This window comes from Ursus arctos, unplaced genomic scaffold, assembly GCF_023065955.2.
Source record: "Ursus arctos isolate Adak ecotype North America unplaced genomic scaffold, UrsArc2.0 scaffold_11, whole genome shotgun sequence".
Taxonomy (NCBI): domain Eukaryota; kingdom Metazoa; phylum Chordata; class Mammalia; order Carnivora; family Ursidae; genus Ursus; species Ursus arctos.
The window spans coordinates 564,052-708,230 of NW_026622775.1; the positions used below are offsets into that span (position 1 = coordinate 564,052).

Consider the following 144,179-nt stretch of genomic DNA (forward strand, 5'->3'; position numbering starts at 1 on the left):
GCTCTTGGTAAGTTGTATTAATTGTCTAATTATGAAACTACATTTTAAAGGCACAGTAAGATAGAGAAAATCCATAAGTATTAAATATATTTGGAACTAGGGTTCTCATAATGGGAGCTGGGAGGCACAAATATTGAATGATAGATAGGGAGGACTCAGAATTTTGGATTTGAATTGGTGGTGTCTTGGTGTGAACTCTTAACTTCTCTGCTCACTGAAGGAGCCTAGAAACAATGACATCCTACTATCAATACGCACAACTAGAGGTTAACTCTTGGTTTCTAAATACTGTTTTCCACTAAACAAAACCACGAGTTATTAGAGAATTAGCAGCTTTCAGAACTAGGGCAAGGAAAGTACAAGATAAAACCGTTCAGTCTTATTATGGTGAAAACAAGGAGGAGCTAAAAAATTGATAGAATCATAGCAAAAGGACAGAGAACCAGCTCGAAGGGGCAACCAATGATCAAATTGGGCCAAATCAGCATAAAAAAAATATAATGCGTACGCTGCATTGAATACAGTGAAATCATAAGTTCATTTTAATACTAAAACAAGTGGCGTGGGACAGAAGACTTTTCTCTGCAGAAAAACGCCAATGAACACATATATAAGGAATGACATGGTTAGAGAAATCATCATTTTGTATTCACAATATAATATTTAATTCATACAGCCATTATCAATTGATGCTCAAATGCACACAAAAAGAAAAATATAAGACTATTTAATTCTTCCATTCACATAGAGGTATTCTTTTAAAAACACATTATTTAAAAAGCAGTATTCCTTTTAAAAAACAATATTTCTTATATTCAGACAGTTTTCAATTTACTTCATCATAAAATCAGTTCCTTGGGAGCATGACTTGAGGTAGGTGTTATCTAATGACTACCCAGTAGTTTCTGGAGAGATGTGATAAAGCATGACAATAGTTATATTCAACCAAAAAAAAAAAAAAAACCCACAGAATGATTATTTCTAAATTGCCTAATCAAATATGACAATAATATTCTCTTCTACTGCACTTATTTCTTTCAAAAGAAACATGCTTCAGACAGAGCTATAATTTATAAAAGAGAAGACGTATTTGACCGTTTTATAGAACAAATGGTTATGTTCGCAGGTAATGTCATTAGGCAATCAGCTTTACGTCCCTTTTGTACCATATAAAATCATTAGATTCTTAAATATGTGAGCCAGGAGCCAAGCTCACAGAGCATTAAGTTATTAAAGACGAAAAGCTATAGTTTATTCTTTAAATAATTGTTATTGAAATGAATGAATCTTGAGAGCCATTACATTTGGTAGATCAGAACTAAACATTTTTAGGGTGCCTGATGATGCAATCGGTTAAGCATCTGACTCTTGATTTCAGCTCAGGTCAAGATCTCAGGGTCATGAGATTGAGTCGAGTGTCAGCCTCTGCACTCAGCATGGAGTCTGCTGGTCCCTCTCCTTCCCTGCCTTTGTGCACGCATGCTCTCTCTCTTAAATAAATAAATAAATAAATAAATAAATAAATAAATAAATAAATAAATAAAATCTTTTAAAAAAGAACTAAACATTTTTATGCAAGTATTTTTTATCATATTTATAAACTCAATTTTTAAAAAAATTTTTTTGGGTTGCGATGACTGAGGAGGGCTGATGACAGGCTACTGTAAATCTGGATGAGAAACACTGGTCACTGAACTCAAAAAATGGCTGTGGAAAGAAAGTGTTGGGGACACTGTGTAGGGAACAGATTTTAAACTATTGAGGAAACAGGGTACCTGGGTGGCTCAATTGGTTAAGCGTCTGACTTCGGCTTATGTCATGATCTATAGCCCCATATGGAGCCCCATACAGAACACATCAGGTTCCCTGCTCAGTGGGGAGTTTGCTTGGCCTTCTGCCCTCCCCCCCAATCATTCTCTCCCTCTCACAAATAAATAAAATCTTTAGAAAAAATTGAGAAAACAGATAACAACAGTAGCATTTTTCACACAATAATTTAGAAGTGCAAGTCTTTGATATAATTTTCTCAGTTATATTTTGATATTCATTTTTTAAAAATATTTTATTTGTTTGTTTATTTATTTATTTATTTTAGAGAGAGAGAGAATGCCAGGGAGGGGGGGAGGGGGAGGGAGGAACAGAGGGAAAAGGACAAGCAGATTCTGTGTTGAGTGCAAAGCCAGTCTTAGGGCTCGATCTCACAACTCTGAGATCATGACCTTAAGATCATGACCTGAGCCGAAACCAAGAACTGGACACTTAACCAACTGAGCCACCCAGGCACCCCATTTTGACATTCTTTTAGGTGTGTTGAACTAAGAGATAAATGGAGATCAGTCTTGAAAATTCCCTGAGCAGACAAAACCAGTTTAGTCATACAAACAAGGCTTAATTTAGTTTATTTGGCAAGACTAACTTGACCTGGGTCATTTCTTGCTTATGCCTCTGGAAATCATAAGCAAAACTTACACCATTTCCTAGGGTTGATATGAGGTAACCCTGACCAATTCCTTATCATTTAGGAAAATTCTGATATATAGCTAATCACTGTGAAGAATAAACAGTCACTGGTGTCTCACTATATACTGCGATATACCCCTTAGCCTCATCCAGGGTTTGGGTTTGTGTGCTCCAGGTTTGTAAATTTTTTTGGTATGTGCCCAATAAATGTTTACTAATTACTATTTCAGTAATGCATTGGTTTTACTTCTTTTATTTCTGAACTTTTCATAGCTGTATACCTCTGGGTAAATCACGATCTCCTTTTGCTTCAATTTCTTAATCTGTATAAAGGAGACATTACTGTGACCTGACTTTTAAGACTGTTATTTTAGAGGAGATACTGTATTTATTTCACATAGATCTGCTTGATACACATTTAGGACTCAATGTTCGCTAAGTATATATATCAGCTATATTTTTTATTTAATATAGGGGATAAGAGATGAGAAAGTGTTAAAATCTGTTCTAAATTGAATTTTAGATTTGGGCACATTTTCTTTTTCAACATTTGTTCCTAATTTTCATCAGTTCCATTTTTCTTTCAAGAATTTCTATAGCTTCTCTTTCACTGTCTTATTATAATGTAGGGGTTAGCTCAAAAGACATGAAAGATAGATAGCAGGCTCCAGAAGTTTCCATTCTCTTAATGCTGATACTGCTGTCAGTTTATATGAAATCCAAATTGTAAAGCTATATATATATATATATATATATATATATATATATATATATATATATATAAAATGAATCAGAAACTTGGTCCCCAACCAAATTAAGTACTAGTTTATGTAATTTTAATATTATGTAATTTATCTAGGTTTGTGTAATTTTAATTAATGTCACATGTTGTGATATCAGTCGTCTTAGCCTTGAATATAGATAGGCATAGTGTATGCTCATTCATGAACAGAGGTAATAGTAATCACTAATAATGTGATCAATGACATGCACTGAATTATTAAAGAAACTATGGAGTCTTAGTACCTCATATTATCTATATATATAGACACAGAAAGATATAAGGAATATACATTTTGGCAGTAAATATATTTGGTCTCTGACCTATTAATGATGAAATATAAACACTGGTTATACTTAGGAACCTCTCTAGCTAAAAAGAAATATCTTTAAAACTTAATTGTTTACTTCCTTTTTTCCTCCTAGAGCATAATCAATTCATGACTGTAATGATTTTAAAAATAACTTTTTTTCTGGAATAATTTTAAATTTAGAGAAAAGTTGAAAAAACAGCACAGAGATTTCACACATACTTCATGATCAGTTTGCCCTACTGTTAAAATTGTACATTAGAATGATACATTTATTAAAACTAACTGGTATTAGTGCATTATTATAAACTAAAGTACATTTTTATTCAGGTTTCCTTAGCTTTTCCATAATGTTATTTTGCTGTTCCAGAATGTCATTCAGGCTGTCATACTATATTTAGTCATCATATCCTTTAGACTCTTCTGGACTGTGACAGTTTCTCAGGCTTCTTGCATTTTTGGTGATCCTGAACCATTTGAGAACTTCTGGTCAGCTGTCCCGCAGTGTGGGTTTAGTGAAGTCTTATCTCATGAATAGACTGAAGTTACATGGTTTGGGGAGGAAGATCACAGAGATAAAGTATCATTCTCATCATATGGTATCAAAGGTTCATGTTATCATTATGATTTAACCCTGTTGATATTGGCCATGTCACTTGACTGAGGAAGTGTTTGTCAAGTTCAGCCACTTTAAAGTTATTCATTTTCTTTCTCTTTCTGTGCTATATTCTTTGGAAGTAAGATACTGTGTGTAGCCCATGCTTAAGGGCTTGAGGGCAGAGTAGCCACATAAATTATTTGGTTATCTTCTGCATGGAATATTTTTCTCTTACCCATTTATGTACCTATGTATGTATTTACTTACTTACTTACTTACTTATTTATTTATTTATTTATTTATTTATTTATATGACTACAGACTCATGGATATTTATTTTATACTTTGGATTATAATTTAATACTACATTATTTTTATTTTCTTGCTCAAATTATTTCAGCTTTGGCCCTTGGGAGCTCTTTTGGTTGACTTCCATGTCTCTTTGACAAATTCCATTGTTGTGTAATTATTATTATTATTTTAGCATTTCCTTACTTTCTGGCACTATAAGATGTTCTAACCTGATCTGGTCTATTTCTTGCCCAAGCAAGAATCAGACATTTATCCAAGAAGCCCTGTTTCCTTTGATTGGAGAATGGTATTAGAAATCAAGATCTGAGCTCTGAGTGTGTTCATTGCTACTGGGCTGACCTTGTTACTAGGCCCTCATTGAAGACAGAATAGGGATGTGTATGTGTATATACTAGCCTGTGTATGTACACCCACATCTACAAATATTCCTATATGTGCGCATATTTCTCTCTGTTAGGCTAAACATGTATTAGTATTTGATATGTCTGACTCTACTCTAGTACCGCGTGGATATATCTACCCTTCTTTTTGCTTGACTATAATGTTCCATTCCAACTGTGATAAACCTGGATCTCATCATCACCCATGTACCTCCATGAGAAAACAACTTTACTAATTAGAGTACAGTGCTTGTGTTCAGTTTCTTTTGGCTTTAAACATACAAACCCTGTCATTTTCAAAGTAGCTTAGCTCAGAACGAACTTTCTTACTGTCACACATGAGGTTATTTAATATTTTTTTAATATAGTTCAATTCCTTTGTCACAGTCTGCATTCCATGCTACAATCCTCCCAACCTTGTAAATAATTTTTTTTTGGTAGGCTCCATGCTCAATGTGGAGCCTAACGCAGGGCTTGAACTCACAGCCCTGATATCAAGACCTGAGCTGAGATTGAAAGTCTAACACTTAACTGACTGAGCCACCCAAGCATCCCTAAATGATTTTTAAATTTAAATTTGCATACATTAAGATTCATTCTATGGTTATAATTATCACAGGTTTAGACAAATGTAGAATGCCATGTATCCAGCATTACAGTTTCATATCATAGCTTAACCACTCTAAAAATATCCCTTTCCACAAAACCCTGGCAACTACTGATCTGTTTACCCACTTGGTGGTTTACCTTTTCTAGAATGTCATAAAAATGGAACTATGTGGCACTTTCAGACTGGCTTCTTTCACTTAGCAATATGCATTTAAATTCATCTATGTTTTTATGGGGCTTGATAGCTTATTCCTTTTTATTACTGAGTATTATTCCATTGTGTGGCTGTGTTACAGTTTGTTTATTCATTTTCCTGTGGAAGGACATCTTGGTTGCTTCCAGTATTTGGTGACTATGAATAAAGCTGCTATAAACATTTATGTGCTGGTTTTTATGTTGGCATGAGTTTTCATTTTTTTTTTTAAATGATTTTTTATTATATTATGTTAGTCACCATACAGTACATCCCCGGTTTCCGATGTAAGGCTCGATGATTCATTAGTTGTGTATAACACCCAGTGCACCATGCAATACGTGCCCTCCTTACTACCCATCACCGGTCTATCCCATTCCCCCACCCCCCTCCCCTCTGAAGTCCTCAGTTTGTTTCTCATAGTCCATAGTCTCTCATGTTTCATTCCCCCTTCTGATTACCCCCCCTTTCTTTATCCCTTTCTTCGCCTACTGATCATCCTAGTTCTTATGTTCCATAGATGAGAGAAATCATATGATAGTTGTCTTTCTCTGCTTGACTTATTTCACTTAGCATTATCTCCTCCAGTACTGTCCATGTTGTAGCAAATGTTGAGAACTCGTTCTTTCTGATAGCTGAGTAATATTCCATTGTATATATGGACCACAACTTCTTAATCCAGTCATCTGTAGAAGGGCATCTCGGCTCCTTCCACGATTTAGCTATTGTGGACATTGCTGCTATGAACATTGGGGTGCATATGGCCCTTCTCTTCACTACGTCTGTATCTTTGGGGTAAATACCCAGTAGTGCAATGGCTGGGTCATAGAGTAGCTCAATTTTTAACTTTTTAAGGGACCTCCACACTGTTTTCCAGAGTGGCTGTACCAACTTGCATTCCCACCAACAATGTAGGAGGGATCCCCTTTCTCCACATCCTCTCCAACAAATGTTGTTTCTTGCCTTGTCTATTTTTGCCATTCTAACTGGCGTAAGGTGGTATCTCAGTGTGGTTTTGATTTGAATTTCCTTGATGGCTAATGATTTTGAACATTTTTTCATGTGTCTGTTAGCCATTTGTATGTCTTCATTGGAAAAGTGTCTGTTCATATCTTCTGCCCATTTTTTGATTTGTTTATTTGTTTCTCGTGTATTGAGTTTGAGAAGTTCTTTGTAGATCTTGGATACCAGTCCTTTATCTGTAGTGTCATTTGCAAATATATTTTCCCATTCCGTGGGCTGCCTCTTAGTTTTTCTGACTGTTTCCTTGGCTGTGCAGAAACTTTTAATCTTGATGAAGTCCCATAAATTCATTTTATCTTTTGTTTCTCTTGCCTTTGGGGATGTGTCATGAAAAAGGTTGCTTTGGCCGATGTCGTAGAGGTTGCTGCCTATGTTCTCCTCTAGAATTTTGATAGATTCCTGTCTCACATTGAGGTCTTTCATCCATTTGGAGTTTATTTTTGTGTATGGTGTGAGATAGTGGTCAAGTTTCATTCTTTTGCATGTAGCTGTCCAATTTTCCCAGCACCATTTATTGAAGAGACTGTCTTTTTCCCACCGGATGTTTTTTCCTGCTTTATCAAATATTAGTTGCCCAAAGAGCCGAGGGTCCATTTCTGGGCTCTCTATTCTGTTCCATTGGTCTATGTGTCTGTTTTTGTGCCAGTACCATGCTGTCTTTGTGATCACAGCTTTGTAGTACAGCTCGAAATCCGGCATTGTGATGCCCCCAGCTTTGTTTTTCCTTTTCAACAGTTCCTTGGAGATTCGGGGCCTTTTCTGTTTCCATACAAATTTAAGGACTGTTTGTTCCAGTTCTTTGAAAAATGTCCTTGGTATTTTGATCGGGATAGCATTGAAAGTGTAGATTGCTCTGGGTAGCATGGACATTTTAACTATGTTAATTCTTCCGATCCATGAGCATGGAATATCTTTCCATCTTTTTATGTCTTCCTCAATGTCTTTCAAGAGTGATTTATAGTTTCTAGAATATAGGTCCTTTACGTCTCTGGTTAAGTTAATTCCAAGGTAACGTATGGTTTTTGGTGCTATTGTAAATGGGATGGATTCCCTAATTTCTCTTTCTTCGGTCTCGTTATTCGTGTATAGAAATGCAACTGATTTCTGAGCATTTATTTTGTATCCTGCCACGTTACTGAATTGCTCTATAACTTCTAATAATTTGGGAGTGGCTTCTTTTGGGTTTTCCATATAGAGTATCATGTCATCTGCAAAGAGAGACATTTTGACTTCTTCTTTGCCAATTTGAATACCTTTGATCCCTTTTTGTCGTCTGATTGCTGTTGCAAGGACTTCTAGTACTATGTTGAATAATAGTGGCGAGAGTGGGCATCCTTGTCGAGTTCCTGATCTTAAGGGAAAGGCTTCCAGCTTTTCTCCATTGAGAATAATATTTGCAGTAGGCTTTTCATAGATGGCTTTTATGAGATTGAGAAATGTACCTTCTATTCCTACACTCTGAAGGGTTTTAATCAGGAAAGGATGCTGTATTTTGTCAAATGCTTTTTCAGCATCGATTGAGAGGATCATATGGTTCCTGAGTCTTTTCTTGTTGATATGATGTATCACGCTGATTGATTTGCGAATATTGAACCACGCTTGCATCCCAGGGATGAATCCCACTTGATCGTGATGGATAATCCTTTTAATGTACTGTTGGATTCTATTAGCAAGTATCTTGTTGAGGATTTTGGCGTCCATATTCATTAGGGAAATCGGTCTGTAATTCTCCTTTTTGAGGGGGTCTTTGCCTGGTTTGGGGATCAAGGTAATATTGGCCTCATAGAATGAGTTTGGTAGCTTTCCTTCTGTTTCTATTTTTTGAAATAGCTTTAGGAGAATAGGTATTATTTCTTCTTTGAATGTTTGGTAGAATTCCCCAGGAAAACCGTCCGGGCCTGGAGTTTTGTTATTTGGAAGGTTGTTTATCACTGACTCAATTTCTTCATAATTAATTGGCCTGTTTAAGGAATCAATTTCTTCCGGTTTCAATCTTGGTAGTTTATAGGTTTCCAGGAAGGATTCCATCTCTTCCAGATTGCTTAGTTTATTGGCATATAGCTGTTGATAAAAATTTCTAATAATCCTTCCAATTTCAATGGTGCTCATCGTGACCTCTCCTTTTTCATTCATAATTTTAATAATCTGGGTCCTTTCTCTTTTCTTTTGGATAAGTCTTGCCAGTGGTCTGTCAATTTTATTGATTCTCTCCAAGAACCAGCTTCTAGTCCTGTTGATCTGCTCTACTGTACTTCTGGTTTCTATTTGATTGATTTCAGCTCTAATTTTGGTCAACTGCTTCCTCGTGCGTGGATTAGGCCTGTCCCTCTGTTGCTGTTCCAGCTTCTTGAGGTGAGAATATAAAAACTGCATTTTAGATTTTTCTATTCTTTTGAGTGAGGCTTGGATGGCTATGTATTTCCCCCTTAGGACTGCCTTTGCAGTATCCCATAGGTTTTGGACTGTTGTATTTTCATTCTCATTGGTCTCCATAAATTGTTTAATTTGATTTTTGATTTCCTGGTTTATCGAGTCATTCCTGAGCAGGATGGTTCTTAGTCTCCAAGTGTTTGAGTTTCTTCCAAATTTTTCCTTGTGGTTGAGTTCCAATTTCAGAGCGTTGTGGTCTGAGAATATGCAGGGGATAATTTCAATCTTTTGGTATCGGTTGAGACCTGTTTTGTGTCCCAGAACATGGTCTATTCTTGAGAATGTTCCATGGGCATTAGAATAGAATGAGTATTCTTTGGTTCTGGGGTGTAGTGTTCTATATATATCTATGAGGTCCAACTCGTCGAGTATGGCATTCAAAGTCTTTGATTCTTTGCTTAGTTTTTGCCAGGGTGTTCTATTTCTGATAGTGGAGTGTTGAGGTCCCCTACTATTAATGTATTTTCATTTATATGTCTCTTTATTCTGGATAAGAGTTGGCTTGTGTATCTTGCTGCTCCCCTGTTGGGGGCATATATATTTATAATTGTCATATCCACTTGTTGAATACTTCCCTTAAGAATAATATAGTGCCCTTCTGCGTCTCTAACTATAGTCTGTAGTTTAAAATCCAATTTATCTGATATGAGAATTGCTACCCCAGCTTTCTTTTGAGGACCATTTGCATGAAAGATGGTACTCCATCCCCTTATTCTCAGTCTGAATGCATCTTTGGGTTTGAAATGAGTCTCTTGTAGACAGCAAATGGATGGGTCATTTCTTTTTATCCAATCTGCAACCCTGTGGCGTTTATGGGATGGTTCAAACCATTTACATTAAGACTGATTACTGAGAGATATGATTTTAATGTTGCCATGTTGCCAGTAAAGTCTTTTTTTGTATTGGCTGTGACTTTCTGTTCTGTATCACTCTTGGGGCCTTTTTACTTTTATAGAACCCCCCGTAATATCTCCTGTAGGGCTGGTTTCGTAGTTACAAAATTGGTTAGTGACTGGCGATTCTGAAATGTCTTTATTTCTCCATCAATTCTGAATGACAGTCTTGCTGGATAAAGGATCCTTGGCTGCATGTTTTTCTCTGAAAGAGCTTTAAATATGCTCCCCCAACCCTTTCTCTCATTCCAGGTCTGTGTAGACAGGTCTGACGTAATTCTGATGCTTTTGCCTTGGTACGTGAGAAATTTCTTTGCCCTGGCCGCTTTCAATACTGTATCCTTGCATCTAATATTTGCGAAATGCACTATGACGTGACGTGGCGTAGGTTTGTCGTGGTTGAGCTTGGGAGGGGTCCTCTCTGCCTCTTGGACACGAATGTTTGTTTCCCTTGCTAGATTAGGGAAGTTTTCAGCTACAATTTGTTCAAATATCTCTTCTAGACCTCTGTTTTTCTCCACCCCCTCGGGGATGCCGATGATTCTAACATTGGATCGTTTCATTGAGTCAGTAATCTCCCGTAACCTACATTCGTGGGCGTGGATTTTTTTAAGACCATCTTCTATTTTCATTTTTTCCTCTATTAACCCATCCTCCAATTCACTAACGCGTTCCTCTGCTTCTGCGACCCTGGCTGTCAGAGCCTCTAGTTTTGCCTGCATTTGGCTCATAGAATTTTTAATTTCTGTCAGATTCGCTCTCATTTCTGTCCTTAGGGATTCTATAGTCTCAGTAACCTTTTCGTTAATAGTTTTTTCAATTCTACTCATCATTTTGACCATCGTTACTCTGAATTCCATTTCTGATAATTTGGTTACATCCATATCCATTATTTCTGTGGCAGAGGCCACAGTCTCACTGTCTTTTCTTTGCTGGGGGGGGCTTCTCCTTCTTGTCATTCTGATGAAGAGAGGTTGCGGGATTTCCAGAGCCCAAATTATTGACTGGGTCCCAGGCCATGCCCCTTGTTTTATAGGGATCTTAGGGATGTGGGCTTCTTCTTTAAAGATTTTATTTATTTATGTGGCAGCCAACCAGCGAGAGAGGGAACAGAAGCAGGGGAGTGGGAGAGGAAGAAGCAGGCTCCCAGCGGAGGAGCCCGATGAGGGACTCCTTTCCTGAACGCCGGGATCAAGCCCTAAGCCAAAGACAGGCGCTCAATGACTGCGCCACCCCGGCACCTTGGGTTGTGGGCTTCTTGATTTTTCAGCCTGCCTTCTGGGGGAGGGGCCTGCCGCGCCGATACTCAGGCAGCCCTGTTTGGGTAGAGTCTCCGTGTCCCCTGCGAGGGGGGATGGGGATGGGCACTCCCTGAGCCGGTATTTCCAGGCTTTTGTTCTCTGGCGGCTTTCCCTGGCGGTTTGCTGTGCCTCTTCTGAGAGTCAGAGCAGCAGCGGCCAAATTTCAGCCTCTGCCACGGAACAGAAGGATTGCGGCCCGTTCTCTACTAATGTTCTGGCCACTTTAACTCTGTTTCTGTTGGTGCTGCTCAACCCTGCAGCGTCCCAGGATGTGCGCCCCACACCCGGCGTCCCACCCCTCACTTCCAGGGCCGGCGCGTCTCTGTCCTTTGTGTTTCTAATGCCGCCAGCCGCCAGCCACCCCGCACGCGCTCCCGGATCTCCCGGTCTCAGTCTGGATCCAGTGAGCGCACCAGGATTCCGGGGTTCCGCGAGATGCCTGGTGGCGCGCTCACCCGGCTCACGGTCTCAGTCTGCTGTTTTGCGGGTGCCGACCGCAAGCCCCGCCCGCAAGCCCCGCCCGCTCTCCCGTGCAAGTGGCTACCGCTTCCCGGCACCCGAACGCGGCGGCTCCCTCCCCCTTCCGTTTATCTTCCGATATCTGTGCACAGTTTCATGGCTCCCCGCTTCGTACCTCAATACTCAGCGCTGGAGATGTTCATTTGTAGAGATCCAGATGCGTCTTCCTGCGTCTCAGGCTGGTTCCGTGGTTGTTTAGGCTGGTCTGGTACCTATCCAGCTCGACTCGGAGGACCGGCTGAAAACGGTGTCTCCTACTCCTCCGCCATCTTAACTCCTAATCCCTGGCATGAGTTTTCAAATCAGTTGTGTGGGTACCTAGGAGTGCCATCGCTGGATCATGGTAACACAACGCTTAGCCTTGGAAGAAATTGCCAAACCGTCTGTCAAAATGGCTGTACCATTTTACATTCCTACCAGCAATGAATGACAGTTTTTGTCATTCTGCATTCTTGCCAGCAATTTGGATTGTTAGCTCTTTGTAATGGAGCTGTTCTAATATATATATATATATATATATATTGGTTTATTTTGGAAGAGGGGATGTAGGATCTGAGTACCTGAGAAGTCCTGTAGGTGCTGCATGCTTGTGTGACTGATCTCTAATAAAAACAGAGACATCAAGGCTTACATGAGATTCCCTGATTGACAACACTTGATTGGATCCTGATTGTGTTCTTACATATCATTTCTGGGAAAATTAAATGTATTCCTATGTGACTCTCTGGGTAAGGATACCAGGAAACATATGTCTGTTTTCTCCTGGACTTGCCCCACATATCATTTCATTTGCTGATTTTAATTTGTATCCTTTCACTGTAATAAACTTAATCATGAATATAATGCTTTTTCCATGTCCTGGGAGTCTTTCTAGTAAATCAGAGAGCCTGAGGGTTGTCATGGGAACTCTATCACATGACTTTAATGTATTAATCATAATTATTTTGTATTTCCTTTCTGATAACTCCAACATGTGTGCCATATCTGAGTCTAGTTCAGATGACTGTGTTATCTTTTCCCACTATGTGTTCTTACCTTTTTGCATGCCTTATGATATTTTGTTGAGAGCTGTACATGTTATCTTGGGAAATAGGAAATAAAGTAAATTGGCCTTCAGTGCAAGGATTTATATTCGTCTGTCTTGGAGTTGGACTCTGTTTAACATTTGTTGTAGTTATAGGTGTCAGAGGCTTCAGATTATCCTAATGACCCTGATTTTGTCTTCTGTCCTGTCCTAGAGGCTTCCCTATTATTTCCCAGAGAGAGTCTGAGCTCTTTCAGTTGTAATCATTATTATTATAGGAGAGCCCTTTTGCTGTGGTGTGAGGTGTGAGGAAGAGGAAACTTTCTATAATCTTTTGATTAAACCTTAATCTTTTAGTGTGACTTTGACTTGGACTGTGTCCCTCGTAAGTATTCCTGACCCTTCTCCATTTCATAGCTTTCTTTTTTTGACGTTTCCGTTCCCTATCTGTGGCATTCCTGATTTATATCCTTAGAGCCCTGTCCCCTGTTAATTATAGTTTCTTCCCCATTGGTGAGACAAGAAAGAAGAGGGACTGCAGTGGACAGGAATTCCTTTAACCCAGCTGATATAGGGCTTCAGAATTTTGCTCAGGCAAAGTTTTTTCCCCCTGGAAAGTAGGCTTTGGGAGTGTCTCATGATGGCTACTCTTCCCCTCACCCTGCCAAAGCCACAAGGGGAACTTTCCTGGATCATTATAGTGAGCACCTGGTTGGATTCTTGGAGAGGAAGCCTATGAAAGCATGAGTTCCTCTAAGACTACAGTCCTATTCTCATGCTAGTCTAGTCTAGTCTCAGTCTCAAAATTACCATGTTTCTTCAACCTAATGGCTCTATACGCTTCTGCTCCAGGTAAGCAAATCTTGGTTGCCATGCTTTCTGGATACAACTCTTTTTCCAGATTTTGGGTTGGCATTTGCCCTGTGACCTCGATTCTCTGATGGATCCAAATGAAAGCACCAATTTTCAGTTCGTCCAACTTGCTTTCATTGCCAGGATGAGAGTGAAGACGTCTAAGATCTTTACATGTCAGGGCTGAAACTAGAAGACCTCTAATGAAGTTTTAGAACATATATTTCATATATTTATGCTATGCTTTTGTGTGCCATCAAAGTAATGATTCTTGCTATGTATTGTTTTATACATGTATATATGTATTTCACAGTTTATTCAATGAAAAATTGTGTGTTAAAATGATTAAGTGAAATTAGAATACACTACATTTCATAAAGATCATTAAAAATCAAAATGGGTCTTCTAGAAAGTTGAAACAAAAATAGAAAAGGAGCAGTGTGTTTTAACACTTTGTTGTATTTGCCAGTCAAGGAAGGGAATGAGACATGGTTGCTTAGTGAGGAGTATAGTTTTCAGTTGTAGGTAGTCCAGAGGGAGCAAATGGAGTTCTATTATTTGGATAGCGTTATGACAGGACTGTGCCAGGTGGAAGAATGTAAGATGTAATTGCACAAAGAGCAAGAGGGTTAAAAGCAAAGCAGGACTGGTCATATAAACAAAGATTATAACGGTCAAGAAAAAAATTACATCAAATATTGGTTGATGAAACCCATCTGCTGAAGAACCAGTATTTTAAAAATAGCCTATTGGCTAAGCCTTCTTATCTGTGGTTCAGTGTGCTTCACCCCCCTTAGATGTGTTCAGCAAACAGACATAACCATTCAATATAAGAAATAACAATTTATGATGTAAAGCATTTTTAAGCTTTGCAATAACTTCAGTTGTTTTATTTTTATATTTGAAACTTATTACTACTAATCTACTTCATCTACTCATTACCAATTCATAATAGGCTTGGACACTATACAGTATATTCAGAATTGCTATTCAGATAACAGTTCTCTTTATGATAAACTGGTTTTTTGAAACTAAATTAATCTTTTCTAGTTTTTCAGAGAAAGAATGCTATCTCACAACTGATACCCAGAAAATGTTTTTTTTTAAAGTGAGTCATTTGTTTTGAATCAGGTAGGCTGGCAGGATTTTTCATTTCTTAGGTTCTAAGTTACTTAAAGGTAATAAAAAAAATGTTCAAAAGATGTTTAATATGAAAATGAAACAATTCATTGCTCAATAGTCTTTCAGTGAGCAGCCTATAATTTCCACCATACTTTCTTGGACCTGAGATTTCGTGACTATCGTTTTGTTCTTTTTCATATGTTAAGCAAAATTGTGTGCTAGCTATATTAGGAAAAAGTTATTATTTTAATATTTTCTAGACTATTTTAGAAGATCCTACTCTTGGGGTGCCTGGGTAGCTTAGTCGGTTAAGCATCTGCCTTGGCTCAGGTCATGATCCTGGGGTCCTGGGATCGAGCTTCGCATTGGGCTCTACGCTTCTCCCTCTGCCTCTGCGTGCTGTTCTGCCTGCTTGCGCTCTCTGTCAAATGGAGTGAGGCGAATTACTTGGAGGCAGGAGAAAACTATGTCAAATACATAGTCATCCTCTGCAATACTACAGTAGCCCTCATAAAATATCTGGTAGATTAAGCTGAGATGCCCCAAAAAAGATACCTTGAGATTATATATGCTGGTTCTTTTTTCAACTATAAATACTGCTGCATGCCACAATATGTTGACTGTGATTACAGAGGCTGCTTTATGTCATGTAGTTACTTTATTTGCCCCACAAACTAATTTAAAATTGTCACTGAGCATTAAGTAATGTTGTGTCAGGGACTTTGAGAGACTTTAGTTAATTTTTTCTCTACTACATGGAAATGCTTACAAGTTTTCTCTGTACTTTTTGGCTATTTGTATTCCTAATAGGCCTATGTGTTAATGCATAATATGTCTTCTAGGAAAATTTGAGAAATGATTATTGCATACACAATTAAAAGGAGAACTATTACTAGTGAAATGCTTTGATTGTAAATAATATCTGTTCAAGGACTTAAGATACACCTAAAGAGACAAAAATTTGAAATTATATGTGAAATATATAAATATATAAAACCCAAGAGCATAATTACATATTTTTAACACAGTGATAAATTTCCTAGCATTAACTTCAATTTAATGGCTCCAGATATGTAAGAGATTTAAAAATCCATGAATTAAAATGTTATTGAATACTCAACAGAGATGCAATAAATAAAAATATTAGTTATCAATAGTTGTGAAGATTCAACAGAAACATTTACCTAAATAACCAATTTTAAGTTGTTTTTTCTGTTCTTATTTTCTCTGGGGTTAATATTTGGACTTTCAGTTCAAGGTACAGGGTGATATAGAAATGATTGCACCCCTTAGTACGCGTGTGGATATTGTCTTACTTTTAAACTGGGAAATTTACTCCAGCTCTGTTTGGAAAACTAACACAGGCAACTCATTCCCATTGGTCTTCCCCAGCCTCTTTCCACTCCAATGCAACTTTACTTTATTTCCTCAGTGTTCTCTAAATTAGCATTTGCTCTCCACTTGCATTATTCTCTCTCTTCTCTGTTTGCTCACCCCACTCACAATGCACACCTTTATTTACCTTTTAAAATAATTTGTTATAATAAAACAATTCAAGTACTGTTTTATATATACTACTATAAAAGGGAGAAGATAATTATTCTTTAGTACTGAATATGGACTAATAGCATAACACAAAGGACTACTATCGCTCATTAGAGATAGCTGATGAAAGCACAAAAAGCTCAGGGCAATGAGAAGATTCTCAATTGTAAATAAGGTAATGTGTCTTTGGCTTTCTGGTATAACATAATATTGGTCTATTGATAATAGTGAGTAAGCAAAATAATAATTTAGTATAATAATGATAAATCATAATTTAAAGAACTTAAAATTTAATGAAGCTCTACTTAATGCTTTATTAGGTAATGCTATATCGGGAACTTTATCATTACTTCCAGTTAATATGAAGTTATTGGCATAATAACTCTCTTTTTATAGACATTGAACACAACTTAAATAACTACCATGTTCTGGCAGTGGCAATTCAAATTTCAGACTTTTTGGTTGTCAAAACAAACAAAAGTTTTTATTGTTCCCATGAGTCAATATTTTCAAAAGGTAATGATGAAGAAATTAGTTGTGTTCAACCGTATCAATCCAGTGTGATTCTCACAATGCATTTGTTCATTAGAGCATTGTTTCATTCAGCTGGTATTCATTAAATGTCTCCTGTGTGGTGTGGTGGAGATAGTGGTAAACAAGGTATGGCAGTGTCTACTCTTTTGAAACAAAGAAGACAACTGGCAGATAGTCACAACTGGGAGCATGATCCCAGAGTGCATGTAAGGTTGGGTGGGAGAATAGTCCCTGACTTCCACAGAGCAGGTAAAACAAATCCCATGGTATCACAACTCTTGGCCAAGACTCTAGGCAAATTTCTTTCTAAAATTAAAAAAAAAAAAGATTTTAAACTTTAGGTTATTTTAATACTACAACACAGTGTCAGAAATGCACACAAAATGTGAATTGACATTATCATATATACTTAGCATAACATTATAATGCATAAAGGCAGAAATTGTTTCTAAAAAACATTTCAAAGGTTCATAAACCATTTTCAACTGCTTTCATAATCATTTTGTTCCTATTACAAAGGCTTTTTTTTCTACAAGGGAGGTTTTAATTTATATTTCATTCCAAGAATTTTACTTTGATTTAATAAAATGAAATTCATAAATTATACTTCATAATATTTTATTTGATAGTTTGGGAGGGGGTTGTGTGGAAGAAGATAGGTATATAGATTTAGTTACTAATTTGTTTTTAAAGCAACCATTGTTCTAAAAATTGCTTCATGATATATTAATGTTCCTTGACATTTGTGGATAAAAATGGCTTTGTGTTAATGGAAGTCACTGATAGCTGCTTATCCAACGCCTGCATTCTTTACTAAGAGAAGCTCAATTTTATTGCAGCACTATGATCAGCCAAAAGTCATTACTTCAGCCTCCCTTAAGCTAGGATAAGTTGTCACCTCGGGTCATTGAAACTTCAGTGGGAATCTTTTGGTGTTTTCTTTTTTTTTTTTTCACTGTGACATATATTTTTTTTTCCTTAATATTTTTTTATTATATTATGTTAGTCACCATACAGTACATCCCTGGTTTCTGATGTAAAGTTCGATGATTCATTAGTTGCGTATAACACCCAGTGCACCATGCAATACTTGCCCTCCCTACCACCCATCACCAGTCTATCCCTTTCCCCCAACCCCCTCCCCTCTGAAGCCCTCAGTTTGTTTCTCATAGTCCATAGTCTCTTGTGCTTCACTCCACCTCTGATTACCCCCCTTTCTTTATCCTTTTCTTCTCCTACCGATCCTCCTAGTTCTTATGTTCCATAGATGAGAGAAACCATATGGTAATTGTCTTTCCTGCTTGACTTACTTCACGTAGCATTTTCTCTTCCAGTGCTGTCCATTGCAGCAACTGTTGAAAAATCATTCTTTTTGATAGCTGAGTAATATTCCATTGTATATATGGACCACAGCTTCTTAATCCAGTCATCTGTTGAAGGGCATCTCAGCTCCTTCCACGATTTAGCTATTGTGGACAGAGCTGCTATGAATATTGGGGTGCATATGGCCCTTCTCTTCACTACGTCTGTATCTTTGGGGTAAATACCCAGTAGTGTAACTGCTGGATCATAGGGTAGCTCAATTTTTAACTTTTTAAGGGACCTCCACACTGTTTTCCAGAGTGGCTGTACCAACTTGCATTCCCACCAACAATGTAGGAGGGATCCCCTTTCTCCACATCCTCTCCAACAATTGTTCTTTCTTGCCTTGTCTATTTTTGCCACTCTAACTGGCATAAGGTGGTATCTTAGTGTGGTTTTGATTTGAATTTCCCTGATGGCTAATGATTTTGAACATTTTTTCTTGTGTCTGTTAGCCATTTGTATGTCTTCATTGGAAAAGTGTCTGTTCATATCTTCTGCCCATTTTATGATTTGTTTATTTGTTTCTTGTGTATTGAGCTTGAGAAGTTCTTTGTAGATCTTGGATAACAGTCTTTTATCTGTAGTATCATTTGCAAATATCGTCTCCCATTCCGTGGGCTGCCTCTTAGTTTTTTTGACTGTTTCCTTGGCTGTGCAGAAGCTTTTTATCTTGATGAAGTCCCACAAGTTCATTTTATCTTTTGTTTCTCTTGCCTTTGGAGATGTGTCATGAAAAAGGTTGCTGTGGCTGATGTCGTAGAGGTTGCTGCCTATGCTGTCCTCTAGGATTTTGATGGATTCCTGTCTCACATCGAGGTCTTTCATCCATTTGGAGTTTATTTTTGTGTATGGTGTGAGATGGTGGTCAAGTTTCATTCTTTTGCATGTAGCTGTCCAATTTTCCCAGCACCATTTATTGAAGAGACTGTTTTTTTTTCCACTGGATGTTTTTTCCTGCTTTATCAAAGATTAGTTGCCCAAAGAGCTGAGGGTCCATTTCTGGGTTCTCTATTCTGTTCCATTGGCCTATGTGTCTGTTTTTGTGCCAGTACCATGCTGTCTTTGTGATCACAGCTTTGTAGTACAGCTTGAAATCCGGCATTGTGATGCCCCCAGCTTTGTTTTTCCTTTTCAACAGTGCCTTGGCGATTCTTCGGGGCCTTTTCTGGTTCCACACAAATTTAAGGGCTATTTGTTCCAGTTCGTTGAAAAATGTCATTGGTAATTTGATCAGGATAGCATTGAAAGTGTAGATTGCTCTGGGTAGTATGGACATTTTAACTATGTTAATTCTTCCGATCCATGAGCATGGAATATTTTTCCATCTTTTTGTGACTTCTTCAATGTCTTTCAAGTGTGATTTATAGTTTCTAGAATATAGGTCCTTTACGTCTCTGGTTAAGTTAATTCTAAGGTAACGTATGGTTTTTGGTGCTATTGTAAATGGGATGGATTCCCTAACTTCTCTTTCTTCAGTCTCGTTGTTCGTGTATAGAAATGCAACTGATTTCTGAGCATTGATTTTGTATCCCGCCACATTACTGAATTGCTCTATAACTTCTAATAGTTTGGGAGTGGAATCTTTTGGGTTTTCCATATAGAGTATCATGTCATCTGCGAAGAGAGACATTTTGACTTCTTCTTTGCCTATTTGGATACCTTTTATCCCTTTTTGTTGTCTGATTGCTATTGCAAGGACTTCTAGTACTATGTTGAATAATAGTGGCGAGAGTGGGCATCCTTGTCATGTTCATGATTTTAAGGAAAGGCTTCCAGCTTTGCCCCATTGAGAATGATATTTGCTGTTGGCTTTTTATAGATGGTTTTTATGAGATTGAGGAATGTTCCCTCTATCCCTATACTCTGAAGGGTTTTAATCAGGAAAGGATGCTGTATTTTGTCAAATGCTTTTTCTGCATCTATTGAGAGAATCATGTGATTTTGGGCTTTTTTTTTTGCTGATAAAGTCTATGACACTGATAGATTTGCAAATGTTGAACCACCCTTGCATCCCAGGGATGAATCCCACTCGGTCATGCTGGATAATCCTTTTAATGTACTGTTGGAATCTATTAGCCAGGATCTTGTTGAGAATTTTGGCGTCCATATTCATTAGGGAAATAGGTCTGTAATTCTCCTTTTTGATGGGGGTTTTTGCCTGGTTTGGGGATCAAGGTAATAATGGCCTCATAGAATGAGTTTGGTAGCTTTCCTTCTGTTTCTATTTTTTTTAAATAGCTTTAGGAGAATAGGTATTATTTCTTCTTTGAATGTTTGGTAGAATTCCCTGGGAAAATTATCCGGTCCTGGAGTTTTGTTTTTTTGGAAGGTTTTTTATCACTGACTCAATCTCTTCATAATTAATTGGTCTGTTTAAAAAATCAATTTCTTCCTGTTTCAGTCTTGGTAGTTTATGGGTTTCCAAGAAGTCCTCCATCTCTTCCAGATTGCTTAATTTATTGGCATAAAGCTGTTGATAAAAGTTTCTAATAATCCTTCTAATTTCATTGGTGTTGGTTGTGACCTCTCCCTTTTCATTCATAATTTTATTAATTTGGGTCCTTTCTCTATTCTTTTGGATAAGTCTTGCTAGTGGTTTGTCAATTTTATTTACTCTTTCAAAGAACCAGCTTCTAGTTCTGTTGATCTGCTCTACTGTGCTCCTGGTTTCTAATTCATTGATTTCAGCTCTAATTTTGGTCAACTGCTTCCTCGTGCGTGGATTCGGCCTGTTCCTCCATTGCTGTTCCAGCTTCTTGAGGTGAGAATATAAAAACTGCATTTTAGATTTTTTTATTCTTTTGAGTGAGCCTTGGATGGCTATGTATTTTCCCCTTAGGACTGCCTTGTAGTATCCCATAGGTTTTGGACCATTGTGTTTTCATTCTCGTTGGTCTCCATAAATTGTTTAAATTGACTTTTGATTTCCTGGTTTATCGAATCATTCTTGAGCAGGATGGTTCTTAGTCTCCAAGTGTTTGATGTTCTTCCAAATTTTTCCTTGTGGTTGAGTTCCAGTTTCAGAGCGTTGTGGTCTGAGAATATGCAGGGAATAATTTCAGTCTTTTGGTATAGGTTGAGACCTGTTTTGTGACCCAGAACATGGTCTATTCTTGAGAATGTTCCATGGGCATTAGAATAGAATGAGTATTCTTTGGTTCTGGTTTGTAGTGTTCTATATATATCTATGAGGTCCAACTCGTCGAGTATGGCATTCAAAGCTCTTGTTTCTTTGTCAATTTACTGCTTAGGTGCTCTGTCTATTTCTGATAGTGGAGTGTTGAGGTCCCCTACTATTAACATATTTTTATCTATATGTCTCTTTATTCTGGTTAAGAGTTGGCATGTATATCTTGCTGCTCCCCTGTTGGGGGCATATATATTTATAATTGTCATAACCACTTGTTGGATACATCCTTTAAGAATAATATAGTGCCCTTCTGTGTCTCTAACTATAGTCTTTAGTTTAAAATCCAATCTGTCTGATATGAGAATTGCTACTCCAGCTTTCTTTTGAGGTCCATTAGCATGAAAGATGGTATTCCATTCCTTTACTTTCAGTCTGAATGTATCTTTAGGTTCAAAATGAGTCTCTTATAGACAGCAAATGGATGGGTCATGTCTTTTTATCCAATCTGTAACCCTGTGGCACTTTATGGCAGCATTTAGGCCATTTACATTGAGACTGATTATTGAGAGATATGATTTTAATGATGCCATGTTGCCTGTAAAGTCTTTGTTTCTATAGATTGTGACTTTCTGTTCTGTATCAGTCTTGGGGCCTTTTTACTTTTATAGAACCCCCCTTAATATCTCCCATAGGGCTGGTCTCATGGTTATGAAATTGGTCAATGACTGGTGATTCTGGAAGGTCTTTGTTTCTCCATCAATTCTGAATGACAGCCTTGCTGAATAAAGGATCCTTGGCTGCATGTTTTTCTCTGAAAGAGCTTTAAGGATGCCCCCCCAACCCTTTCTCTCATTCCAGGTCTGTGTAGACAGGTCTGATGTAATTCTGATACCTTTGCCTTGGTACGTGAGAAATTTCTTTGCCCTGGCCGCTTTCAATACTGTATCTTGGATCTAATATTTGCGAATTGCACTATGATATGACGTGGCGTAGGTTTGTCATGATTGAGCTTGGGAGGGGTCCTCTCTGCCTCTTGGACATGAAAGCTTGTTTCCTTTGCTAGATTAGGGAAGTTTTCAGCTACAATTTGTTCAAATATCTCTTCTAGACCTCTGTTTTTCTCCACCCACTCGGGGATGCCGGTGATTCTGACATTGGAACGTTTCATTGAGTCAGTAATCTCCCGTAACCTACATTCTTGAGATTGGATTTTTTTAAGCCAAGTTTCTATTTTAGCTTTCTCTTCTACTAACCCATCCTCCAATTCGCCAATACACTCTTCTGCCTCATTCACCCTGGCCATCAGAGCCTCTAGTTTTGACTGCATTTGATTCATAGAATTTTTAATTTCTACCAGATTCACTCTCATTTCTGCCCTTAGAGATTTTATATTTTCATTAACATTTTCATTAATACTTTTTTCAAGTCTACACATCATTTTGAGCATTGTTACTCTGAACTCCATTTCTGATAATTTGGTTATATCCATATCCATCAGTTCTGTGGCAGAGGCCACAGACTCATTATCTTTTCTTTGCTTGGGGGGATTTCTCCTTTCCTCATTCTGATGAGGAGAGGTTGCAGGGTTGTCCAGAACCCAAATGATTGACCGGGACCGAGGCCGTGCGCACTTGTTTTATAGAGACCTTAAGGATGTGGGCTTCTTGATTTTTCAGCCTGCCTTCTGGTGGAGGGGTCAGCCACGCTGATACTCAGGCAACCCTGTTTGAGTAGAGTCTCCTTGTCCCCTGTGAGGGGGGATGGGGATGGGCACACTGTGAGCCAGTATTTCCAGGCTTTTGTTCTCTGGCGGCTTTCCCTGGCAGTTTGCTGTGCCTTTTCTGAGAGTCAGAGCAGCAGTAGCCGAATCTCAGCCTCTGTCTCAGAACAGAGGGATTGCGGCCCGTTCTCCACTGATGTTCTGGCCACTTTAACTCTGTTTCTGTTGGTGCTGCTCAACCCTGCAGCGTCCCGGGATGTGCGCCCCACACCTGGCGTCCAAGCCCTCACTTCCAGGGCCGGCGCGTCTCTGTCCTTTGTGTTTCTAACACCGCCAGCTGCCAGTCGCCCCTGCGTGCTCCGGAGCTCCGAGCTCCGTCTCAGTGTGGCTCGCGGGCGCTCCAGAGCTCCGGCCCTCAGACTGGTCGCGCCCGTTCCCAGGCTCAGGGTCTCAGTCCGCTCTCTCGTGTGGGTGCCGTTTGTGGAGATCCAGATGTATCTTCCTGCGTCTCAGGCTAATTCTGTGGATGTTCAGGCTGGTCTGGTACCTATCCAGCTCGACTCAGGGGACCAGCTGAGAAAGGGATCCCCTACTCCTTTGCCATCTTAATTCCTCCCCCTACAACCCTCAATTTTTGAGATATGGAGGACGTGGAGGGTGGGAACAAGAATGGGGCCTGGGGCCTCGAGTAGGAACCCTGACTCCCCTGCTTTCTTCCTGAGCTCTTTTGGTGTTTTCTGAAAAAGTTTTGGCATTTCCTTTTTCCTTCCCGGCATTCAGATTAGAGGCTGAGGTCTGACTGACCATCTTGATTTGAGGTGATTGTAAGAGTGGTAGAGCAGAACTTAGAACAAATTTAGGACACTGATGCTTTATGGACCTACTGAAGCCACTGTATATGGGACTTCTTGTTTACAAAAAATACTGGTTAAAACCACTGTAGTTTAGTCTCTTAAATGCAGCTGAACTCATACAATGGCCAAGTAAGCAAAGAGTTTTGTTAATACAAAATCTGTATGTTAAGTTCTAGTAATTCTCAAAAAGATTTTTGGCCAAAGAATCCTTTTATTCATGGAATAATTATTTATATATCAGTAGATAACAGTGAAACCAACTTGAAAAATCATGACATTGTTATGATTTTGTTTGATTTGAATTCCCATGTTCTTCCTACCATACAGCATGCTTCCAGAAAAATCATTATATAATAATACACAGCACTTTCATTCCTGTTGTACTATGTTTGCTTAAAACACGTTACTAAAGGTTAATTAAGTGAAAAATCTAACTCAAATATGATGGGTTTAAAAAATAAGTTACTGAGACTACACAGTTTTAGTATATAGTTCTCAAGAAAAAAAACTTCACAGCTATTTTTTTTGAAGATTTTGATTGATTGATTGATTTTTAGAGAGAGAGTGTGAGAGCATGAGCAGGGGGAGGGGCAGAGGGAGAAAGAATTGCAAGCAGACTCCACACTGAGCACAGAGCCTGACACAAGGCTTGATCTCCTGAACCTGAGATCATGACCTGAGCTAAAACCAAGAGTCAGAGGGTTAACCGACTGACCCACCCAGGCACCCCAAAACTTTACTGCTATTAAACTGAAGTTAGAATCAAAGGAGATATTTTTCTCTTTATCAATAAGAAATGTGTTGAGTAATTAATTAAAAATATATTAACTGGTGCTTATTACACACACACACGACACACACACACACACACACACACACACACACACACCTGTGTGTTGTATCTAGATTCTGGAGAGTAAAATACCTGTTTTATATGCATTCAGAGGAGCAAAGAAGAAGGGAAACTACTAACTCTTGGTGATGTTCCCCTTGGAAAGGTAAAACTGGAGCTGAGGTTTGAAAATAACTAGAATTTACCTGGAGAGGGAATGAAGAAAAGTTATTCCCAGCAGAATGAACACAATGAGTACAAAAACACACAGGTGCGAGTGTTCTTGGAGAATAGATTGAGTGTGTGTTGGAAAGTAGTTTGCTCTGAGACTAATTATGTAGACTAGGGTCGGATCCATGAAGTGCTTTGTGTCTCATGCCAGGAATTTAGACCTTAGTCCTAAAAGCATTGAGGAACCATTGGGAGCAACTTTGGGGTTGAGTGATACTGCTAGATACATGTTTTTAACAATTTTGGGAAGCTAATATTTATAGTAGAGGTAAGCTGGATGGTAGGGAGGAGTAGAAGGAAGTCAGAAGGAGAAAGATTGGTTAGAGTATTTCCTTTAAATCATTTTGTTAACATACACAAATAAATTTATCAGTTGATTTGAATTCTACAAACCCTACTGAACAAAGAGTGATACCACAAAGAGAAAAAGATAAGAAAAAATATTTTTACAGTCCATATAAAATGTTATGGAACACTTAAATAGAAGCTCTTGAATTCTTTAAAACTTGTAGCGTAAGATGGTGTGTGATCTGAATCTGTGGTTTTATCAACTGAAGATTTTATGTTTTTCTTCCTCAAGTATCCTTGCAATGAAGAAGGGATGTTAAAATATTTACTTGCACTGTATGTCTCTATATGCACGATCTGATTGTACTGTCTTTGAAGTCTGTGATAGGGCACATGGTGGCTGACTCATGATTATTCACTTGCTTTTCCCCGCAAGGTTGTAAAGGGTTTCCAGTAGGTTAAAATGACTACCTCTGTGCCATTATTTCAGTACTGTTATTTATATGAACAGTTATCAAGTGAGCAGTGGGACATCATTAATTCTATGTTCTCAGGGCCTTGTTTACATGAGTAGATATTAGTTAAAAACTAAGAAAAACAAGCTGTGCTAATTTACATTAAACACTGAATAATAGAACTATGTTTCCTATATATTACAAGATAATAATATTGTTTTTCTGTGAGCATATTATCAATTCAGAGTCCTAGTATAATATTGATGTAAGTAAAATGTAACACACCAAAGAAAATAATTATACAGAATACTCAACCTGAATTATATAGAGTTGCGCCAACGCTTCCTGAAATAGGGAAGTGACATCCTTGTTGATGAATGTCATGCCACTGAGTATAGGTGCTTTTGGAATAAACTACTTGGAAGATAAAAATCAAACAGAAGCATATGTTGTCATTAGAAAGAATTAAGGATATATTCTCTTTTTTTCTGGCTTATGCATATCGTATTTATTGCATTTTGGCAAGTGCTGCTAGCCGAGGGCATTCTAGCCAAATGCTAGCTATTATCATCGTTAAAGCGTTGGTCCAGATTGCTACTGACTGGGAACATACTCATAGTAGGCAAGGCCATTAGATACAATTGAAAATTTGCTGCAATGTGTTTTCTAGCCTCTCGAAATCTTCACACATCACCTCAGCAAACAAAGCCCTCTTCACCTTCAGAATTCTTATTAAATATATTGTTCATAATAAATTTACTCATTTATTTAACAAAAGTTGTTGAGGTCATTCTATGTACCTGAAAGTAATTGTGATATATATTATATGGTCTCATTACTCAAGAAGCTCAGGGTAAAATGGACAAATGAACAGCAAGTCGACATTACATTTTGCTGTGTGAAAGGTGCAATGTTTGGGATATACAGAAGATTCTTTGGTGACATTAAAAAAGGAACTTTTATGCAGGCTTGGAAGAGGAAATCCTTCTAAAAAATTTGACATTGGGAAGATGAGTTGTACTAACTTGGATATGACTTAGTGGTGAAGGTATTCAGGGACGGAAAATACCATATATGAAGTCACAGACTGCAAGGGAAGGATCAAAGTTGGAGAAATGTAGGAGTGAATCGGATCACCATATGTCCTGTGTGTTGAACTAAGGAGTTCAGACCGATGGAGTATCGTCGAAGGCTTTTAAGAAACAGTGTACATAACATAATAAAAAATTATTATAAAAAAAAAAAGAAACAGTGTAAAGATAAAACCCCAGTGGCTGAGGGGAGAATGGCTGGGAAAGAAAGGGCCTGAAGAAAGGGCCTTGCTTAACAGGCTTGTGCAGTGACTCACATGGGCAGCCTTAAAGAGCCAGATTAAAGCCCTTAGCTCTTAATTTTCTTGGGTCATGAGCTCCTTCAAGAGTCTGATGAATGCTGTGAACTCTGGCATTGCATGCTCACATTTATTTGTGATAAGATAGAAAATACTATTCCACAGATTGCAGCAGTTATGAGAAAAAATAAAAAGTCAGGAATGAGACCACACTGCATTTCTCTGGAGATTTCAGGCTTCCAAGTTCTGTGAATAATGTAGTGTAGGAAGCTTGTGGGTACCAAGCAGCATGCGAATGGCAAAAAGACACGGCAAAAAGGGACTATGTCTAGAATGGAGTTACTTCTCTCAAACTAAATTTAAGAACTGAATTCAATAGAGGAAATATCAGAGGATTTTATATTACTGAACCTAATCCCAGAAAACAAAGTGAATAAATGGATCAATTTCCAACGACTTTAGAAAATTTTAAATGTATAGAAAATTGTTGGGGCACCTGGGTGACCGAGTTGGTTCATCTCAAGGTCATCAGATGAGCCCCATGGTGAGCTCCTCCCCCTCTGCCTCTCCCCTTACACTTGCTTGCTGGTCCAGCCACCCGCCCCACCCCGTGCACGTACACTCTCTCTCTCTCAAATAAATGAAATAAAAAAATCTTTTAAAAAATTGTCAAATAAATATCCATCTTTTTCTCTCCCTCCCAAAATTATTATGCCCAGAAATCTTCACAGGGAAGTTCTATGAAACTGTTAAAAATTGATAACTATAATGTGAATGAAATAGAGTATTGAAAAAGAAAATCTTCCACATTATTTTCACCCAGGAAGCATTATATTAATAAAAAGGACTGACAAAAATAGTTCAAAAAAGAAAATTTTAGATCAGTCTCCATATGACTATTGATACAAAAATCCTAAAAATATATCTTGGAAACATAATCCAGTGTAGTATAATTTCATCAAGTGAGATTTATTTCAGAAATGGAAACTCAGTTCCATAATTCATAATATAAATATACCTAAAGAGAAAAAAATCGTACAATCTCATACAATCACATCTACATATACCAAAGGGGCATTTGTTTGAACAATTTTTGATAAATTCTTAGTAAAATATTTCTTTTAATATATGAACTTTACATATCTCATCCTAAATGCCAACATTATGCTTATTGTAAAAAATATAGTTCATATTAAAGTCAGAAAAAGACAAAGGTGTTTGTGATCACACTATTTATTATATTTTTCTGGATTTTAATAATCATTTTTAATTCCCCACATTTCTAATATTTTAACAGCTCTTAACATTGTCGATACATAAAGAAAATCAGTTATACAGGAATTAATATTCCCTGACGAATGCTTTATATTTGTTTGCTTGTTTATTTTTATTCAGTCAGTCACTTTATTTATTCTGTGGCTATAACTTCCCCAGCAGTGCAGCTTGTAAAAATTAAAAGGGCAAGCATTCACATAGTGTGTACTATGTGTCAAGCGTTTCTCCAAACACTTTCCATGTATTAAGTCATTTAATGTTCACAATGATCTTGACAAAACTCGGATACAGAGGAGTGGAGTAATTTGTTCAAGGTCACCTAAGTAGCGTGTTGCAGAAGCAGGATGCAGTATGGTCCCCACCGCGGAACATCTGGCTCTAGTGTGGGAATAGATTTATCTTTCCCTCCGGTAAGATCAGTCAGTCACTTGATCTTAAAATTAAGGTATTCATCCTGTTAACTTTTCTCTCCAGTGGATACAGCTTTCTCTGGAGCTCCCTTTAAAACTATATGTTCGTTTTGTGCTTATCTCCGGCTGCTGGCTTTTAAAAAACACTTTCAAGATGAGCTAATCCTGGGGCGCCTGGGTGGCGCGGTTGTTAAGCGTCTGCCTTCGGCTCAGGGTGTGATCCCAGGGATTGAGCCCCACATCAGGCTCCTCCACTGGGAGCCTGCTTCTTCCTCTCCCACTCCCCCTGCTTGTGGTCCCTCTCTCGAAAGCTGTCTCTCTCTCTTCAAATAAATAAAAATAAAATCTTCTAAAAAAAAAAAAAAAAAAAAGATGAGCTAATCCTGATATGTCCAAAATGAGATGTTATTTTTCTCCTAAATAGGAAAAAATAGCTTTCCTCTTCGGTTAAGTTCTTAGATGTCCCCATTTTTCTTCCCAGTTGAAAACATGCTTTTAAATAGAAATTCAACAGGTATATCATCAAGATTGTTATGAATTTTAAATGAGTTAATATACATAATATCATTACATGTATGTATATATGATATAGATATTTATATTATTACATATATGTCAATACAGTGACACATTCATATTATATATAAATATATATTCAGCAGTTTTCTCTCTGAAACATGTGGTTTTGATATATGCATCAATTATTTCAACAAATTGGGTATATTAGAGTAATAGTAAAATTATTTTGGAAGGACAACTTACTAAACATGATCTGTCTATACCATATTTGTATTATTCTAGTAAAAATACGACCTCGTTGCACACTAAATTCATCTGTGGAGCCTCAGTTCGGACCCACTATATCAGCATGTCTTGGATGAAGCTCAGATATGGACCTTTTATAAAGACTCACAGGTAGTGCAGGTCTATAAAGAGGAATGAGTTCATCCAATGTGGTGCTGAGGAGCATGCTTTTTGCAGTGACATAGCTGCGGGTTCTGAGATGGGGCTTCTCCACTTTACCAAGTAAAAGCTCTCTGGGCTCTGCCCTTAACTGGATAATCAGTATGATACCTTAGAATCATATTCCAGTAGGGATGAAATTCATTTCTTGATTTAATTAACACAGCTCCTATTATGTGTAAGGCACTATTCTAGAAACCTTGGATTCGGTGGCTTTAAAAAAACATTCTCTGCCTCAGTAGGGAGAAAAAAATTAATCAAATAATATTAAGGTCTAGTTATAACATACTCAGTATAGAAAAGGAATGCAGGGTAAAGTGAGAGAGGCTTATCTTTCTGAGAAGATGGTATTTGGCAATAATCAAAGAAAGCCAGTCAATGAATCATGCAGATATGAGGAGGAAGAGCATTCTAGGTTGAAGGAATGGCAAAGGTCCCTGAGTCAGGGGCTTAGGTGAGAGTTTCTAAAGCATCTCAGCTGCCCAGTGCGGTTGAAGTGGAATGACGTATATGGGAAGAGTGGCAATTGCTGGATCTATAGTCAGATGCCAGATAACAAAGACTCTGTAGGTTTTTTATTTTATTCTAAGGCAATTTTAAGTTCTTGGGTAGTTTTCAGCAGGTAAGTGATTGATCTGAACTTAAAATGACTTGCATTTTACCAGGATTATAGGAGTCACAGTGAAAAGAAAGAGCTGGTAACTATGACCATAGTCTAGGCAAAAATTCTTTGTGGCTTGGACTGAGTAGTGGAGGTAGAGATGCTGAAAAGTCGTTAGATTTCAGAAATATTTTTAAAAAATAGTGTCAGCAGGACAAAATAGATGTGAAAGCTCATTGTACTATTTCTGACCCAGTTTCCTTTTGCATTTCCTTTCTACTATCAACATTTTCCTATACTTAAAAAAAAAGAAAAAAAAAAGACCTCCCATGCTAACCCTGCCTTCAAACAGTTTAGGAAATAGAAAATTTTGTTCAATATTTAATATACTTCTCAAATTTCAAGTTAAATAAGTAACAGAGCTTTAATAAAACCTTTTAAAATTCAGAACATTAATCATTCCAACAGAAGCATCAATATATTTAACATCAATAATATATACATTAAACACTGGCAACTTTTGTGCCCCAGACCATGAAACCTTAGTAATTCTAGCTTCCTGTTTTCTTTGTTCCTCATGATGAAATCACCATCCTTGTTAAGTTGTTGACACGTGGGGAGAGCCTACCGCCTGCATCACAGGCAATAGGAAACAAAACCAACAACAATAGTTTTACTGGAAGCAAAACAAATTCTAATAAGTTATAAATGTGTAACTATTATATTTTATACTGTACTATAATATCAAGTTTTGTTACAGAAAATTTCCTGGAGTCTTTGTTCTGAAATTCTCCCCTGAAGATTTACTTTGGTTGTTCTGTGTCAAGAATTTGTTAACATTGCAAATTACAATAATGTTTTGTTACACGTCTTTACAGGTATACACATATTTTTTATGTCCCTATCAAGCTTCATCCTCTTGCCTTGTATTCTCCTCATAATTTATTTTGCTAAAATTGAATATTTGTTTTGCAGCCATTTCATACTTATTTTCAGCTATTAAAGATCATATAAAGATGAACATATTTGTACCTAAATCTTAATCTTTTTCTCTGTTTTCATCTTAGTTTAAATTATTTTTCACAAAATTCTGAGTCAAAATTCTGAACACTTTTGTGGATCTTGAGATATGTTTTTAAATTGCTTTCCGGAGAATTTCCATGAATTTATGTATCTACCAGCCATGTCTGAAAATGCCTGCTTCACTCATTCTCAACTGTAGAACTCATTAAATGTAAGTCACTGTTCTTTCTCTAAGACCTCATGGGACTGTTAGGTTACATAAAGTATTAAATGTTTTTATCAGGGACAAGGTGGGAAGCAGTACAAATTCATATAAATCGCATATAGGCACTCCCACTATTCCCTTAATAAATTAATAAATAAATCTGGAGTCAGTGTTAATGTGATTGGGTAAATCAAATTTACAATGCTTCTGAGGTGTCTGGATGGCTAACTCAGTAAGTGTCCAACTCTTGGTTTGGCTCACATCATGCTCTCGGGGTGGGTGGAGCCCCACAGTGGACTGCACACTCACTGGAGAGTCTGCTTGAGAATTCTCTCTCCCTCTCTGTCTGCCCCTCCCCCACTTGCTTGCTTGCTCTCACTCTCCCTCTAAAATAAAATAAATAAATCTTTAAAAAATTGTATAAGGCTTCTAACTTATAATGAATTAAACTGGTGTTTGGTGTTTAAAATAATTCATTAAAAATCAGTAGTTATGAAATAGAACTGTCAGTTTATTATTTCTACTGGTACTACCAGGTAAAAATCTGGACAATGATTTGTAATAAAAAAGCTGAAAAAAAATAGAATGCGGACCATGTTTAATGATAAGTTAACATGTGATGACAGTTAGCAGTTAACAATAAGCACTTAATGTAGCTTTGTTTAAATGTCTCTGTGCTTTGGGGCACCTGGGTGGCTTAGTCAGTTAAGCATCTGCCTTCGGCTCAGGTCCTGGGATTGAGCCCCCCATCTGGCTTCCTCCTCAGCAGAGTCTGCCTGTCCCTCTCCCTCTGCCCCTCCCTCTGCCCGCTTGGCCTCTTTCTTGGTCTAACTCTCTCTCTCAAATAAATTTTAAAAAATCTTAAAAAAAAAAAAAAGTATAGTAAATGTCTCTGTGGTTTTGTACTAGAAAATAAACTAGCTCCCTGAATTGAGCCAAGTTACCAGTTCTCATCTCAGCGCAGGCACAATTTGTTCTGAGACTTTAAGAAAAAGAAAATCTTCTAAGGCCTCCCTCTCCTTTTCTTGGAAGATTTCTGGATTTATGTCAGCTCGAAAGTATTGTGATCACACAGTTCTTACAGATGAAAACAACTTGTACAGTCAGACTCCATCAAAAATGTAGAGTCATTCTAACCACATTTTTTGCTAGATACTTAAATTGTTTTCAATTCTCCACAGTTACAAATAATACTAAAATAAGCACCCTTAGGGTGTCTGGCTGGCTCCGTCAGTTAAGCCTACAACTCTTGGTTTCTTATCAGTCATGATCTCAGGGTCATGAGATCAAGTCCCATGTCAGGCTCTGCACTCAGCATGGAGCCTGCTTGAGACTGTCTCCCTCTGCCCCTCCATACCACATCTAAAATAAATAAATTAAAAATAAATTAAAATAAGCACCCTTGTATGTTGCTACACTCGATCTTAGCCAAAAGGCCGAGAAGCGATTAGCACCCTTGTATGTTGAACTATATAGAGCTATGTTGGTATTCTTTGGAAAATATAGATGACATGGATTTGCCACGTCAAACTGAATACATGATTATTAGGAATATATAAAATCAAATTTCTGTCTAGAAAGACTGCTTTCTTATATTCCCAACAATAGTGTATTGGAGGACCTGTTGTTCCTATCAACCATCGGATATGATTAAATTTTTACTGATAACTAATATTATCTTTGTTGTTTTTAGTTTGTATCTTCCTGAGAAATAGTAAAGTTGAACTTCTTATTTTTTATTGGCTGTTTATATTTCTTCTACTATTAATTACCTGGCTCATAACATTTATGCATTTATCTATTTAGACATTTATCTTTTAATTTATATTTATAGGAGCTTTTCATAGATTATAAATATTTATGTTGCAAGTATTTCCCCGTATTCCTTTGTCCATTAACTTTGTGCTGTCTTCATTATAAAGAAAGTTTAATATTTACGTAGTCAAGTTTGACAATCCTTCTTTTGCTCTAGGAAGAAATTTTCTGCCTTAAGGTATTTTCCTTGAATGCTTTTATAGCCATGTGTGTGTGTGTGTGTGTGTGTGTGTGTGTGTGTTTAATGTGCATTTGTAGTTTACAATGTGATAAATGCTTTGAGATAAAAATCTAATATCGTTTTTGTAGATTCAGAAAGACTAAAGGAAAGCTTTCTTTTTTAGTTTCTTGTTTGAATTAGAAAGCCTATTAAATTTTTCATCTGTTAAAAAACATGGGATAAAAATATACACAATCACATGATTTTTTTTAATGATTGAGATGGCATATGGAAAGAACTTGACCTACAAGAAGAATTAGATAAATATAAGGTGACATTATTATGAGAACTTGAAAGATAAGGACCAGGCCTATTGAAATGTTCTGTACTTAATAGTATATACGTTAATATATACTACATATAAATAAATACTATATAGTGTATATATATAAAATTTTAATTTTGATCGTTCAAGCTTTTCTGAATTTGGACAGGTTCTATTTGACTATTAACTATTTCTCTCTTCATTCCCCATATTAATAATACCTGGATAATAATGCCCCAGGAGTCTAAACATTGTGAATATTATGTTAACCCTGAAAATAAATAGTAAGTATTAACCTACACTATTTGCTTGTCAGGAAAGTCAACTTTATCAGGTTAGGAATATGACTTCAACTAACATAATGCTTCAAATAATAGCTCCTGTGACATTTTCTCGCATGAAAGAAATTTAGAGATCAATGTTGATCTCTCTGCACCATAATTCTATAAAACAACTGAGGTCATCTGCATCGTTATGTTCTGTCATTATTGTGTGATCTCTGTTCAGTGTCAAGGTGACTACTACAGCTACAGCCTTCTTGTTCTCATTCAGAGTAAAAAAGTGACACCCCACCCTCAAATGAAGGACACTTCCAACAGGAGCCATATACTTTTATTGGGAAAGTAATGGCTTTCCCCTGGAGTCCTTCTTGTGCAAAGTGATGTCACATAGACAAGCCTAGATTTGAAAGAAGACCCAGAAATGGGTTTTACCTTTGCTAGCCATTGGTAAGACAGCTAAGAATACGGAGGTTTGAAAAGGTTTCAAAATATGTTTTCGATCAACCACTCTACATTTCCATCCTAATAAATTTGAGAGGAAATGAGCGAAAAAAAATAAGATGGTCACTGGCTTATGATTTATTATCACAAATGACATTTATTTTCATTATTTTAAATGTACTGTATTCTTAGTAGGTCAAATGACTATACACAGAGAGCTTTATGACATTTTTCAAAGAATCACAGATAAATAAAAACTTTTTTTAATGTAGAAGCAACATGGGCCATCGTGAATCACATATTAGTACACCGTTTCCCCCACTTGTTCTTCTCTGGTCTGATTCATCATTGAAGCTGGGAAATATTTCTATCTATTAAGAGTAAACTGAATTATATGAAGGATGAAATAAAAAGCACATACATAAATAGATTTTAATGGATAGTTATGAAACTATTCTAATACTGAGTAATAATAACCAAAGTAAGGGGAGCTGCAACAAATATTCAATGTCTATTGGACAGGCAGTATCTTAGGCACAGTGGATAAAATCTTTATCAGTAGAGACACAATCCCTGCTCTTCATAGCTTACTGTTCAGTAGAACAAATAGAGGAATAGCTCTGTTTTGGAAATTTATGTACATAATATATAATCAAGGCCAAACTATAATGGATGCATTATTAATCCCCACCTTTTTTTAACGGAAAAAAATGAGGCTTAGGAGAAAAAGTGACTTAGACAATGACTTAGAGTTCAGAACAGATCAAATATTAGACAAATAAGCCAAATAAGTGAAATCTCCTATACTCCCCTACACCACCATCCAGTGCTAATTTTACATTACACTGAAGTTTAATTATTTCTATTTTACCCCACTGAAGTGTTTTCAGTCTCTATCAAACTGCTGCCCGTACCAGCTGAATGATCTAAAGTCTTATCTCTTAAGTTCTCTGGATCTTGATTTTGTCATTTATAAAGCAGATAATAATTTCTCATAAAATTGCTATAAGACTTTAATGAGAAAACACATATAAAAGACTTCATTAGAGTACCTGGAGGTGGTTGTTCATTAAGTGATAGCTAATTTGTGATTTACAGTGAGATCATAAACCCTAGGAAGGTAAGGACTTGACATTAGTTCTTTTCAACATGAACGCAGATATAATTGTGAATATGATAAGGACTCTATATAGCTTATGATTTCCTCCATACAAAATACTAATATGCAGCCATTAAGAGAAATTGTCTTAACAAATACTTACTAATAGAATTTTTCAAATCTATTATTTTAAAAAATCTATTAAAAAACACTACTGATTCAGTTATCCAGGCACTATAAGGATCATGGCTGTACTTGTAAGTCAAGAAGTTTATCAACAAAAAATGCAATGTTGACAACCTGTATTAGTTTCCTATTGCTGCTGTTACAAACTCCACAGAGTGACTTAAAGCACTATAATCTTTTTTTTTTTTTTTTTTTTTTAAGTAGGCTCCATGACCAACGTGGAGCTCAATGCGGAGATTGAACTCACTACCCTGAGATCAAGACCTGAGCTAAGGTCAAGAGTTGGATGCTAAACTGACTGAGCCACCCAGGTACCCTGAAGCAATGTTAAGTTCAATCATGGTATAGAACCAACCTTACATTTGGGGGGAAAGTTCCACTAGTCAGGGTTTATAATCCTTTTTATATGTTGCTGGATTTGATTTGTTGGTATTTTGTTGAGGATTTTTTGTGTCTGTATTCATAAGAGATACTGTTCTTTAGTTTTCTAACTTATATTTTTTGTCTAGTTTAACTTCAAGGTAATACTGGCCTCTTAGAATGAGTTGGTAAGTGTATCCTGTTCCTATGTTTTTTGAAAGATTTTGTCAATAGTTGACATTAATTCTTAATTAAATATTTGGTAGAATTTAACCATGAAGCCATTTGGGTTTGGACTCAACTTTATGAGATTGTTTTTAATTACTAATTCAATCTCTTTATTTGTATAGCTCTATTCAGATCTTTTAGTTCTTTTTGAGTCAGGGTCAGTAGTTTATTTCTTTTTGGGAAGTTGCTGATTTCATCTACATTATCTAATTTCATTGGTATACAGTTGTTCAGTCTTATAATCTTTTCTATTTCTTTAAGGTGGTAGTGACGTCCCTTTTATTTTTTGTTGTATTTGAGTCTTCTCTCTTCTTGGTCAGTCTAGTAAAGGACTGCCAATTTTGTTGATCTTTTCAAATAACTAACTTTTGGGTTCATTGATTTTTTTATTGTTTTTCTATTCCCTCTTTCATTAATTTCTCCTTTTATCTGTAAGATTATATTTAAGTGGATTCCTTCTAGACTAGATTATGCTTTTTAATTCATTCTGACAATCTCTGATTTTCAATTAGAGTGTTTACTTTTTGAAGTGATTGTTGATATAGTTATAAATCTATCATCTTGCAATTTGTTTTCTATTTTTTTTAAAGATTTTATTTATTTATTTGACAGACACAGAGACAGCCAGCGAGAGAGGGAACACAAGCAGGGGGAGTGGGAGAGGAAGAAGCAGGCTCCTAGTGGAGGAGCCTGATGCGGGGCTCGATCCCAGGACTCCAGGATCACGCCCTGAGCCGAAGGCAGACGCTTAATGACTGCGCCACCTGTTTTCTATTTTTCCCACATGTTTTTGGATTATTAGCTATACATTTTTTTGTTATTTTGTGTGCTGTAGAGTTCAGTATACCAATTTATAGTTTATTTATAGTTCAGTAGTTTAGAGTTTATAATATACATTTTTAATTTAATTATATTAATCATCAAGTAATATACCACTTCATATTTATTATCAGAAACTTTAAGCATTATATGTTACAAGTATATACTTCAGACCTTTGTGCCGTTTGTTACCATACATTTTACTTCACTATATACTAGAAACAACCTTCTGCTTTGTTTTGGTTTAATCAGTCAGTATTTTTATATGTACTTTTTCTGTTGCTATTCCCATACTATTTATACTGTTTATTCCATTTTGTAGATCCAGATTTCCACATGGTATCATATTATTTATGCCTGTAGGACTCTCTTCAATATTTCTGGCAGGGTGAGTCTCCTGGTGATGAATTCTTTCAGCCTAGGCAAATCCGAAAGTGTCTTCATTTTGCCTTTCTTTTGGAAATATAATTTTGCTGGATGTATTGTTTTAGGTTGACAGATTTTTTTCCAGTGCTTTAAATATATGTTGCCATAATATTCTTGCAGTTTAACTCATATTTTATGAGAATCCTACCTTATGTTTATTCCTCCTTACAAAATGTTTGTTTTCCAGGGCTGTTTTGAATAGTTTTTTTTTTTTTAAACCTCTGATTGAAACCTTTGAGTTTCCATCACATTTCTTATAATTCAAGTTCATTAAACTTCTTGGATCTATAAGATTATAGTTTCATTAAAGTTGGTAATTTTGGTCATGATTTTCTCAAATATTTTTTTCTGTCTCCTCTTTTCTCTTCTCTCTTTTAGGGATTACAAGTACATATATGGTAGGCCTCTGAAAGTTGTTCAAACATTATGTAGGAGTTTTGTTTCTCTGTGTCATATTGGAAATTTTTTTATTGTTCTGTCTTCAAGTTCATTTTTTTTTGCAATATCTATTCTGTAATCAATCTTATCCAGCATATTTTTCATCTCAGACATTATAGTTTTCACCTCTACTAATTTGATTTGGGACTTAAAAAATATTTTTCAAGCATCTATTTAAAATGTTCAATCTTTTCTCTGGCCTTTTAAATGTATAAAGTGCAGTTATAATAACTTTTTTAATGGCCTTGTCTGCTAATTCTAAAATCAGTTAGTAATGAGTTTGTTGGACTCGTTGATTTTTTTTCATTTTGGGTCATATTTTCCTGCTATTTTAAATGTCTGATAATTTTTGATTGGATATTAACATTGTGAACTTTATCTTTTTGGGTGGTGGATAATTTTGTATTCTTAAAGTTTTTGAACTTTTTTGGGGAAGAAATTGGAAATAGTTTGTTCTTTTGGGTAATGATTTAATTACTCGGTATGTGGACCCAACCTGTTTTTAATCTGGGATGAATTATTCCCCACTACTGAGGCAAAACACTTCTAAGTATTCTGCCCAATACCAAGTGTGGCTTGTGGGAGGAGACACTATTCCTAACTGTTTATGAGTGCTAGGTGCACTCCTCTCTCATGATTTGGGTGTTTTCCCCCTGGTTATTAGTCTCTTGCATGCATATTCTGATCAGAATTCTGCTGAATACTCCCAGAAGATACCATTCATATTGGTGGTTTCCTCGCACACCTTCAGCTCTGTCTCCCCGAGTCAGGGAGACCTCGTGGCACCACCTCCTCTCTCACTTCTGCCAGCAAATTCTCCCAAGGCAAGAACCTGGGGCAATTCATTGTAGGGCTTGCCTTGTTTATTTCTTATGTTTCTGGGAATTTTTTCCCTGATGCCCAATAACTTGAAAACCATTGTTTCACCTATTTTTTCTGTTTGTTTCAAGTGGGAATCTACTGGTGCCCCTTACTCCTTCATAGCTGGCATGGATATCTCCTTATCCACTATAATTTTCATCTAAGACTATAATTTTCATCTCTAAAAGTTTGATACATGTCTTGTTTTATTTGTTTTAGGTCTCTACTTAATATATTAAAATTTCCTTCTAGGTTCTGAATATATGGAGTCCATTTCCAACTGTTTTATTGTCCTTGCATGCTAATTCTATTACCTGAGTAATCTCTAAGTCAGATTTCCTCATTATGGGTTGTATTTTCCTTTTTTGCATGCCTGGTAACTTCTTATTGGATGCTACACAGTCTGAACTTTACTATATTGGGTGCTGGATCTTTTTGGTTTCTGTAAATGTTGTTGAGCTTTGCTTTGGGACATAGCATGTCACCTGGAAACAGTTTGATATTTTGAGTCTTCCTTTTAAGTTTTGTTAGGTAGGACTAATGGTGTATTTATTCTAAGGGTAATTTTCTTCACTACTAAAGGAAGATCTTTTTAGTACTCTAAACTATGTCTCGGAAATTATTAATTATTTTCCACTCTGTTTGTTGGGAATAGGGACTGACTGTTCCAGGTCCTGTATGATCTTCAGGCACTGTTCCTCATAATCCTTTCTAATATTCTGCCCCACCCCCACTGCCCACCACTGCTTCCTGGCTCTGGGTTGTTTCCTCACATGTGCCAATGTGCCAACGCATGTGCCAATTAGTCCTCAGCTGAAGACTTCAGGGTGACCCTCTGCAGATTCCTGGAATTGTATCCCTGTGTGTTCTGTTCCTTACTTGTACCTGGGAACTTTAGCTCCATGTTATATAGTTTTAACAAGTCATTTAGAAGATACTTACATCTCTACCCTTGCTTTCTGTATCATTCATATTTGAATGCATGCTGTCTTGGAGTACTACATCTTTAAACTCATAAACATTTCTGGAAAAAGGCACAGGTGTAACAAACGAACTAAGGAGTGTATAAGTACATAAAATGCTAAATTAGTTGTTTCTCTTGCGTCTTTTTTAAAAAAGATTTTATTTATTTATTTATTTATCTATTTATTTATTTATTTAAGATAGAGAGAGAGACAGAGAACTAGTGGAGGGAGGGGCAGAGGGAGAGGGACAAGCAGAGTCCCTGCTGAGCAGGGAGCCTGACATGGGGCTTGATCCCAGGACCTTGGGATCATGACCTGGGCCAAAAGCAGATGCTTAACTGACTGAGCTATCCAGATTCTTTTCTCTTACTTCTTTATATCTGGTTAGTATTTTATTTATTTTACAAAAAGCTTAACATTTTATTCTATATAGAATTAGTCAGAATTGGAGATTTCCATAACCATAATTTGTATTTTTCTTACGAAGACTACTGGAGACAAAATTTAACTGACTGTCCGTTTTCTGGAATTTTGCTGGATAAGGGATTATAGAGGACTAACATGATCTGCCATATTTCTCAACCACTCCAGCAGCTGTGTTGCTAATGAACTAAAGGGTGACAAGGATGAAGTCACAATGAGGAGTCAGATAGCTTTTGCAGCAATCCAGGTGAAATATGATAGTGACTTCAACCAGAGCAGAAATAGAGACTGTGGTTAGAAGCGGTCAAATTCTGGACATACAGGTAGAACAACAGGATTTCCTATCTGTATGGTATGATAGCAGTGAAGGATGATCTTAAGTTTGGGGTCAGAGCAATCAAAGTTATCAAATAATAAGTGATAGGGACCACTGAAGGGAATGGGTTTAAAGAAGTTAAACCACTAGTTAAATTTTAGGAGAATTGCTTTTGAAATACATTTCAAAGATCTAAGATTAGCTTATAAGTTAGCTTTTGAGTGTAAGAGTCTGAGGTAAAGGAGAGACAGTGAGGCTACAGTTATAAATTTGAGGGGTTTCAGCATGTATACACAGTGTTTAAGATCTTGGAGTTCAATCTGACCAAAGGAGTAACTTTATATAGAGACATTATCCAAGACCGAACTCTGAGGCACTCTAACATCAAGAGGTCAAGGAGAAAAAAGAAATTATCAAATGAGCTGAGAGGACATAGTACAAAGGCATAGAAATTGCGGTTTTCTAGAAACCATGCAATGTGTATAAAGGAGGGAAAAAATAATCAAAACCAAGTTATATGCTGCTGATCATGTAAAATAAAAAAATAAACCAAAATAAACACAAAAAAACCAGCAACAGCAACAACAACAAGACTATTGATCATTAGATTCGGTAATATGAAGTGAGGTGATCTCGATGTGTAATTCTACGTTAAGAGAGAGATGATAGATAGATTGATCAATAAATGTATAAATAGGTCATATTGAATACAGATAGATGTATAGGTTACATGCAAATAAATAGCTTTATTATAGGAATTTATCCTTATGCAGTTGTGGTAGTTGAGTGTGCAGGGCAGGGAATTCAGAGAAAATGAATGTGAAGTGGAGGAGGTTCAAACTGGAACCTGCAAAGATACATGCAACTCAGAAGAATCAACCAAATACCTTGCTTCTAGCCTCCAGCTTCAATGCCATAGGTGTCCTATAGGAAAAGACGGAGCTCACAGAGCTAAGCAAGTCCCTGGCCAAGGAATCAGAGAAACTGAAGGATTCAGAGGGAGCTGAAATGCAGCAAGAAAGCTCACAAAGTGAACCGGCAAGTAATCAACAACATGGACAAGTTACAAAGTGCTTATCCCTTTCCTGACTTCCCAGGGTGTAAAACAAATATGGCTGCTGTTTTATTTCCACTTTCCAAATTTTGCATAAAATGTTTATTGGAACTCATGACTCAGAACCATGCAGGTAAGCATTTTCAGCTTAACTAATTTGATGCAGTGTAAATACACCACACTTGATAAGAGTTTCAATGTAATTATATGAACAAAATATAATTAATTTTACATTTATATGGGAAAATGGAATTGGTGATGGAATATATAGGCAATTTTTTCAAAGAATGTTACTCTACTAAGGAGAACAAGGAAATGGAGCAATGGTGCAAGGGGAAGTGGGGCAATAAAGAATTTTTTAAAAACTATGAATGAAATAAGAGCATGTTTGTATGTTAATGCATGTGAACCAATAAAGAGGAAAATTTTAGAGAGACAAGAGGCAGAGGGTATTGTTGAGCGCAAAATGCTTTTCAGTAGGGAAGGGGGGAAGAGATCTACCTCATAAGAGAGAGGTTGGCCTTTGATGGATCTGTAACAGAAGAGAAACTAAAGTATCTAAGTACAAACACTGACAGGGGGTAGATGTCGGGATGGGACTGGTGGAAGTTCTTCTCTGATCATTTCAATAATCTTACTAAAGTTACAAGCCAACAATGGGTTAAGAGAGAAGACTGGAGTAGTTGTTGTAGTTGTGAGGAAAGAGAAAACGAAACATCATTTCAGAACAGTGGTAGAGTCAGTAGACTTGAGAAATGTATCATCATTATTAGGCAACATTAAAAGCTTTCTTGAGATTCAAGTTCATGAATTGAAAATGAGAATAGTCAGCATAATTGTGTATTGTGCATATGTAAGGCAAATAGGTTGGTAGGGAAAAAAATAAAGATTCCTGTTATGGGATATAAGTGAATTTAAATGTGGCAGCATATTTGTGATAGAAACAATTTGTTTTATTATTTTAATAATAAAAATATAATGTTTTATATATAAAATTATATGAAATATAGAAGCATATGGTAGTAGAAATGCAAGAGGCTTTGGATTTGAATATATCTTTATTTGAATTTAAATTATGCCATTTGCCTTTGTGACTTTGGGAAATATACATATGCTTCTAAATCTTAGGAATAAAAACACAACTTTGAAGGAAAAGTAGCCTTAAATGAATGAGATAATCTTTGGTCTGGTATCTATGAAAAAATCAATAAACATTTTACCTTCCTGTAGAAAATAGAGAAGTTAATGAAAATGTATTCCCAAGTGGATTAATATGTATTAACATAATAAAACTTGGACGGAGGATGCAATATCTTTTGTCATGAGCTGAGTTTACTTTAATATGTTTCAATCAGACTTTAGAAGTTCTGTCAAATGAATTTCTGATTTCACAGGAAATTATACTTTATCTTAATATCTACATTTCAAGTTTGTAATAGATATTAAATACGATGTGAGAGAACTTAAGGAAAGGAGCCGTGTCAAATGGTAATCAAAAATTTGCCTCAAGAAGATGGAAATTTATGCTTTTGTGAATCTTTCTATGCAGCCAATAACATTTTTTAAAAAATGAAACACATCTCTAATGGATACCACTTTGCCTTTTTGTTCTCCCCTGAAAAGGAAATTTGAATGAACTGACTGAATCAAAATATATTTTTTATGTTAACATAGACTATTCTTTCTGCAATTCAGAGGTGATATTTTTCAATTGTGGAAGACTTTATCAGAAAAATGAAAAAACAATAAATGGTATAGAGTTCAAGAGCTCCCAATTATATGTCCCAAGGAAAAGGAGATTCTGCAGAAACCGACATTTAATTGGGAGCCTTCAGCAGAGGACAAAACTCTCATGCTGGGAAAAGAGACAGCAAAGTCAAGTAAGCACTTCTTAGTTTTGTGAGAAACATATATACTACCTTTCCATCAAAAAATACTAATAAGAGAAAAGGATATTAAACATTAGCTAATTCCAAAACTGTGCAACTGTGCAGTGCTGCTAAGGAAATTGTAATTGTGTTATGAATGTTATTTCTCTTTTTCCAGCATTTTGCTGGAAAATAAAAGATTTTCACAATTGTCTACACCTGTTCTCCACAAAGATACATATAAAGAAGTTAAATTAATGTTAACAATAGCATAAAGACTGGGAGAGATAGACTATTTTAAGGTCCTTAAATTTTCCCACATAAAGTGATATGTATGATAATTTTTTAAAGATTCATCAATTTATTTTAGAGAGGGGCAGAAGGAGAGGAGAGAGAATCTCAAGTAAACTCCCTGCTAAGCACGGAACCCTACACGAGGCTCCATCCCAGCACCCAAGGTGAGTGAATACATTCCAGTATCTTCTGAGACCTGATTCCAAAACCACACCACAACACTACAAGAAAATAAACTACAGAACAATAACCTCCAAGAAAGTAGATAAAATATTTTATAGCAAAATTTGAGCAAATGGAATTCAACAATATATCAAAAGCTTAAAACATCAATAACTAAGAGGGAATTATTACAAGAGTTCATGTTTGGTTCAAGATTTATAGATCAATAAGGTAACTAGGCCTATTAACCAACTAAAGAAGAAAAAACATATGGTCATCTTAATAGATGCATGGACAGGCCTTTGACAACATCCTACATTGTGAAAATATCTCAGCCACAACCCCAACTTGATAAAGTGAATTTATAAAGAGCATACAGATTATATTATACTTAATGATGAAAACCTGAATGCTCTTCTCTTAAGATCAGAATCCAGGCACTTAATGTTCACTCATCAATTCTACTCAATATTGTCTTGGAGGTCTGGTCTGCATACTAATACAAGGAAAAGAAATAAAAGGTATTGGAAATTGGAAAGCAAAATGACACAATACCCTGTACAGGAAATTTAGTACAAAATACTTTTTAAAACTGCTAAAATTAAGCCTGTTTTGCAAGAAAACAGTATATAAGATCAACATATAAAACAATTATATGCCTATATAGTAGTAATGAAAAATCAGAAACTGAGATTTTAAAAATATTATTAAAATAGCATTGACTATAGAAGCACTTTCAGAATATCAGACTACAGACTTCTAAAAATCTGATCTTTGATAAAAGCAATGTTAATGTAGCAAAATTTGTTAAACTTTTTCAGAACTCTAGAAAGTATCCAAAGGCTTGCAAAAATGCAGGGACCATTTATTCAAGAAAAATGGCTGAATTTCATAAAGAACTTTCCTGTCTTCTTTAGGAATGGCAAAAAGGGAGCAGGAAATGTCAGGACATTTTGCTAAGGACTTTGGGGTTGCAGAATAAATAACAGGAGCATTGACAAATTGGTGGAACAGTGCCTTTCAATAAGTAAACAATGTGATATCAAGGCTTTTGAAAAGGTTATTTCAGATTTTAGCTTTATTTTTTATAGAGTATAACTACACAAGTTCCAATGTAAGATATTTTTAGAAAAGCTAAATTATATTTAGACACCAAAACAATTGCTTGTAATTTTTAAATTAATTATCCACATCAATTATTTTGTCTACCTAAAGCTGTGACTCATTCTATTTGTGGATATAGTAATTGTTTTAGGTACTAAGATACTTAAATATCAATTTATAAATTCACTTATATTAACCACATACATAACTATTTTGTCCTCAAGCAAGATAGTAAAATAGTTACTGAAAAATATCTTTTATGGAACAGCTAGGTGTTTATTGGATATATTGCTGTTTTGCCTTTTTTAAAATTTTATTTTTATCCAGTGGTTTGTCTAGCTTAGAAGCTACAAATTAAGCCTACTTGTTACCATAGGAAGCATCCTGATTTGGAGCGCACGGACCTAATTATTGTTATTATTTTTATTTTAAAATAGCTTCCTACAGGTTTGTAATTCAGATCAATTACGTAAACTTCTGAAGGATATAAACAGGATAGAGTCTTCATTATGCTTGCTTTCTGAAGTTCTTATTGCTAAAAATCTAAAAAGCTGGAGAAGAGTGGTCTCAATATATTGAATTTATAACACATTACACTCTAGGAGATATGGACTTGGAATTAAAACTCAGCTTGACATTTCTAAACTTTATTAAATTGACTACCAGTCAGCACATCCTTTAGAACAGAACATTTTCGTCAAGCACAGCAAACTATTTTGGTTTGGCATTTAGAACTCAATTACTTTGGAAGGACATTTATCCATAGTTTACTGATTCATTCGTATTTTGTACCCAAAGATATCATAGCTTAAAAAAATGAACTCCATTCCTACTCTGTGTTGTTTATTAAATGCTCTCCATCATTGAACTCACATTTCTGAAACAATAACTTTTCTGAGACTAGCTTTGCTTTAGATATATAGTAAAGTACTAACGTACCTAATTCAGAAATTATATTAGTGACACCATGAGAACTCTCTTTTAGTGCCCACTCACATTTAGGTAATATTCAAGTAGTATTCATCCTTAGTAAAATAATTAGCCACTTAGTTCTTTTGCTCTATCATTAATTAGATTAGTTATGTCGTTATTTCCATAGCAAGAGGAACTAATAAAATCAAGGATTTTGTTGAATGCCCAGGGAATATATGGTTATGAACATTTTCTTCATCTCAGATCTTTTAAACAAGTTGGCCTTCTGAGCATTATAACATTTTAATTTTGATTCTCTTTGAAAGCAGTCCAACATTTTTATGGTGACTCTTCTTCAAAAGTAAATAACACCATCACATAAACTAAGAGGAAACAAAGTCTAAACTGAAAAATAAATCAAAATAGACATTTTCCTTTTCCTGTGATGGTTGTCAAATCCCTTTTCTCACAAACCTCCATAGATCACTTTACTTCCCAGTCCCATGCAACATCCTGCCTGTTAAAATGGTCTCTTATCTTTGTCACCGTATTACAAAAAAACCCTGCCCTGGCTCCTTGGGGTCCTGCAAATCAGATTTACCTTCTCTCTTTAGGCTTCTTCCTCCTGGAAATACTCTATATTTTTATTACTCTTCACATTATTGGTTATAGAATTAAGTTTTTAAATATCTTATCATGAAAATCACCTTTTTGTCACATTCGTATAATCTATGTCAGAGATTTTTAACCTTTTTTTGTGCTGTGGACTTCTTTGGCTTCTGAGAAAGCCTATATCCTTCCTGAGAATAATGTATTTCTAATTAAGACTTATTTTTTAGGGCAGTTTTAGGTTCACAGCCGAATTGAGAAGGTACAGAGATTTCCCATATGCCCCCTGCTCCCACACTTGCATAGCCTCCTTCACTATCAACATCCCCCACCAGAGGGCACATTTGTTACCACTGATGAGCCTACAATGACACGTCCTAATCACCCAAAATCCATTGTTCACTTTAGAGTTCACTCTTGGAGTTGTAAATTCCATGGTTTGGGACACATGTATCCACGATTATAGCATTCCTAGAGAATATTCTCACTTCCTGAAAAATCCTCTGTGCCTTGCCTGTTCATCCTTTTCCCACAGCCCACCCCCACTCACTGATCTTTTTCATGTCTCCATAGTTTTGCCATTTCCAGAATGTTATATAGTTGGAATCAGATAGTATGTAGACTTTCCACACTGGCTTCTTTCACCTAATAATATGCATTTAAGATTCTTCCATGTCTTTTTATGACTCGCTAGCTCATTACCTTTTAGCATTGAATAATATTCCATTGTCTGGATGTACCACAATTTATTTATCCATTCCCCTACTGAAGGACGGCTTGGTTGTCTCCAAGTTTTGGCAGTTATGAATAAAACTGCTATAAATATCCATGTTCAGATTTTTGTGTGGACATTAGTTTTCAACTCCTTTGGGTAAATACTAAGGAGAGCTATTCCCAGAGTGTGCAGTAAAAAGTATGTTTAGTCTTATTTGAAATAGTCACACTGTCTTCCAAAATAGCTGTACCATTTTACATTCTCACCAGCAATGAGAGTTTCTGTCGTTCCACATCCTCACCAGCATTTGGTGTTGTCAGTGTTCTGGATTCTGGCCATTCTGATAGTTGTGTTGTGCTGTGTTCACTGTTTGTTTTAATTTGCATTTCCTTGACTACATATGATGTGGAACATCATTGCATATGCTTCTTTGCCATTTGAATATCTTCTTTGGTGAGGGGTCTGTTAATGATTGGCCCATTATTTAATTGAGTTGTTTCCTATTGCTGAATTTTAATTTTCCTCGTATATTTTGGATAACAGTCCTATATCAGACTTTTGCAAATATTTTCTCACATCATTGGATTGTCTTCTAATTTTCTTGATATTGTCTATATGTATTCTGCTGTTGTTGGATGAAGTAGTCTATAGATGTCAGTTATAGGCAGTTGACTGATGATGTTGTTGAATTCAACTATCTCTTTACTGATTTTCTGCTTGCTGGATCTGTCCATTTCAAAGAGAGAGGTGTTGAAGTCTCCTACTATGATATAGATATACCTATTTCCTTTGTTCTTTATTTTTTTAAAGGATTTTATTTATGTGTTTGAGAGAGACAGTGTGAGAGAGAGAGAGAGAGAGAGCATGAGCAGGGGGAGGGGCAGAGAGAGGGGAACAAGCAGACTCCCCACTGAGTAGGGAGCCTGATGTGGGGCTCTATCTGAGAACCCTGAGATCATGACCTGAGCCAAATTCAGATGCTTAACCAACTGAGTCACCCAGGTGCCCCATCCTTTATATTTTCATTGACACTGTTGTTAGGTGCATACATGTTAAGATTTTTGTGTCTTCTTGGAGAATTGATCCTTTTATCATTACCTAATGCCCTTCTTTATCCCTGGTAGCTTTCCTTGCTTTGAAGTCTGCTCTATTTGAAATTAATATAGCTACTCCCACTTTTTTTTTTTAAAGATTTTATTTATTTATTTATTTGAGAGAGAAAGAGAGCAGGAGCAGAGGATGGGACAGAGGGAGAGGGAGAGGGATAAGAAGACTCCCTGTTGAGCATGAATCTCAATGCAGGGCTCAATCCCGGGACCTGAGATCATGACCTGAGCCAAAGTCAGATGCTTATCCAACTGAGCTAACCAGGTGTCCCACTCCCTTTATTTATTTATTTATTTATTTATTTATTTATTTATTTATTTATGTTAGCCTGGTATATCTGTCTCCATCCATTTGCTTTTACTCACAGCTCTGGTAAGCAGTGACTCCTTGTATTCACCTGTTGTCTTTCCAGCCTCCATTCAGGACAAGCGTTTGCTTTGTATCCTCCTCTCTCTTACAGATTTGAGAAGAATTTGGTCTATTCTACTTTCTACTTGTTTTTAGGAGAAAGTGATGACATCCAAGCTCTTTTCCAAGTGGAACCAGAAAATGTAACTCTAGAAAAAGGTTTTTAAATACATAGGATAAAATACTCTGGATTACAAAAGAAACAAATTATATTAAAATCCATTTGTTAAAATAGTAAAGAATGACTTTATAAGATAGTAACATATGCTTCATTATCAGTTATTAATAAGTTATAGAGATAGGTTCAATAATTATAATTTTGAAATAGTGATGAGATTAAATGATATTTTGTTATCTCTACAATAACTAAAGTGTGCTATAAAAATTCGAGTCCAACTGAAATATTGAAATATTGGTGACAAGGTCACTGGCTCTGGTAGTATTGTAGATAGTTGCCCATATTCATAATGGGGCCTGTAGGCTGCATTATGCTTTTTATCATCTTGTGTGCTAAACTAGATATCTAGAACAATATTCTCCATCAGCACCTAAATCATTTCTATAATAATCCTCAAACACGAAGTCTAAGAGCTACAGAATAGAATGAGAATATTTGCTTTGAATAACCCTTTTAGTACTTAGTTGGTATTTAAATTTACTATGGAAACTTTAAAAAACAAATCAGAATCTCTTGTAAACCTAAATTCGTTTATATCTGCTTAATCCTATCTGATGTAATTTTTTTCCGTAGACAGTCATGTTGATAAAGTAAAATGCATTTTAAAAATTATTTTTTATTTATCCATATAATAGGAAAGATAGTTTGATAGCTTTAATTTATTTCATCTTTGTCTTTTCTAGTATGAGCTTCTTGCTCTTGCCCTGATGAGAAGTCCATATATATGCCTGGTTGGGGAGATAGTTTAAGGTAGGGCTGGAATTTTTGCAAAAGGTATGCAAAGAGAAATGCAAAGATAATTTTAATATTTTAATAACCAAAATAACATTTTGCAATAGAGTAATAGCTGTAGGGTTCCCAGGGGGGCTCAGGCTGTTAAGCATCTGCCTTCGGCTCAGGTCATGATCTCAGGGTTCTGTGATCGAGTCCCACATCTGGCTCCCTGCTTAGTGGGGAGTCTGCTTCTGCCTCTTCTTCTGCTCCTCCCCCTGCTTGTGCTTTCTCTTGGGTAGGTAACTAGGAGTAGAATTGCTCGTATGGTAAATTTATATTTAACTTTTTAAGAAACTGCTAAACTATTTTCCAAAATGCCTGCACCATCTTACAATCCCACTACAAATATGAGAGTTTCAGTTTCATATACTTGTAATTTATAAACACCTGTAATTGTCTCTTTTTAATCTAGTCATTCTGTGTGTGTAAAGTGGTATCTCACTGTGTTTTTACTTTGTATTTTCCTAATGACAAATGATGCTGGCATCCTTTCATGTGCGTATTGACGATTTTCATATCTTCTTTGGTAAAAAATCTATTCTAGTCTTTTGCCCAATTTTAATTTGGGTTACGTGTCTTCTTCTTATTGAATTGAATGAGTTTTTTATGTACCCCTTGATAAAAGTCCTTTGTCACGTATATTTTTGCAAATATTTTCTCCAGTACCTATGGCCCTTGGCCTTTTTTTTTTTTTTTTTTTTTTTTTACTTTCCAAAGGGTGTTTAAAAGCTTTAAACTTCAATGAAGTCTAATTTATCAAAATTTTCTTTTATCACATGTGCTTTTGATGTCATATCTGAAAAAAAAATTTTTTTGTGAATATGACTTTCCAAAAATTTAGTACTTATTTTTGTTAGGTTTGCTGAAATCAAATGAATGTTCCTGGAATCCAGGAAGATAAAGGTTAGCAATTATTTGGATAATTTATATCTCAGCGATGGATGATTTTTTTTTTTTTTTTTTATTCGACAGAGATAGAGACAGCCAGCGAAAGAGGGAACACAAGCAGGGGGAGTGGGAGAGGAAGAAGCAGGCTCACAGCGGAGGAGCCTGATGTGGGGTTCGATCCCATAACGCCGGGATCACGCCCTGAGCCGAAGGCAGACGCTTAACCGCTGTGCCACCCAGGCGCCCCTCAGCGATGGATGATTTTATGTCCTATATATTCTTAGAGACTATTCAGTGTATAATATTACACAGATATGAGCTTAACTGAAAGACACTTTTTGTAGTCCACACACTATACGTGAGTATTTTCCATAGGGGCCGATGGATGTCGGCAAACACACATAGACTTTGATCAATCATACACATTGATAAAGGTGGCGATATTACATTTCCAAGATTTTAGGCCTTGGAAACTGCTACAATTTCCATCTTTTCCGTTGCTTTTTTTGGGTAATATAATAGTTTCAGCCATTAAATTACAGTAAGATTAAGCAGAGACAAGAATATTGTATGAACTATTTCAGGCACATATAAATGTACATGAAAATATTAAGTGCAAACATTGAACAAAGAACTTGTATGTAATAAAGGGGTTTTAGTTCTCACGCAGTTAAAAAGGTTTTAACTTGATATTCGAACTTGATAAAATCCTAATTATCCTGGGCTTTCTAGACATTATCTATTTATGATTCATTCATATACTTCCTTCCTTCTTCTTCCCTATGAGCGATAGTAAAGATATCTGTAAACGTTCCGGTTCTGGAGCTGGATTGCCTGAAATTTCATTGTATCTCTACCACTTGTTAGCTTTGTGGCCTCAGGCAAGACAGACTACCTTGATATGCCTTTCCATTGGAAAATGGAGAAAATAATACCTCCTCATAAATTTGTAAATTTTACTACTTGTGAAGTATTAGAAAAATAATGTAAAAGTGCCCCATGTATTTTTTGATGTTCCAGATTTCACAATACCTAAAATATCATTTTATAAATCAAGTTAAATTTATGAGGCCCACGCTTTTAAAATAATTTTTCAGTTGAAGTAAAACACATTCAGAGAAGTGCCCAAAGTATATAATGTGCTCAGTTCAATGAATCATTACAAACCAGATATCTGTGTTCCTTATGGGGACCCTATGTCTCCCCCCTACCATTATCTCAACTTTCTTCCTCAAAAGTAACCCCTATCCTGACTTACAACACTGTATACCTATTGAGATATTTTATCTCTTTATATAAACTCTAACAGTGATCTTAAATTTTATAGGGGTGCATGCACGTGTGTGTGTGTTTAAATATTTTATTTTGAGAAATTTCAAACAAACAAACAATTGTGGAAAGAATGTTTCAATGAATTTCTGTGTACCATTACCCTGCTGCAAAAATCATTCACTCATGGCCAATTTTATTTTAAATATATCCCAACTTCACTGCTTGCACAAATTATTTTGAATCAAATCCAATACACCATATTTCATCTTTAAATATTTAGAATTAATCTTTAACAAATAGAGAATCTTTTTTGAAAACTCAACCAAATACTAATCATGTCTAAAATATTAATAATGTTTCCCTTAATATCACAAAAATCTAATTATGCATCAAAATTTTCTGTTAGGTTTCTGTGTGTGTGTGTGTAATGTTGGGGTTTTTTGGACTAAGTTTCAGAAACAAGGCTTACACACTACATTTGATTGACAGGTTTTCTTAGTCTTTTTTATTCTATAGATTCTTTTTGTTTTCTTTTTTCCCCTGCAGTTATTTGTTGAAGTAAATGCATCATTTATCCTATAGTTTTCCACAGTCTGGTTTTTATTGATTGCATTCCTGCAGTGAGGACCGTGCTGCTACTAACACACGTACAGCACCCTCATTGTTGAGTAAGAAGGAAGCAATGCCAGAATATGTCCAACTAATTGCACAGAGGCTGCTGCACCAAGATGTGAGTTCCACTGTGTAATGGTGCAAAAGGATCACATTCTCCTGAAGATAGGAAGTTTTTGTTTGCACATATATAACATATGAAAATGCAGGTAGTTTGAAAATTCATAGGCCACTTTCAGTGTAATTCCAAAGGGCTTTTTTTTAAAAAAAAAAAAGAGTTTATTTGAAATACTGTTATGTTTACAAAATGCAGGTAGTTTGAAAATTCATAGGCCACTTTCAGTGTAATTCCAAAGGGCTCTTTTTAAAAAAAAAGAGTTTATTTGAAATACTATTATGTTTACAAAATGTAGCTAGCCTGTTTCCTGACATCAGTTGTTCTGGTGTTCAAAGGGCAATTTAGTTTCTGCTTTAGAAAATATTGGTGTTACGAGTTTACATGACTGGTGGATGGCCATTCAGATTCCACACTCACTGGTGTCATTCGGGCCAAATTTACAACATTACAACATTTAATTTGCTCTTGTTAAATCCTTATAGAATCAAATTGAGACTTTTAAAAGCCTCCACCCAATTTAATTCCACATCCGTTTCCCCCATTCCTCACCAATGACTTAATCCCTTACTTTGCTGAAAAGATTGACTTTTCCTTCGCTCTTTATATTTGAAGAAACAGGAAGTTTTCTCACAGAAATGGCGCACAGTGTTAGTGATCAAGTGCATGGGGCCAGAGGTCAGTGATCTGGGTTTAGACTGAGGCTCTTCCACTTACAAGCTGTGTGACTTCGGATAAATTACTAACACTTCGAATTTCAGTTTCCTTTTCTATAAAAGGGAATTAAAAATCTACTCTACTCATAGTGTTGATGTAACTCTTGGTTGAGATAAGCTTATTGTAAAGTGCTTGACACAAACTGGACACAGAGGAAAGTTCTTAATGTCAACGAACAGTGCGTTATTAACGATGATCGCAATGATGAGTGGTATGAAAATCCCCTTCCAGTTCCTCCAACACGCCACTCGAGACCAGTTCTCCAGAGCTACATGTCTCGTTACCCATTCACTAATTCACAAACAGGTTATCTCACAGGCACTTCATAGGAGTCATTGCTGTAGATGCTGGGAGCACAGAGAAGAATAAGGTGTGGTTCTACTGAGTGGCTTACAATCTATCCCTTATTTTAAGAAACTCACTAAACCCTAATTGCCTTTAGACTGATTCTAAAGCCCTCATATTTGTGGCTATGCGCAATATGCCTATTAACCAACAATGTGACCTCATTTTACCACAACTCCTCTGAGATGACCAAGTGGAGTTACTTATTGTAACTCAAATCATCTTAAAGCTTTCCCGTCTTTATGTGTGGGTACATGCTTTTTACATGTCCCTTCATCTCTGCCTTAGGAACTACAACCCATTCTTCAAATAAATTTTATAATTAAATGCTGTAGGGACAGAAAAACTTTCCCTTCGTCCCTTCTAGGTTCTTTGGCTGGTCTAATAATTAAATTGCCAGAGACAGATTAACAGAAGAAGAAACAAATTTAATTTTGTACACACAGAAAACGCAAAGATATGAGACACCAGGGCAAGTCGGGCATTTGAGGCTTGTGCGCCATCTTGAGTGAAGGAATGGGACAGGGGCCTGGGGCTTCAAAGAGGAGGAGGGCAATTCACAGGATGGTTAAGAGCAGATGTTTGCTAATTAGAGGTTTGCTCTGCCATGCACGTAGGTCTTTCAGATAAAAGAAGTTGCCTCTCATAATAGCTCTTTCTCTGGTATAGGCCCCCTATCCAAATTCTTATAGTTAAGGGAGAGGTAAAAGTTTTTCCTGAGTCTGCTGGGTCTTGATTGCTTTCAGCTCAAAATAATCCACATGCCAAAGCAGCATATTTTGGGGTGGGTATATTCTACTCCCCTTGAATGCAAAGTTTGATTTTTCTGAACCCCTGTCCCCTAGCATCACTGCATATTTCTAATGGCATTTATCTAATTCAGCCTTCCAACTTAATTACATAAATATCTGTATCTGTTCGCTGCCTTCTGACCCACATTACCATTATCATAAACTCCTTGAGAGCTGTAACTCTATCTTATGTTACCTAGAAAATGGTTGTACATATAATAGGATAATACTATTTCATTTAAATAAAAACAGATATATTCAGTTTCCATATCAGCATCATATTAAAAGCAAATATTTCTCTATTTTGATATAAGCCTGAAGAAAAGGGTTCATTTTCCTCCCAACATAGTTACGGTATCCTCTTCCTGATGAATGGTAGAGTAAAGGTCACTACATGCCCTCCAATAGTCACTTTTCCCTTTTCTCTTAATAACAGAATTTCTAACTGAGGATATGATTGCCTGATGGGAGTCTCCCTTGCTGCTAGGCTGCTGAAATAAGCCCATCCACGCCAGTGAGTTATGCACCAAAGTGATCTGTATGACTAATTTCTAAACAGGATTTTAGGGGAAAAGTTGATTGATTCAATCCATCACCAATTATTTTAATTGAAATATAGTGAAAATTGTGTTTTTCCCACAAATATACCTCAAATAATTAAAAAACATGCTGTTAAACTGGTGGTTTTAGGGGTAAAGATACTCCTGCAGCACCATATTTCAAAAGTAGGATTTTTTGGTGTGCCTGGGTGGCTCAGTCATTAAGCGTCTGCCTTTGGCTCAGGGTGTAATCCCCGTGTTCTGGGATCGAGCCCCACATCAGGCTCCTCTGCTGGGAGCCTGCTTCTCCCTCTCTCACTCCCCCTGCTTGTGTTCCCTCTCTCGCTGGCTGTCTCTATCTGTGTGAAATAAATAAATAAAATCTTTTTTAAAAAGTAGGATTTTTTGTATCATTTGTATTTTTTACAAAGCTGCATAACTGATACCTACACTGACATTGTTTCATTAAAATATGATAAATAGGTTATACCTGATCATTAAGAATAGCCATAGGATAATTAAAGAGCAGGTGAGCACTGTGCTCCCTGCTCCTTTTTGATTGACTGGCTCCAGCGTGGTTGTGGTGAGGAGCCTCCTGGGAGCATAGAAACAACAGCAAAGGGTATGGGAACAAGATGGAAAGAGCCTGGTGTGTGATTTCAAGGAGTAAGCAAACCAGCTTGGCCTTTTTTTTTTTTTTTTAAAGATTTTATTTATTTATGTGACAGAGAGACAGCCAGCGAGAGAGGGAACACAAGCAGGGGGAGTGGGAGAGGAAGAAGCAGGCTCCCAGCGGAGGAGCCCGATGTGGGGCTCGATCCCAGAACGCCGGGATCACGCCCTGAGCTGAAGGCAGACGCTTAACGACTGCGCTACCCAGGTGCCCCCCAGCTTGGACTTTTTATGCCCAAACTTTATGTGAAAGAAATTTAACTTTTACCTTGAAGAATTTTCTGTTGTTGTAATTGTCTGTTACAGCAGCCTAGCCTGACTGTAAATAAAACTACCTGTTTATAAACTTACCTCACATACACTCACAAAATTGCTGTATATTATTTTAAAGAATAGAGCTAACTTTAGATATATATGCAAGAATCCTTACGTAGAAATTTGAGAATAAAGGAGCAGGGCATTTTGATTTCTACCTATTAAAAAAGAAAATACTTTCAATACAGAAAGAAATCAGAACAAAAAGAAGAATTTTTATGAGAAAAGCAATTTTTTCAAGCTTAAATAAAAATAACATTAACATATTCATGATATCCAAGATAGATCTTACCACTTTTTAAAGCTCTACTTAAGGTGGAATGGTACAGAAGATTATTATTAATGACCTGAAAGTTAAAGTCATTACTAATAAAAATGCATAGGTTTAAACCAAGTCAAATTATGCCAATTCACACAGAGAAAATATTAAAGTATTCTGCTTAACATGAAAATGACAAGACAGCACCGTTTGTGGCCCTGAGTTCTAAGGCTGACCATCAGATTCATGTGAGGAAGTAGGGCATCTTCCTGGGATTCCCCTGCAGGCTGATTTATTCAACATCTCTGAGGATGTCTCTGGGCTTCTGAGTCTCATTTGTATTTTAAAAATTCCCAGAAGGTTGTGATAATCAACGATTTGAGCACAACTACTGTGAAGTATAGTTCCAGTGCTCCAGACTAGAAGTTAAAAATAAAAGTCAAAGACTATCTTGAGGGATTTGTGATTTAATGTGAAGAGATAGAACAAAGACTAGAAAGTAATTGAAAACACTAAACCATTTCAAAACTTCAGAATTTCAACACTAAAACTTTTCTCTAGCCATATGGTTTTATACAGTTCTTTGGAATTGCTCTCGTTTGATTTCTCAGTGCATAGTTTTTTTGTTTGCTTTGTTTTTGACTTCAATTACTAACCTCTTTAAGAAAAATCTTCTTTGAAGTTTCAGGGAAAAAAAATTGTATAACAGATTTATACAATACCTTCTATTAATTGTCCTATGGCTTTTCTTAATAATCAGGTATAATTTGTTTATCATATTTTAATGAAACAATGTCATCATAGATATCAGTTATGCAGCTTTGTAAAAAATATGAATGATACAAAAAAAATCCCACTTTTTAAATGTGGCACTGCAGGAATATTTTTGCCCCTAAAACCACTGATTTAACAGCATGATTTGCTAATTACTTGAGGTATAATTTTGGGAAAAACCTAATTATCATTGTCTTTGGATTAAAATAATTGGTGATGGAGTGACTCAACTTTTCCCATTAAATCCTTTTTAGAAATTAGAAAATTACAAATTAATAACAAATTAAAGATATCAGTTATTTTCTTAGAATAGAGCACATAGTGGGTGTTTAATATTTGTTTCAAATATATTTTAACTGAATCAAATCAGATCAAATGCTAAATTTGTAAAGGAAATATATTAAACTATCAAAAGTGTTTACCCTATTAGATTTTGTCAACCAAGAAAAGACAAAATAAAATGTATACATTTATTTGGGGATTGCAGTTCAGGAGACAGATGGAAATTAAAAGCATGCTCTGGAGAGACAAAGGAGTTAAAGCTTTTAAAGAGGAAAAAGGGAATCTACGTAAGTTGTTTTGAACACATTGTGATTGGTGCTGGTATAGCTATAGTTATGCAAATCTCTATGTAATTGGTTGCTAGGGCTAGTGTTAGGTGGAAGGTCCACTTATGTCCATGTTAACATGCAACAGGTGCTCTAACTTTTAGCTGAGTTCAGCAAAAACTTCAAGAATGTGCAACAGAACGTACCCAGAAGCCTCACTTCCTCAATGTCTTCCTGGCTACATTTTAAATAAACCTCTTAATAATGCTTACTCCAATTTTTTCTCTCCATTATCAGTTTGTGAGTTTGCTAAGAGCAAGGGTAATAACTGGTCAGATTCTACTGAAACCAATTTGTCTGGTCAAAGAACACCCAAAATAGGGTTGTTTGCCATTTCATAATCCATAATTATAACTGCAGGAAAATTCGCATGCAAGGCTAAAGATAAAGAATTTGAGGGGCACATGGGTGGCTCATTCAGTTAAACATCTGACTCATGATTTTAGCTCAGATCATGATCTCAAGCTTGTGAGACTGAGCAGGCGTGGAGGCCCCACACTGAGTGGGGAGTCTGCTTGGGATTCCCTCTGCCCCTGCCCACACTCACGTGCAGTCTCTCTCTCTCTCTCAAATAAATAAATAAATAAATAAAATCTTTAAAAAAAAGCAAAAGAAGTTGACCATTTGACCATTCATTCTGACTATTTAAACTCACTAGTAAATTATACTTCAACATGCATTGGAGTAGGAATTAAAAATAAGAAGTAGAGAACAACCCAAGCTACCAGGTCAACTTAATTGCTTACTCTGATTAAGTGAAGATTTGTTTTTCTTTAGGAAAATCCTTTGGGATATAGGACTCCTGGAAAATCTTTTTTCTTTCTCTCAAATCCAGATAATTCATATGCAATAGAAATTGCAAAGGTCACAGTGATTTGATTAGCTATCAAGGAGGGACTTCTTTGCTCCTCCTACACTCACTGTTAAGACCAAGATTAAATTAGCATGACAAAACTGAACACATTCTTCTTTATTAAATAGAAAGTTTGAGTGAAATTTCTTTGTATTCTCCTAGTGAAATTTTGAACTCAGTACAAAGGGGTTTAAACTTTAGGACACAATTTCCCATAGTACTTGCAATTTTTCTCTACTTTGGAGTCATTTGAATTACAAATATGTCTGGGAAGAAACTCTTAAAATATTAGGACTTGTGACTTAGTGAATTTCTATGTGTAAGCAAATATATTCTTACCTTTAGCATATATTATGGCCAATCAACTACTTGGCAGTATTAATTTCAACAAATTATTTGTATGGAAAAGCACATTGTTAAACCAGGAGTACTCTGGGACATGTTAACATTTTTCATTTCCTGTTGTGGGGGATGAAATTAATTTCCCCTTTATCCTTCGAGGTCCTTGGCTGAGGACCACCTCTCCCCCCAATAATAAAAAGTCAGATTAACAGGAGAAAAACAAACAGACGTTTAATCACATGTATACTGTATACATGGAAGATACTCAGCAAAACTGAATAACTCAAATGGCCCAAGCCAACACCTTGTCAGCCAAAGACAAAAGAAGATGTTGTAGGGGAGGGAGCTAGTTATGGGAGGTTATCAGATAAAGCAAGTAAACAAGGGTTGTCATTTAAATCAGTAACTTTTTCCATTGATACGGGTTTCTATAGATTTAGTCCTCTTTCTAGTATAGAGAAGAAGACACACTTATAAATAAAGATTTCCCTTGTAAATATAAATGTCCCTTACAAAAGGGTAGTTTCTACTGGGTTTTCAGAGATCCTCCTGTCTCTTGTTTCTTAGAAAATAACCAGCTCTAGATAATCCTTATGCCAAAGAGGCATGTTTGGGATGGCAAATTCTGCTCCCCTTCAGTGTGTCAACCTGAAAATAAAGAGCCACAGTGAGAGACAAAAAAGTTTCTATTTGGGACCAAAGAATTGCACTTTGAGGAGCACAGATTCAGATGAATACCCAAATACAGTTCCTGCTTCTAAGGTGAAAGCAAAAGTTTTTTTATGGTGAAAAGGAAAGGGGGCAATTCCATGAGTTGAAGAAAAGGAAAAAAAAAAAAAGTCTTATGGGTGTTAACAAACTAAGCTACTCTGGCTTATATACTGATTAACTGTTGATTTCATCTTCAGAAAGTCCATAACTATCAGTCTTGTGGTCAGGATGTGGTCAAAGTAATTAGCAATTACTTAAAACAATTGTGGTTTTGCCCAGTCCAAAGGTTTTGGTGCAGTTCAAACAAGGCAAGTAATGTGGTTTCTATATAATGGTTATTCTGACTTATTTTATTTTATTTTATTTAAGATTTTATTTTTATTTATTTGAAAGCAAGAGAGAGAGCATAAGCAGGGGAGAGGAGCAGAGGAGGGGAGAGGTGCAGAGGAAGGGAGAGAAGCAGAGTCTCTGCTGAGTAGGGAGCCCGGTGTGGGGCTCCATCCCAGGACCCTGGGATCATGACCTGCAAGCAGACCGTTAACCAGCTGAGCCACCCAGGTGCCACCCCCCCCCCCCTTTTTAAAGATTTTATTTCCAACTCCATTTTAAAATGACTCTGGTCATGTCAATTTTTCACATTTCCCCCTTTCGATCTACATCTTTCTCTGAAAACATCAACCACTGGAAAACATTGCTGATGAGACATCAAGCATCACCAATCCCTCCAGTAAGGCTCATTCTCAGTGTATCAAATCCCATGTGGGAGGCAAAGTGATTCTTTGGGAGCCTTGGGCCACATTTGAGCAACAGTGCCAGAGCCAAGAATGTTTTTACCGTCCAATTTCTTAAGGCCAGATATCTTCTGCCGTTTCTGGAACTGCCCCACATCATGTCTCGTAAGACTTAGAACTCATTTCTAAATGCTGAGCGACCATTATCTAGGTGGTGTCCACTGAGCTATACAGAGGAGACAAAGTTTTGCAATGACAAAAATCCCTAAAATAATAAATAAAATGCTGAGTACACATTGGAGGAGTAATCTGAACTAGGAAGCAATTCCTGAGGACAACCAGCTAAAAAGATCAAAGAACCAGCGGGCACTGCATTTAACCACTTGGTTTGTGCCCAGATTTTATCTAGTTTCTATTTCTACTTCACCAGAGGTGTTCACCCCAGTACAAGATGTGTTTGCTGTAAAACAAACCCTACCTTGTTCCACTAGGAGGTAGTCAAGAGCAATTCTATTATCTAGTACAACTTGTGCAAGGGAGTCCAAAGACTTTTCTTGGGCAGCTATTGCTTAAGTGACAGATTTGGCAATATCCCTCAAGGTTTTAGAAAGGTTTCTGATCGTGTATTCATTTACCTAGCAAACTAGGTTATGCCAATAGAGATTCAGGGAATTGCTTTCAAAGCCTGTTTAACCTTTAGTGCTGGAAATAATTTTTTTGATAATTGTTTTTTTTTTCAGAGCCTGGTCATTTGCAAAATATGTTCTACTACTTTTTTTTCCCCCCTGAAGAGGTATTCTGACCTTCAACTAGCATTTAAATTATACATGATTTCCATAACTTAAATTCTTGCGAAGATCATTAAGCACAGGCCAGCAGAAAGGGTCTTTCCAGTACATTAATGTGCGCCACGTCTAAGGCAGATGGAAAAGAGGAACACGCAAACAAACACTGAGCTTCAGACTGAAGTGAGTTATGGGTAGAGGTGGAGGACTGATGGTTGTTAAAGGTGTGAAAGTAAATAAAGGGGAACTTATTTAAAACGGAGCCAGAAACACTGAAGGGGGAGCTCTCACATACCACTCTAAGCCTGCATAACCTGCAAGAAGGAAGGTAATTATGTCAACGAGGGAGGATGTTTTCACAGAGGAATTTATCTCCTGACTTTAAGAAAAGCAAGGAAGATCCCTCTCTGCCCCAGCAACACCTGCAGGCAATGAGAAACCATCAAAGACTCAAGCCCTTCTTCTCCAATAAATTTCTGTTCAGAACATCCTTCCCAAATTTCTTCCTAAAGCCTATTAAAAGCTGGTAACTAACATATCATTAAAAAAAAAAAAAAAAAGCTGACCTTCCCTTTGTTTCTTCAGACTTGCCTATGATCCGCTTGCTTGCCTGAATTACAATTCTTCCGCTATCCCCAAATATACTTTTTTTTTAAATCAAGTTGCACTTCGCCCTATTTAAAGTTAATAAAGGGACAGGATTGTATACTTTGTAATATCATTTGTGCTGTCCAAGAAGAGAACTGAGAACCCCACATGAACCAACACTAAACCTGACTACAAGTTGGAACAGAAGTAATTGAGTGTGGCTGGGCCAATAACAGGAGCGAGAGGAGAAGCCAGAGTTAGGATTCAGTGAATGGTCTTATTTTCTCCAAGTCCTTCCTTCTGCTTTAAACTATTATCATTCATCTTACTGAATGAGAAATTCAAAAGTGGAGCAAAGCAATTGTCTTTCTAATGCTCAAGAGGATAAGGCAAAGAATATGTTGTAACTTTATTGAAAACCTGCTGTTTGCCAGGTACTAGGTTGGCCCTGGAAATTTTTAAATAAATTCACCACAATCCCTTACCCTCAGGGAGATTGAAATTTTATTTGAGAAACAGAGAAATATTAATTTTATAGTGATGAGAATTTCACAGGTTATATACTTAACACAATCTTGGAGGTCAGAAAATCCTTTGTAATGAGGAACTGACAGTGTATAGAGTTTTGTCAGGAATTATCCAGGAGGTTGGAGGCAGTGGGGATAGGAGTGGGGCATGGGAAGGGAAGAATGAGAGTGAGAATGGAAATATTTTGGCATCTCATGTTACAGATAAGAATTCTTGTGCGAGTATTATTTTCACTCATTGTAAGTGATTTTTTAAAAAAAATATGCAATAATAATAAACTTCTTTAACTTCATTTTTTTGTTTTTGTTTTTTGGAGTTGACAGATTTTATCTGGGTGTGTTCTTTGTTTAATATATTGATTAATATCCATGTATTTTAATTTATATAATTTTAGTCTCTTTGCACTATAGTCTCTAGAATCCCTTTCTTGATTATTCAAATTAGAAACTAAATTTTCAGCTTTATCTATTCTTCTGATTAGCACTTTTAAAAAGTTCTGCCATCATCATGAATTCACATTTCTTCATAAATGCAGTTTGTGTTTGTGAGGCTTGGCTAGCATATCTCATTCAATAGGACAAATGTATTTTTTCATGAATTTGTATTCCAAATTTTCTATATTTTTTGTAGATTTATATCCCAACATTCTTATGAATTGTATGTATCTTAATGAAAGAATTATTTTCTATTCCCCAGAGTCGATCAGCATAAATAACTAGTGCAAAGTGCAGCTGAAGAGGTGACAAGCTCAGAGTCCTTGAATACTAGATGGAGACACAAAATAGAAGAATTAAAATCTTGCTGACGCTACAGCAGTAAAGGTACTGTTGCATACTCTTGCCCTTGCCAAGTGAAAATAGATGTTTTCTACATCTCTTGTTAAATAAAGACAAGTCGCCGTCATTTTAATAGCTACGTAGTGTTTGGTAGGCAGATGTTTTTATTTATTTTGGCAGGAAAACCACATGTAGCACAGCTGTTAAAATTGTAGCTACTATTTACCTCAATGGACCATGATCTGCTCTTATTATCCATCGATACAGAGCAGGCCAGTGAAAGGTGAATATAAAATGAATTGAAAAACATTGGATCTACTCTTTCAGGTGGTCATCAATCTCTCTAAATCTTCATAAAGTGGGGTTTTATAATTACTGATATGCTTTTGTTTGAGAGAAGGGGACCAGATGGCTTATATAATAAGCTTTTATATTTTCTTACCATTATATTTTCTTTTCCATAACTGAAGAAGTCAATACAATTTTTTTTTTTGGCAATTACAGAAGATAACTATTCTAAGTTTATCCTGTGTAACTTGGGAAGTAACATCTTGTAGTGTTCAGGATTCCTCAATCAAGTATTCCAGGGTCGTACCCCAATTTATCAACTGGCACCCACCATTCCCTACTCTGACTAGTGGACCTGAGTTGCCTTGTGGGTCTAAGGAATTATAGCCGTTATCAAAGAAGCCCTGTAGTTCTTTTTTCCCCTTATCCTGTTATCTGCATAAATGGCGTAGGTAGCTTTGAGGGAAATGATAGGGGAGATCAAAGTGTGCAATTGTGTACCACAGCGAGACCCTTCCTTGGCGTATCGGTCATACCTTCACACAATAATGTGACCACCTGTGATTGCATTTAATGTGGGAAATAAATTAGGAGTAGTAACTCTGCTTTTAAGGCTAAGTTTGTCTTTTGTTTGATAGTTCTTAGTGTTTTGTTTGTTTTTAGTTTAGTTTTGTTTTTTGCTTTGATTTTGACTTCATGGTAGACTCAATAGGACTGTAAACACTACGTAGTGTCATTTCCCAAGTTTATTTCACCTGACATTCTATTTTATTTGTAGGGACTTATCAATTTTTTTTAAAGATTTTATTTATTTATTTGACAGAGATAGAGACAGCCAGTGAGAGAGGGAACACAAGCAGGGGGAGTGGGAGAGGAAGAAGCAGGCTCCCAGCGGAGGAGCCTGATGTGGGGCTCGATCCCATAACGCCGGGATCACGCCCTGAGCCGAAGGCAGATGCTTAACCACTGTGCCACCCAGGCGCCCCTGGGACTTATCAATTATTAACCACAGGTAGAAATCCATATGATTTCATATTGTTTTACCATTCAAGTATAAACTTAATGGGCTGACATTCAATTTTATTTCTAGTAACCTCATGATTTATTAACTATAGCCTGAGGTCCATGTTTATGTCATATCATTATTGAAGTGCTAAGTGCAATATATGTCCATTGTGGTAGCTATCCCACTATATGTCTGGAGGTTATATACATGTATTTGGTATATTTCCACTGCAATTAGGAATCTAACAGGTATTTGCACTCACTCTCACCAATATTCCTATGACAAAACAGTGAGTAGGTTGTTTTTAAGATATGTAGCTACTACAGTCCTCAGTCTATTCTTCAAGACCTGGCATGGGGGCCCTCTTGGAAATTATTGGATGAGAAAGAGCAAAGCTAGGTTTTGTCCTGTAATACCATTGAATTTATTCCTTTATATTTCTCATCCTACTATTGAATACCTAATTTTATATTTGATGGCCATAATCTTCAGCATAATATAAAATGAGTCCTTGTTATAACTATAATTGAATTATCTACTCTATGAAATTGCTCCAAATCAGAAATGTCCACTTGAGTCAGGACATCGAATGAGTCGTCTCTGGTAAGCGCTCTTATATCCATACACTCTTCATGACCTAAATTTGTGATTTTTTTTGATAGTGTGCCTTTTAAAATTCATTCCTAATTTGTTTCCTGGACTTCTTTATGATATACAAGAAAATTCTTGTATTTCTTTCTCCATGTGAGCTTTTTCTTTATACGTTAAATCTTTACGTCTATACTCAAGGTATAATGCTTAAAGACTCATGTCATTTTGAGTTTAATCATGATCACTAATATAAAAGAAGAAGGAGGAGGAGGAAGGGGAGGAGGAGAAGGAGAAGAAGAAAAAAACTGAACAGTTTTGTGGACTAGTGGCCAAGGACTGAGACGGTTGGTGAAGAGAATCCCCCAGAGTCGAAGAGCAGTAGTGCCAGGTCTTTTACCCTTTTTCAAAATGCTTTCCTGCTGGTGAAGCCCTTGCTCTGTGGTGAAGACTTGGGAGACTAGGAGAAGAGGGACCTGTGTCAACACACAGTTCTACAGGGGTGAGGAGAATGTATTGAAAGAGAAGAAAGTATGCCTAAGTTGAAGTATCTAAGAAAGAAGAGCAATTTCTATAATCAATAGACATTGACCTCTTTTTGCAATATGCATGTGTATGTGAGGAATACAAATACATGTATAGTAAGTTGGGGACTGGCTAGGGTCTAGCATTTTCTAATAGGACTTTCTCTGATGCTAGAAATGTTCTCTCTCTCTGCTTTCCAGTATAGTAGGCATTAGTCTCATGTGGGTGTTTTAGCATTTTAAATGCGTCTAATATTACTAAAGGGGTGAATTTTAAATTTTGTGTGTTTTATTTAATATTAACTTAAATAGGCAAAATGACTAGTAACTACTGTAGTGTATAGCATAGGTAACATTGCTTTCCGTCATCTTCTCTCCCATTTTTTTTAAGATTCTTTATTTACTCATTTGAGAGAGAGAGAGAGAGCAAGAGCACGAGCCGGGGTTGGCAGGGGAGGTCAGAGGGAGAGAGAAAAGCAGATTCCCTGCTTGGTGGGGAGCCCAAGGTAGGGTGCGATCCCAGAACCCCGGAATCATGACCTGAGCCGGAGGCAGACACTTAACTGACTGAGCCTCCCAAGCATCCCACCTTCTTTCTCATTTTTACTAAATGCAGTCTATGCCTAATGCAGTGCAAATTATTGTGAATCATGAAAGAAGAAAAATCCTTGATTAAGTGCTTTCCTGGCACTGAAGACCCTGCTCTTCAGTGAAGGAGTGGGAGACTGTAAGAAGGGGGACATGTATCAGCAGAAAGTTCTACACTGGTGAATCAGTGTACAGGACATATATTTATGACAGATATCTGGTAAAATTATTAATAAATGAATAATGAAAAAGAAAATTTTGATTTTTATTAAAACATAAAACAGACTCTGTTCAGAAATTTAGAAGTGGCTTGACTGAAAAATAATTAATACATTTTTTTTTTAACTACTTGGTTTGGAAGCTGTTACCCAGCAATAGGTAACTAGTACAGTCAACCCTTGAACAATGTGAGAGGGTTAAGGGACCCTAATTCTTGTGAGTCAAAAATCCATATATGACTTTGACTTCCCCAAAACTTAACTACTAATAGCCTGCTGTTGACTGGAAGCCTTACCGATAACATAAACAATTGATTACCACGTATTTTTATGTTACATGTATTATATACTGTATTCTTACAACAAAGCAAGCTGAAGAAAAAATATTAATAAGGAAATCATAAGGAAGAGAAAATACATTTATAATGCTGTACTGTACTTATTGAAAAAAATCTGTATATAAGTGGTCCTACACAGTTCAAACCTGTGTTTTTCAAGGGTCAGCTGTTCATCAGCTCTTTGACTAACTGTGCCTCCACTCCCCCCTCCAACAGAGATCTCAGCACAGTGTGGCCTGCAGAATGCAGCATAGCCATTCTGTGCATGTATCAGTACCAGTTTGTTTTGGAGATTTCATGGGAATTGTGAGAAATGAGAGCAAAGAAGATGACATTCAGAACTGGTTTTCTTCTGCTTAGAGTTGAGCTGTGAAGTAAAGCAAAAAAAAAAAAAAAGTTTTATTTTTTATCTGTTCATGATAGGATATGCTCCTATAAGGATAAAAAAAATTATTCTAATCTTTTGTCTATTTCAGAAACATTTGAATAATTTTATTTCATATGATTTGTTTACCACTTTGTCAACAGCTGTAGTTTTATAAGTTCAAAGACTTTTGACAACAATTGTAGGTAAAGTTTTAAAAATGACTTTTGATATTGAGATTCTTGGAACACTGAAGATATGGCAAAATTGTAGGTAAAATTTTTGCCGTCCATCTAAAGTCAATGAAAATGTAGTAGAAAATCAAATCTACCAGGAGTTAAGTGTTGGGTTGTAGGTTCACCTTTGTACCTAACTAGCTCTGTGGCCTTAGACAGATACCATAAACTTTTATCTAGTATAAGGAGCTGACTAGAAGCTATCTAAAATATCACCTTATTTTAAAGTCTTGGTAGTTTCTTATTTGACATGTTTTGGTGGAAACTTTGGATTAAAATTTTTGGTTCTGTTGGCCACATTTTAAAAAGATTATAAAAAACACTGGATTGGGGCCCCTGGGTGGCTCAGTCTATTAAGCATCTGACTCTTGATTTCAGCTCAGGTCATGATCTCAGGGTTATGAGATCAAGCCCTGCGTCTGGCTGTGCCTGGGGCATGGAGCCTGCTTGGGATTCTCTCCCTCTCCTCTGCCCCTTCCCCCACCCCTGCTCACGTGCACACTCTCTCTCACTTTCTCTCTCTCTCTCTCTCTCTCCCCGCCTCTCTGCCCCTACCCCTCTTTAAAAAAAAAACAAATAAAAACAAAAAACAAAACACTGGATTAAAGCTAATGGAGAAAGACCTGTCAACTTATTATTACAGTGAATTTCAAAGATATTAAATGCTTCTTAAAAAGTATCATCATAATAGGACTGTGAATGGTGTCAGATGAGGGAATTTTTGTAGGAAGTCTTTTTTAAAAACTCAAAGCAAGATCATGAACAAGAGTTAAAGGTCAAGCATAAGATTAAGCTGGACTGCCTTAGAAACCAACTATTAAAATAGAAGTCATGGATCAATTGTCAAAAGAACATTACAAGTAAAACCTCTATAAGGTACAATAGGACAATTTCTATAAAGCTTTTAAATATGTATTATCTATGACCCAGAACATTGCTTCTTGGAATTATCCTACAGACATAACCATTACTGTAATTGTGGTATATGAATTAATTTGACATCTATTTAAATTCACAGTATTTCAGGCTAAAAGCAACATTTAGCGGAGCCTTCTGCAGCTAGAGTTCTAGATGTAAATTATATCACTAATTTAGGCCGTTATCAGGGGCAAATAAGACCACAGAAACATGGGCTTCTCTAGCAACAGTGTTCCAGTATCCAGGCGCAGTAGTTTCGGGGGTGTGGTGGTACAGAGGCAACGGCAGATACACCCAGAATTGTAGTATCTAGTCACCACCTGTAGAGGTTGCAGGAGATATTTTGGTGATGGGTATGGCATCTTCCTGATCTTAATTTTTTGATACCTAGATTTCAGCTATGATGATGAAGTTTTTTTGATTCAGAATACTCCAGTGGTGCTGTTATTTGGTTTCCCTCATTCCTATGTGTGTTAGAAGTGGTCTTTTTTCTGAAAGGGCAGTTCTTGAAGCCTTTCCAATGGTTTTATAAGCATGTACACCCTTGTATTAAAATTGTTTCTGGGGGAACCTGGGTGACTCAGTCAGTTAAGTATCTGACTCTTGGTTTAGGCTCAGGTCATGTTCTCAGGGTCATGAGATCAAACCCTTGTTCAGCTCCACACTCAACTGGAAGTCTGCTTCTCTTCCTCTCCGTCCGCTGCTCCTCCAGCTCTCTCTCTCTCAAATCAATAAATAGAATCTTTAACAAAATTGTTTCTGGTCTTAGATTGTGTTTTTCAAAAGCAGACCCTCAGATAAGTATTCACACCCAAATTACTTATTAAGAAAATACTACCAGAGAAAGAGTGAATGGGGAGCAAGACAGGGAAGGGAGGTGTCAAAAGGAACTATCTCAGGCAAAATCTTGCAGAGGATAGCTTTAGCCTCATTCCTGAGGAAACTTTATACAGTAAGTTGCTCTCATCCCTTTCACCCATCTAGAGCATAAGATGTGGGCTTTCATACTTCTCTACACTTGTCAATAATTGATTAATTGCTTGACCTGACAGGAAGATTTTGGCTCTCTGGTAGTGGGCAAACAGGGCTCCACTACCCCATAGCAGTGCTCAGAGTAAACTATAGTTACTTGTCTTCAAATGTATAATATACAGAATCAGGAACTAAGAATACAAAAATGGGAAAAAGGGTTGTGAAGGGATCCAAGGTAATCTGCTAGGGTCTACGCTTTATCCTCTGAGACCTACTCAATCTCATGATAGTTAGGTTCACTCTACACAGTCATGCATTCTTGAAGATAGTCAATGGTCATAGTTTGTGAGGAAAATGTACAAAAAGAGGATTACTAGGATAACAGACAGGGTTTTCTGCTGCAAGAGGTCCCAAGGTCTTCCTTTTCCTTTTAGATTTCCCTTTCCTGTGGTTACCATTTGTGCTGGACTAGGTTGCTTGATGATCGGGGTGATCATGATCTATGTCAGAGAGGGGTCTAAGATGCCAGTTACCGTATCCATGGTAATGACTGTAATAGTCTGTTTATAGATAGAACTTGATATAAAAACACCAAAAACGCCCCAGTGATTGCCGAGTTCCTAACATACCTCCTGTCGACCACTATGAAGAAGCAAATCTACCTCTTTGTGTTCATCAGGGTGAATTGCCTCTGCCAGCTTGGTAACTCCTTTCCTTGGCAACTCTTCTACTGGGACAAAAAGTCTAAAATGACCAAGTAACATCCACAGTTTTATGACTAGGGGAGCTCTTGCTATCTCTTGGTGAAGGTATTTCTTCTCTGGAAACAGAACCTCTAAAACCATAGAAAATAAACAGGTAGGACAGATTTCTCAAGTGGGTCATGTCAAGTGACTGAAAGTGAAGCCACTCCTTGGTGTGCAGACTCAGTTTCATCATGGTATATATCGTGTGGTGACTTTTTGTAAAGGGTCATTTCTAAAATGGCACTTTATAAAATTATTGAGGAACAGAAATAGCTTTTGCTTATGTTGACTGTATAGAAACTATAAGAGAAGCATTTAAAAGGTTTGGTTTTTAATTTATTTTAAAATAGTAATAATAAATCCATTACACATAAACACAAATAGCATGTTTTTAAGACTATAACCATATTTTCCAAAAACAACAATTCTCTGAAAGTGTCTTGGTGACTCCGAGGAAGATCTTCCATGGGTCTGTGGATGAGGCTTTAAGAACTCCTGCTCTAGAGTCATTTTTCAAGAGTCCTTAACCTTGAAGATTTCAATCAGATAGGCTTTTTGAAACCGTCACCCACTTCAAAGTGGGGTGTTTTTCTTTTCATTTTACTAATTTATTTCTTTGGGTTATAATATTATACCTCAATGAAGACAGTCTGTTGATAAGGGGTTTCATAGCTTTAAAAAAGCGTGGGGGTGGCTGGGTGGCTCAGTCTGTTAAGCGTCCAACCCCTTGGTTTCAGCTCAGTCATATCTCACGGGTCCGTGGGAAGGAGCCCAGCCTTGGGCTCCATGCTCAGCAGGGACTCTGCTTAAAGATTGTCCCCCCTCTGCCCTTCTCCCCACTCATGCTCTATCTCTCTCTCTCAAAAATAAATAAATCTTTAAAAAAATAAAAATGAAGAAGTGTGAAAAACTTTGGTATTGACTAAACAATTCATTTATAATAACACTTAGATTAATATAGAGTTACGGAAATGTTGATCAAAATACAATAGTAGTACTATAAATATGCTTGAAAAAAATTTTGTTTACTTTTTAAGGGTACGTTGCCAAGCAGGAAGAGAAATTTTACCAGGTTTCCTATAACACTTACACACTGGTCCAGGTGTATTATTTAAACTCTCTGTACTTCTGGGGGCACCTGGGTGGCGCGGTCGTTAAGCGTCTGCCTTCAGCCCAGGGCGTGATCCCAGAGTCCTGGGATCGAGCCCCACATCAGGCTCCTCCGCTAGGAGCCTGCTTCTTCCTCTCCCACTCCCCCTGCTTGTGTTCCCTCTCTCGCTGGCTGTCTCTCTCTCTGTCGAATAAATAAATAAAATCTTAAACAAAAAACAAAAAAACAAAAAAACCTCTCTGTACTTCTGTTTCTCTAAAGGTAAAATAAAGTAGTACCTACTTATGGTGTTGTACTGAGGATTATATGCAAATATGTAACTATCCATATATGTACAAATGTATTGTACAAATCAATATGTATTGATTTGTACAAATATGACACCGTAAGTAGAACATTTTAAGTGGTTATTTTCATGCCATTAAGATTAAGATGGTTTGTTTCATAGAAATAGAAACTTGAGCACATCTCAAACAATTGAATAATTAATTTCTTTATTCATCTTTAGAATTATTCATCTTTAATGTGCTTCTTAAAATATGTAAGGAAAACAGTTACATCAAACCAGACCTTGTAACACAGGTTGAATCTTCCTCTTTATCACTGTCTTGGAAGAATTCTTTCCAATCAGTTTTTCCAAAAGATAGTCATCATGGCCAAGTACGTTGGAGTGAGAAATTAAAGTTTGCAAGTGATTACATAAGTTGACATTATGTTATGTTATAAATTTATATAATCAAAATTGGACCAAGGTTAAGTCAAATATTTTTTTCTTATTTGTGATATAATATTTGAAGATCTAATAAGGATATTTCAACTCTGCTTAGGCTTTTACACATAAATAGTTGCACATTTTTCTTCACATCATGATAGGTGTGTGTAGAAAAACTATTATATATAGATTCTTTTTTACTTGATTATACACTTCTCCCAAGGCAAGACTACATGCCACTTAACACATTTCTTTTTTTTTTTAATCCAATTAACCAACATCTAATACCGCACTGGTTTTTGACGTGATGTTCAAGGATTCATCTACTGTGTACACTCAGCACATTTCTAGGCTCATCCACTTGTATTCGTGGGCCTCGGAGTGGCCTTCATAACATCCGACTCTTTTGGCAGGCAGAAGCCAAGGTGCTTGTCTTCTGAAATAGAAGTCACCTGAGTATAAGGTCTTCTTGTATCTTAGGCTATAAATACTGCTTATCATCATTACTTTCTTAACTGTTAGCTTGACCTTTATTTTTGTCTCAATCCGTTCCTTCCATTAATCTCAGCTGATAGCTTCTGACTACTGGTTCTTTCTGTATCTCCAATTTATGACAATTCCAATTCTGAAGCTTCTTCAATGCCAGGACCATTATTTGTTTCCTGCTTTGCTTGGAGTCTTTGGTCCTGGTGTCTTGCCCTACTAACATAAATCAGACAGGAAGTCCAGGTAGCGATGAAACAAGGAAATTAAACACCATTCTCATAAATATATTGCCTTAATCATTTTTTTAAAAGGGAGTTTAAAAGCTACAGTTTTCCCCCCATATCACAGATTCCCAATCCATGTTATTATTTGTCTGGGCATGAGCACAAAATGAGAATAAGAGACTCACGAGGCGATGAAAATACATTAGCATGGCTACTTCACACAGTCATGCACATGAAAGTGAAACTCGCCATTATTAGGGAGAGTCAGATGCCAACTGCGGCATTCTCATTCATTCCTAGCACCACACTAGCCTCTCCACCAGGATCTGGGTGCTCTCCAGTGGCTGCTGTTCTTTCTTAAATTGAGATGGGACAGCAACCTTCATGCAATAGATCACCAGTGTTTACAAATAGGAAGCCAGTATAGTGTGAGAAACCTGGCCCGAATGTAGCTTTGTGATGTTAGCTGGATATAACTTCTGATTCCCCTCTGTAAACTAGACATAATCATAGTTTCCCCCCTCCTAGGGTGTTTATAAGGGTTAGATCGTAAAAACTACACAAAATGCTCAGAGAAGTCCCTGGCATGATGGTGAGTTCTCAGTAATTTTTTTGACTTCTATTATTTCAGGGAGGTAGAACAGAGCACTTGACATATGACCCACTGCATTAATGGTTTTTCGATCTCTTTTCCTCACTGAGAGCACCATACCACACGCAGGAAGATCTGGGGTCTGACACCCTGTTTCTTTGGCTCCATCTGTTGGACTATAAATCCAATGCTTGCTATGCTCATAATGGATTGATCACTTCTTGCCTTTTTTCATCTGCTTCTGACACTACATGCTATCTTCCTATCAGCTTTGCCACTAAGCCCGTCTCTTGGTTTGCACCCTCCTTCTAGCCAGGAACACAAAATGTACCTTCCTTTTATAAGGTCGTACTCATTGTAGACAACCAGGAAAACACAGGAATGTTTGGAATAGAAAATTTAAAGAATAGATAATTTCGGCATTTTTTTTTTTGTTTTCCTCCCTTCTAATTTTTTTCCCTCACATATGCATATTTAAGCAGTTTGCCTAAAATACTGTATATACTATTATACATGACAACAGTATGGTCTGATATACTTTTTTGCCAGGAAGTAGTATACACAGTTTCTTCCAACCTCTGCACCGGTTAGCTTGCTTCTATTATTCCATCTGAGGCTAACACTCTGGCTTGACTGTAGCTAGGTCAATTTTCTGGCTTCCCCTGACTTTGCTCCAAGTGCCCCTCACTCTTCCTAGTCATTGAAAAATGACTGTGTCTTTTCAGATTCAAAACATGCCCAGTGTCGCTGCTCTTTCCAAAATTAATACAGACTCTGCCTCTGTTGCCCTAGTTCCTTATTTGATGTGAAGTGGGTATTTGGAGTTTCAAATAATTATGGGCAAGTAGGAAAAAAACCTTAAGTAGCCACCTGTTTGATGCTAAGCTCTTTACCTGAGGACCTTGGGTAAGCGTCAGGAGATTCTTATGCAAAAGCTGGTGGGGGGGGGGGGTGGGAAAGAATCCCGAAGCTTACACCACGTTCTCCACCTAAGGTCCATGACTTAAGAAATTTCAAGACAGACCAGTCTAAATAATAATTACTCACAAGTGAACAAGATTAGAAGTAAAAGCTATCAAGGATTCTGTACAACACCAAAATAGCTGATAAAACTAATGTATTATAAAAACATTAAATGTATCACTAATTTATAAAATATAGTGGGAATTAAGAATTCTGAGATTAGATTAGATGTTAATATATTTTATTAGGAAGAAATGTTTCTCACAATTGAATTTGATTCAAATAATCAATTCACACACATACAACATATATAAAACTGAGTTAAATATGATGTACCTTTAGATAGCTCGCAGAGTAGCATAGGATGTAGGGAAATATATAGCTGACCACTGTGGTGACACACGAGCAGGGTGCCGGGAGTGTTATATATATGTGAACAAGAGTGTAATGAATGCACCTTTAAAGACAACAGATTTTGAAGTAACCACTGAATGTAGAGAACAATAATTATGATGTCTTATTTAAAGGGTTAAACCAGCAAAGGTTAGAACTATAAATATGGAGTACGTGTTGGAAGACAGGTAATGCAGTCATCCGTCTTCTGGAAGATTAATTTTTAATGTTTTTGTTTTAAGTAAACTCTAAAAAATTTAGGGTAAATTTAAATAAAAATAAATAGGATGTATAATTTCCAAACTATAAAGAGAAAAGATAATGAGGAAAAGTAATCAAAGTACAGATGAAATTTGGTGAAACAAGAAGTTAGATGCAGGGGCATAAACACTGTTTCATCTCCAGGTAATACTTTTAAATCTATGGATTGCCAGTGTCAGAAGGAACTTTTCCATAGAAAAAGAGGAGAAAGAGAAGTGGAGGTGGGAGGGTGAGGAACTGGATGGTTACTCAGTGTTACCAAGCTGTTAAACTGAAAATCAGCTTAAACGCTTGTTTATTTTGCTAATGATGCCCCACTCATGCATGACCCACCCATATTCTTTGAATGCTAAATGAGTTTTGCTTCATTTTATACTCTAAATGCTTACATTCTTGTTCCTTTTATACTCAGACGAGTAACTGTTATAAAGATGAATTTCTACCAAATAATTTTCTGTATTCCACACTGGAAACCTATTTTCCCTTTTCCTCTTTCTCCCTAACTCCGTACTTATGATTATCACCACTGTCAACATTACCATGATCATTTTATAAGAATTTTATTAATAAAATATTATCAATTTATTGCACCCTTCTCCAACCACACTGGAGTGTAGTGTTGTTTCTGTAAGCAACTGGCTGATGGGGGAATATCATTTCATTTTGACATTGTGTCAACTTTCCTACTCAAAAAGATATTTATTTATCTAACATAAACCAATCAGAACTACCATCACCTTAAAAACATTGCCTTACTTATTTACTTTGTTTTATAAGATGTGTGAAATGTTTTCAGGTTGTTATTTTTTTTGATTACTGTAAAGTCTTACGAGATAATAAACTATATGATTTTTATTATTCCCTAACTGAGGAAGCTGAATTTAGGGAAAAAAACTAATATGCCCAAATTCACATAGCCAGTATAAAAACAGAATCTTCTAATTTCCAGTTAACATAGTAACCTCAAAAAAAAAATGATTACAAGTTTTTTTTCTCTTTCTTATGCTCACTACTCAATACTGATTTTCACTATCAGTCAAAGTTTCTCTTTTTTTTTTTTTTTTTTTTAATTTCTGGTCAACCCTTGAATTTAATCGCAAACTCACTGGGAGTGATACAAAATTAGAAGTAGGAGTATTTAAATGGAATTTTTAAAAGTTGCTTTTGTTCAGTCCTTAAGACTGTTACCTAAGCTTGAACTGCTGAATTTGTCTCATGTCACACTCTCTGAAGATCGTGAAACCTTATTGCAAACTAAATAAGTCTACTGTGTTTAACAACTTCGTCCAAATTCCACGTAGAGATATCTCAACCCCAAATGATGTATTGCTGCTATTTCTTGTGTGACATTTACTGTGTCCTTAGAGCTGAGCCCAGTGTCAGGTGAATACCATTCAATAAATGCTCTGATTTTTTTGTTTTTAACAACCTGTGTTGGATTTCTTCTGTACCATACTGATCAAAAATACTATAGTGCTCACACAGTTGTTCACGGACTGCTCTCAAAACTTGGGTTCTGATATAATGAAGCAGCAAAATTTTAGTTTTTAGCACTTACCCACAGAATTATTCTTTCCAAAATAAAAATAAGATCTATTTGAGGGTGGCCTTAAAATCAACATCCCAATATATCAGCCTTCATATAAAGAGTATTTACAAATAAGTAATGGCAATATTATAGGTCTAAGGGGCGCCTGGGTGGCACAGCGGTTAAGCATCTGCCTTAGGCTCAGGGCGTGATCCCGGCGTTATGGGATCGAGCCCCACATCAAGCTCCTCTGCTGTGAGCCTGCTTCTTCCTCTCCCACTCCCCCTGCTTGTGTTCCCTCTCTCGCTGGCTGTCTCTATCTCTGTCAAATAAATAAATAAAATCTTTAAAAAAAAATATTATAGGTTTTCTTTGCTTCTAAGCAGGCTTGTCTTTCTCATTCCCATTCCTAACTGTAAAACAGTTCAATTCAACCTACACTAATCATCTCCAGAACTGAAAGCATGATGTTGGTTCCTTCTCAATTCAAAGAGATGTTATAAAAATTAATCTAAAAATATAGGCATGAGTAAGACAAGTAAGATATAGACAGAAGAATGTTGGTTTAGATGTAGATTGCACTGAGTTATCTTGTTCTGTTTCTGTCAGTTATCTCCTAGGCATTGATAACCTCTTCCAATCCTCACTTAGTTTGGTGTCGACTGTTGAATGACCTAGAGCCATTTCCTTTTCTCTCCTTCCTTGTAGGCGATAAGATGCCTTTCTGTGCCATCTGATAGCATCTTGACTGCACTCGTCTCTAGTTCCTTTGGTGGTTTGTTTCACTGCAGTCATTTCTGAGGGGACCGTCCGCCTGTGCGTTTGCCCATTTGCAGTAAAGGTGACCAGCAGTTCATGGTTCCAGAGAACACCTCTCTGCCAACGTACGTTTTAAAAGTCTTAAGGGAAATTCTGTTCCACTTTAAATCATATGTTAAACACCGTGGTCAGGGTAATGAGTATTCTGACTGATCAAGCCTGGGACACATGCCCAGTTTGCATTGAGAGTGTCTGTGTTGGGGGTTGTGGAAAGCAGGGTGCGCTCATCCAAACCATATCGAATCAGTCCCTTACAGAAAAGCTGTGTTACCAGAAGAAAGAGAGAAAACGTTTTTAAGTAATGAAAAAGTTATATTTCAAAATCTCTCATTTCTGGTAATATAAGTAGAGAATGGAAACCATAAGAAAACAGTGTTGTGTAGAGGTCAGACATTCTGTCACCTGCATGCATTAGAGATCTGATTCAATTCTCCAAACTTCCCTGGGACAATTTGTCCATCTGTGCAGAGACCCAAATGACTCATGGTTGGTCTCTGAATGGAATATTCCATTCTATACCACTCCTTCACCCCAGAATTCCAGTGGTCATAGTGTAAGTGAATTCTTTATTTGAACAGAGTGGGGAATGTCAGTGGCATGCTCACTGGGAATAACCTATACTGTCAACGGTGAGGCGATAAATGTCTAACACGTAGACATAGACAATTAGGACTGGAATAAACCCTCCTGTGGGTTGGGAAGTTTAGAGAATAAGTTGCTGCTACTTACTGTTAGAGCAGTTAAGCTAACCTAAGGGCTCCCTAGCAACTCTGCAAATGAATGACTAGTGAGACGCTCTGGAGAAGCCGGAAGATTCAGGTTTGCAATCAGAGAAGAGGAGACCAATAGTTAGTTATTTTTTTAAAAAATCAACTAGCGTTCATCTAAGTATAAATTAGGAAGTTCTTGATTTCCTATAACTTGCCTCTAGTGGTGGTGCTCAAGAGGGCATTTACTGACTGTCAGAGACAGCAAGCTTTTATTTAATTCCTTTTAGGAGCACCTAACACAGGACCATCCATGCACTGTCTTAAACATTGGCATAGTAGAAACTCCGCTTTTAAGGATGGATCTGTGTCTCACAGCATCCAGCTAATAAATAGACAATCCCTTCCTGTCAGTGATATAGGGAAACTGTTTTGTAAGTTATGCTTGTATGCAAAATTGGAATGCTCAAGTATAGTGCGGAACACTCTGGAAATTACCAAAAATTAATACATGATAATGTATTTGAATTTAAAAGTAATATCCATTAGATTTCTGATTACAGTTACTCTTTGGACAACACTGTTTTCCAAATCCCAGTGAATTTCAACCCTGATATAATAACATTCAAACTTCTAATTGGGCTTTTTTTTTTTTCTATGTGGATACTAGCTATACTTCTATCTATAGACATCTAAACCAGAAACATGTGAGTGATCTCCCTGATATCCACACCCAACAATATACCATTCATTAATAATTTCAATGTGGCTTGCACTAATGTAACAGTTATGCAGATTCTGATTCCTAAGAAAGATTCACAGGACCCAAAATGACAATGCTGGCAAATCTCCCGTTTATTGCAGAAAAAAAGGTGTAATATAGCCACAGCATTAAAATAAGGATATGCATCACAGCCAAAGCGGCCTCACAGCAAAGTATTTGGGGAGGCCAGGTGTAAGCTCCTGTCATCCTCCATCTGTAAGGGACACCCCATGACAATTTTCTTTCTTGACTAAGAAACAACCAACATGTGAGTGGAACTCTTCAGAATAAGGGGACTCCAAATTCGGTCTTGGGGTTCTTTATATCCTACTGGTCATGCAGGCATATTCTTGATACATCATACAGGGGTCTTACCAATACCAGAGGCAAGTCACTAGTCTCATTGTTGTCAAATGATTTAGAAGATGGTGCAAACTGCCCTGCAACTCTAAGAATTATGGCTACCAAGCAACACTATAATCAACATGTTTTATGCTGATTGGAAGTCAGTGCCAAGCTGGTACATTTATGATTTTTACTGAAATTTAAAAAAGCTCAAGCCTGCTGGAAATAACCCTCACAGCACAGGACTTCACCTCTTATTAAATAAAGTTTCAATTTCTTTGCCTTCTGCTCTCTATGTGTGGAATAGCATTTCATAAATCCGTGCCCAGAGTCTCTTCTGTGTCTGTCAAAATAAGGGGTAATGCATCTTGTGCTGTTTGTCACCAGGAAACCTCATGGGGGCAAAACTAATTTTTAATTTGATTTTCTTTCCTCCCCTTATGCTCTTCCTACAATCATCATACTATTTTCCCTGCTCCCTTCTGTCAAACACTAGAAAATCTTCATAAATTGGATCATTCAAAGTATATTAACTTTTTTGTTCATACTTGTATCACTATTTATTTGTTCACCTGTTGTAATATACTATTCACTGTTCTGTTTATGTTTTCTCAAGGGTCCAGCTCTTCTGGCTTTGTGCGTATGGGAGACAGAAACAGAGACAGAGAAAGGCAGAAGTATGATGGGGTTAAAACTTTGAAATAGAATGAAAAACATCAATAAAAATAATCCCAAGAAAGAGGTTTGCTTTGTTAAAAAAAAAAAACTTTCAAATTCTCAGTAAGTAAATATTATGAAGATGTTTGCCATTTTTAAAAGATAACGAAGGCTATGTGAGAAAGTTACGGCTTTCCTTTAACAGTTTCAATACACGGCCCACGGCCAAGCAGAATGACAAAGATGGGTACACCATGGTGCATTCTTCCAGGCCTTCCTTCACTGAGCTGAGTTAATGGACTAACTGACTAATGTTCAGCTATAATCTTTCTGTGGTCCAGACCTGACATGGAGAAAACCAGTGTTACTTCCACATTACACTGGTGTCATTTCCCTGTGTATCAGTTAACTCTGAGCTGCTTCATATGACAGAAACATTCTTTACCGTAATAGACTACAGTCAAGAACCCGATTACCACATTTACCAAGAAAGTCATTATAATTTAATTTTATGACTCCCTTTCTTTTTCTCTTGTCTAAGAATTTCAGCGCTTACACATTTGCAAAAGACATCCATAGACAATTTATGATGGTTTGGCTGTTATGCATTTTTTTCTCAGTTGGTGGTATTCTTTTGGGTGGACAGCTCAGCTTACAGCTCCATTTTCCCCATGCCATGGCCATAGGAAACCATCTACTACACTGTCAAGACCAAGGTAGTTAGTGTCCATCATTAGTAGGCACCCAAATAAAGTCCACCCCTGAGATCCTTCCATCACAGAGCTACTGAAGAGCTTAGTGCTCAGCCCTAATTGGTATCTAAATCCACTTCACTTGGAGATAAGTTTTCATAGGCTCAGTCCTCAATACAATGAATGTCATTATTCCTCCTTCTTCCTTCCCTGGTTGGAAATTATCTGGGGTCAAAACTCTTCTTCAGATCTTTTCTGGCTCTGTTACTCTATCATAACTCCTTCTTTGAATGCTTAGACTTTTTTTTTTTTTAAGATTTTTATTTATTTATTTGACAGAGAGACAGCCAGTGAGAGAGGGAACACAGCAGGGGAGTGGGAGAGGAAGAAGCAGGCTCCCAGCGGAGGAGCCCGATGTGGGACTCGATCCCGGAATGCCGGGATCACGCCCTGAGCCGAAGGCAGACGCTTAACGACTGCGCTACCCAGGCACCCCTGAATGCTTAGACTTTTAAAAATAAAGTCCAGCAAGTATTTATAGTCAGGACTATCTACTTTTACCTGCTAGTATCTCTTTTGGGCTGTATAATGAAAAAATAAAGTGGACGTGAGGAAGGGAGGAAGTTTTACATAAATAGAAGATAGAATAGATGATTCAGGCATGATCATAAACTCCTAGTTATAGGATGACAGGAATTTGGCAAAGGACAAGGGTGAGATGTTGACATGAAGGACTAGTAGCAATTCATGACACAGAGGAAGGACAAATATGGACAATTTGATACACTGTAGTGTAAAATTTAACTATTATGTAAACATGTAATTTATTTTAAGTTTGACCTAATTCTTAGACTCAGAAAGCTATGACTTTGAACATCATAGTTTAAATTCCAGGGTTCAGTTTCATCTGTTCGTTTCTCTTTTTGTTTTTACTAAGACACATTTTTAAAGCAGTTTTAGATTCACAGCAAAATTGAGGGAAGGTATAGAGATTTCCCATATGCCCCCACACCCTATGCCTAACTTTGCCCATTACCAACATCCTCCATCGCAGTGGGACAGTTGTTACAATTGGTGAACCTACATCAACTCGTGGTGATTGCCCCAGTCCATAGTTTATATTACAGTTCGCTCATGGTGTTGTAGACACATATATAGGCTTAGACACATGTATAATGACATGTATCCTTCATTATGGTACCACACAGCGTATTTTCACTGCCCTATAAATCCCCCGTGCTCTGCCTATACCTACTTTCCCCTCTAAACTCGTAACCATTGATTTTTGCTGTCTCCATGGTTTTGCCTTTTCCAGACTGTCCTAGAGTTGGAATCTTAGAGTCTGTAGCCTTTTCAGGTTGGCTTCCTTCACTTAGTAACATGCATCTAAGATTCCCTCATGTCTTTTCCCTCAATAACTCATTTCCTTTAGCACTGAATAATGTTCCATTGTCTGGGTGTACCACAGCTATTTATCCATGCACCTACTAAAGGACATTTCGGTTGTGTCCAAGTTTTGCCAATCATGAATAAAACTGCTGTAAACATCCACGTGCAGATTTTTGTGTGAACATAAGTTGACTCTCTTGGGTAAATACCAAGGAGCACAATTTCTGGGTTATATAGTAGGAGCATGCTTATTTTTACAAGAAACCACCAAATAACTGTGGATAGGAGTGAATAAGCAGCGAGTAAGAGTACCTGTGGCTCCACATCCTATCTAGCATTTGGTGTCATTGTTCTGGATTTTGGCCATTTTAATAGTTGTTCCCTTTACAAACCTTTTAATAGTTCCCTTTACAAACCTAAAATAACAAGAAAAACTGAGTATCATCTCTATGATAATTTTATTATATCAGAGCTAATTGATCTAAGAACATTTAAATTGAGAAAAAATTTTATAAAAAGATGATAAAAATGACACTTTTTAGCTTAAATAGCATACACATTGCTGGAGGAAGATTTCTATTCTTGCAAATAGTATTCTCTGATGTATTTGAAATTTCCTAAATGATTTAACATGAAGATACAAATTAATATGTTCACAGTATGAACTGCATTAAGAGTAATGAATACCATGTTGAAAAAATGAGCCTATTTCTTAGTATGCAATGGTTTTATTCAAGTTTTTAATTTGGTAAATGTAATAATTAAATGAGATAATTCATGCGAAGTATCATAAAATGTTCAATACATAATTCACTAAATATTATCTAGTGATGATTTGATTAAATATAAATTCTCTGTAGTTTTAAAGGAAGAAACTAAACTTTGGTTAACCTAAGTTTACATACTAGTATCCTGAATTAATTAGATTTAAAAACTGTTGCCAAGAATAATGAATATATGTTAAACTACATGCAGAGACTAAGAGAAAGGGTGGCCAGGTAATCTCCAGGGTCAAGTGCCATGATGATAAATTCTATGAGATATTTAAGAAAGAAACTATGCAAAGTCCTTCAGAGGAAAAAACAAAAACAAAAACAAAACATTTTCCCACTGATTTTATAAGGCCAGCATTAATTCATATGCCAAAACCAGATAAAACATTACATGAAAGAAAAAAAATGATATAGACACTATTCCTCACGAACATAGACACAAAAACTCAACAAAAGTTCGTCTTTGAATGCAAGGGTAAAATGATAATGATCAAATTGATAGTGCATTTTGGCAGTGGCATTTACCCCGGAATACAAGGTCACTCAGCATTTGCAAACCAATCAATATAATCCACCATATCAACAGAAGAGAAAAGAAAAAAGTGTATGATTATTTTAATAGAAAAGCATTTGATAAAATTCAATATAACACTTATGGGAAAAACTTTCAGCAAAGTAGGAATAAAAGAGATCTTCCTCAGCCTGATAAAGGACATATAATGAAAATCTGCAACTGAGATCATACTTGAGAATGAATGTTTTCTTCTTGAATTTGTGAGGTTTTAATTCTTAGTGGAAGCAGTAGCATGTGGAGCTTAAGAAAATGGTTGTGGAGTCAGGTTACCTGGGTTAGAAATCACATTCTACACTTACTACTCTTCGTTAATCTTTGGAAAATTATTTAAACTCTCTGAGTTTCAGATTCTTATTACGTGAAATGGAAATATTAATATAAAATACTACACTGACTTAAAATGTTTATAAATAAAATAAAACAGAAAGAATGCTTATTGTGATCCCTAGCATGTCCATTCCTGGTCAACGTATTACTTAGAAAGAAGGAAACTTTTCACTGGACCTTACGCAGATTTGGGAAAACCTGACAGAAAAAATTCATGTATAAGACAAGCAAGTACGGGGGCGCCTGGGTGGCGCAGTCGTTAAACGTCTGCCTTCGGCTCAGGGCGTTGTGGGATCGAGCCCCACATCAGGCTCCTCCGCTAGGAGCCTGCTTCTTCCTCTCCCACTCCCCCTGCTTGTGTTCCCTCTCTCACTGGCTCTCTCTATCTCTGTCAAATAAATAAATAAATAAAATCTTAAAAAAAAAAAGACGAGCAAGTACTGAGTTTTTGTTTTTGTTTCTCAAAGAGTTCTGTTTGTAAATTTGCTGTCATGTCACTAAACTGAAAAAGCCCAAGTTGCAATTTCTAAATAAGCTGGGCAGCCTCAGTGAGTCAGATGTAGCTCTGCGAGCTAGCCGTTGACTACCCTCATCAGCCGTACAGGATGTAGGTCAGGCAACTGTCCGGGGAGGTTGTGAGAATGAACAGTAACAGTGTAACACGGAGCCTTGATGTGCTAACAGGAATGAGCTCACAGATGGGTGTACATCCTATGAAATAGTTATCCACCAGTAGCACACTCCTATCCCAGTAACAGCTCAAATGAATGAGATCACGATTTATTTACTTATTGCATGTGTCTGAATATAATTATAGATAAGAATAGTTTAAAGTAAACACTACTTACCTAAATGTTTTAATCTTACAGTTTATGTTATGGGCTGAATTGTGTCTCCCTAAAGCTGCTATGCCAAAGTCCTCAACTACAATCCTCGGGATGTGACTGTATCTTTAAGGAGGTATCAAGTTAGAATGGGGCCATTAGGGTGGACTCGAATCCAATGCCTGCTGTCCTTATAAGAAGAGGAAATTTGTACGCAAAGACAGAGCAAAGACCATGTGAAGATATAGGGAGAAGTTAGCCATCTGTAAGCTGAGGAGAAAAGCCTGACTGACCCCTAAATCTAGAAAGTTTATCCTCCAGAAATGTGAGAAAATAAATTTATGTTGTTTAAACCATGCAGTCTGTAGTACTTTGTTATGGCTGTCCAAACACTCAATTACAGGAAATATTTTCTCGAACTTGTTTATTGGATAGTACATTACCTGTCATAGATTTCAGAATCTTTAATGAAATTCAGGTAAGGGAGGCTAATTGTTGTTGTTTTTTTGTTTTGTTTTTTTTTTTTTTATGCCTGAAAGACCTTGTGGTGTTAGAAATGCAGTTTATTTACCTGCTTTAATGAGAATAAACATTGGTATTCTTTGACACTATATGTTTAATTGAATTTTATCCAGTACTAGAAATTCCCTCAATGTCTGAAGAATCAATACTGTATCTAAGTAGGAATTTCTCTGAATTCTAGTCTAATTCATTATCTCACCACAAAACGGTTGAGGGGGATGAAAGTCAAGTTTGTTTATGCAAGGTGGGTACTGTGAGAGAAAATAAAATGACAGTTAAAATAACATTTGAAAGATCACTGCAATTCTTAGTGTTGCTAGCTGGCTTCTTTCTCTTTCAAGAAAAGAAGCAAAGTAGTTGAGACAATAAGAAGAAATCTCATATTTCTAATCATTGTCCTCTAGGATGAGTAACTAAAAAGGAAAGTCTTCTCATGCAGGGTAAAATGCTTAGGAGAGTTGATGAGCAAAAAGGCATCTGTTTCCAGTGAAAAGATAGAGTAGGCTGGGGAAAAGAGAGACGTAAGAAGACAACATTTGGGGGTCAGAATACTGTTGTTCATACACTGTGACTGATGTTTTGAAACCCACCTAATCCCTTAGCTTTCTTGTTAGAACAAGCAACTGAAGACTAAAGACTGGAAGTAGTCCAGCATGTTCCAAGAGGTGCTAATGTCACATCCATCACCATCCACAGCCATCTCAATAGTTAACACCCGCGACAATGAGCATATCTTGTTGTCTCGGTATCAAAAATAAGAAAATAGAGGTAAAGTTTATGTTTATTAATTCCTTATTAAAAAATGTTTAATAAATTTCGCCAGTGCACAAAGTTGGGTTAGAAAACACTGGAGTGATTTCTTTCCTTTGCCCTCAATACTTCTTGCTAATTCAGAGATCGAGTGGAACAGTACCCATTATAAATGACATGGTTTTATAAACAGCATTTCAAATGCCATAGACATTTGAATGAACATTTTCTTCCATCCATAATTACTTAATTATTATCAATTATGAGTGTGACATGAGCATATGGTAGCCACCCATCTGCTCATTTTTTCCTCTCAATTGCCATGAGTTTTGTGGACGGTGACAGTGTTTAACCAAATCCAACGAATTAATAACAGTCCAAAGGATCAAAGCCTTTCTCTTTGCATCACATGCTCATTCATCAATAGCTGACTACTATAATGTGATCACATTTGAGTAGAATAAAACATTTTGGGGACTTACAAACATGTTGATGAAAATTATTTGAAGATTCTTAAATTTATGTCATTTCTCATTCCTGAAAGTCACATTTCTTCATTTTGAATAAAAGTTTCTAAACATTCTTTCCATCTAGATTTTTCAGGGTTTTTTTATGCAAACAAAAATTACACATTCCTCTGTGTGATACGTATTTTCTTGTCTTAAAAACTTGTAATGTTCCTTATAGTGCAGTATACAGCTAGGAAGAAACATCAGCCTTAAGTACTAGCTCTTTCCCCGTGAGCACTATTGAGATGTTTTTATCTGATAATGTGCTACTTCCTCTTCCGGTCAAGAAAAGCTGCTGGACTACCTGGTGTGCATCAGTTATCAGACTCAGCATCAGGCAGGGCTATGTGGGTGTATTTACAGGAAAAATAGATGAAATATTTTTTTATATCTTATAAATTTTGTGAAAGTCCTAATAAAAGTATCATGAAAAGTAAAGTACTGACAATAGCTCCACTTATATACTAATTCCTTATTTAAGAAAAAAACCTTGAAATAGAAAACTAAGCTTGAACTGGACAGATGGATAGCTGGACTAAGCAGCCGCAAGCAGGTGCCCCAAGTTTTTTTTAACCTTTCCTCAAGGTTCTCTCATTCCAAATACCAGTTCCAAATTCTCACCACAAGCATGACCTTCAAAAGCTCTGGCTTTGTCATAGATAACATACTTCCCATGGAACTCATTCACACAGCTAAAGCTTTTAACTAGTTTTATAAAGGTGTAAGCCTAGCAAACTAAATGCAAATACAATAGTGAAGCAGTCTGGTTTAGTAAAGGCGGAACCTAGCCAGGATCCCTGGACCTCATTTCAAAGTTTTGAGCTACACTTACACTAGTCCAGTACTTCTCAAAGTTTTTGGTCTCCAGATTCTTTCACCATTGTTTAAAAGATTTTATTTATTTATTTATTTATTTGTTTGTTTGTTTGTTTGTTTGTTTATCTGAGAGAGAGAGCGCACAAGCAGGGGGAGCAGCAGGCCTAGGGAGAAGCAGACTCCCCGCTGAGCAGGGAGCCTGATGTGGGGCTGGATCCCAGGACCCATCATGACCTGAGCTGAAGGCAGATGATTATTAACTGAAGGAGCCTCAGGCATCCTGACTGTTTCACCTTCTTAAAAATTATCGAGTGCACCACAAACTTTTGCTTATGTAAATTAAATCATCAGTGATTACTCTATATTAAACTAAATAGATATTTTGAAAATATGGAAGTGGCGGTGTTTTAATATGTGTTCCACCACATGTTGACATAAATACTACATTTTTATGAAAAGTAGTTGTATTTTCTAAAATAAAGACAAATGCAGTAAGAAAAGCAGCATTGTTTTACATTTTTGCAAACACGTCAACATCTGGCTTAATGAAATTGAATTGGATTCTTTTATCTGTTTCTACGTTCTAATCTCTTGCAATATATTGTGTTGGTTTGAAACATATGAAGGATACATGAAGGAAACCTGACCTCATGCAGTTATGTACATGGAAAGCATAGGAGATGTTAGCATTTTGATATCCTTTTCAGATAATTGTAGATGTTATTCTTTGTATACAAAAATTGACAACTGGTAATGTCTGAAAGGTTAGTTAAAATGTGTAATCTGAAAAAAATATAAATTAACTTTTTGCATGTACTCTGTTACATTAAAACCTATTACTCTAGTTTACACATTGAGTGGAACTTTCACTTTTAATCATGAATGATAATAAAATGCTATACATTGATTACTTGTAAAGTATTTGGTTCACAGAGTTTATGTCAAACTTAATGGTGGCAGATGCAAAGTTTCTACATTATATCTCATCGTTTCCTTTCCTTAGAGAATGTTACTAGAAACTAATATCGTTTGTTGCTCCCGGAATAGTGTTGTTTCTAGGCCTTCTCAGTTGACAGAGGAACGAACTATATGTGTATATACAAATCTGTGTGGGTGTGTAACCATTTATCTACATTAAGGTAACCATGAGCTCATACTGATGTCCCTAATTCTAATCCTAATATTACCACATAGATTATTCTAGCCCCGAACCCTGCTTGTCTGTACAGCCGTTCTACCAGTAAGAACCCTCCTTTCAAGCACTTGCCGTTTATTTACGTAATCGCTCAATTCCAGTATTCATAAATAGTTGCACCGTAACTGTTAACCTGGATCCCTGGGAAATAACTTCATAAACCGGAGTACAGTGCTTTGTATCATTTCCTTTGCCTGTAGCCTCTACCAAGTCTATTTATTTCCAAAATTACTTAGATTAGCAACTTTTTACCCCACCCCTTTCAGGGAAGTTAATTCATACATTAGTAAAACAGTTGGATTTTCTTTTCAACAAAAAGTGCATTCCCTACTGAAATCTAACATTCTAAATGATACTTTTAAAACTTCCATGCATTAGGATTTACTCTTTGTGCTATAAGTTTCTATGAGTTTTGACAAAAGCATAACTTTATATATCCAAAATTACATAATACAGAACAGTTTCATCACCCTAAAGAAACAAAAAAACAACTGTGCTTCATCTATTCAATCTTCTTCCCTTTCTCCCAAGCCCCTGGCAAACACTCATCCTTTTTATTGTTACTATACTTTCGCCTTTTCCAGAATGTCATGTAATGGGAATCATACAGTATATATAGCCTTTTAAAACTGACTTCTTTCATTTAGCGATATGTGCTTAAGACCCTTCCATGTCTTTTCATGGTTTGATAGTTCATTTCTCTTTGTCCCTGAATAATATTCTTTTCTGTGGATATGCTACAGTTTGCTTGTCCATTGATTTATCGAAGGACATCTCCTTTGCTTCTCATTTTTTTAGAAGCTTTATGAATAAAGCTGTTATAAATGGTCATGTGCAGGTTTTCAACACAGGTACTAGGGTCTGAATTCTTGTGTTTTCCCCAAATTCACATGTTAGAATCTTAAAGTTAGTGTGATGGTATTAGAAGAAGAAACTTTTAGGAGGTGATTGGATCATGAAAGCATGACTTGGTTTAGCGCTCTTGTACAAGCAATCCCATAGAGCTCCTTAGCCTCTTTCACCATGAGAGGACACACTGAGAAGTGGGCAGTCTGTAACACAGAAAAGACCTTCATCAGAACCTGATCGTGCTGGCACCCTCATCTTCCAGGCTCCTGAATTATAAGAAATAAATGTTTTTTGCTTATAATCTGGACAATCTATAGCATTTTTTATAGCAGTCCGGATGAATTAAGACACTTGGGTAAACACCTGAGAGTGTGATCGCTGGATTGTATGGTAAACCTACATTTAGTTTTGTAAGAAACTGCCAATCTTCCACATTCTGGTTAACTACAGGTTTAATGGTTTATCTTATTTTATTTTATTTTATTTTTTAAGCTTCTTTAAGTTTTATTTAAATTGCATTCAGGTAACATACAGTGTTATATTAATTTCAGGTGTACAATATAGTGATTCAACACTTCCATACACCAGTGCTTATCACAAGTGCACTCCTTAATCCCCAGCCACTGCCCACCTACCTTCTGGTAACCATCAGTCTGTTCTCTATAGTTAAGAGTCAGTTTCTCAGTTTGTCTCTCTCTCTTTTTAACCTTTGCTTACTTGTTTTGTTTCTTAAATTCCACGTGTGAGTGAAAAAATATGGTATTTGTCTTACTCTGACTTATTTTGCTTAGCATAATACTCTCTAGCTCCATCCATGTCACTGCAAATGGCAAGATTTCATTCTTTTTCATGGCTGAGTAATATTCCTTTATATACATATATGTGTGTGTATATAAATATATATATATACCACCTCTTCCTTTTTACTATTATTATTATGCTCACTTAGCCAACATATAGTACATCATTCGTTTTTGATGTAGTGTTCAACAATTCATTCTTTATCCATTCATCAGTCGATGGACATTTGGGCTCTTTCCATAATCTGGCTCTTGTTGATAATGCTGTTATAAACATTCGTTGTATGTGCCCCTTGGAATCACTATTTTTGTATGCTTTAGATAAATACCTAGTGGTGCAATTGCTGGGTCATAGAGTAGTTCTATTTTCAACTTTTTGAAAAACCTCCACATTGTTTTCCAGAGTGGCTGCACCAGTTTTCATTCCCACCAACAGGACTTTTTCCACATCCTTGCCAACATCTGCTGTTTTCTGTGTGGTTAATTTTAGCCACTCTGACGGGTGTGAGGTGGTATCTTATCATGGTTTTGGTTTGTATTTCCCTGCTGATGAGTGATGTTGAGCATCTTTTCATGTGTCTGTTGGCCATCTGTATGTCTTCTTTGAAGAAATGTCTGTTAATGTCTCTTGCCCATTTCTTTTCTTTTTTTTAAGATTTTATTTATTTATGTGACAGAGACAGAGACAGCCAGCGAGAGAGGGAACACAAGCAGGGGGAGTGGGAGAGGAAGAAGCAGGCTCATGGCGGAGGAGCCTGATGTGGGGCTCGATCCCATAATGCCGGGATCACGCCCTGAGCCGAAGGCAGACACTTAACCGCTGTGCCACCCAGGCGCCCCTCTTGCCCATTTCTTAACTGGATTTTTTATTTTTTGGGTGTTGAGTTTGGTAAGTTCTTTATAGATTTTGGATACTAGCCTTTTATCTGATGTGTCATTTGCAAATATCTTCTCCCATTCCATAGGTTGCCTTTTAGTTTTGTTTCTTTCACTGTGCAGGAGATTTTTATCTTGCTGAAATCTCAGTAGTTCATTTTGCCTTTGTTTCCCTTGTCTTTGGAGAAATGTCTAACAAGAAGTTGCTGCGGCCGAGGTCACAGAGGTTGCTGCCTGTGTTCTCCTCTTGGATTTTGATGGATTCCTGTCTCACATTTAGGGCTTTCATTCATTTTGAATTTAGTTTTATGTATGGCATAAGAAAGTGGTCCAGTTCATTCTTCTGCATGTGGCTGTCCAGTTTCCCAGCACCATCTGTTGAAGAGACTGTCTTGTTTCCGTTGGATATTCTTTCCTCCTTTGTCGAAGATTAGTTAACCATAGAGCTGAGGGTCCATTTCTGGGGTCTCTATTCTGTTCTACTGATCTGTGTGTCTGTGTTTGTGCCAGTACCATGCTGTCTTGGGGATCACAGCTTTGTAATTGAGCTTGAAGTCCGGAATTGTGGTGCCTCCGGCTTTGCTTTTCTTTTTCAGGATTGCATTGCCTATTTAGGGTCTTTTGTGGTTCCATAGAAATTTTAGAATTGTTTGTTGTAGTTCTGTGAAAAATGCTGGTGTTATTTTGAGGAGATTGCACTGAATGTGTAGATTGCTTTGGGTAGTACAGACATTTTAGCAATATTTGTTCTTCTAATCCATTAGCATGGAATGTTTTTCCATTTCTTTGTGTCTGCCTCAATTTCCTTCAGAAGTGTTCTATAGTTTTCAGAGTAGAGGTGTTTTGCCTCTCTGGCTAGGTTTATTCCTAGGTATCTTACGGTTTTTGTACAGTTGTAAATGGGATTGGTTCTTGATTTCTCTTTCTGCTTCTTAATTATTGGTGTATAGATATACAATACACTTCTGTGCATTAATTTTATATCCTGCAATTTTGCTGAATTCCTGTATCAGTTCAAGCAATTTTTTTTTTGGTAGAGTCTTTTAGGTTTTCTATGTACAGTATCATGTCGTCTGCAAAGAGTGAAAGGTTGAGTTCTTTGCTTATTTGGATGCCTTTTTTAAAAAAATATTTTATTTATTTATTTGACACAGAGAGAGAGATTGCACACACAAGCAGGGATAGAGGCAGGCAGAGGAAGAGGGAGAAGCAGGCTCCCCGCCGAGCAGGGAGCTGGATATGGGGCTCAATCCCAGGATCCCAGGATCATGACCTGAGCAGAAGGCAGATGCTTAACTGATTGAGCCACCCATGTGCCCCAATTTGGATGTCTTTTATTTTTTTTGTTGTTGTCTGATTGCTGGGGTGACAACTGCACATCTGTTCAGTCTATGTTATCTCTTTAGTTATGATAAATACACAAATTATTCCTTCAAAAATACAGTTCATCATTTTGATCATAGACTTTTTTAAATTAAATAAATTTGTGATTTCTTTACACAAAGCTATTATTTAAAGGTGCCATTATCAAATTGTGTCTGGTTCAAGTCTAATTAAGGAAAGTACTTTCTCTGTACTTTCTTTAAAAAAAATAAAGACTTCATTTTCAGAGCAGTTTCATCTTAACAGCAACACTGAGTGGAAGGTGCAGTATTCCTCTATACCTCCTTGCCCTACACACTCAGCCTACCCCACCATCAACACCCCACACCAGAGAGCTACATCTGCTCACAAGCAATAAGCCAATATTAACATGTCAGTATCACTCAAACCCTATTGTTTCCATTAGGGTTCACTCTTGGTGTTATATGTTTTATGGGTTTTGATAAATGTGTAATGACATATATCAAACATTACAGTAATATAAAAAATAGTTTCATTGCCCTAAATCTTCTGTTTCACCTATTTATCCTTCCCTTCCCCTATACTCTGGCTCCCACTGATATTTTTACTGTCTCCATAGTTTTGCGTTTTCCAGAATGCTATAGAGTTGGTATCATGCAGCATATAGCCTTCTCAGATTGTCTTCTTTCACTTAGTAAAATGCTGTGCAATGTCTTTTCACTGTTTGACAGCTCATTTCTTTTTAGCACTGAATAATATTCCATTGTCTGGATGGGCCACAGTTTATTTACCCATTCACTTACTGAAGGATATCTCGGTTGCTTCCAAGTTTTGGAAATTATAAATAGAGCTACTATAAACATCCACGTGCAGGTTTTTGTGTGGACATAAGTTTTCTACTCATTTGGGTAAAACCAATGAGTGTGATTGCTGGATATGGTAGGAATATGTTTATTTTTGTTAAAACCATGAGAGACTATGGACTCCGGGAAACAAGCTGAGGGTTTCGGAGGGGAGGGGGGCTGGGGGATGAGTTAGCCCCGTGATGGGTATTAAGGAGGGCACTTACTGCAATGAGCACTGGGTGTTATACGCAAACAATGAATCATGGAACACTACGTCAAAAACTAAGGATGTACTGTATGGTGACTAACATAACATAATAAAAATAAATAAATAAATACAAATAAAAAAATAAAAACTGCTAAACAGTTTTCCAGAGTAGTTGTACCATTTTGCATTCCCACCAGCACGGATGTTGTATTTTCTCTGTTACTCCACATCCATGCCCCATTTGATGTTGTCAATGTTTTGGATTTATTCATTGTAATGTATGTGTCATTGGAACAACCTTATTGTTGCTTTAATTTGCAATTCTTTCATGAGGTATGATGTTGAACATCTTTTCATATGCTTGTTTGAAAATATGGAATGTGTCACAAACTTACATGTCCTCCTTGCACAGAGAGCATGCGAATCTTCTTCCAAGAGCATTCCAACTTTAGTATGTGTGCTTCCAAATCGAGCACTGTCCTTTCTTTTGATTCCCAAGGTTGTAACGGGTTAAAAAAAACATATAATAATGAAAGGAACTGGAGTATGTCATTCATGGAAGAGTCGTGTCGATTTCTGTAAAATATAAGTAAGATCAGGGCTATGAATGCAGAGAAGGAGCAAGAGGCATCTGGGAATATGGACGAGAACAAGCAGTAGAAAAGAGGGGTACTTTCAGACAGAACCACACAGCCACACGGGTTCAGTGTATGCGACAAAAACAGGGCAGGTTTTGAGGAGGAAGTAAAAAAATGGGGCAGAGGAGTTACTGGAACTTAGTTTTAGAAACACGTAGCAAGTTTCCTCCCAATATCTTATTCTTTCACATCTTCCTCCAGCCTCAGGCCCTGTTTACACAGAGTTAAGAAAATTCAGTTTTAAAGCATGGGAAAGCAGTGTGACTCCACACTTATAAAAGACATCAAATTGCTTAGGGGAGAAATGTTATTTTAGGTTCGTATCTGGATACCTATATTTCAAGATGTCTGAGATTCCACATAGTATACTAGACTCTGTTTTCATGTGGAAATTTAAAAAGTGGAACCAAACAGTTTTCCTGTCACAATAAAATTTATATTCTAGTGGCTGGAGACAAAAAAATAAACAAACAAAAACATAGTATATAAAACATCAGCAAAAAAGCAGGGTAAGTTGCAAAGTTAATACTAATGTGTCTCATTATTTTATATAGATATACTTTGGAAGATTTTTCTTTTCATATCACATTTAAGAAGAGCTCTGACACAGATGAAGGATTTGGCCATGCTCTGAGAAAGAACATTTTTTTAAAGATTTATTTATTGGGGGGGCAGAGAGAGAGGGAGAATGACTCTTAAGCAGACTCTGTGCTCAGCGTGGAGCCAGATGCAGGGCACAGTCTCAGAACCCTGAGATCACCACCGGAGCTGAAACCAAGAGTCGGTTGCTTAACTGACTGTGCCACCCAGGTGCCCCTAGAACATTTTAGATGAGGAAATAACAAATGCAAAAGCTCAGGTGCAGAACATCTTTGGTATGTTTAGAAAATAGCAAGGAGGTTGCTATGACTGAACTAATAGTAAAGATGGCTTGTACTTTGAGATTAAATAGGCAAGAAGAGGATAATGGAAGCTGAGATGAGAAAGTAGAAGAGGAAATCATAGGAGGCTCTATAGGACTGTATAAAATAAGGTATTCCTAAGGGTAAGATATGAAAATAAAATCAACCAATTTGTCCTAATTGGCATTTACAGCACACTCTAACCAAAAGAGCAGAATGTATTTCTATGCACATAAACAATTACCAAGATTAACCATATTGGACAATAAATACATATCATTAATTTAAAAGTGTTTGAATGAACATGGAGACATAAGATATCAGATTACGTGGAATGTTACTAAAATGATACTAAGGGAAAATTTATAGCACAAAAACTTGCAGTAGAAATGATTAAGAGCTCAAACCAATTATCTCAGCTTTTACCTTAAGAAACTAGAAACAGAAGAGCAAAATTTCTGAGGACTCCTTAGGTTCATTAATAATGTTTAGATTTTAGTTTTTAAAAGTATATGTTACTCCTTCAACAGATTATTATGGTACTTTACATTTATATTGTTGGCTATAAAGGTAATAATGTATTTGTTTCAGAAACTGGAGAAAACATTATAAAGAAGCCGGGAAAAGGAAACACTCACAATCCTAGCAAACTGAAGTAAACATTCAACGTTTTGTCATGTGATGATAATTTCTAGAAAGAGGTTGAAAATATGCATAGTTTTATTGTTTATGAAATTCTGATTTCGCAGGGAGGAATTGATCAGATCATCAGAAATGACCAATTGAAGGAGCACCTGGGTGGCTCAGTTGGTTGAGTGTCCAGCTCTTGGTTTCAGGTCCAGGCATGGTCTCAGGGTTGTGGGATGGAGCCCCATGTCGGGCTCCATGCTCAGTGGGGAGTCTGAGTGGGATTCTGTCTCTCCCTCTCCCTCTGCACCTCCCCCATGTCTCTAAAACAAACAAACAAAACAAAACAAAGCAAACAAAAACAAATGACCAGTTTAAGGGAATACTAGTGAAGGGGAGAGACTGAATTGGTTAAAAATGCATGAATGGAGGATAATTTTGTCACTGTGGCCTTCCATCATGAGCTGTGATTTTAGAAATTTTAGAAATTAGGTAAGCAAGGGGGAAAGAGATAGAGAAAAAGATAAGTGTGTACACGCACACACGCACATATAGATAGAGACAGGTGGGTGTATTAAGTTGAATGGTGGCCCCAAAAAGATATGCCCAAGTCTTAACCCTCAGAACCTGTGAATTTGACCTAATGTGGAAAAAGGGTCCTTGGACATAAAACTAAATTAGAGAGTCAAAATGAGATCATCATGGATTAGCAGGGTTGGCCCTAAATCCAGCGACAAGTGTCTTTCTAAGAGATGCGCAGAAGAGTCACATGAAGAGAAGACAAATATGTGAATATATGAATATCTGTGACTAGGACACCAATTGGGGTCATATAGCCACAAGCCAAGGAAGCACCAGAAGCAGGAAGCACAGGAAAGGATTTTCCTCTAGAGCCTTCAGAGGGACCATAGTCCTTCTGACACCTTGATTTCACACTTCTAGTTTCTGAAAGTGGGGGAGAATAAGTTTCTGTTGGTTAAGCCACCGTTTGTGGTCCTTTGTTATGGCAGCCTTAGGAAACTAATGCAGAGAGAATTATCACAATTCTTTATACACTGGGGCACATAGTGTACACACGGCATAGCAGAATGCGTGACATTGTGGGCCTTCTTCTCTTTGCTCAAAGCAATTCAGTTGTACCTGACGGCGTCATAAGTGCTTCAGTGAATATTCAGTGTATTCCCACGAACCCTTTTGCTTTGAGATCAAAGAAGAGAAAGTTCAATGCCTGCATGTCTGGTGTGGAGAGAGAATGGAGAGGAAAGCCATGGAAACAAGACAGTGGCCTCTGGCTGGCCCTGTTAAAGGACCTCAGTGGGGAAAGAGACCGCAATCAGAAGCCTCAGGGCTGTGTCGGGTAAAGCTGAAGTAGTTTTTGAGGGTTTTTAGCGATGCAGTATGTCATGCAGTATGGAGATTTGCATTCTTCTCGTTTACTGCAGTTCTGACGACCTTGTGAAGTCTGATACCTCAGTTTTAGTGCCTGGTTGAGACATAGCGATCATTGGTAGGAATCGTGAATCCCAGTGAGAAATGGTGGCAAATTACTCCAGAAATGGTGTATTGACATTCCTTGCAGAATCAAACGTGTTCACAAACACACATGAATAGCCTCTGGGATCTCAGAAATACTTGCAAGTTCATAAAGGATAGTAGGCGGAAGGCAATTAAAAAGAGCAAAATTTGACTGACTGTTGTGACGGTATCCAAACCCTAAAAAGCTCGGGAAATTTAGTTACAATTCTCTCATGTAAGTCTTACAACATCTCTTCTGGGAGAGAGGTGAACATGGCAAACCAGTCTCTGAATACTAATTGCAATTTGTTGAGAATATAATTAGTTGTGGCTTAATCATCAATCACTGGACCCTTTATTTAAAGAGCATAAGATAAAGCTTTTGAAATTCCATTATGATATTGCATATTATTAAGATGATTTTTATTATATAAAAAACAACGTAATAACAACATTAGTTGGAGAAATAATGATACCACGTGCAGGTACTTGATACCCCTACATACCATCAGAAAGCTTGTGGAAACCTCATAGATGAACTTTAAAACAATAAACTTCGTGAATCTTCTAGATCTCTGAAGATTACATCATCTCCCTGAAATTACATGATCTCCCTGAGTATCTCATTTTTTTTATTAGGCAGTGGAAAAATATGTTTAAATCTATAATTTTTAAAGATACAATCACATTTTCAAAAAATACCAAAATATACTTCCTCTCTTCTCTGATTCAGTACTCCTGAAAAACTGTGTTTTATCAAGAGTTAGTCCCTATGACAACATAAAGATTTCCAAAGAACTAAGGATTTAGGAAAAACACAATTTCAAAGTGATTGGTTTTTGAGTTTATTTTTAGTCTTTAAAATGCGATGCCTAGTGGTATTTGATCCTCCAACACTGACCATTGTTACTGAGAGTTGCAATGGCTAAGGGAGGTGACCATGAATAAGAACATAGGTACAATAAGGTTCGATTGATTGGCGTACACAAAGACCGGAGAAGAAAGCTACGAGACTTGAAGAATTACTTATATGTCTTCTAGTGTGTTTAATCTTTAATGAAAAAAAGTCCTTCTTTGTACATAAGCCGACATTTTTTTGTTTGGGAAAATACTGCCTTAGATTACTTCCACTACAAGTACAAAGATCTCTTCTTTTAAGCAACAACAGTTTCCAAAATATTTGGGACTATTTCGTATCCTTTTTACCCCACATATGTAAAAATTCTTCCTTCTATGAATTGTGTTAACACCAACAGATTATTCAAATGTGCACTATTTTGAGGCATGATGGAATCTTAGTAAATGTACAGTTAGATGCTTATATTTGGAACTACCCCTCCAGGTGGCTATAAGGCCAGCCCTACGATGTCAGATACTCATTTCCAAGTGAGATTTTTTTCTTGAAAATATGAATAGATTTAATTTTCAGTTGTTTATAACCAGCAATGAATTCACCAAATTCACTTTAAAATCTGTCTTGCTACTAATGGATAAAAGTACTGCTATTTATAATATTGGAGGAATGGGAGTCATATTAAGGATGAATTTCAAGTTTTATATAATCAACTCCCTCAGTTTGATTCCTCTGGAAATAAGATGCCAATATCCATATTGCCAAATATGATGCCAATATACGTGTGTGTGTGTGTGTGTGTGTGTGTGTGTGTATTGCAGGAATTGTTTGTTAATGGTCAAAGAAGGAGGAATAAGAGCAGGTGTGGGTGAGATTATTCTGACACCCACGAAATGAGAGAGGAAGGTTGACTGAGTCAGAATTTCAAACTGAGTGTAGCATTGAAGAAAGTCTTGGCTGTCTCTAGGAATCCCCAAACGAGAGATTGTTCATTATAAGAATCTCATATCAGGCAGAAATGTCCCTGTACTTCAGCCATGCTCAGAATGATAATCAGCAGCCACACAAACATGGACAAAAATCTATACAAAATATAGATAATCAAGAAGAAAACAAGGCACAATGCTGGACAAAGATACCCATGGAACAGAAGAGAGAGTAAAGGAACAGATACACATGTACCTTCATCTCATTTAACACTGTGAGATTCAGTAAATGATGCTGGATAAACTGGATAGTCACATGGAAAAGATAATTTCTAATATATTGCACATATAAATCTGATAGGTAAAATTGTTAATGAGAAAGAATGGGTGATCACGATGTTGAGGTAGGTAAAACTTTCTTCAACATTGTACCCAAGTCTCCAATAAAGGTAAAAATGCAAAACTGGTTGCATGGTTAATAATTTCTGATAATAAAAAGTGAAAAAGAGTAGGAGATATACATCTGACAAAGGAATTTTATTCAGAATGTATAAAAAGTTCTACACACTGAGATGTAAATTTCCCCTATTGTTAAAATTCTTCACCAGACTTCACACAAAATGATACCCAATGATAAATAAGCATATAAAAAGGTGCTCTACTTTGTTAGTTTTCATAGAAATATAAGTTAAAACACAAACCACTACACTCCACCAGAATAGCTACCATAAGAGAGAAAGACAATATCAAGTGTTAGTTAAATATGAAGAAACTGAAACTCCTAAAATATGTCTTTTGATTATGGAATTATTTAAAAAGATTACCACAATGATTATATAAGGATACAATTAATACAAAGCAGATGGAAGAGCCAGTGAAAGTTTATTAATGAAAAGTTATTTAATTTCTATTGGTACTATCACAATATATCGTGGTGAGATGCCCAGACAACGTTAAGGAAGAGAATAACCACTATTTGAATTAAATTTTATTGTAAGCCAACATTTTGCTATATGTTAAGCATCGTACCCATGCAAAATATTTTTTTCATATCCATTACTATCTTTAAAAATATTTCTCTAAAGAGACAAGCATGTGTGTATTCCACAGATATAAGTTTGTGCAAGTGACAAGAATGCATAAGAAGTTTCTGTAGGGTAATTTTAAAAATTAGTTATTTCTCTCTACTGTGTCTGGGGTCTTCCAAGCTAGTTCCCATGTTAATACAATCCAAATTTCTGATTATGTTGCAGGATAATAAGCAAATTGGATTTCAATGGAAAAGTGCAGTTAGCCCAACTCACCTGGCAGCACTTCAGCATCAGCCTGTAATGATGGTCAAGATAACTGGGCCGCGGTTCCCTGAGTCCAGGCAGCGTATCCTCACACGATCAAAGTCTGGGAGTCTATTATTATTGCATTATTTATGATAAGGCAAAGAAATTACAATTAGTATTTGAAAAGAACTCTGCATTTTGCAAAGTGTTTTTTCAAATGCAACATGTACCACAATGAACCGTGGTGTGAGACACTATTATTATATATTTATATAAATTAAATACTGGTGGAAACATTTGGATCTGAAATTCAGATTTAAATAATTTTATATGTCAATCCCATTTATTAAACTGGAGTTAACTAAAAATTATATTCTTTTTTAATAAGATGGAGTCACACTAATATTTACTAAATTTGGCATTTTTATAAACAGAAAGAAAATATATATTTGCAAGTCAAGGAGTATGTATCTATATATCGTTAAATTTCTTTTCTATAAGTGAACAAAGAGCCCTTGTTCCAACCCCTAACATAAGAGCAACAGTCTTTGCCAGAGTCTGGGATAGAATTTCAATTGCTCATTACTAAGCTGTGTTGATCCAAGTAATCTCAATATTTTCTTGTTGACAACATACAGATTTTTTTAAATTAAAGGATATTTGTTTTAGATAAAGGGTGGGTCAGAAATATGTAAAATAAAGTAATTTAGATGGATGAATCATAAGCCTGAAAACTGGAATAATGAAATTCAAGCATAACATCTATAGCAAAACTGAAATGAAAAGGTAGTCGAACTAAAGACTGATTAGAAAGGATTCCAGAAACTACAAAGCCAGTATATTAAAGTGAAATACAGAGTATAACTTATCAATGACTAGAATCTTCTATCTACTGCTTACTCAAGACATCATCCTTTTAGGTGGTTTTTGAATCAGTCAGAAAGAAAGAGTGGGATTGCCCGTTGGACTTAGTATTTGGCTTGTGATGGAACCGAAATTTGTGCCAGCTTCGCTCTACGTTGTTGCTGGCACTGAGATACTTCTTGGCCATTACAAGATCATGCTTGCCAGAGTAACTTGGCTTTTCAGTTATCTCCTTCAAAAGCTTCATCAATTATTATTAGTTTCTATCCATACACTGATTTATTATGTCATGGTGTGTAAATATTAAAAGATTGGCTTAATAAGCTTATACTCTTTATATTTTCCTAGTAATATTATAAGAAAGAATTTGAGGAAATATGGTAATTTTGGAGAAGCACATTGTTCTATGTAGTATTAAAATACATTTTAAAATCATTTAATCATATGACTTTATAGGGGTTTTTTTGGTATATTTTAACATTAAAAGTGATATTTCTTCACCCTATCTCCACATTCCAGATATGCCCCAAACTAGGCCCGTGGTCCTTATTATACAGTCTATATATCACCAACATTATTTGAAAGTTACATAATTGTAATGTGCAAACCATGTTTCAAACTTTCTCTTCTTTTTCTAAGATAGTGTTGTTTGACCAATGTAATAAAATGTTGGAAATAAAATAACAAATAATGAATTGTGCCTCTTTTCATTAGTTTTGAGACAGTGTCTCAAAGTTCATCTTCGTATTATGGCTGTTGTGATAGCTACTTTCTGTTATGACTTTTTTGTTTTTTGTCATTAGTTTCTTGAGAAGAGAAACTGCCTTTGGTATTATCCATAGTCAACATCCTAATATCTTAAAACATTATTAACTTGAGTTACTTTAGAGCTTTGTTAGGGTGTAGATTATTGACGTATAACTTATATACAACAGAATCCATCTATTTTAATTACACAGTTAAAGGAGTTTTGACAAGTGTATATAAGCATTTAATTATGTCTAAAATCCCGTTTTGGAACTCTTCCTTCACCTGCAAATGTTCCTTGTGACCCTTTTCAGTCCTTCTCTGACCCTGCCCCTCTTCCAGGCAATGATTGATCTACTTTTGACACTATAATCTTGTCTATGTTAGAATTTCACGTAAGTAAAATTATATAGCAGGTGGTCTTCTGTGGTTGATTTCCCTTGCTTAGCATGAAAGTTTTGAGATGCATTCACGTTGCACACAGAAGATGTTGGCTCATCGTATTGCCGCGCAGTACCCACACAGCGGTCGTGAGGGGCAGGGATGAGGAGTGACCGCTTACCGGTACAGGGTTTCCGTCAGGAGCGATGAAACTGTTCTGGAATTAGGTAGCGGTGATGGTAGCATAACATTGTGAATGTACTAAAGGCCACTGAATCGCACACTTTAAAGTGGTTAAAAGGACAATTTTATGTTATGTGAGTTTCATCTCAATAAAAGAATGTGCTTTTTCCAATCTTGCCAAATATAACTGTTACGCTCATTTCTCTATAATTTCATATAATTTGTTCTCCTACCTACCTTGAACTACATTTTAATGTAGATTGTCCTTTTTCCATTTATTTCAGTAACTAAACAGATATTTGTAAAATACTTGTTATTTCACAGGTACTGTTCTTTTCATTGGGCCTACAGCAGTGACACAGCAGATTAAGTACTCTGTTCAGGGAGCTTGCGTCCTAATAGGAGAAGAAAGCCAAAAAAAAGTCATTAAAAATTAAGGAAAGTGCTCAAGTGATATTTTATGTTCCCTCTTCATAAAAATGAATTTTTCTTATTCTTTCTTTTGCACACACACAACTGCATTCACAGGAACACGTTTGTGAACACAGATGTGCACACAAGCATACATGTTTGTTCTCCCAGAGCTCGATGTAAGTATCACATATTCTCAGACCTCAGAAAAATAATGATATGTGGGGGCACAATCAGTGCCGTTCTATGCCGTGGATAATTTCCTTCTAGGTGACTTATTTTTCCTTGAGATTCTTTGGAGTGTGTTGCTTCTTTTGAATGGATGAGAAAAAGAAGAGGGGCATATGAATTGCAAAAGTGACTGGGCAGACCATTTTCTGTGATTTGTCCCAAATTTGAAAGTATAAATCATAATTTGTAAAGTCATAAGCAAGGATATTCTTTCTATAAAATTTTAATATTATAATCCCATCAAATTACACCTTATTCTTGAAGGGATAACCTTTAGGCCCTTTGTCATTTGTAGAAATAGGACTCTGAACTGCTACGCTAACAAAATCAGTAACTTATTTAATTCCTCAACAATGCAAAGTCTTATAATGATAAGCTCAATAATTTATGTTGTTTTTTACTTTTTGGGTTTTTTGAAATGAATTAATTCTTTGGAGGCCAGAGCGAAATTCCATAATGTGACATGTCAGAAATCTTGAGAAATGACTGCAAAAATCTCACAATTGGAGCAGACTTACAAGAAAAAGTGAGCCCAATTATGGTGCTACTGTGTCCTTCTGCAGCCAACTGGTGAGGTGTTAAACCCCAGCCAGGAGAAGGCTGTTGGCAGCAGTAAAGAAAGATGGTGATGGAGGGAGCCAAGAAAACTGCTTTCTTCTCCACCTTCCTCTCCAATAACACACAGAACCCGCAAGCTGAGACCTGTCCACCATTTCCACTTTGGAGTGACCTAGCAGAGTTGAGCAGAGTTACCATGATGCCGATGCCCCCCACCCCACTTTTCTACCAGAGGAGAAAAATCCTTATGTACCAAACTCCCTTTTCTTAAGGGTTTGGGCCAAAGGTACTTGATCATTTACCTCTTTCTAACCAAAGATAAATTGACTCATAGACAAACCAGAGAAAATGCGTGAATAAGACTTAACGAGCCCTCTTAATTCCAACTTTATTTCCATCTTTTTCCCAAGTCTCCCTTTGATTTCCATTCCCATGCTCATCCTATTTATGTTTTTAAATTATTTTTAGAATATAATGGTAATGTCCAAAAATCCTATCATTCCTGGTAAAACAAAAGTTACAGTATGTTGCCTGCTTTTTTTTTTTTGACCCTTCCCACACACACAAAAAAAGAGAAAATGGCATCATATGAATAAATACAGAAATATTGCCAGCATATTTTTAAATGTCAAAATTATTAATTGTATAAATCAGTTAGGTAGAAACATTACTAGAAAATAGGATGGGTAGAAGGATACTTGATTTTGATGCAAGTCTCAGCTGATTGTCCCTGTCAAGTAGCACATTCTTCCTAATCAACAGTAGTGATTGCTAGCTGCAGTACAGGGTTGAGGAGATCAATTTTTCTAACAAGAAGGGCCCTGAATGATTTAAAAATACAGTCGACTAGTTTAACATTTTCTCTTTTACTTAGCTGAAAAAGCAGCTGGAGAACCACTTGGCTGTTCCTCAAAGCACCAAATAAGTCAATATGTTCTGTGGAGGACAGAAGTAAATACCCTGATTCGAACATCTAAACATTTTCTCATCCAGTAAAAAAGCTGAGGATTGATTGTTGTATTAGTTTCCTAGGGCAGTCTTAACAAATTACCACAGCACGGGGGATATAAAATGCCAGAGGGTTATTCTAGCACAGGGCTGGAGGCGAGAGTTTGAAATCAAGGACCTGTCAGGGTGACCCTCCCTTTGAAGGCTCTCAGGAAGAATTCTCCCTTACTTCTTCCGAGCTTCTGGTCGTAGCCGGGAATTCTTGGCGTAGATGGACCCCTTTACTCTGCTTCTGTCTTTCCCAGGTCTTCTTCCTGTGTGACTCTGTGAATTCATCTTCTCTCCTTGTAAGGACGCCAGTCTTTGGGGTTAGGGTCCGCACCAATTCAGTATGACCTGACCTTAACTTCTATGATTACGTTGGCGAAGACCCTATTTTCAAATTAGGTCACATTCTGAGGTTCTGAATAGATATAAATTTTGGGGGCACTCTAGTCAACCAACTACAATTCTCAAGGTAAATCCAAGAAAAGGTAAGTCTGGCTGCCAAGGAACTAAGAATAATAAGCAAACTTCTTGTCTTCCATGTGGGAAAAAGTGCCTGCCCATCTTTTGAGAGAAATCTTAGCTTAAAGGGAAAATAAGCTTTACCAAAAAAGCCACAGAAAGTGTTTACTTGGGTGCCTGAAAACATAACAGAATAACTGTTCTGTTAGCATTTTACAAAGGTTTTATATTAAAATATATTGAATTAACTTACTAATGTAGTAAGGGCTTCAGTAACTACATATTCCTTTTTATCTCTGGAAGGCATAATAATTTGGATGCCCATTATCTGCATTCAAATTTCCTTTCAATTCTTCTGTTTGTGTAACTAATCATTTTAAGCATAGCCCCGTTGCTAATAATTTTACGGTTATTCCAGGCTCTACAAAGGAATTCAAAGGAAAGCACAGAGTTAGTAGAAACCCTCACTCTTTCTAGAATGTGAAAATTTCAACCTGGCATCATCGAAAGTGAGAAAGCAAATCTTGGCCCCCCAAATCCTCTGGCCATTTTATCAAAGTGGTGTGGGCTATTTACTCCAGATAATGTAAAGGAAATTTGATTTTTGAAATTATGTGAATCTAAAACTTCTTTCTGCAGTCTATCTGTAGGAAAAGATTTTGTGACATCTACTGGCAGGTGTGAATTTTACTCACTGTTTCTGGAAGGCAATAGCCATTGCAACAGCAACGACAAAATACTAGCTCGCTTTATTTTTGTAAAATCAATTAAAATCAGGTTCTTAGTTCTTATCATTTGGTATGCGTTGAAAAATCCAAGGTTTCTCTCCTTACTTCCCTTCCCACCCAAAATGTGTGCATTGGACCTGGGATCGTCACAGAGTCCAGAAGACAGCTGGCATTTCTTTTGCTTGTTGGCACCAGCAGAACTTGGTAACTCGCTCACATTCATTGTCCGATCAAGCACAGTGCTTGGGAAGATTTTGGTGGTTCTTCTCTGTTCCCCGTTTAATCCCAGTGCCTTAACCTGACTTTCCTACGGTCTTCTGAACCACTCCTGTCTGAAGTCTTGTCTCCTCCATTGAGAGAAGGGTCATCAGTCTGGAAACTTGTGTTACCTTAATAGGATACCCCTTTCCTCATCTGCAATGACCCTCTCCTCCGCTCCCCAAGAACTACCCCTTCTGTACCCTCTCCTCAATTCTTGTCTTCATCTCCCCTTCTCTGAGCCACTCCATGTTATTTTCTACATACTGTGAATGACTCTTGCTCAAGGGAGGGGTTCTGGTAAGAAATACCCAGACCAGTAAGTTACCTTTTAATTTTTAATTCATCTTTTTATTTTCAGATAGTTGTAGATTTGCATGCACTCATAACAAATGATACAGAGACCCCACATATCTTTTACCCAGTTCCTCCCAATGGCAACACCCTACAGAACCGCAGGACTGTATCACAACTATGCCGTCAGCATTGATGTAGCTGGCATACAGAACACTGTTAGCACCACAGATATCTCTTAGGTTGCCCCTTTATAGACATCTGCCTCTCTCTTCTACCTCCATCTCCTTATTAATCCCTGGCAACCAGTACCCTGACCCACATGTCTATAACCTGCTATCGAAAGAGTATTATATAAATGTAATAATATCATATGTAATCTTTTGTGATTGGCTTTTTACCACTGCGCATAACTCCTTGAAGATTCATCCAGGTCCTTTCATGTTAACTTCTGGGATTTGTTTGTTTGTTTTTTGGTTGCTGTTATTGTTGCTAATTACTATTCTGTGGTATTGAAGACCCACAATCTTTTCAACCATTTACCTACTGACGGATATCTGGGTTGTTTCCATGTTTTAGCTGTTATGAATAAAACTTCTATAGACATTGAGTGCAGGTTTTTGCATGTATATAAGTGTTCAGTCCTTTGTGATGAATGCCTGCGAGGCAATTGCTGGGTCATATGGTAGTTGCACGCTTGGTTTTTAAGAAACTGCCGGACTGACTTCCAGAGCGGCTGTACCATTTTACATTCCCACCAGCGCTGTACGCGTGATCCGCTTGCTCCACACCCTAGCCAGTATTTGGTGTTGTAACTGTATTTTATTTTAGCCATTTTAGTAGGTACACAGTGATGTCACCTTGTGGTTTTAATTTTCATCTCTATAATGACTAATGATGAATGTCTTTTCTTGTGCATGTTTTAATTTGCATGTTTTTTGAAGAAATATCCATTAATATATTTTGCCTATTTTCTAATCAGATTTTTAATTTATTTACTGTTGATGGCCAAAGAGAATTATTCTCAAGCCTAAAATCTAATGAAATTTGCCCTAGTAGGTTTAAGACTTGCCTGGGACATGGGACCCCTTTCTTCCTTCTAATTTCTCCCTTTTAGAAGGGGACTATCTACCCTATGCTTACCCCATTATTGTATTTTGGAAGTAGGTAAATCGTCTGGCTTCACAGGTTCACAGCTAGAGAGGAACTTTGCCTTGGGAGGAATCACTCATGAGTATCACTCATATCTGGTTTAGATGGTAGTAGATGAGATTTTGGACTAAAGGTTGATGCTGGAATGGGTTAAGACATTTGAGATCTTGGGACAGTTATGTTACGCTCCCTTCTAGTTCACTCATCTTTTCTTCTGCAGCACTGTATCTGCCTTTAATTATTTTTCTCTTACATTGTTGTGTATTTTATATTCCCCATATCTCTCCTGAACATGCTGAATCTTTATTCTGGCTCTTAAATATATGGAGTATAGCTGCTATAACTTTTAAAATATCATTGTTCATATTTCTGTCATCTGTGCCATTTCTGGGCCTTTTCCTATTGATTGATTTTCCTTGTAACGGATTTATTTTCTTACTTCTTTGAATGTTTGGTTACATCTGATTGGATAATAAACTTTGTAGCTGGTTATATTTTGTGTTCTCATAAATATTATGGGATGCAATTACATTATATTAAAACCATTTACAATTCTTGATTTTGAGAAATTTGTAAAAATAAATCCCTTGTTTTTTTCCTGTATTTGCAACAAAGTTCCTCTCATAAGGGGACATAAGGGCTGCTGTTTCAGGTGGGAAGTGACATGGATCCTGACATCTGGAGATCACACTTTGCTTATGCATCCTAATCCTTAAAAACAAACCTATGGACGATGGTTCCCAGGATCTACTCTTCAAGTCGTCCTCGGAGGAATCTGGCTACTGAGTGAATTTTCCAGTGTGGAATTCAGGCTCCCTCCTGTGGTCCTTTGGTAGTACTTCATTGCAAAGGAGTCTAGATCACATCTTCCAGAGATTCCTCCTACTTCCTGTCCTGTTGAACTGAAGTAATTTGCAGACATAAAGAGAACACATGCTTTAAGAAAAACAAGCCAAACATTGTCTAAACATTAAAACAATATATTTGAATCTAAATCCTAGGTTTTCTGGATGTGATAGGTATCGGTATTACTTTTGTGGTGTTGGTAACATGAGTGTGTACATGTATTCAAACTCACCAAATTCATACAGTAATTATGTGCAGTTTTGGTATACCAATTATGCCTCAATAAAGCTGAAAAATGATCCTAAGTTTTCTTATGAGAAAAGTGATAAAAGTTAAAAATCATGGAATTGTGTAATTTTCATTGCTGGTGCCAAAAAATATACAAATTCACTTTAAATGAAATATCAACAAAATTAATGACCACAGTTTATTTCCTTCTGAGCTGGAACTGAATGAATTATCATTCGCATTAAAACTGAATCTTTGCTCTAAGACTCAACTTCCTGATATCAATATTTAAAACAAAGTGTTACTTTTCAATTCACCAGACATTAACATTTGGTTATTTCATTTCATTTTTCATAGGACATGAAAAGTGCATTTCAAACAGATACGAAAACAAGCAAAAAAATTTACTTAAAAAAATAACTTAAGGGGTTCCTGGGTGGTTCAGTTGGTTAAACACTGACTCTTGATTTGAGCGGAGTCATGATCTCAGGGCTGTGAGATCAAGCCTCGAGTTGAGAGCAATGCAAGGTGTGGAGCCTGCTTAAGATTCTCTCTTTCCCTCTCCCTCTCCTCCCCCCACTCTCACTCTCTTTCCCTCTCTCAAAACTAAAATAAAGTAAAATAAAATAACTTAAAACCATATTTGAAGTTGACGGTTTATCTCTGTACAGGAAAAGCCTGATCATATCTCCAGATTTGACTTCATCAGTAGCTCGTTAAAATTATTTTCTGGCTTTGAAGAAGCATTCAGGAGTCAGTAGCAAGGCACATATGAGGATAGAGGGTCCTGAAGGTAGATTTTTTGCCTCTTCCAAATTTCTTTTCCAGTCTAGAATCCCCAGAATCTTCTGTGATCACCTGCTATGGGGACCTAAAAGTACCAGGTCTTTCTGGGTGACTCAGAGGCTCGTCTGGATCCCAAGCAGTGAAGTTGCTTATAGTCCAAACTCCCTAACCTATAGGGATGTGAGCTAATGAACTCCACTGGGTCTCGCACGGCATCTTCTCACCATGTGCTCTGCAAGCTAGGAAACGTGTTCAGGCTCAGTCGTGTCCTCAGGAAAGTCAGATCTCAGCCTGGTTGCAAACGTGCTCCAGACTGCAAGATGCATCAGCACTGCAGTCACTGCTCCTGCTCGCGGCTAAGACTCTCATACAGCTACCGCTCCCTTTTTGTCATCAGAAGCTAATGACTGTTTTGCATAGATTTCCAAACACTAGCGAGAAGGCAGCATGTTTGTGTTCAGGACAACTTCTGCCGTCTAAATCAGTAGCTGTGTAGAGAAGATATTGACGCGTGGCATTGTCATTTGTTTTATCTCTAGTTAAGATTATCAAACACACACAAAGACAATCTCTACAATGTTTCCATGAGTCATTAACACTTCTTAAGGAGTCAAGTCTTGCTGATTTTTAGGCCCCCAGGTCCTAAAAGTATGTCACATATTTGATAAATTAATGAATTGATTTAGTGAGCATGAGAGTATAAAGATAGGGCTTTAAATTTATATATTGATAAACCTAGTAATATCTGCCTAGCACTTCAGAGCTCACCAAGGGCTCTGTAGATTTTTCTTTCTTTCTTTCTTTCTTTCTTTCTTTCTTTCTTTCTTTCTTTCTTCTTTCTTTCTTTCTTTCTTTCTTTCTTTCTTTCTTCTTTCTTTCTTTCTTTCTTTCTTTCTTTCTTTCTTTCTTTCTTCTCTTTTTCTTTCTTTCTTTTAGAGAGAGAGAGAACCTGAAGCAGCCTCCACATGTAGGGCAGAACCTGATGCAGGACTCTCTCTCAGTGTGCTGAGATCATGACCTAAGCTGAAATCAAGTCTGATGCTTAACCAACTGAGCCACCCAGGCGCCCCTCTAATGTAGATGTCTTAAGTCAGTGTTTACAGAAAACCTGAGAGGTAGCTATTATGAACCCTAGAGTCAGGAAAACTAGTTCTACTACTTACTTGCACAAATATGCCACAGCCTAGATCCTCATATTTCTTAACTGTCTGAATAGTTAGAAATATGCTCTTGGGCCCAATTTCAGCTGTAAATTGGAAATAATTGTAGTACCTGTATCATAGGATGAAATTCAGAATTACTTTACATTTATAGTGACAGCCACATGAAAAACAATTATAAATATTAGCTAATAAGAAATGGTCAAATGAAATAAAAATTCAAATTATTAAAAATATTTTTTATTAGTCATCTCCAGAAATAAATTCTAACATGAAAAGGCATGTTAAGAAGAATCAGATATTACATTGTTTTCATATTAGCTCTTACTGTTAAATTTATGTATAAGAACACCAGTTTCCTAGCAATAGGTATAAACTTTGTCAAAAAAGTTTCAGGGGGAAGAAACGGACAATAGCAGGACCAAGGCAGTATCTGTAGGACCATCACGGGAAGTCCCAAGGAAGGACACCTGGTTACATAAGCTCTAGTGAAGGACTGTATCACATTCCTCTGTATACAAGGAAACCTCAAAGTGTAGGGCTCATAGCAATAACTGAAGCATTATTTCGTGGTTGAACTTAACTGAATGTGAAAGGCAAGGAGTGCGTTTCTCTTTCAGAGAAAACAGCAGAATTCAAGAATAAGAATAAGGCTACCTAAACAAACATGCTTTATAATCTCACAGGGATTCGACGAGGACCACATCTTTGGATCACTGAATGTTATGGGCATCAAACAAAACTCAAAGAAAAAATTAAGATCAGAGGTGAAGCTTAAGTAGTTTATTGACTAGAAAACTGCATGTGTACAATGGATAAAACTTGTTTTCTGCCTGCAAGGTAGTATTTGGTCACTTTTCTTTGGTTTCTAGTCAAACCCTGCCCCCTAGTGGCAACACAACTCTTTAGCATGGCAAATAATAATTCGTTATAACTGATCTCACCTCCCACCATTATCCCCAACCTCCTACCAGAACCCCACAAAATGTATTTTAATTCTTCCCGAGGTGCAAAATCCATGTAGTTTTTGCAGATATCTGTGAATTGCCATGTGTGGTTGCATGTGTATTTGTCTATCAGGCTATAAGATGCCTTATTCCACTTCTGTACTATCTGGGGGAAAATATTGAGAATGAAGACTGAAACGTATCAGAAAGTTTAATTAAGGATTTTTACTGATTTTCAAGTTACTTTCATACCAAGTATATTTTTTTATTTAAAAAATTTTAATTTGGCTCATCTTAGGAGATTTATGTAGTTTAGTTATTTTTCCTCCCAACACAGACTTGATCAAAGACAAATTTATATTTATTACTTTTCTTATTTTAAGATTTTATGTATTTATTAGAGAGAGAGAGAGATTGAGAATGCGAGCAAGGGGAGGAGCAGAGGGAGAGGGAGAAGCAGATGCCCCGCTGAGCACAGAGCCAGATTAGGGGGTGGGGAGGCTTCATCCCACCACCTGAGATCATGACCTGAGCTGAAATCAAAAGACAGACGCTTAACTGACTGAGCCACCCAGGTGCTCCCCCTACTCTTCTTATTTTAATCATCATTTAAAAATCTCTTTAGCATGAGGAGGAAAAAGAATTGAAAATTTTTCTTTTCTCTTCACAAGGATATGAGAGCTTTATGCAGTTCCCGAAAAAAGAGCTTGAGTTGATCAAGTTTCCTGGTGGTAGAACGAGCTGTGGAGAAAGATCCCACCAATCAGATAGCCCCGGGCAGAAGTTTTTCTAGCTCAGTCATTCAACAACCTCCAGGCACAAACAAGAGTGTCCTTGTCAACAGCATACTGTCTAGTCTTATTTCAAGTTAATATTTTTCTTGTTACTGAAGAATTGACACAGGGAGGTACCCCAAGTGTCTGAAAGTTAAATTATAACATACAATGAAAGAATGAGAGGAGAGGGAGAGAAAGAGAAAGTGCTGACAAGCAGGGGAGGATACAACACTTTAGAGAAAAATAACTTCCATTCCAAAAACTCAAAGAAATTTGGTATTCTCCTGTTTAAAAAAATGTACTTGTAAGTAAAGAGGTCCATTAAGGTAAAATATATTGAAACCAAACCAAACCAAACACAAAGAAACCAGGGTTAGGTAGATAAGCAGTTGGTGGTTATGGTGGTATTTTCTCAAAAATTTTCCTAGTATTTTCCAGGAGTAAGAATACACTGAAATGCTGATAAAAACATTCAATCTCATTATATATTTAATAATAGATTTCTCCGATGCATGTAGAGGAATTAGACTCTAAGAACCTATGGTCAATAGTCATTAACAGTGTATTACTTATTAAGCCAATTCTCTTGGAGGCCAATTTCTGGCTTATCAAATAATCTAATTTTTTGGCTTCTTACAGTTTTTCTTAAATAAGAAACTGAAAATGGCTCTATTGATATGAATATCTGACACATTCGAAACTTACATTTCTTTCTATGAATTAATATATTCATATTCTGATTAATATATGTGTCTTTTAAATTTAACTAGACCCATTTAGTATCCCTGAGGCTGACCAAGCCAATACATCTGTCTTCTAAGACTTCCAAGACCCAAACACAGGCCAGGGAAATGCACCTCATGAAATCAGTCAGTGGAAGTTCGCGATCTCCTTCGTGGGGACTAGGTACCACCACCCCCATCATCCTTTCCTGCCAAAAAGCTCTGTTATAATTCCTTAAAGCTTAGTGTCTAAATCTTATATTTATATCTACTCTATACAAAATTAGGTAAGGGCATTCATTTCTAATTAAAATTAGGTAAATGCATTCCGTTCTGATTAAGGAAAATCCTACTCAGAAGCTTAAAGAGTTAGATAGAACACAGCAATGTTTCTGAATGCTCAATGAAGTAACCAGGGAGCTTACAAAGAAGGGCAATTTCTCCTCCTCCTCCTCCTCCTCTTTCTTCTTCTTCAATTGACTGGGGAGTATGCCATATGAAGTAAGGGCAACTTTATTGTAAAGAGGTATTTTGTCTTTTTATAAGAAGAGAACTGGTAGAAAGGGAGATGCTACTGGCAAATGATGCACCAAGCTCAGTACAAAGTTTTCAGTGGGAATCTCAAACTTCCAAAATACTTGATAAAACTTAGCAAAGTAGCATCTAGTGAATCATTCAGTCCAGAAATTTATCAAGGAAAGTCTGAGTTCATATAATTGTCTGAATGTGACATAAAAAAGGTTTTTAATCTGATACATTGATAGCTATAAGCATGAAGAAAAAAAAAACACCAGTCTTCCAATAATAAGACTGTTTTAGTTTCCCGTGTTGGATTGAGCTTGATACATCATTTTATTCTATAAAATTCGGCAGGTAGGGGTGGCTCCTTGGTGCAGCCAGTTAAGTGTCCAACTCTTGGTTTCAGCTCAGGTCGTGATCTCAGGGTCATGGGATCGAGCCCCATGTGGGCTCCACGCTCTGCACAGAGACTGCTTGAGTTTCTGTCTCCCTCTGTCCCACTCCCCTGTGCCCCTCCCCCCTCACATAAATAAATAAATCTTTAAAAAATTCAGTGTGTAAAGATGTTTAAAAAATTATGTGGCATCCACAAAAAAAACACACACTTCAGTAACAAGCCTTTTAAAAGTTAAGGTTTTAATATTTTCAAACTAGAGGGATTATTTTAAAAATTGACTTAATATATATATAATATTTTATTTATAAGATATAAATATAAAATATTTAGTATATATCATTAGATATTTTAAAGTTTTAATTCTAAGTTCCAATATTTTTGTTGTATACATAATTTTAGGTACATGTAAATAATGACATTTGCTCAGGTATCCCATGTGGATCCCAAGTAAGAAAGCCTGTGGTTGTTACTTCAGCTTAATTAATATCTGCATGATGTACATTCATTATTTTTAAGATATTCTAAAATTTCTGGTGGAATCGTCAAGAAAGAAAAGCCTATTGAAAAGAATGTGTTGGAAAATGCAGTAAGAAACTCTGAATGCTGGAAGGAAAAGAGTGAGGCAGATTTGGGGAGCGGAACACAGACAGCTGTCTTATTACACCCCAAGAAGGGTTCAGAGAGTCCAGAGGGAAAAAAGAGAAAAAAAAGTGTACTGTTCTAAGATGTTTTTATTTTCATGAAGAGAAAATAAGAAAGTTGGTGAGCAAAAGAGAGAGAAGATAATTAAAAATGTTTAAAAATTGGTATGACTTTTTCATTCAGTGAGGAATTCAAAAATCCAAAGACAGACTCTTAGTTTCCTTTCAGATTGGATTAGTTCATTGCGAAGATTTAAAAATTCAGAATTCTAGAGCTGTAATCAAGTGGGGACAGACACACAAAAATGTGTGACGATTAAATCCTGTACGCATCTACTTGCAAGTGCCAGGCTGAGAGCTTACTATGACGCCAGGGAGAGAGCTGCGACTCAAGAAAGCGTTACAAAAACAAAGCGGGGTAGATTATTAACCCAGGTATAAAGAAACCAGAGGAAGACTATTTGAAGGGGATAGTGGATACTTTGAGGTTGAGGCCCTGAGGGTATATGTAAGTATCCAGTTTGCAGCTTCATTTAAAGGTAATCTTTGGGGAGAAGGAATACAATATAGATAAAAACTTGCAAGAAAGCTGGTGAGTTGCACAGCGGGCTCTCCTGATGGGGGACAACCATGGGCTTTCTGAGTTTTATTTTCAATTTGTTTAGAGCTTCCTCACCAAACCCTCTTCCTGTATCTCTACATAACACCATCTAATTTTGCCTTTCTGATCTACCTTCTAAACATCTCTCAAATTAATCCCTTTACGTCTGGCTCTACCACCACGGCCCTAGCTTAGATTTTTTAAAAAAGATTTTATTTATTTGAGTGAGAGACAGAGACCACGAGCAGTGGGAGGTGCAGAGGGGGAAGAAAAGCAGACTCCCCTGAGCAGGGAGCAGGCTGGATCCCCTGACCCTGAGGCCATGACCTGGGCGGAAGTCAGATAATTAACTGACTGAGCCACCCAGGCGCCCTGCCATTGTTTATAAAGCATCTAGTTTTAACTTTTACAAATACCTGATTACAGTAGTTCATCCACCTTAGGGTTTCATGCCCCAGTTTATTGCCCATGGTGTCTACTGAGCACATGATGTGTTTAAAGTGCAAATAAAATAATATGCACAGCTTTAACATCTTCTGTGTCATAAACGCTGCTCAGAGGAGTAGAGCCCCCTAAAAGACCAGCCTCCCTACGCTTCACTCTTCCTATCAGAATGCCCGGACTCCTCCTACACCTTACTGTTTTCATGCCCTTGCACCTGCGGTGGTTCTGCCTCAAAAAGCTTCCACACTCTCCATGGCACTCTTAAAAGACTCGGCTCAGATGTTGTCTTCTCCAAAGACTATCTTAGTACTTCCACTACATGCAAAGTACCATTCCTTTTAGAAACACCTGCCACATACTTCTATCATAATGCTCAACTGCCTACCCCCTTAGACCTCGGCTCCTTATTCCATGGGGTCATATCTTATAATTTACTAGAACGCTAGTACCAGTGAATGTTTGCTGAACGGATTTCCTGTAGACAGGAATATTTAGGAGACAGGCTGGGCAGCAAAGAAGTAGAGAATTTGACAAAGAAGACTGAGAATAAGTTAGAAATGTGTGAAACTGTCACCCAAAACATGACAGAGTGAGAGTAACAGTGACTGTCCTATATGCATCATGAAGGTTAGAATTAGAAAATGCATGTATTTTACGAGGGCATAAAATACAGTGCATGAAAGAGTCATTATTGTCACACTTGCAAACTGAATAGAATTAACTATGAACTCTCCTGGGCATGGAAGTTAGTCTGACTTCCCACCTTGATTCTAAAGCCGTCTTCAATTGGGATTTCACATCGCCAGAGGGTTAGCGGTGCAGACCCGCCATCCCGAGGGCTGGAGTTCTGTCCTGGAGGACTCTGTGCCCGTCCCCAGCCCCTACGGCACTGCCCGGAGCACTGACTTCATCGATGCAGTCCTAGTGGAGCAAAGCGACTTTAACTGGGTTAAGATTTAGCGCATCGAAATGCACATAAATTGCATTTTGGATGTTTACATAAGCACAAGGGCATACCTGTTTAATAATACCCACATCAGCAAGTTTTGTACTCCATACGGCGGCAAAGCCACAGTGGCCATGATCCTGTAGCCGATGACTGACCTGTCTCTGGAACAACGGAAAATAAAGCATTTTCAAATTCGAAAGGCAAATTGCAAATTAAGTCCCTTATATTTTATTAGGTTAAAACTCTACTTTATAGTAGAAATATTGACATTTTAATCCAGATTTTCAATGATTTTCTCAAAACAGCTTTGTATTTTTGTTAGTTTGGCTAAAGAAAGCAAAGGTTATTTCACTCTAAAAGTTTCAATAAAGTTTAAACATTTTTTTTAAAGATTTTTTATTTATTTATGTGACAGAGAGACAGCCAGCGAGAGAGGGAACACAAGCAGGGGGAGTGGGAGAGGAAGAAGCAGGCTCATAGCAGAAGAGCCTGATGTGGGGCTCGATCCCATAACGCCGGGATCACGCCCTGAGCCGAAAGCAGATGCCCAAAGACTGCACCACCCAGGTGCCCCTAAAATTTCAATATTAATAATATGATGTTCTCCAAAAGCAGAGTTAGCAATTACCCTGCAAAGCAATATTGAAATTATGAGATTGTATCTCCACAAGATAATCAACCCTGTCTTTGAAAGTCCACTCCATACAATATAAATAAAAATACGGGCAAAGTATGTATATGACTGTAATTATAAGTAACGTTAAACCATCTGTCTTACCTCTAATCTACTCTGAGGAAAAAGATGCCAATGTTTAAAAATATTTCTTGTTATGGATCATATTTATTTTTATCATAGTAAGATATAGAAACAATTGAAACGTTCATCACTGGGAATGATCAATGTGATTATTTCACATAATGGAATAGTAATAGTCCTTCAAAGTGGTGAATCAGATCTACACCTCCTGTGATGAAAGATGCTGTAACTCTTACTACTGTGTTGTTATCCCAGCCAGATCCCCTGATCTGTGGTACAACCATGCTCACACTGGTCACTCGCAAACATGAGGAAAAAGGGTAATTGCGAGACAGTCTAGCATTCCCTGATGCAGCAGATAAGAGAGGCTGTACTTCTATTTGTCCTGACACTGTTATCTTTAGATATATACATATCTCTGAGTCTCTGGGTAGGATAAGGATGGCTTATCCATCCCGCCCCCTCTTACTTATTTGTTGGTAGTCATTCTAGCTCAGACTCCCCAGAGATTCAGGCATTTGTAGTGTCTGATGAGGATGGGGAGGCCCACGCACCTGGTCGCCTACCTGCGTGAGTGCATTCACTGGAGAGCTGGCGCTTGCTGAGGACACACGTGCACTGTGTACCTGGAATCTAGAAAAACGAAACAGAACAAACCCGTAAGTGCATGGCATTGGTCCTCTACCCAATTCCAGGGACTAGCATCGAGCCCTGCAGAGAAAAGGGCTATGGCAGTTTTCACAGCTGGAGATGAAAGTGGCAAGGAGGGAACACCAGACTTCAAGGGACAAGTTTTGCTGCAGGGTGTAGGTGACTGTACGGTACAAAGTCAAGGAAGAGAGACTGGCCCCCGTTTCCGTGCAACGATGAATGCCATTTCATTTGGTTCCTCACACACCGGGAGCTTTGGGGACCGCTTGGAAACAACACCTGGGCAATTTATACGCTCTCTCAGGACGTTGGTACCAGAGGGCTGAAGCAGAACATGGGACGAGTGGTGGAAAAATCATGTGGCACACTGAATTTCCTGGAAGGATCTGAGAGAAGCTTAGAGGTCAGATGGAACATGAGGAATGAACCAGAGGGATTTGCTGTCTTGCCGTCCATGTGACTCTACTTGCACCTTAGATACAAGGCTTCGGTCATGTCACTTAATGTTTATCTACCTTCCTTACCTCAGGCCCTTTTTTTAAAGCCGCAGGACCTACCTACCACCATTTCAACCGTGTGATGCATGTGCCACAAATGTTCATTGAATTAGATTGTGACTTTTGGTCCATTAGAGGTCAAGATTGCATTGGAACTCCAAAAATAAAAGGGCCTTTTTCCCTCCATGGTTATTCATCGTCTTTTTTATCTTTTCTGTTAACTTTTATTCTCCTCTTCTTTCTGTTTTTTTTTTTCCCCAGCTGTAAACTATTTACCTTCTCTAGACCTTCTAGCTATTGCCTACGTTATCTTCTCTGTATTACTGAATGAAGGCTTGTCTGGATTGGGAGGTCTCTGGTAAAATGAAAGGCCTAGAGAATCAGAGGAGAGGTTGAGGTCATGACTTTAATTGAAACAATAAACTTTTGGTTTGTATACTCTTTGCCAATTCTGGGTCACCTGTGCCAGTCAGGTTAGCCAGTAGGTAAAGAACATTCTAAGACTTTCTTTCAGGACAGCAGGATTTTTTTCTTAGGTATATCCCAAACAGGAAGTTGTTCCAAAGTTTGATCAAAGGAAGTTTCAGCATCATTGTGAAACAGCAGAACGTAGGCTCCAAATTTAAAATGAAACTATTGTTGACTAAAATGTTCAGGAGAGAAGGAACTTACCGATAGTCAAAATGTTGAATTGCTCATACACGATTCTTTAATGCTTAAATTTTTTAGGTTTTCTTTTTACACAGATGTAACCAAAGGATCTTATTGAGAGTAGTCTTGGTATCAGCAAGGAAAGAGAGGCCCGTGGCACACAGATAGATGAGAGGAGACTTGACGATGCTCTGCGGGGGGCAGAGGGCCCTCTTGGGAGATGTGAGCGGCAACCTTCAGAAGGCTGTTTGCAGAGGGTAACAGTAATAGATATTTGAAAAAGATCAAAGATCAGAGCCATTAATGTGCTATACCTTTCACTTTCTCAAATTATGAAATGTGGTTCTGTTTTATTATGGAAAGATGGATTTACTCGTCAATACTCAAATAAATTTTACTTGAAGTTGTATTTAAATTAAGCTCTTTAACTGCAGGGTCTTCTATGGGTCCTTAGTATCTTTGCTCACTTAGAAAGTTCTAGAATATACAGGGTTTATTGATTTTATGATAACATTGGATGCTTTTATGAAGAATATCTACAAACATATTCTAGGACTAACTAGTTTTGCAAAACATGGTTAGGGAAATATACATTGAGACAGATTTTAATTATAACACTTCATCTTCCTTGAATGAATGCTAATGGAAATAATTTTCCAGACTTTTATAAATCATTGATATGTGAAATCTGTGTTGAGGGTAGATATCAATGAGGGTTAGCAAAGAAATTATGTAAGTCTAGATTGAACACATAACACTGTGGTAACAAACACCCCCCAGATGTGACTCAGTTAGCGTAGTAAGTGTTTATTTGTTTCTCCCCATAGCGTGTGCACCTGAGGTCAAGAGGGCTCTGGACATCAGAGCCAGTTAGGGACCCAGGCTGAGGGAGCTGCTGTCGACTGAAGTGTAATTGCTGACTCTGTCCGAAGGGAATGAGGCAGCTCTTGAAGGTCTCAACTTGCTAATAAATGTTCAGGCCAGAAGTACCAGCATCCCGTCCACTCTCAATCTGTAGATTAGTTTTAGATTTAGATCTTCACTCAACTGCTAGGAGCCCGGAAGTGCAATCATTTCATTGTGTCCAGGGAATAAGTAAGGATATTTGTTCTGTCAGAACTAATGATCATTGCAGTCAGTGGTAGTTAATTCTAATGAAATGGAAATGTAAAGGCCCTGAAGGAGGGAAAGCAATCTTGAAATAGAGCAAATTTGGAGAATTTGCACTATCAGTATTCAGTGTTTGCCATAATACTACAATAATCAAACCAGTATAGTGTTGGCCTAAGGATAGAAATATAGTGGCCAGAAATAGACCCAGATCTAAATGGACAATTGATTTTTTTTTTAAAGATTTTATTTATTTATTTGACAGAGATAGAGACAGCCAGCGAGAGAGGGAACACAAGCAGGGGGAGTGGGAGAGGAAGAAGCAGGCTCATAGAGGAGGAGCCTGATGTGGGGCTCGATCCCAGAACACCGGGATCACGCCCTGAGCCGAAGGCAGACGCTTTAACCGCTGTGCCACCCAGGCACCCCGACAATTGATTTTTAACAAAGAAATCCTAGAGATTCAATGGGGTTTTGAAAGTGTCTCCAACAAAGGGTGCTACAGTAACTGTACAAATGAAGAGAAGAAATATTTCCTCATAATCTGTCTCACACTATGCGCGAAATCAAATCAAGATGCGTCCTACACTTACACAGAAGAGTAGGAACTGTAAGGCTGCTAAAAGAAAAAAAGGAAGGATAATATCTTGGTGACCATGGGGTAAGCAAGGAATTTACAATTAATCCATAAAAGACATAACCATAAAAAAGGACAAAATGGAATTTAGAACTAAATTCAGAAGTAAAACAAAACACTTCTCATTAAAGATATTGCTAAAAGATTTGAAAGGGAGAAATATTTCCAATAACTACATCTGAAAAAGGTCTTGTGTTCGGAATATGGGTAGAACTTCTACAAATCAGGGACACCTGGGTGGCGCAGTCGTAAATGTCTGCCTTCGGCTCAGGGCGTGATCCCGGTGTTCTGGGATCGAGCCCCACATCAGGCTCCTCTGCTGGGAGCCTGCTTCTTCCTCTCCCACTCCCCCTGCTTGTGTTCCCTCTCCCGCTGACTGTCTCTCTCTCTGTCGATTAAATAAATAAAATCTTTAAAAAAAAAAAAAGAACTTCTACAAATCAATATTACAAGATAACAATTCTGTTAAGAAGGGGGAAAAGCTTGAGCAGACACTTTAATGAAAATGAGTGGCTAAAAAATGTGAAAAGATGATGAACATTATTAGTCATCAGGGAACTGCAAGTTAATACCATGATGGCATGTATTTTCATACCTACAAAAATGACTAAAATGAAAAAGAGTGACAAAACCAAATATAGGTATCCCTTGCTTTTTGAAAATTTACTTTATGCCACGTTGCTTTTAGGAAAGACCTACATTAATACCTTGTTCTCCCTAAGCAAAAGAAATCCGAAGAGGATTTTTGCTCCCATGAGAAAGGTGAAAAGTAAAAGTAGTGTTCAGAGTTTGTTTGGTAGTGAGCCACTCTAGAGGCCATGCACATCTGGACAGGGACTGGCCCTGCCAAGCCCCTTCTCAGGAACTGCACTCATATTTTGTACATCTTTTAGCAAGATGGGTCCTAATGAATCAGAAAAGCCAAAAAGAGGTTATTTTCTGGGCTCAAAAAATTTTTCCATATAAGTTGATGGTAATTACTTCCTTCCATTTTGGCTTATGAAAGGTTTCATAGGAATGCTCTACTTTTGAATAGCGAGGAAAATCTGTGTTGGCAAGGATTTGGAGCTCCTAGAACTCTTGTACGGTGATGACAGGAGTGTGAAGTGGTGTTATCTATTTGGAAAACTGTTTTGTGATTTCTTACTCCCAGGTATTTATTCGAGAAATAATGAAAGCATCTATTCACAAAATGACGCATACAAGAACATTTACAGCAGTTTGCTCATAATCCCCAAGCTAGGAATAACCCAAATGACTATAAAAGGTGAATGGAGAATGTATAAAACATATTCATGAAGAGAGCACTGTTGAACAATAAAGTGGATGAAATATTGGCACACACAACATTACAGATGAGCCTCAAATTATCATGCTGAGCAAAAAGATACCTGGTATAAAAGAGCATATACTTTATGTTTCCATTTACATGACATTCTGGAATAAGTAAAACTAATCTACGGTGAAGTAATATGTTCTAGAGCGCTGCTTCAGAGGGTATAGAGTGCTTGGAAGTAGGTGGGGAGGAACTTTTCTTGGTAATGGAAGTATTTTATGTTTTGATTAGGTGTTGATTACACAGGCGTGTGTGTATATATATACGCATAGAATTATATACTTAAGAACATTGTATTATATGTAAATTTTACATCAATGAACACATACAGGCACGCACACATACACACACTGCGATACCACAACATTCACCTGAAGAACTAATATGAAAAAAATGTAGACAGAATGAAATGTTGGTGAGAATGTGGTATAACTGGAACTCATTGATGTCTGAGGTGCTGTTTGCTGCAACAACTTCAGATAACTTTCTCACACTGCTTATTGAATCTGAATATTTGCATACTTAATGATCAAAGTTATATTTCTAGGTATAACAAAACTAAAAACATGCATATTAATACAAAAGTATGTATGATAATGTTCTTGGTGGCACTATTCACGGTAGCTAAAAACTGGGAAAGTCTAAATTTCTACTAAAAATGGAATGGATAAATAAATTGTAGTTATATGTATATAGTGCAATTTATCCTGTAATGAGAGTGAGTAAGCCACAACTCTATGCAAATAAATGTAAGGATGCACCTTACAACATAATGTTGATTGAATGAAGCTAAATTTTAAAAATATGCATACTATTCAATTGCATTTTTATTAAATTCAAAAATAGGCAAAATCAACTCATGATGGTAAAAGTCAAAATAGTAGTTATTTTGGGTAATGTAGTGAAAAGCCTGAGATATGTAAACGGTTACATTTGTAAGTTATTAGTCTATATCTTGATTTGTGTGCTAGTTTTGGGTTAATTTTCTGAAAATTCATTGAGTTATATTTTTGTTATGCACTTTTATGAATGTACGTTGTCAAAAACATTACCTTAAAAACCCTCATAAATTATAGCATTTTCAAAGTTAAGTGTCCTTTTCTACCCTTCCCCTGCTGTTTGTAGAACCTTGTCCCAAAGGTCCTGCAGTTGGTTCCAGAAATGTGCAACGTTATTAACACAGGTATGAAGAAAATAAAACCATTGCTTATATGGATTGAAATGGCACACTCATTTCAAACATTGGTAGCCATTTCTTCCACAAAGTTATTGAAACAGTGGATATATTATTTAAAAAGTATAAAACAAAACATCGTAACAAGGTTCAAATAGAAAATAAAAACATCTCTGTGAGCCAGAAACTAAATAGAAACAGAAGTATGTATGAGAGCTAATGCTACAGGCCAGCCGATGTCTGTGTTCAGAAGCAAATAATGAGCGGCCACTCTTTAGCTATTGGGAGTTAAAATGAATCAATTTTCTTCATGTGAATTTGGGAAATAGGGCCATGTTTAATGTTTTAACCCAAAGGCTAGGGTGCAGGTCTCTCAATACATGCAAAGAATCTGTGAGTAGATTTGACCACCAGTGAGAGTTCTACCTTTATCAAAAACTGTGATCCCAGAGAGACACCAGGATACTAGGAAATGAGTCTAATCATTAACGGGTTCTATAATTGGATCTGCCATATTGCCATGGGATGATAACACCAGGGTATGATTATTAGAGCTGATTCTGACTCGGGAAACCAGCACCTGGAAAGACGTAATTGCAAAACACTTGGGCAGTTAAAGCTGATCACTAAGGGAGAAAAAAAAAATCTTTTGCTCAAAACGAGCAATACAAATTTCCATGAAAAAACAATCCCATTTCTTAAATCAGTCAATAAAATCAACAATCTGAATAATTACTTATTACATATATGATTTATTTTATGCAAAGTATCTTGAAAAGTTTAAGTGTTTGGAGAATGCTTAAAAAGATAAATGAAAGTAAAATTTCCTTTAAAAAGGATTATGAAACAAAATCAGGCACTAATGAGGAAAGGTTCAGTGTCTATCAAGTTAATCAGTTAGAAATCTTGGATATAAAAAATACAGTGGTTTAAACAGGAAGTGAAGTGCGTGAATACACTCTATAATAAATGCAGCCAGAGGGCAGAGTAATGAACCAAGAACATACAACGGAGCAATTCACACAGAGTACAGAATAGAGAAAGAAAAAAAAGAAGACTTAAGAGACATGGGTAGATTGAGAGATTGCAAAATCCATTCAAAACATTGCCAAAAGAAGAGAATGTACAAACAATACTCGAGATGATTTTCTAGGTTTGAAGATAGTCACTACTTTTTAGGTTGAAAATGTGTCCTGAATATGAAGTTGGTTTAATTAATAAAGTACAAATGAAAGTTCACTCAGAACAGTGTAGTGAAATCGTAAATCATAAAAGATAAGGAAACTATTATACAATCTATAAAAAAATAAGAATGCTTTTCAATAAAATATATATGACAGATGGAAAGCAGCGTCTCATTAATAATAATAGAGGCCAGCAAACAATGGTACAATATTCTAAATTCAAAGGCAGGGTAGGAGTGAAACTGTCAAAGAATAATTAGGAGTGAAAGCAAAATGAAGACGTTTTCAAATGTATAAAGACTAATACACTTAAAACACAGAGACCTTCACTAAACATTATTAAAGGAAAAAATAATGAATATACAGGTACGTAATTGGATACAAAACCAATGTATACAGAATTGATAAAATATTTTGGTAAACGGGATTTGATATTGAATAAAACAATATTAACATTTTTACGTATTCTTTTTAACATGGGGAAGTATTACTTTTATTTATCATTGTAGTTAAAATTATAAACAAAGCAGTAGCACAAGAAGAGTTGATTCATATGTAGAAATTGGTAAAAGAATGGGACAAAATTCTTTATTATTAACAGAAAATATTATTGTCTATATCAAAAATGTAAGAGAAATAGAAACTTCAAATGACTAAAATTGTCTATTGACATACAAAATCAAGAGCATTCTAGATCACCAGTAGAAACAATCTTGTGAGTATAATAAAAAAAAAGACAATTTAAGTCACAGTAGAAGTCAACACTGGAATGTACTTACATTAAAAAAAAAGAAATAAAGAAACTAATTTAAAACAAAAGTAACACAGAAAAAATATTAGATCTATTGGTATATATGTATGTATATGTATATATATGTGTATATTTTATATATTACATATATATAATACACACACATATCAGTGCTTTGCAGATCTCTGATTCAATTTCTTTGCCAGGTGACTTTGTGTTTCCTTTCTTAAAAGTGTCTATTTTCGGGGCGCCTGGGTGGCACAGCAGTTAAGCGTCTGCCTTCGGCTCAGGGCGTGATCCTGGAGTTATGGGATCAAGCCCCACATCAGGCTCCTCCTCTGGGAGCCTGCCTCTTCCTCTCCCGCTCCCCCTGCTTGTGTTCCCTCTCTCGCTGGCTGCCTCTATCTCTGTCGAATAAATAAATAAAAAATCTTAAAAAAAAAAAGTGTCTATTTTCACACTTGCTTGAACCTCAGCTTGGCCATGTGATTTGTTCAATGAGATAAGATAGAAATGATAGTATGTTGGTTCCAAACCTAGGCTTCAAAAAGATTTGCATATTTCTGTTTCTTTCTTGCATGTCTGCTTTTGTCCTTAGAAAAATATGTCTAGGTTAGCTTGCTGGCCCCAGAAAGAGGATAAGATGCATGTCACACAGATGGTCCTACTAAGTCAAGTCCCCAGCTGTGTAGTATGCATTATATAAATATACATCAGTTTGCTTATCCATTCATGCCTTGGTAGACATTTGGCTATGGTAACGCCCTACCCCATTCTGGCTCCGGATTTTGGCTATTAGGAGTAAGCCTTCTATGAGCTTCTGTGTTCCACTTTTTGTGTGGATATATCTTCCCAAAGTATCTCATTTGGGTTTTAAATATCGTTTCTCTGATGGCTTAGGTTGTTGAGTACGTTTTTGTGTATCTTTTTTTGTGATGTAAACATTTTGCTCATTTTTATTGGGTTTTTGGCTTATTAGATAGTTGTAAGCTTTCTTTCACCCTGTGTGAGATATATTCTTATAGCCTTTCATTTGCATTTAAAATTTTTACTGTTTTTTTCCAGAGTAAAAGAATGCTAATTTTCATGAAATACAATATACAAATTAGTTTGTTTTATGGTTTTGCTTTTTGAAAATTTTTCTTCTCCCAAAGTCATGGTTTTTTAGTATATTTTATTATAGAAATCTTTACAATTTTCTTGCTGCATTTAGGTCTATGATACATTTCAACTGAATTTTTGTGCATGATGTTAAGTCAAGGGTTGAAGTTTATTCCCTTCCAAAGGAATATTCAATTGTTCCCCTGAACTTTGTTGGGATGCTTTGTCAAAAATCTAACCATATGTTATGAGGGTCTGTTTCTGGGCAACCAGTTCTGCTTTGCTGCTCTACATATCTCTCTTTATGACAACATCACACTCTGTTACTGTAGCTTTATGTTAGGTACTTAAATCTGTAAGTTGAAGTCCTCTAGTTTTATTTCTTTTCAAAATTGTTGAATTTAAATATAATATTTACAATTAGTTAGCCAACATCTATGGAAAATCTTGCTTTACTTGATTTTTTTACATGCACTTGAAAAGTGTTTGTATTCTGCTATTGTTAAATGGATTTTTCTGAATAAATAGATTAAGTCATATTGGTTGACAGTGTTAACCAAGTCCTTCATCTAATCCCTGATTTTCTCCATATTTTTTTCTGTCCATTTCTGAGAAGGAATGTTGAAATACTGCATTTCTGAGTGTTTCTATTTCCCTTTCAGTTTGTCAGTTTTGCTTCATGCACCTTGAAGCTCCATTATTGTTTACAAGCACATTTAGGATACTTACAGATACTTGATGAACTGACCTTTTATCACTGCCAGTTGTCCCTCTTCATCACTGGTAATATTCCTTTTTCGGAAGTATACTTTGTCTGGTATGAATACACAGCCTTTCCAGCTTTCTTAACATGGTACTTGCAGAGCACGTCTTTTCTATCCTTCTACTTTTTACTGATTAACGTCTTTATCTTTAAAGTGGAAATCTTGTAGAGAGTGTCTAATTAGGTCTTGTTTTTCTCTGCATTTTAACTGGTTTAGACCACTCACATTATCAGTGTGGTTTTGCTTGAATCTCCCATCTTGGTATCACTATCTATTTTTCTTTTTTTCCTTTCTTAGTCTTTCTTTTCCTTTTTTTTGGACTATTTTTTTCTGTTCCATTTTGTTTTCACTAGTTACTTATCAACTATATTCTTTCTTATGTCCATTTTTAAATTTTATTCAGTTTTTTATTTTAATTCCAGTATAGTAAACATACATGTTATATTAGTTTCAGGTGTATAATATAGTGATTCAACAATTCCCTACGTTACTCAGTGCTCATCACAGTAAGTGTGCTCTTAATCCCCTTTACCTATCTCACCCATCCCCCACCCTCCCCTCTGGTAACCACCTGTTTGTTCTCTATAGCTAGGAGTTTGTTTCCGGTTTGCTTCCCTCTCTCTCTTTTCTCCGTATGCTCAATTGTTTGGTTTCTTAAATTCCACGTATGAGTGAAATCGTATGGTACTTGTTTTTCTCTGACTGGCTTATCTCACTTAGCATTACGCTCTCCAGTTTCATCCATGCTGCAAATGGCAAGCTTTCAGGGCTTTTTCATGGCTGAATAAATTCCATAATATATATATATATTATACACACACACACACACACACACACACACACAAAACCCATCTTCTTTATCCTTTCACCTACCGATGGACACTTGGACAGCTACCAAAATTTGTCTATTGTAAATAATGCTACAATAAACATAGGGGTGCATATATCCTTTCAAATTAGTGTTATTTGTATTCTTTGGATAAATACCCAGTAGTGTAATTACAGGATCACAGGGTGGTTCTAGTTTTAACTTTCTGAGGAACCTCCATACTGTTTTCCACAGCAGTTGCACCAGTTTGCATTCCTACCAACAGTGCACAAGGGCTCCTTTTTCTCCGTATCCTCGCCAACACCTGTTGATTCTTGTGTTGTTGATTTTAGCCATTCTGACAGGTGTGAGGTTATATCTCATTGTAGTTTTGATTTGCATTTCTCTGATGATGAATGATGTTGAGCATTTCTTCATGTGTCTGTTGGCCATCTGTATGTCTTCTCTGGAGAAATATCCATGCCTTCTGAGTACTCTTTCTTATATTTTAGGTGGTTGTTATAATATTTACAATGTACATTTTTTTACTTGTTATATTGTGCTTTCAGGTAGTAGCATAATGTCTCACTTACAGTAAGAATTTAAAAACAGTATACTTCCACTTTTCCTTCCTAGGTTTTGTTCTGTTTTTGTTGTCTATTTTATTTCTATATACATTATAAATCTTATAATACAATATTATTAATTTACTTTAAGCATCTAATTTTCTCTTACACATGAACAATGAGAAAGATTTTCTACTTTTACATCTACCCCCACAATGACCATTCCTGGCACCCGTCATTCTTTTATGCAGACCCAGCCTTCTGTCTTTTATTATTTATCTTCTGCCTGAAGAAATCTGTTTATCATTTCCTCTACTGCAGGCCTGCTAGTGTGCCTGCCTGCTAGTTCAGTCATCTGTACCCAAATATTGCCTAAGCTTTCTTCTGTTTATTGATTGCATTTTTTCCTGCTTATTATGAACTGAATATTTATGAACCTCTAAAATTCATGTGTTGAAATCTAATCCCCTGTGGTGGTATTTGCGGATTGGGGCCAGGAGTAGTTAGGTCAGGAGGGTAGAATCCTCACGCATGGGATTAGCGCCCTTGTAAGAAGAGGCCAGAGAGCTGGCGAGCTCTCTGCCCTGTGAACCTGGAAGAGGGCTCTCGCCGTGCTGCAAGTCTGCACTACAGCGAGAAATCAGTTTGCTCTTCGTAAGGCACCCATTCTGTGGCAGGTCGTTATCGCCATCTGAACGAAGACTGCTTCTTGGCATAGCAAGCGACTTTTTACTAAATGTTGAATATAGTAAATGTTATCTCACTAAGCATCTTGATTTTGTTATTTTCTTTAATGGTTACTGGGCTTTTCTTGGCAAGCATATATATGACCTATAGAATATTTGATTTCCCTACCCTCTGTAGCTCTGTGAATTGTTCAATTCACAATTTTCTGGTCACTATTTTCCTGACTTCTTGTAATTCCTATGTATGTGTGGCCTCGTACTCAGTGAAAATTCAAAGGAACCATGATGCCTATTTCTGGACAATTTTTCTGCATGATTTTTTAAATTTCCAGAATAATGTTCTGGAAATTCCAGACTACTCTGCATCCCTAACTCTGATCTCATTCTCCTCAACTCAGCAGATCCAAGCAAGTTCTGTTTGGATTTTCTCTCCCTGTGCCTGCACTCAGAGTTTCATCCAAATAGTTGAGACAACTGTGGGGTTCATATTATTTATTTCATTTTTCTCAAAAGTCACAGACCTGTGCTGGTTATTGTATAATGTCTCTAAACACATTTGTCAAGTATTCGAATTTCTTTGCGATTGGTGTAATTATCCATCATGGTTGGAAATAGGAGTCTATATACACTTCTTAAGTGTATCTTTCTCAGTTCTCTCTGCTTAATAATTATGTAGGTCTTTTTTAAATTAAATTTACTGAAAATTTAATAAAACATTGAAGCAAGGTTTCATATTTGCAGTTAAATTACCCATAAATAACTTTTCTCTAACTCAACTTTATCCAAATCTTTAAAACCTCATTCGGTGATTTGTTATTCACTGTTTAAGTGTCCACCTTTCTTTATCCCATGAATACAGCCTCATTATACAACGAGTGAGGTACTCTGAATAAATGTATTGGATGAATGACGTTATTAACAAATGAATATATGAATGGAAAATATCATGAACTGATCCAAATACCTTTATGTTGATGTATTCTGTTTGGGACAGGGGTGGGGAAGAAATATTACAAAGGTAGTAATACTTAGTGATCGTCTAGCATAGTTCCAGAAACTATGGTTTTTATGTATGCTCAATTCTCTCTGCTTAGTAATTATCCAGTTCTTGGGGCGCCTGGGTGGCTCAGTCAGTTACACATCTGCTGTTGGCTCAGGTCATGGTCTCAGGGTCCTGGGATGGAGCCCCAGTGTTGGGCTCTGTGCTCAGCAGGGAGTCTTCTCCCGTTCACTCTTCCTCTGTGATCTCTCTCTCTCAAATAAATAAAAACTTCAAAAAATAATAATAATAATTATCCAGTTCTTTTAATACTCCCTTTCCCCATTGTGAAATATCATCATAAGAATGATTTATTCTTAGATAACAAGATAGTCCACCAAATTGTGTTCTCACTAGTTTTTTATGGCATTAAATGATACATTAAATAAAAATAATAAAATCAATGTTTCTTTGGGACAAATTTAGGGATGTATAAGAATACATGTTAATATCCCATGGAGCAAAGTAGGTCTGCAAGTCCCTCTATAACTTAATTGCATTAACCTATCCATTTTTTTTTTTTTTTCTGTCAACCCACTGTAAGTAACCAGTTGCCACTGGGAGGGGTTCTCATTAGTTCCATTCCCATAATAATAACATTAGCTCAAATTATTTCTGTTTTTGGATTTAAATTGGATGAAATCATAACACTGTACTACATTTTTATTCAAGTATCAGTCATCCTTATTTATTCCAGGTTACACACCATTTTAGTTGTTTTTACATAGATGCTTAAATTAAACCTCACCTGTAAGGTGCATAATAACGATTCAGTTGTACAAAAGAAGTCACAGCTTTTAGAGGTTACGTGACTTCTCAAGTGTACACAGTTGGTTAATAATCAAGGCAGGATTTACAAATGATTGGAATTCCAAGTCTGATCCCTAATGATAATTTTAAAAGGGCTTTTATGTTAAAACAGATTTAATTTAAAAGCTTCTTCCCTCACTCATTAGACATATGACCCTGAACCAGATAGATAATGTATTTGTCACAGTTTCTACTTCTGCAAAAGGGTGATAATATTATTAGCCTCAAGGGTTGTTTCGAGAGTTAAGTAACATAACATTAATATGAAAGTATCCAACAATATTTCTGGCATGCTCAAGGCACTCGATAAAAAACATTGTGCTGGATATCGTCCATTTGTTTCTCAAGGTCTACTCTTTGCTCTTCTGCTCTCAACTCTGGAGCCTGATATCTACCAAAAAAAAGACAAACACCAGAGCTTGAGTCGAGTTAATGTTGATAACCTTAAGAAGATCAGTAAGAGACAAGTAAGAATCAGGATATTTATTCCATTCCCTTATTTCTTCGACCGGAGCCTCTTCATGTTCCCTCAAAGTAGCCTCTTGTAAAGATTCTGCCTCTGTTCTGGTAACCTCTTAGAGATTCCCGTTGCTCAGATTTCCTGCGCTATCTACCTGGTGGTTTCCATTTGTATTATCCACTCATTTGTAATTAGATCCTTTGTCAATAAACCTCTTTGAATTGTTCTGATTTGAGGGTTCCATCTGTTTCCTGTTGGGTACATAGCTGGCATATTTTTCCAGTCTTCTTATTTCCATTATACTACATTGTTGCAGAAAAATAAGAATCAGACTGATGAGAGACCAAGTGACACTCGGAGAAGTAGGAGAACTGGGATTTATTTTATGCCGGCGGATCCAGACGAGCTCCTGCTCCAAATCCTGGGCCTCTGGGCAACGGGGCTATTGGGCTTTTATAGGGGACTACAGGCAGTCAGGTTCCAAGGGCTATGCTGACTGCTGGTAGGTGGGTTTGAACTGGGGGAGTGCGGACTGCTTTAGGCGGGAACAGTAGTGCAGGGAGCCTGTGGCGGGAAGCCTGTTTACAGGATCAGAAAGGGCTGATTATCTCTTCCTTGCAGTAGGGCTTCTTGTTTTCTCTAGCTTATTGTTAGTAACTTTCCATCTTCTGGGGTCTCCTGGCCTGGGCCTGCTTTGGGCAGTTTCCCTCTTCACATTTCTTTCATTTTTTCGGAGTTTTGAATACCTTAGGTCATGCCAATTAATGCTCAGATTACTTGTAAAATTAGGGGGGCATTAAAATCCTAGTTGTAAGAATTAGTGATGTGGTTGTGGGATATCCATAAGGTAAGGTCCAGAGCTGATGACCAAGAAGGAATTCTTGAGGCGTCTTTGGTGCAAAAAGGTGGTTTATTAAAGCACGGGGCCAGGACCCGTGGGCAGAAAGAGCTGCACCAAGGTCATGAGGAATGGCGCATTATATACGCTAAGTTGGGAGGGGGTTAGGGATAGCGTAAGTCTCTAAAGCCAGGTTTCTGGGACCTTGAGGGCGGTCTAGCTATTGTTGGGAAAAGTCATTTATTACCTTCCAATTAAACCTTAGTCAAGAGACCCTTCAGATGCATACAGGTGGGCCATATGCTTGGGGGACGATTGCCAACACGTATCTTAGGGGGTGGTTAGAGATAAAGGAAGTTTCCAAGGGAATTTTTATACGTTAAAGTAGACTTACAGGATCCTGGGGGAGGGGGCCTCAGGCTAGCACTGCCTTTCGCCCCCAGCAAAGTATTAACATTGAGGCAGTTGAGTCCCTAGAGGAATGTCACGCTGCCTGTTTCAAGGACTTGTCAGTGGGCTGTAGGTAGTAAGGAAATGTAATAATTTTTCTTCTGCCTTTCTTTCCCACATCATTGGGAGAACCAAGAGATCATGTATGTGAAATATGTTTTCTTAGTAGAAAAAAATAGAATAATTTTATCTTTTTATTGAATCTAACACATGTCTTAGTAATGTTTTATAATTTTACATATTTGTGGATGTATATAAATGTGTGCATATATAGACACATGTATGTGTGGGTATATATATATATGCATGTATGTGTCTATATATATACATGTATGTGTCTATATACATGTGTGTATGCATGTGTGTATATATACATGTATGTGTGTATATATACATGTATGTGTGTATATATACATGTATGTGTCTATATACATGTGTGTATGTGTGTGTCTATATACATGTGTGTATGTATGTGTGTACATATACATGCATGTGTGTATATATACATGTATGTGTGTATATATACATGTATGTGTCTATATACACATGTATGTGTCTATATACATGTGTGTATGCATGTGTGTATATATACATGTATGTGTCTATATATACATGTATGTGCCTATATATTCATGTATGTGTCTATACATATACACATGTATGTGTCTATATACATGTGTGTATATGCATGTGTGTATATATACACGTATGTGTCTATATATACATGTATGTGTCTATATATACATGTATGTGTCTATATATACATGTATGTATCTATATACATGTGTGTGCACGTGTATATATACATGTATGTGTGTATTTTTACATGTATGTGTGTATATATACATGTATGTGTCTATATATAAAAAATATATATGCACATGCATTTGTTTATACATATATGTACTCTTCTATCTACTCATACATATTTATCTACCTATCTACCCTAGAGGGAGAGAGAAAGAGAGGAGGGAGAGAGAGAATAATAGAGAAACAGAAAGGATTCCCTGAAGGATGTCCTAAAAACTATCTTTAGTCAAAATGTTCACTGTGGTAGTGATGAGGGAACAGAAGGCTGGCTGAAGACAAAGCATAAACTGACCCCCTGTAGCTCCCCTCCCCCCCGCACCGCCCCACTTCTGGGTGGGACATGTGTGACATTCTTCCAGGAAGCTCCCAACAAGTCTTCATGTTAATGCCTTGCTAGAGGGAAAAACTACCTTGACAAGGGCAGGGCCTCCAGTATCCTGTAGGTCCTCTTTAGCATATGAAAATCCTTTTGAAACCTCCCTTTTTCCTTACCTCCCCCAACCCCATAGTATATAATCAACCACCCCTCACAACCCCCTTGCCACAGCTCTTTCTGCCCATGGGTCCTGTCCCCGTGCTTTAATAAACCACCATTTTGCACCAAAGACGCCTCAAGAATTCCTTCTTGGTCGCTGGTTCTGGACCTCACCCCACTGAAGCTCACCTATATTCCAAAAACCACATCAGTAGTTAATTCTTGAAATTAACCATGCCTTTTCTTTTGTTCTTAATAAGAAGGCAAAAACAGATACAAGGAAAGTATATCATTCCTATATCCTTATTTCAATATGAAGACATGGAAAATGATGGTAGTATTTAAAAAAATTAGCTTAATGTCTTGAGCTAATTCTTTGTATTACTAAAGTAATACAAATGTAACTGTACATTTTTTTGGTTTTCATTAGACGTTATAAAATATTCATTTCATCATTTATCATTAAAATACGTTGTAGAACTCTTTCATGATAATACATTATAAGTGAGTCTCTTATTTTCATTTATTTGAAGAAACAGCCAATCACCATTTCTGTTTAAAGTTTGCTATCATTTGTAGGAGATGAGTGCCCTCTTCTGGTTCTTGGAATAAAATTGTTGATCAAATAATGCTACGTCTAGCTGATTCATTTTCCCTTTATATTCTAATTTCTCTTTGCAGAGGTATTTAATAAAATCATGTGCATTTTGCTGTTTTATCCCCTGACACAGAAACATAACAGACAGCCGTTACTTCTAAACAATCACCACTTCTTGTTCATAATCTTATTGATCTTTTTCTAGGGCACAATATAAAAAGTTCCTAATGTTTTTATACCTTGGGTTAGGGAACCAGGTTTTAAGTATCAGACTTTGAGCAAGAATGTAATATTTTCTTTTAACTAGTTTGAAGGAAACAAAAAAAGGAGGACAATGGAGGGAAGGTTGCTACACTTAGCAACTCAAGGCAGTTCTCATTATTTGGATGATGTAATAAGTGGATACTGGGAACATGCCTTCTCTCCGTCACACACCTGTGCAAACACACCTATCAGATGCCTAAAAATACATAATTATTATTTTTAAGTTATTTTTTACTAGTAATTTGTTCACTTATTTTACTCTATATACACTTTCTCTGTGGTAACCCTAAGTGCCCTTCCTTAAAGAAAGAAGGAAAAAAAAAAAACACGCACAAATGAAAATCAAACATAAAGACACAGACTGTGGGAGAATAATATTTTTAAAAAGAGGGGGGTGTTTGGTTTCTATTGTCATCTTCTGAATAGCCATGGATTCCTCTGTCTTTTGCAGCTGATCAACAGTCAAGATCACAGTCAGTTTTGACATGATTGGAATATGCTGTCAAAACGTTGTGGAGTCAGAGTCAAGAATTACATCTTCAGCAAGCTATCTTTTGAACACATGCATTCCACATGGGAGGCTCACTTTATTTTAATAATTAGCAGGTCAAGCCAGAAAGTAAATGGAATTTCCACACTTTGCTCTTCGAACCTAGAATTTAGATTTTTAAATCAGTGACCTGTGTCTATGCAAGGACAATTATCTTAGAATTTTGAATAGAAAATATTCTCACACTAAGGGAGGGTGGGGTTTCGTGCCCAACAGAATAACCTTCCAGAACAACCCAAAGCATCAGATGGTTGTTCACTTCTACTTTTCTCTTTGTTTATATAAGCAAAATCCTGGTGCTACTGAACTGGTGTAGGCAAGAAGGGAAGAGGAATTTATTGGCAACAAAGTTTTAGCAATATTGAATAAAAACTCAGTTTTTAATGGAAAAGTAAGAAAATGCAACTTCCATATTTTCCTTACCAATATTCTTAGGTACTTGAGGAGAGCCGATATTGATGAAATCATTTTTCATTTTAGGGGTTGATTCTCCCAGATTAGAAAATGGAGATAATTATTCTGATAACTCAGATCTAAAGGGAGAACTTTTCAGAAACAAAACAGAACTGGGATCACCTTGTCTTAGTTCCAGTTTACACCGAGAGTGTGAATGAGTGCTGTTCTCATCATTTTATTTAGCAGAAAAGTATTGCTGAAAATCACTCCGTATGAAATGAGAATTCACCTGGCTCTGTGCTCTTTAATATTCTAACTAATCATTGAAGACAAAAAATCCTGAGTGGCTTAGGCTTTTAAAAACTTGGCTGTGAATGTCAGAAATCAGAGCAGCAATAGATGGCACTACAAGATCAGAAGTCTTAGAGGCAAATCCCGCTTTTCCTTTCCCCCCAGTCCCCTTCTTGCGTTTGACGAGGACTGTCGGGGAGTTGGGGGAGGGGTGAGGTTGGCGAGAGAATCACAGCTGCCGAGGTGGGTACCTGATGCCCTTGCCTCCTTTTCCTGGAAGGAATCCTGGAATGTGTTGAAGAAAAGCAAATGGCCAATTTACTACTAAGATTCTGCTCACGGCACGTGAACTGTCCCATATAATTTGAATCAGAAATAAAGGAAGTTCCACCCTGACTTTTATCAGGGGCTTCTGCTGTTTGACCTGCTGCTACTGATAATTGAGGTCTTGCTGTTGAGAGAAAGCTCGATGAATGCATTTGTCATTAAGATAAGTGTTAGTTTTTTTCATAGACAACCCTCAATCACTTAAAAAATGCACATTTTTCTGTTTTTTCCCCCAAAAAGCTGACACAAAGTCCTTAAAGCATTTTTTCTTTCTTTAAACCTGAAATGGAGAGTCTGTTTTATAGCAACAGATTTATTTAATTTACTTTTTATTTTGTAAACCCTTCAAGGCTGAACCCTGCTTGCAGAAAACTCGCCTTGCCTCAGCTTAACTAACCCACAGCCATGACTCATCTTTAACAGTGGCAGCTTTTGAAGCACATTCCAGCCCTGCTTTTTCCCACAGCTCTCCTAATCCTCTTTCACATGACCATGAAGATGGCCTTTAAATCCAACAGAAGATGTTTCTGACATTTTTTTCAAGGCTATAAAAACTATTTCCAGGTTCAGGAGTGGGGAATGATATGTGGACGTTTGGAGAAAGTCAGTGGTTATCATTTCTCCTTTCAGCTAGCTACTAAGAAGGGTCTTAAAAATCTCAGCATTCTAGAAAAATATATCCAAAGAAGAATTGCATTTCTGATACAGTATTTTCAAAGGTAAAAAAAATTAAGAAATCAGTTTCGGAAGATAAATTTTTATTGAATCTGGATTTAGAGAATATTTTTTAAAAAATGTTTAATGGCTCAGAGAAAGTGTAGAATATTTCAGCTTTATTTTCTAACTAATAAGGATTTGTTTTCTCTTATCTTTTTCTTCTTTCTTTGTTGGTGACCAAGAGCAGACTGACCTATTTAAATATAAAATTTAGTCGCACGTGTGATGTTAAAGAATTTCTATTATCAGGAATCACGGTGGATCATTGTCATAGAAAGCACAGATGTGAATGAGATACATCTTTCTTTCTTCTTATCTTTCTCCTCCCCCCTCTCCCATCCCCTCTTCTTCCTTTCTTTTCTCTTTTCCTTCCTCCGTCCCTTCTCTTTCTCTCTCTCCCTCTTTTATTTTCTTTCTTATATATAGTCCATAAGCATCTTTGAATTCTTATTCTATTCTTGAAGAATAACCACACGTTGTTTCTTCTGAATTTCTTAATTGTTTTATCCATTGACTTTTTTAACAAAGAAGAGTTGCCTTAACGATGAGGTTGGGGAATATCAGTGAGGTTCAGTGGGGAAAGAATTCTTGAGGCGTCTTTGGTGCAAAATGGTGGTTTATTAAAGCATGGGGACGGGACCCATGGGCAGAAAGAGCTGCTGCACAGGGGTTGTGAGGAAAGGCCCTTTATATACCCTCAAGTTGGGAGGGAGTTAGGGATAGCGTAAGTCTCTAAGGAATTTTGGAAGCAAAGTTTCCAGGACCTTGTGGGGGCTAGCTACTCTTGGGAAAGGGTCATTTATTACCTTCTAATAAAACCTGAGTCATGAGACCCTTCAGATGTATAACGGTGGGTCATATGCTTGGGGGACGATTGCCAATACGTATCTTGGGGGGTTAGAGATAAAGGAAGTTTCCAAAGGATTTTATACGTTAAAGTAGACTTACAGGATCTTAGTGGAGGGGAGGGGGTCAGGCTAGGACTGCTTTTTGCCCTTAGCAAAGTATTAACATGGAGGCAGCTGAGTTCCTAGAGGAATGTCACCCTGCCTGTTTCAAGGACTTGTCAATGGGCTGTAGGTAGTAAGGACTGTTTCTTTGTCCTTTAGGGCAGCCAGGAGTGCCTGAGGAATGCTGCATACATCCCGAGGGGTGGGGAGGGGGGGTGTTGCAGGGTGTCAGCTTCTGCTTTGTCTTCAGCTTCCCTTCCGTTCCCTCATCATTAGGATATATGAAACGTTCTGTGTTTGAGAGAAGCAGGGAAATTAGGATTTTTCTGCCTGTTTTCCAAGTTGGCGTGTTCAAGGAGAAGTGTATAAGGATGGTATTATATAAAACATCAGACCTGAGATGGATTCTCCTTTGCACGTAGAATGAACTTAATTAGGCATTAATCTTAGGGAATTGAGTGAAACTAAAGAACTGACTTGAGTCATTTTCCTGTATTAATTATAAGTAGTCTGTCTCTGGAATTTCATTGTGTACAGCAACGTTACCTGAGATGTTTTTCCACAGAAGGATACAGGGACTAGATTTCCTGTTGAGAATTTTTCTAGTCTACTGACTATGGCATTGAAGGTATTAAACCTCAATATTTCACGCAATAAAATTATGTGGAAAGAAGACTAGGTAAGATTTGAACTAGTAGCTGTAGAAAAACAGAGCTGTTTAAAAAAGATGTAGAGACAGTAGGAGACTCCTCAAGGAATGGAGAAAGAAGAAAATAACAATCCCTTTCCTTGTCTATAATAAAATTCTGACATTTTCTCTTCCGGGTTACTCCAGGAAAATCATGATTTTTTTATAGCAGTAGCCAGAGGCTTCTTATTATAACTTAGTAAATTCTGAGAACAAATTTTCCTGGCATTTAATGCTATCATAGATTTCCCTTGAAATTATCTTATATATTAGAAGAAATTTAAAAAAAAAAATCTTGGCCCATCTATTAAAGGAATTAAGAAGTTCCCATCAAGATGTATGGGCTCAGATCCAGAAAGTTTTATGGACACTATAATAAAAATCTATCCTAGGACAGATTTAGTGGTATACATCAGCGATTGTCAAATTTTTTCTCCTCACAATGCTTTTTTTGATGGAGCCCAGTGTGCCATATCTTACTCATCCTTGTAAACATATTAGAGACAAGTGTAATTATTGGCATCTTCCTGTCACTAAGAATAATTATCATATCTGTGAAGACAAAGCTTCAAACCTCAATTCTAATTCTGCCCTTCTCTATCTATGAGACACATTCTTTATCATATCTTGCTTTAAAAAAAAAAAATCACCTAGTTCTTGTATTGGAAAGGAACGAGCACAGATCTTGGAAGTGGAGAGGAAGAGCAATAATGAGATGCTGTGATTTACAACTGCAAACATGAAGCGGGGTTTTGGATTGTAGCAGGCTAAGGAGAATGTGTGCAAAGGAACCGATGGGAGACAAGAGTGATCTGAGATGCAGATGGATTGGAAGGCGAGAGATGGATTATCCTCACAGGGCCTGCTTAGTATTCTTGTGAAAGCTATTGAGCCTCTACTTGTTAGTTGATTTCAAGCATGAGATTGGAATGATTAGACTGAGTTTTAAATAATTTTTTATTGGAATATGGAATGGCAGTTGGAAGGGGAAAAGTAATTTCATGGAGGGCAGTTAAGAGGACACCTCAGAAATCCAGGTAAAAAGTATTGGAATTGGACTAGGCTGACAGCTGCAAAGACTGAAACGGTGAAGTTATGTAAAAGATAAAATCAATGCAATGTGGGAAGTGAAGAAGATTACGGCATGGTACATGTTATGATGATGGTACATGTGGAGGGTTGAGCTAAGTTTAAGGCATCCAGGTAAAGAAATTGAGTGAGTCACTAGATATCTGCTCCTATACATTTAGCGTAGAAGATAGAGCTGGAGACATAACTTTAGAAGACAATACTGTACTGGTGTTGATTTAGCCATCAGCATTTATGAGGGTCTGACTGGGATAATTATGATCAAGGCCACGCAGTAAGAAAGGGAAGTAAGAATTCTGAGGTACAAGGTGTAAGAGTCGAATGAGGCCAGAGTCATGGAGTGGCAGTTAGCTGAGAATCCAGCAGGAGGCAGACGACGAGAGAATCTGCTCTTACAGGGCCATCCCGGCCCCAGCTTCATATGAAAAGAGTTCTGTGAGATGAAACACCTGTGTTTCTCCATAACTGTAACTTTAGAAGCCTAGGCCATTTTGGGCATTTATTTCACGTGGATGTGCCTTACCCTGAAGGGGAAGGATCCTCTCTGCTTTCTGTGGAGCCTGGACTACCGTCAGGTTAGGCTCAGAAGTGCAAGCTGCTCTTCCAATGTTGGAACTGTATTTTGGGTAAGTCAGCAACAGAAGCAAACAGGACTTTCTGAGTACTTGCTGGATTATTCTCTCTAAACGTCAACGCAAGAGGAAAGAAATCTTTTGGGCTGGGTAAGCCTTCATGGGTATATTGACCAAGACTTTTTCAGCTGCGAGTTACTAAACTCAAACCAAGTTAACCTGGGGCACCCGGGTGGCTCAGTTGGTTAAGCATCAGACTTTGGATCTCAGGGTCATGAGTTCAAGCCCCATGTTGAAAGAACAACAACAACAAAAGCAAACAAACAAAAAAATCAACTTAACACAAAGCAGTTGCTGGTGAATGCAGCTGCCTGTGGCTCTCTGATATACAAAAGGTTGGTCTGTAAGTCTTGAGTATTATCAGAGCCCATCCTCTCTTTTCATATCATAGATTTATATGTCTCTGATCATTTTCTTCCTCAGACGGAATAAAATAAGTATCTCCTCCTAATAACTCCTTAAGAGAAGTCCCAAGATAGGGACTCAGAGAGACTCGGTTTAGAGAATGTTTCTATCCTAAACCAATTACTATACCTAAGAGATTATATATTATTGTGTAGGTCTGGGCTGTGTGTATTTTAACCTAGGGAGACAGGCAGCTCCATAGGAAGGAAGCGCTCTATTATTAGAAGAAAGGAAAAAGATTTTCTGGACAGATAGAAAATAATTCAAGCCCCTCAAACTGGGATCCTTACCGTGGCCTACCACCCCCTGCTCTGCCATGATTTTTCAGCATCCTTATCTTCTGTTCCTCTCCAGCCCTCTTGCCTTTCCTTAAATACTCTGAGGTGATCACAGGTCAGGACCTTTGGAGTGCTGTTACTTTTGCCAGAAAGCTCTTTTGCAGATCTTTTCACAGTGAAATTTTGCTCAGATTTCAAGTCTTCCCATCTAGGATCATTATCATAAAAATGCCAGCTAGGCACTTGTTTTTTTAAAATACATTTTATACTGAACAGATAATAAAATAATATGCACTTTATTTAAAACTAACCAACTGCTGATAAGAATATACATCGGTGCAGCTGTGATTCCACCTCAAACTTAACACTAGGAACTGGGCATTTACTCTGCCCATCAGACCTGGCGGACGACCATACCCATCTCCACCAGAGTCTCAAAGGAAGCAGCGGCCCCCACGGCCAAGAACCATGAGCCAGCCCCGGCTCCCGCGGCTCCCGCAGAGCGCATGAGCGGGAAGGAGCCTGGGCGCAGGTGTGGTGTGTCCGCTCTGCGCTCCCCCGCGGCCGCAGGTGCCAGATCCGCACCAAAACCGCTGTCCTATTATCCTCTGTTATCTCCCTAGATTCACACTACAGCAAATTCAGTTAATGTGCTTACCGTCTCCTTGCTCTAAAACAATTCCTGAAAACAAGGGCCAGCTAACTCACTTTATTCTGTATCGAGCACCCGTATCACAGTGTCTGTCACAAGTTGGTAGGTGTTTGTGGAATTAATGAATATGAATGATTCACCAACCCGTTTTTTTCACCGCCTCTATTGCTTGCTCCTAAAACTATGAGACGGGTGGCTCAATTCAGCGCTGCAGTTTGTGGGCTCTCCGTATTATCCTGAGTTCGCTTCTCATCTCTAACCCCAGAAACCAGTCTACGTGGACACCTGAAGCGCGCAGTTTTTTCTTCGTACTCTGTTCCTGCAGTATTGTACTTAACGAAGCTGGCAAAACGAGTATTTTGGAAATGGCCTTGTCTATATTTCATAATGAAAATGTCACTTAGGTTATTATACATATTTATATGCAGTGAAATGCAAGAGACAACTTTATCAGGCATTTGTGTCTGTTTCTATAAATACACTTACTGTTGGGAAACGTTCTCACCGTGGATCTCTTACATTTGTGGACATCTGTGACTGTATGGTCAAGGATATTTCTATAGTAAAGAGCCGTAAAAGAGAGAGCAGAGGGCAGGGTTTGTCATCTGCTCAGTATAGTAAAAATATTGTCTCCCTTTGGATGAAAATTGGGCAGATTTCCTGGCAGCCCATTATAAAAGATTGAGGTTTCATAAATTCAGGATTTCTCAGCTGTGACACAAACCCACCGAGTGCCTAAGATCCACCTGGGCCGCTCTGCATCGTCCCTGTGGGAACTGAGGGGCAAGAGACCTTAGTACAAACAGGAAATTCATGCTGCTTGCTGTTCCATGAGTAATAAGTCCTTTGTCTTTGACCTAGTAGTCTCATGTCTTCTGCCAGCATCTGTGAAAATGTAGCAGGCTAGCTTGTCTGCTTACAAGTGAAATCTCAAGCCCATTATAGTTCTTGACACTCAGTTTTAATATCAGCTTCTAGTCCCCGCTAATGAAGTGCTGAGATAGCCTTGACCAAGGTTAGAGTCATTGATTCATTCTGCATCCCCCGTGGCATGTCTCACGCCATTCTTGTCCCATTCAGATCTATGCATGGCTGTCTAGCTTCCGAGACCTAATTCTTTAATCACTGCTTTTAGTTCATAAGATAGCTTCACCATGCTTTATCTCTGCCTGCCTAAGCATATATAACCTACGACAGTATTCTTTTATAAGGATGGTGATGGTGGTAGTGGCAAACTTTTTGGTCTAGTGCTGCATTCAATAAACTCGGAAAACGGCAGAGGTTTTTAAAACTATTTTGTTAGAGAACATCTTTTCTGCCTTAAAAAGTAGTTGAAATAGATGACTACTTTGCACTTAATACCATTAAACTCTACCCCCCCAAACCAGCATTTTAAATTCTTAGAGTTTAATCATTTAATGCCCAATAGTGTGTGGGTTATAGTTGCATCCCTCATTCTCCGTTTCTATCATTTGATCAAAAGACATTCAGAAGTTCCATTCATAGTGTTTGGTATTATTATTATGATTGCTGTTTTTATATACCTGTTTCCCCTTCCCAAATGTCCCTATCATACTAAAATAACTATTTATAATTTAGTATTCCATTCTCCTCTCTGCAGAGCTCTCATAACCAGTTCTTTCTAGATAAACCGAGTCTAATGAATAAGGAAGCATGGTTGGGTGAGAGGCTGCTTTTATTTAAATTCACGTCTTCTCGAACGGTCACCACACATTGCTTACCTGTTCTGCAAATATAAAAAAATTATCATTGTTTAAGATTATTCAGTCATTGTCTATATTGCATATAAATGAATTTTTATGGCCAGCTTTTTTCTGTTTCCTTCTTCTTTCGAGGAAGATATAGGATTCATACTCCTCCCCCCATAACTCTTGTTATGCCTGTGAATTAGGGTATTTCAGTGAGCGATCATTAAACCATGGTCTCCCTGCCACACTAACCTGGTGTTAGAAGTGTGTATGTTCAAATCAGCCTAAGTCTGTGGTAGCTTAAGTCCTTCTATTGGAATGACAGCCAGTCTGCGAACAATCAATGGTGTCACTGCATCGTTAATATGATTTTACTATTAAGACAACAGAAATAGTTGACCATGGATATGTCAGTGATAAATCAGACTGAAAGTACAGTATTTGGGTTAGCATTTGTCAGTCAGCAACTACAGGGACAAAATGAGCAACTCTTTTCAAAAGTAGTTAATCAAACGAGTGGTTGCAGACAATGTAAATGCTAGTTTCTAAGAATCTCAGGTAATAGTAACTTCCCCAGGTCACCTTCCTTTGTATATAGTTCTATATTTTTCACAAATGATACTATTATTAAAAATTACTGCAGTCTGGATATAGAACATTTGCCTTACCTCAAAGAATTCCATTCTACCTTTTATTGCCGATAGTACCTACTGTTACGTCCAGCCTTTGCAACCAATGACCTGTTTTCTGTCTTTGTAATTAAGTCTTTTTGAGGTTTTCTTAGAAATGATTTCTTCCATTTAGGTTATTATCTTAGAAATCTATCCACGTTGTTGCAGTAGTTTTTTCCTTTTTATTAGTAATTGATATTCCATTTTATGTATATATGCAGCACACAATATGTTGATTTATTTTGGTTTTCTTGGATATTTTTCTCTATGGGTATCCAGTTTTTTCTGCTTCATTTGGTGAAAAGAATTTCCTTCCTCTATTTTTATTGCCTTGGCACCATTGCTGAAAATCAGGTGAGCTTGTAAGTTGTAAGCTACTTTTGGTCTCTCTAGTCTGTTACATTCATCTAAATATCTTCCGTTGCCAATTCCATAAGTTCCCGATGTTGAAGGTTTACAGTGAGTCTTGAAATCAGGCAGTTTACATTCTCTTTTGTTGTTCTTTTTCTAGATTTTTATAGGTATTCGAGGCATTTCCATTTCTATTTGAGAATCAGCTCATCAATTTCTACACAAAAATCCTGTGGGAATTTTGACTGAGATTTCTTTGTATCAATAGATCAATTTTGGAAAA

General features: G+C 37.0%; 1 long non-coding RNA gene, 1 other non-coding gene and 1 pseudogene across 2 annotated transcripts; 1 reads left to right on the forward strand and 2 right to left on the reverse strand.

Annotated features, from left to right (window-relative positions):
* Positions 1-32,853: 32,853 nt before the first annotated feature.
* Positions 32,854-33,016, reverse strand: LOC125281022 (U2 spliceosomal RNA; annotated as a pseudogene).
* A 10,460-nt stretch (positions 33,017-43,476) lies between these two features.
* LOC130543301 (uncharacterized) lies at positions 43,477-99,646 on the forward strand. The gene is made up of 4 exons (XR_008958551.1): positions 43,477-43,645; positions 44,004-44,091; positions 63,038-63,162; positions 99,472-99,646. It is a non-coding gene; the product is annotated as an uncharacterized LOC130543301 (long non-coding RNA).
* LOC113255846 (U6 spliceosomal RNA) lies at positions 93,125-93,233 on the reverse strand. Its single transcript, XR_003316466.1, has one exon. It is a non-coding gene; the product is annotated as a U6 spliceosomal RNA (small nuclear RNA).
* Positions 99,647-144,179: the final 44,533 nt, after the last annotated feature.